This window comes from Harmonia axyridis, chromosome 1 (assembly GCF_914767665.1).
Source record: "Harmonia axyridis chromosome 1, icHarAxyr1.1, whole genome shotgun sequence".
NCBI classification, from domain to species: domain Eukaryota; kingdom Metazoa; phylum Arthropoda; class Insecta; order Coleoptera; family Coccinellidae; genus Harmonia; species Harmonia axyridis.
Genome location: NC_059501.1, coordinates 57190607 through 57314417, shown reverse-complemented (window position 1 = coordinate 57314417; position 123811 = coordinate 57190607). Strand labels below are relative to the sequence as shown.

Genomic DNA, 123811 nt, shown 5'->3' with positions numbered 1-123811 from the left:
ACACTTTGAAAACATGATTTTCGCCTATCAATCATGTGAAAAGAGAGTATTTCTAATATAAGCAGTTATTGAGAAGAACAGTTTCAATACATATGCATTAAGTTGAAAGTTTCAAAAAACATAATTTCATGAAAAACCTCTTCTTAATATTACGGAATTCATGTGAGTAAGCCATCAACTACCGATTATTTAAAACGTGAAACGTTCGACTAACAACTTCAGCTGCTATCTTAAAACAGGAATTACACAATGAATAAATTTCATGAAAAATAACTGTCGGTAATTCCAACTAAGTATTATTCTTATTACCGATGAGATGAATAAGTTTCAAGTCGAGAATGATGTACGCTTCTCGAGAGAATAATTCAATAACTCTCATTGAGTCTTGTTTATACACATCAAGTTGAGAAAATTAAATATCTGTATTTGTTAACTGCATGAAGTCTATGATATCCATCAACTCAGCTTAGGAATTTAGGTTATAAATTTCTTATTTTATATTTTGAAACCTGGACCTTTCTCAATTATGTCCAGCACATTGTCTTCCACTTCTATCGTTCTTACAGTCCTTGGCTTTCCTGGTCCTCCACTTCGCTTCTATATCCCTGTTTCTCGAAGGCGTTAATGAATACTTTGAATATGTTTCTATCGGGTGCAATGAGGTTAGGAAATCTTTCAACGTAAACCTAGCTTCTAATGCTTTGCCATCAGCAAGTCCATACATAAAATGCATATCAGCATTCGTATAGCGAACCACAATAGAGGACTTCATTAAAAATAGTTTACACTTTAACCAGCTAAACGTTAGTGAATATTCGGGACAAACTTCAGAGGGTGATTCTATATGAAAAAATAATGACATGTGACCATATGATTCGGATTCCGAGATAAGAGGTGTTGAATTTTTTTAAAGAAAAAAATGGTACACTACTAGGATATTTCAAAATAAAAATGAATCATTTGTGAATTCCTCGTTCAATTTGTGACAAAAAATCTATAACGCCTTTTTTTCGTATAAGGCGCCGTTTTAATATAAAAAGATAAAACACCTTAACGCGTGTAATTTATCAGATAATTATTAGATAGTTATTGATAAAGTTAAGGTCTTTTACTTTTTGCATAAAAACGGCGCTCCATACGAAAAAAAAAGAGGAATATTTTTGTCAAAAATAAAACGAATAATTCAAAAATGATTTTTATTTTGGAATATTTCAGTGGCGTACAATTTTTTCTTTCAAAAAATTAAGAGTAATAAATAAACTTCAACACCCCTCATCAGAATACAAAGCATTTGCAAATTAAAGTTAATTGTCTTCATGTACATAATTATTTGTTCATGAAGAATCACCCTCTGAAGTTTGTCGCACATATTATTCACTAACACCCTCTATACAAACTATAATAATACAAAATACAAAAACATACAACATTTTCTTGATGAGAAAAAACTTTTTCAATATGTTTATATTACCCTGAAAATTGAAAGGTGTTTCAATCGTATCTCAATTATTTCAATGATGAATTTCAAAAGATTTTCATTATCATGGAATCGCCAATTTTTTTGATTCACTACCAATTGAGCCAAATTGCCTTCCACATTTGGTAATATTTCCATTTATTCGTATTCTGAATTTCCAAATTAAAATACACGAGGACGTATATACTTTTGTTGAAAAACTCTAAATCAAATCAAATTTTATTCCCCCGAACAAAAAATACAAATTCATTCATACAATCTGCAATTATTTACCTTTCAAGTGGGAATAGACGAACCTAAGTACCAACTTGTATTGTGCTCTCCATCTTCCATTCGGGGTGTTCAAAGATATATCAAGAATTTAATATGGTGGGACCAAGATTAAACACATTCATTTTTATTTATATCTAAGCTGAACACTCAGTTTGATGATCCTCTGAGCAAAATTGTATAAACAAAAATAGAGATAGACTGTGAATTTTGAAATTAATCATTGAAATGATTGAAATGCCTATGATTCAAAAACATTTCACTTTTCAAAGTGATATGAAACAAAAACTATAAATTTGTTTGTAATAAAAAATAGTGAGTTTATTGTGAGCTGCAAGATGAAAGTTTCTTCTAAAAATTGAAAGAATTCATCATGCGATTTCCGCACAAAATAAAAAAGAATTTACTCTGAAGAACTTAACGAGAAAGGTCTAAAGAAGTGTAAACCCTTAAGCGAATTGAATGATGAATTTCGAGTACTTTCTTGATCGAATGGGCATCATTCCATATTAATATTATATTATAATCTTATTTATTGATATTATTAATTTCTGAAGTGAGAAGAAGAGCTGGAGTCAATAGTCAATTGTTTGCAATTGAAAATGTAATAAAAGGGTTCAGGCAGTACATAAACTACTGGGAGAAAATGTTTCAATGTTGTCAAAAATTATATAAATATTGAGAAAGGGAAGTAAAAAATATATCGTAGATTTCTCGTACCAATGCACATTTAGAATTTTTAGAATTTGTTGATTAATTTTTCTGGTATAAATCCCATATTTTAGTTCATTATTTCAAAGGTGCTTCATTAGTTTCAGTGTTACATATTAAATTTTAAATATTTGATTTGGAATCAGAGCATAATGCACCACAGTTTAGTGTGTGCTGCATTTTTTATTTTCAAATTATCGATCTAGTGTTACCAATTCAGGATAGTAACAAAAATTTCAATCGAATATGAATACTTGAAATTAGAGATTTTATATGGAGACGAATTCAATTTTTTTTAGAAATTACTCGAAATTTCAATAACTGACAAAAATTGACCAAAATGTAATTTATCAAAAAAATGAAACTATTTTTTTTAAGAAATACGGAAGTATACTTATCTGGGTAATAGCTGCACATATTTCCATTCCAAATTTGATGCGGTATCAGTTTTTCGATTCCCAAAGTCTACCGAATTCACAAAAATCAAAATTCGATAGCACTCAAACTTCCTATCGACTATCTCGATAAAAAACAATCTTTTCAAGATCCTCCGAAAGATCTCACGATGATGTTCAACAATTATCACATCGGAACTAAAGAAATAAAATAAATATGAGCAGCATAAGCACCACATAGGTAACTATTAGCCGGGAGGGGACAATTATCCTTGAGGTGTCCCCTCGTTTAAAAATCGAGAATGAAGAGTTTTTTTGCAATAAAGATCCAGAAATGCAACACGGACATCGCCTGTCTGCTTTCGAAATATTTTCACAATATATCGATAATAACCGAACCTAAATAAAAGTTGAAATATTTGAATATAAATAAATTGAAGAGATATGTATATTATCAAGGTTAATTGGTTTGAATAAAATGTAGGTAGTCCATTAGACGCTTGGATATTTAACTTCGAGTTTGTTTAAGAATGGTCGGATGAAATTCTTCACATATCTCTATTCCCTGCATTTACCTCAGGATGTCAACGATAAAAGGTGATAAATTTCAGTGAGTAATAATAGATACTCATATAACTTCAATTAACAGTTCATTCTGTTTTCACACATCAGAAAGTGTATACTTCAATTTCGTGTTCAGAAGTCTGAATTGAGAATACGATTTGAACAAAAGCGCGAAAAATCCTCTTATTTTGGAATAAACTGCCAACTGACATCTGAGTCAATTATACTTGTTCTTGATACTTTCAATTGATGAATGTTATGTGCCCAATTCGATCGAATCGGTAATTTTCGAATAATTAGAAAAACCAAATTAAAGATAGCTATCACTCCAAATCTATATTGGACTTATTTGGCACAGTAAGGAACTTAAAAGGCGCATTAAGACCTTTGACATATTCTGAAAATGGCAGTATGTAATGTAAGTGTTCTAAGTCGACAGTTATCGTGTTTACAGCCAAACGGACGGACATTATTGATTTTGATCACAACGTGTTCATCGATGAGTGCATCATAATCTTTTGGAACCATTTCTGTCTGCTTCTATGATATATTTTATGTATACCCATATCTTGCATTTCTTGATTCCAAAACTTTTTATATTTGGTATTATACATTTGGAATATCGAACATAAATAACAAAAAATTATTGCACTTTTTTGAGGAATCATTCTGATCGGTTCCTAGATTTTGAGCCTTTATCATTCAAACACAACCATCTAGAAAATATAAACTATGTAAACTCGCAATAATTTGATATTTGGTAAAATTTGAATTATCATACTGTTCTTATTTTAAGTCTATCTTCAAAATTTCAACTTAAATATTCAATATTTAGTTAAATGCTGGCTTATAAGTCATTCCATAAGGTTAATCAGAAGTTTGTTGTTAAACCCTAATTTTTAAACATCCTGTGGAATAATTTTGTGGTAATTTTTTTTCAAATTAGCAATTGTCATCGAGAACCATTCCTTTTCAACATTTAATTTTTTGCACATTTTCATTTTTAAGGACCAATGAACAGTTACTCAATTTGAAGAAATGAAAAATTTTTACGATATGGCTTTACTTGTAATAAATAATAAATAAATAAAAAAAAAAATAAAATTTACTCAATGTGTCAGTGCGAAAGCTCAGTTTAAGAGTATACCAATCAGAAGGCAACACTATGTTTTTCAGTTTTAATGATAATCAATCAGTTCAAAATTTATTTATGAAAAATTCATTCAAGTAAAAGAATCAAAACGGATTAATATTTTTTTATTTACTGCCAATACATTAGGTATACAGTCGATTAGGTTTCGAAAAGAATTTCGAAGAACAATTAATTTCTTAAAGTACCTAAACTGTTGATGACAAGTTCATTTGTCTCTTAAAATGAACTAGTTCACTTAAAGATATTAACAGAAAAAACAAAATGTCGAAAAGATATGGTTCTTGATGAAAATTAGTAAGTTGAGAAAAATTTGACCAGAAAATTATTTCACATGTTTTGAAATTGAGTTCAACAACAAACTTATGATTAACCCTGTATAGTGATTCATAAGCCAGCATTCAACAAAAGATTGAATATGCGAGTTGAAATTAATAATTTTTTTTTCTGATCGAACCAATATTGAGCTATATCGCCTTAGTTACCATGTGTCATAACACACTCATATTTCCCAAGGGAAATATGAAACGTCAGTTCATATTTCCCTAGGGAAATATGAAACTATTTCTTTATTTAGTAACAAAATGGAAACTGCAATTGTTGAAATTTCCACTAAAAGTATTTCCACCAGATACAAAGGAAGAAGAAATATCTTGTTCATAATTATTCGACGACGAGACTACAGTTTTCTTGAGAACATTCCTTGCAGCAGCAGTCTCGGACGATTCTCCCAAAACGGTCTTCAAAGATTGTGATGCTGCAGATGGCTCACCCTCCACACCTGCTATCATCTTCGCTACCTTATTTTTGTGCAGCATACTGTCCGCCAGATAGCCTTCTGCAACAGACGAACTTTTCCAACCACCATGTCTCTTGAGTGTTGTCATTGAGGCTCCCGCATCGGCAACCAATGTCGCGGATGTTCGTCTTCCACAATGACCTGTATAGGTTTTCGGATTATCTAAACCCAACCATTCAGCAACCTTACTCGGAATTTTTCCGAAGGTATTTTTGCCGACAGGCTGAAGAGTACACTTCTTATTCCTATAAGCTACGAAGAACCTAAGAACGCCTTGCGGGCGCAACGCTGAATACTCCCTCACCAAACGAGCAGCACCCAGATCTTCTTCATCAATTATAGTGAATATTCTGTTTATATCATTCTTAGTCTTTGAGACTTTGATTATGATTACCGAACCACGATCTTCGATATCTGAAGATAGCATATTCACCAACTCTCGTGTTCTGCAGGCGCCAAAGATTTCCATTATTAAAACAACCTTCAAAATTATGAATGTAAAAATCTTATCAACAGAGGAAATCAAAATGAAACTTTTACCTTATACATCAAAAAAACGTCATTAGGAGCTTCACTCAAGAATGTCTTGAGCTGCTCCCGGGACAACACTGATGATTTTTTAGGAACGTATCCTTTATTTTTGTTCTTAACAAATGCTTCGACTTCATCGAATAATTTGACATCAGTTTTTTCCTTCAAATGTAGCATTGATCTTAACATCGATAGTTTCGGCCATAACGTGTTTGGAGAATATTTCTGGGACTGGGGATCGAATGAATTAATCATACATCAAGAATAACAAGAATCAGAGCAACATACCAAATCTTGGAAATATGCTAACAAAATACTATCGCTCACACCGTCCACCAATTTTTTTCTTTTCCACTCCTGAAAGCATTCGTACTCTTTACTGTAGGCAGCTTGAGATTTGGCTGGAACCAAAGATTCACGGGCCTTTGCCGCTTGAGTTTCGACGTAGTTCGACATTTTTTCATTAATTTTATTTTTGACAAGACGTCAAAATGAAACCAGTCAACCAAGATTCTCAGAAACATGGCCCATAGCAACGTTAAAAATTTAATTATTACAAAAATATACAATCTAATAATAATTTTTCCTTATCAGATTGTTTCAATCAGAAAAAAACTATTGATTACACCACGGGAAATATGAATACATTTCCCTCGGTTGTCTATACATCCCTCGGGCTCCGCCCTCGGGATGTAACTTTGACAACCTCGGGAAATATACTATTCATATTTCCCTAGTTGTAATAATAGCTATATCTGCAGTTTACTGAAAGAATTTCGAAAATTGAGCTCAAAATAAGAAAATTATTAGACCTCATATTTTACTGAATATCAACTTGTTGCGTTTTTTGTACCTGAGTGTAGATTGTTGTGGTCCTTCTACATTCTATCGTTTTTTCTTTTGAATTATAGATTCAACGTTGAAATTTCCAGGATTTTTTGGATGTAGAATGACAATTTGAAGCCTCGTGTTGATAGTTCAATAAGAACCATAGAAAATTCAATAAGGATATCAAAAAACATTACCTATTATTTCCGCGACCCCTAAACCGATAGAATTGTGATTTTAGATGATAAAATAAAAATTTCAAATTTTTCACAAAATTTCAAAGTAGAATATTAGAAGAAATCCCATTATTTCCCATTATTATGATTACAGATCTGATCGTCTTGAGATTTTGCATATAAAGAATAAGATTTTGTATATAAAGAATAATATTTTCAATTTTCATTGATAACTTAATTTGGATAACGTAGCATGTTCAAAATGATAGAATACTCAAGCAGATATCGAAAAAACCAAATATTTAAAAAAACAATATATCCGACCGAGTGGGAATTGAGGAATGGCAATTACAAGCTTAAACCATAGAAAATAATACTAGAATATCGAAAAAAATTAAGAAAACACTGCCGTGAAGTCAGAAGCTCTGATCTCCAGAAGCGCAATAGGCACATGAATAAACGGGCTATCAAAAGGTCCTCATTTCACGTCAAATCTTCTTATATGATGTAGGTATATACATTTCGAGGGCTCTGAGGTTGAATATAATAATGATTTATTTTTCTACCATAGGCTAAGGCTTTGAACCATCTTGTAATGAGGGTAATTAACCCCCTCCATGAATATCGAAACCCTGAAAAAAAGTTACGCAACGTGATGCACATAAAATATTTCATGCAATAATTTCAAATTGGTAATTTCCCAAATATTGCAATCAATGACAACTTTCTAAATACGTTATAAGCAAAAACCTTTTAGCACAAATCAAACTGAAAAAACGGGAATTTTACTATTATTACTATTTTTCTTATTATATTATTTACTTGTACATATTTTGTTTTATTTTGATTAAATTTTTTTATACCTGATTGTTGTTGTGTACCTGATCTATTGGTTTTGAATCGTTACTACCCCCTCCATGAAAAAGAGCTATATCCGCTCTTGGAACTAAGCCTTGTAAAACCTCCAACTAGATGGTTCGATTTGAACTGAGCTGTCACGTGGAGGGAACACCACCACGTGACAGCTCAGTTCAAATCGAAATTAGGAATATTTCTGCTTATAAATCACCGATTTTTAAGGGGTTTTCACATAATTCCTTTAAACAATAACCTACATTGTAGTATTTAAATATTTCCAATTCGTGAAAAAAACATAATTTTGGTAACTTCACATTTTCGTTTTTCGAAAAAGAATTGATGATATGGTATTCCTACAAAGCACTGATGTATTTTAAAAGTATTCGTAAAAAAGTCCCACAAAAAATCATTTCAAACGAGCAAAAGAGGCAAAACTCCAATTTTGTGAAAATTTTTAAAAAGACTAGTAAAGCACTTCCTTAAGACGAAAGCTGAAACTATTGTAATTTCCTAACTTCTACTGATCGTTCAACCGTTTTTACAAAACCGCACATTATTTATGCCCCTCCTCCCCTGGGAAAATATTAACAGATCACAAGAAAGTTACTTGTTCACTCTTTAGTATTTGTGGACTATGGACTACAAACTAAGTAGACTTTACAGTAGATACTAGATAGTATTTTTTTTTTTCAATTCATACGATGTTTGATATTCTTGTATCTCTCAATTCGATAGTTAAGAAAGAGAGACAAGTGTACGTTTAATACAAGATGACAAAAATTATGCCAATAAATGATATGTTGAGAAATATACAATAAATAAATATATCTACATTATATTCGCACATGACGCGTATTTTTTACATAATTTTCCTGTTATACAATTAATTTATATTTTTTCATAGATTTTCCACAAATCTGCACACAATGATAAAGAAGCCGATGTAAATCCCTGGATTATAAAACACGGAAATTCCATTTTTTTACTAGCATACAATCTATGAATAATTTTGGCTGCGTAATCATAAACAAAGTGTATGTTGGGAAGTATATTCGCCTATTGAACAATCGACCGACAGGAATCTAGTTCGAAAGAAGCGTTAATTGTTTTCAAATAAAGTAATTAAAAAAATCGTTAATTTTTTTTTCAACGGATTAAATAGATCCTTTTACAAATCAATCCAGTTTCCCTGTTGCACAGAGTGAACGGACTGGGCTGAGTGAACCTTGAAAACTGGCGCCATTTTTTTCTAATGGATTATCACGAAGGAGGATGTCTACGAGGATGTGTCAGAAAATTTCCGAACAAATTTCTCAAAGTTTTGTAATCGATAAATTAACTTTGATTCTTTCAGGTTCCTAGAATTTCAGATACCTTTAGTTATTTATAGATTAAAATAATTTTCAACTAATAATCTTCAAATTCAAAAGTAGGTACTGATTGAGTTTTCTCTGCAAACGCAATTGTGAAAACCGTATATCAGCATCTATTGCCACAAGGGATAGTCGAAATTATTTTTGTTGCAGAGATGAGCAACAGGAATAGTTTTTCTCTCATCTGTTATATAGTTTATTTTTTACATCACAATAAAATATCCACACCGGTAAAATTAGGGGAACGGATAAAATCTACGAAATTTGTAGTTCATTTTTTCTCGAACCCTTTTATCAATCATTTTTATAATTGTAGCCTGAGTCCTCGAGAACATAACTGTCCAGATGTTGTCCTTATTTATTTCCTTTTTTTGTTATATACAGGATGTTTCCAAATTAGACGTGAACCTAGGAGGACGTGTTAGTTTGACTTTTTGATATCGTTTGAGCCATATTTAGTGAAAACCAAAAATCAACATTTACGAGATATTTGAGTTCTTGTGATTTTTAAAAGTTTTCTCACCTTACTTAATTTTCAGTCAATTTTTTCAACCTTGATCAAATATGATTATAATTTTGGATTATTTTCGTGGCCAGCGAGAAGTCCGGATCTTACATCGTTGAAATAGACGAAATAACGAGAAGATTGAGAGTGAATTTCAGACGGTAAGTAACAACTGAAAAAATAAGAAAGACAGCACGTCCTTGTATAAGGAATGGTGATTGGTGAAGAGCATTTTAAACATAATTTATGGATACATTTTCTACTGAAATATTGAGTTTGGTTTCAATAAAAATATTTAATTCATTACTTTCCTTTATTTGCTCATTTCCACTTTCAAATCAAAATCTGCTGAAACAAAACTATAGTACCTACCTGTATTTTAACGAATTTTTTTTAAGGAAATAAAAGAGAAATTCAGAAAGTTTTTAAAATAATTTTGTCATACATAAATTGTGGAATTCGAAAGTTGCAAGCAAATTTATATTAGAAATTTAGGTACTATTAGTATATATTTTCTTCATAAACCAACTTTCAAATCTTATTTATTCTCATTCAATATCTAATACAGCACTATTTTGCTTCTATCTTACATATCATATTCTTTCCTGATGAAAATAATCCAAAATTTAAATAATAATAATAATAATAATTTATTAATCCTCTGAGACAAATAAATGTATAGGATAAGTCATACAGATAAAAAGAAAAATTAATCAACTAATCACCATTATATCATTAAGGTAATCATTTACAGTATAATAACATCTATTCACTAATAGCTTTTTAACAATTTTCTTGAACTTACTAAAAACAAGAGATCTAATATTGTGAGGCAAATGGTTGTATAGTTTAACACATTGATACATAGGAGACATTTCTAACTTTGTTGTTCTGTGCTTGGGAACATACAATGTTCTCTCACTTCTGGTTCCGTAGTTATGAAAACTAGACAATTGTATGAATTTTCCCTCATGTTCCTTCACATATAGTAGACATTTCAAAATGAAAATTGACGATAAGGTCATAATATTGTTTTCTACAAATATGGGTCTACAGGACGAACGCGGAGGTATGCTGAATATCATACGTAAAATACGTTTTTGTACTATGAAAGCCCTTCCAACATCCGAAGAGTTTCCCCACAGTAGAATATTATACGACAGGTGGCTATAGACCATGCTATAATATATATTTATTATCGATTCTAAAGGAAGTAGGGTTTTCACCCTATTTATGGCAAAATAAGAACTGTTCAGTTTTTGCATACAGAATCAATGTGCATACCCCATTTTAAATTATTATCGAGGTGAATACCAAGAAATTTAGTACCACTCTTAGATAGAATAGCACTATCCAAATGACAAATCACCAGCTCACGATCACTATGGATAATTGTGAAATGGATACATTCGGTTTTATCGATATTAATCATTAAATTATTCTTATGACACCATTTCACAAAGCTCTGTAGTAGAAGCTCACAGAGAGCCTGAAGTTCCTCGAATGTTGGGGCCGAAACTACTACCGAAGCATCATCAGCGAAGAGACTCAACTTTTGTTGAGTCCCTCCTATCGAAGACGAAAAGCGTCTATACGTTAGCAAATCCAAGAAAATTACTCTTAAATTTACAGGGAGATCATTGATGAAGAGCAAAAATAAAAGAGGCCCAAGGACGGATCCTTGTGGCACTCCCAGATTAAGATCGTGCTCGTCTGATAGACAGCCTTCAACTTTTACAGATATGGATCTACCCTCGAGATAGCTGCGGACCCAATCCAAAAATACACCTCGAAAACTCAAATTGTAACACTTGTCAACTATAAATTGAAATGAAAGACTATCGAATGCTCGCGAGAGGTCAAAAAATAAACCAGCTACATGCAAGCCATTGTCAAGACATTCATACACATAATTAATAAAGGAAACTGCAGCTGTTTCCGTTGAGTGACCCGATCTAAAACCATGTTGGGCATTATCGAGTACATTGAATTTGTCAAGATATTTGATCATTCTGTTGAACCCAATTCTTTCGAACACTTTAGAAAATATACTAACAATAGAAATAGGTCTATAATTCATGATACTATTTATATCATTTTTTTTTATTTAAATAAAACTAGGTCAATGTAGAAAAAATTGACGAAAACTGAAGTAAGTTGAGAATTTTTTCAAGAAAACAAGAACCCAAATATCTCGAAAACTGTTGATTTTCGGTTATTAATAAATATGGCAAACGGGTGATACCAACACCTCCTTCAAGGTTCATCTCTAATTTGGAAACACCCTGTATACAGAGCTGAACAAAAAATATTAAAAGTAAGGTTTTATTCAGAACATCTGTGAGGTGATTCGTTGACATACGAGAATGTTACGAACACTTGAATGTTCCCTCATTTTTTCTGAAAATTTCTTTTTTTATTCATTGTGATGTCTTGATTTTGAGAGGTTTTCAGCACATCATATGGTACCTTTGTTGAAAAAACAACAGTAAAGTTACTTCAATTGATACCTACTCTGAACCAAAATTCTACCGGGTTTTGACCATAATTTGACCCCCACTTTCACTTTGATACTAAAAGAGGTACAAAAAAATGTTTTATACAAAAGTTTCACGAAATCGACTAGTGTTTTTAAAATGATTTCACAAAACGGAATATATGCAGAGTAGGCAACATATTGATTGTAAATTCATTTTTTCAAATAGAACACCCTGTATATTTTTCATTATTTGACTAGCTCTTTTTCCCCTGATTTAGAATTTATAACATATGTTTGGTCTATCTTTTTTTTTCTGAGTACCACAGAGTTTCTAATTTTAAGATCCACCTGGCATGCTCTGTAATCAGTTTTCAAGTGGTAGGCAGCGATAACTCAAACTGCCGTTTTTGAGTTATCTCGTTGGCAACGATATGACATACGTTTTTCACTTTAAATTGGAATTCGAAGATTCCGATGCAACTCCATATATTCTCTCCTTGTTGCTTTCTTATTTTTATTGTTCTTTATATAAAGTGAAAATATTTCAAATTTTTCCGCTTCTGTTTAGTGCATATTCGATGAATAGTTTCATTCAATGACAAACGTATGCATCGGAATCTTCGAATTCCAATTTAAAGTGAAAAACGTATGTCATATCGTTGCCAACGAGATAACTCGAAAAAGGTCATTTTGAGTTATCGCAGCCTTCCACTTGAAAACTGATTACTTAGCTTGCCAGGTGGTTCATAAAATTTGAAACTCTGTGGTACTCAGAATAAGAGAGGTGGACCAAATATATGTTGTATATTCGAAATTAGGGGAAAAAGAGCTTGTCAAATATACAGGGTGTTCCATATGAAGAAATTAAGTTACAATCAATATGTTGCCCACTCTGTATATATTTCGTTTCTTGAAATCATTTCAAAAAACTAGTTGATTTCGTGAAACTTTTGTATGACATTTTTTTTACCTCTTTTAGTATCTATCAAAGTTAAAGGAGGGGGGGTCAAATTATGGAGAAAAACCCGGTATATAAATTTCATGAAATAGTTAATGATATCATTTTTCAACCGATTAACAGAACTAAGGTACACTGAATAATCTCATGAACTAAATTCTTCAATCCAATCATTATATCATCGAAACAATTAACACTCAACATCAATTTAAGAATCGCGATATTGAAGAACAGGGATTCATAATATCAATATTCTAACCTGTCACTAGCTAAATCGAAATGGCCAAAACGCCCAAAGTAGAGAAAAAAGCTGAAAAAGCTTCTGCTGAGGAAAAAACAGCAGTAGTAAAAAATAGAAGAATCAAGAAGAGGCATGGTAGATTATACGCTAAAGCCATCTTTACTGGTTACAAACGTGGTTTGAGGAATCAACACGAAAACACTGCTCTCCTTAAAGTAGAAGGAACTTCAGCCAAACAAGAAAGTTGGTTTTATGTTGGTAAAAAATGCGTGTATGTGTACAAAGCCAAAAACAAGACCTGTGTTCCCGTTAAACCCAAGTCGGTGAAATCTAAAGTAAGGGCCATATGGGGAAAAGTAACTATAAGGCCCCATGGTACAAGTGGAGCAGTAAGAGCTAAATTCAATAGAATTGCTGTATCAAGAAGTTATTATTTTAATACATAGACAAACTTTCATTATGTTGATGAAAAAGTACATTGTATCAATAAAATGAAGTTGATGGTTGCTATTCTTTAAAGCAATGTACACATCTTTTTCAGTATACTAAAAACATTCAATGTTCTGTATTAGTATTTCCGAAGAACAGCAAGGATTTAGAAAGAACCGTTGGTGCTGCGCAGCACCAACGATGCAATATTCATAATTAGCCAGGTTATAGAAAAAGCTATCGAATTTGACAACCGCATTCTATAGGTATATTTTGTGGACCTAACCCAGGCCTTCGATCGATTGACGCTTACAGACGTTCTCACTGAGCTCAGCACAAAAGGAATACAAAAATACTTAACAGACATAATAGAACAACTCAAAACACAGACAATGAAACTGAAATAAAAACAAAATCGACTGCCACCAGTAAAACAGGAATAAAGTCCGGTGTGAGACAAGGCGATAGCTTGAGTCCATTATGAACAGAAATGACAAGATAATAGAAAGGGTTCGGAGAGTGAAACATGGCTATAGACTGGAAAGACACCTCCTCAAGATCGTGTGCTTCGCAGATGATGCAGCGCTCCTCGCTGATACGGAGGACGGCTTACAATGACTACTGCAGGCGTTCAGAAGCGAAGCCGAAGAACTCAACATGAAGATCTCTATTACAAACACTGAAAGTATGGTAATATCGAGGGAGCCATGTGGATGCAAACTGGAAAATGGTGACAACATAATAGAGCAAGCCGCAGATTTCAGCTACTTGGGAGTCAAAGTATCGTCGTGGGAAAACCTGGCGGGTGTTGTCAGAGAGCAAGTCAATAAATCAGCCAGAGTAGCAGGAGCCTTGAAATCGTTCATATGGTGAAACCAATTTATGACCAGTCAATGTAAGGTCAGAGTTTACAGAACTCCCGATCATGACATATGCGGTTAAGACCAGAGCTGACACATCCGAAACAAAGAGGATGAAACGTACTAGGTAAGAGCCACAACAGGTAATACCTTGAGAGATCACAGGAAAAGTGAGGACATCCGAGAGGATTGTGGGATATCAGATGTGGTGAGATGGTCACGTGCAAGAAGAAGATACTGGAACGAACATGTTTCCAGAATGAGCGATGAGAGGCTTGCTAAGATTGGACGGAATGACAAGTCGACTACTAGAAGACCACCAGGACACCGTCCGAAGAGATGGAAGGATAACTGGTCATCAGCATCCCAAGAAGTCACGTGAGAGGTAATACAAGCCTTTGGCTTTCGAAAAGATGAAAAACAAGAAGCCATTGGAGCATGAATGAAGCAACGTTCAAAGCTTCTGACTGCACTGACAGTGCCAATCGCATGTGCCATTTGCACCCTTGGAAACCCCAGAACTGAATTTTCTGATTTTGATGATGCGATCGATCATCACGGAATTTTGCATATAAAGCTGGGAATTGTTATTTTGTATTTCTTGCTATATTTACTACCAACCTCTCAACTCAAGGGATCTGCTATTACGAAAAATATTAGTTTTTTTCCTATATTCTGCTTGAATTTTTTATGGTTTTGAAGACGCATGCGAATGTAGGACAATTTTCTTAAACTAATTTCCGATATGGTCCGGGCTGCGTCGAATACGCGTTCACGCAATTCTTCAACGCGTATTCGACGCAGCCCGGACCATATCGGAAATTAGTTTAAGAAAATTGAATCGTAATTTTTTTTTTTTTTTTAGAGTCCGAGGGAAACAGTTTGAACATTTACTGTAAGTTAGATTCAAGAATTAAATAAATAATCGAAAGTTAGGTCTGTTTTTAATTAATTTACCTTTTTTTTCAATAAAATTCCTTTTTCGCTTCCCCTAATCCATCTTTTTCCCTATTGTGACTTTAACAAATAATAACAAAGCCCGGTATCAAATGTGATTTCATAGCAAGCGGCAAAATTACCTGATAGCGGGGTTCCTAGTTTCAACTTAGTTAAGTAGGGCATCGGTAAAATGATGAAAATACCTAGTTTTATGGGCATAAGATTCGTGTATTGTACCATTTCTAAATCTGTCTAAAATGCCCAATTTTTTGATGTTACTTGCTCGTTTTGTTTCAAGGATTTTTTTTTCACAGCAGGTGTCCAAAGTCGAAGTTCTCGTTTTGCTAGCAATTGAAATCAAGATTTATCCATTAATTTACGGAAATCCACATAACTTTTTGACAGAATCATACTTATGTCATCTTAAATAACTATTTAAGATTCCATTACATAAAAAAAAAATAAGCTTCGAGAGCTTTCCAGCAGAATTCTGACCCTGACAATGTTAAAAAAGGTGAAAATTCACTAAAAAACGTAATTTGGTAATAACTCGAAAACCATGCAACTTTTACTGGGGTCATGTTAGGCTGGTTAGGTCCCTCTTTAGCTGACCTACCTCCGGTGTCACTGTGACGTGCCACTTATGGGACACCCTGTATATCTTAGGTTTTTTATGTATTTTATCAAAAACTGTCAACCGGTATAATTCTTAAACGCATATATATTTTCATGAAAATTTCAAGGGTTAAGTTGAGTACAATGAACAATATCTAGTTCTAGTATCTAATCAATAGCATAGAAACGGACTGAAAAAAATTATAATTTGATACTACATCAAGTGAAACATTCTGTGCATCAATTTTTTCATAACACAAATGTACAAATGTAGGCTTTTAAACCACGTAAATTCATTATCAAACAAGCTCATCGACAATACTGTCACATTTCATATTCCGATTTTATTTAGCATTGACTATCTAAATCTAGTCGAATCATTATCAATACGGACCTGTTATCTGAACAATACGTTCATCCATTGTGCGCTTCAATTAAAGCGAATTCTTAGAGTTGAACAAGTACAGATATTTATTATTTCATTCTTTTCTTTCTTCGATTGCCAAGATTGTATTCCACTCATGCAATCGTTGAATTATAATAGGGGAATCACCGACATTCATCAACCAATGAATTGCGTATGTCTTTGCCTGTACTGTGTTATGACAGTGTTAATTGTTTGAAAATGGGAGTCGGGTTACTTTATAAATTGGAGTGCAAGAGTGGAGTTATTTAAAAATAGGAGTTCAGGATAATTTCCAGATTTGTTAGTTTCGGGAACAAAAGCGTAAGTATTTTGACTCATGAATGGGCGATAGAATATAAAGAATTCTTAAACTTTTTTAAATGCTTATTTTGCTTATATTGATATTATTTTGCCGTAATAAGTAATTATTATTATTCTTATCTAATTACTAGATGAGAAGATGACTAACTGGAAAAATATGATTTTTTTAGAAAAAACAAGTTTTTTGCTTTTATGTTTTTACTACTCATTAAATATATATTGATAAACATAAAGAAAGGAACTTGTTTTAATCATCAACGAAAAATCCACCTCCAAGAAGTGCGAGCTAACATTTCCACGAACAAAATAGTTTGTAGTATAGCTGAAAGCCATTCAATAGAATCTACGTCAAACCTCAAAACTTGTCCAAAATTGGTACGTGTCCCACAATTTTAACACAAAATACAGCGTGTTTCCAAATTAGACGTGAACCTTGCAGGACGTGTTAGTATGACTCATTTGCTATCATTATTCATTTGAATCATATTTATCGATATCCGAAATATCAGCGGTTTGCGAGATATTCGGGTTCTTGTGTTTTTCAAGAGATTCCTCACCTTACTTAATTTTTCATCAATTTTTTCTACGTTGACTAAGTTTGATTATAATTTTGGATTCTTTTCATCAGGAAAGGATATGATATATATAAAAAAGGCAAAACTATGCTGTATTAAATGTTGAATAAGAATAAGTATGATTTGAAAGTTGGTATATGAAGAAAATAATAGTAAATTAAGGGTCATTCTACGCAAACTATCATTTTGAGTTGTATGAATTTTAAAAAACAAATATACAAATATATTGATGATAAAATTTAGATAAATTGTTTTCATTGTCTTGATGCGAAATAATGACAGGATCAGACAAGTTTTCGTAATTTAGTGAGATTTTTCGGAAATATAAAAAATAGATTCCAGAGACTCTGAAATTCAGAGTTCTGTCGCCATTGTCTTCTTTCAAAACGTTGTTCCCTTTTATTCAGTTCGTTAATAGGTCTTAAATTCTGTGTTCCTTTTGTCTTAGTTTTTCTCTTCCATCTGGATACGCCTTCAATCTGTTATATCTTTTTTTCAGCTTCCTTTTTCCGCTTCAATTTTTCTTCTCTTGATAACGGCATATTAACCTAAAAATGAATTTGATTTCCTTCAATAAATTATATTATTGTACAATACTTTTCTCGATCTCAAGTCAACGGAACCCACCAAATTTGTTTTCTAGCTACGGCCTTGGCCACTTACATAATCAAGGAATAATTGGTGTTCGTGCGCCAATGGGCACCATGAGGACATACAAAGAAGTTTGAGGTTCACCTTCCCGAAACTTATTTGCCTGTCCCCATATATATCAGGAACTAGCAACTCTCTTGCATCTGTGGCGCCTCAAAAAGACCTTGCGACTGCCAGCGACCTTCTTTAATGGAATGCATGGAACGTTGATCTTTTCTTCACTGACGCCTACTAAATCTTCACGAGTTTTGTTATTATTATCGACTTGTGAATACACGAGATCTTTGCAGCAAAAAATTAAATTTCTACAGCTAATGTTGAAATGTTGCTATAGCAACTCTTTTGAGTAGATAAATTATCACTTTAACCGCAAGGGTAGATAAAGTAACACTTTAACAGTAAGAGTACATAAAAATTTTCACCTTTTTTCATTCAATTAATTTAACATCTGATGGCCCGTTTTTTTTTTTTCGTGTTAATTCTTTTCCGTACATTTCGTATTCGCTTCGTTCACAAAACGCAGAAATACTCTGCAAAACCCGAATGTAATATTAGTTTTACATTTGAATGACAAAATAATTCATGTCCCTGGTAACGGAGCAACACAGTTGCGATTTTCTTTGAAATTTTATATTTCACCAGAATGTGAAGTCTTGCTATAGAAAAAATTTCGTATTGAACACGAAGATAATAATAATAATAATAATAATAGTATTCATTTCCAGAATTGTATCTACAATTACAAAATGAAAACAAGTCAAATATTCTTTACAAATGAACTACTATACCTATGCTATATGTACATGACAAAAGTCTATAAATTCAAGTATTGAATATGGTTCACATTTTATTAACATTGCGAATAATTCTCTTTTGAAGAGTTTCAATTCCTTAATGGCTCTCATTTTTCTAGGTAGATGATTGAAGAGTTTCATACTCATATAGAAATTATTACGCTCCGTACTCGTTAGTTTGTGAATAGGTAATAGATATTCAATCATTCTCCTGGTATTATTCACATTTCTACAATTCTGAAAATAGGAATTGTTCTTGAACAAAAATAATAAAATTTTATAGATATATAGACCAGGTGCAGTTAGTATATTATATCTTCTGAATATACCCCGACATGATTCCCTGTATTTCATGTGAAACATTATCCTCATAGTCATCTTCTGAGCGATGAACACGCGTTCAGCCTGGGTGCTCCCACCCCAGAAAATGATTCCATATGACATAATTGATTGAAAATTTGCAAAATAAACAATCCTCAAGGTGTCTATATCTATTCTATTTCTAATGGCTCTTAATGTATATACGATCGTATGCAGTCTCTTCGTCACTGATTCACAATGCAACCCCCAACCAAGATTGCTCTCAATAAATACACCTAATAATTTAGTACAAGATCTTATTTGAACTATTCCATTGTCAAAAGTAATACTCTCCGGAAATGTTAAATTTGGGCGATTTGTTGAAAACATTAAAACATTAGTTTTATTCCCATTGAGAACTAAACCATTTTCGATTCACCATTTTTCAATCACTATCATTGATGTTTTCAAAGTGTTCATGACATCTCCAATAGTCTGGCCTGATATTAAAACATTAGCGTCATCAGCATATAAATATGTTTCTATATGTTCTTCTCTAGGTGATAGATGTTCAATTGTTAAATTATGTTGTGGTGAAGTCTCAGTTGAATAGGTAGTTGATCTTGAGGAAATAGAACTTTCTGGAAAATTTCGGGTAAGTCGTTGATATACACTACGAATAAGATGGGTCCCACTATGGTTCCTTGTGGCACTCCCTTGTGTATAGTTCTTTCAGATGATAGAATTCGAGTTCCTTCGTGATCCAAAAAAGTGATTTGCTTCCTGTTGCTGAGGTAACTCTCAAAAAGTTTGAGTGGAATCCCTCTTATGCCGTACATTTTCAGTTTCTCCTGCAAAATCTCGTGATCGACAGAGTCGAAAGCTCTCGAAAAGTCCACAAAGAGCCCTGCAGGTACTCGACCTTCCTCAAGAAGAAAAGTTATCTTCCGTATGAATTCAAACAAAGCGGTTTCAGTACTCTTGATCTTGGTGAAACCATGCTGACTCCCCGATAAAACCTTGAATTTTCTGAAGAAGTCTACAAGGCGGTTAGAGAGAAGCTTTTCAAAGATTTTGGCGAATGAGGTAACCAAACTAATTGGTCTGTAATTTGAAAGATTGTCCAAATCACCCTTTTTATGACAGGGTTTAACAAGGGTCCGTTTAAGAGCATCTGGAAAAACGCCTGACTTAAATACATTCGTATTTAAATCGCATTGCCTTCTCGAGCGTTATTAGCGTCTCGACGCTGAAAGACAGGGACGCCGCCAGGAGCGGCATACCGGACATTTTGCCGGGGTGCCAAATTGTAGGGCCGTCAGTTAATTAAAAAAGATTTTTTGCACGTTGCCTTTTTACTATAGACTTATAAATAGAGCATCGTACTTTCAATAAATGGACGGTTTTTGATGAAATCGAAAAAACGTCGTTTGATAAATTTGACAAGGGGATTTTAAGTTGAAAAAAATACGAAGAATAAAATAGGCTCCTTTGAAGAAAATTCATATAAATTAGGTGAACCAATGCGGAGAAATTGTATTTTTCCGGCGGCTAAAATATCTGGCGGCGGCCCTGACTAAAAGACACTCTCAAAGATAAAGTACAAATTTATCGTCTTGTGCAATAAATAACTATTTTCAACAAATAAAATAAAAGTTATGAAGCTGAAATTTTTCAGAAATCTTTATTTTTAAATTATTCTGAATCAAATCGAATACAGGGTGCCCTCCATACGGAGTTACGGACTAGGTTGTACATTTGAATGCTTACATTTTCATTACCCTGTATGGTAAAGAGTAGAAAAAACAAATTTGGATAGCTGGAAAAATTTGAAAAAAAGGTACTCCTATTAATGTCGATTGAATAAACCGTTTTCAAAAAACGACAAACAAGAGGAATTAGAATTCATGTTTTTTTTAATAGAAATAAAAAAATTAATTCGTTTGTTATTTTGTTTTTCGAAAACGTTTCATATTATCGACGATAAAGTACCTTTTTTTTAGCTCCAAGCTTTCCAAATTTGTTCTTTTCTACTCCTTATCATATAGCTATTGAAAATTTAGGCATTAAAATGTACAACCTAGACAGCCCCTGATAAACTAAAAGAGTTGATTTAAATTTAAGGGCAGTATTTTAAGAGGTCCTCACTACTGTTCATCATATCAAATACTCTTTAAATTATATTGAGTAGTTTGAAATTTATTTAATTGGAAAACAACATAAAGGACAGTGCAACATAAAGGACTAGAACATTCAGGTTCTTCTTTTGTGGTAGTAGATCTAACAGAAAGATTTCTGGAAGGCACAGCAGTCTTTTTCAAAAACTTTGTGTAGAACTGGAATCTGTAAACGAATATCCCCATAAATATAACCCAAAATTTCATGTGTAATCCGTGCTTACCTCGATAAAATGCAGAGAACATACTTTCATATTTCTTGTCACTGGTTTACCGATTTTGATTTTCAGTTGCCAAGCTTTTTGTCGATCCATCAGCACTTTACTCTCAAATTTCCGACACGATATTTATCACCAGTTTGGAGGAAAGCATGGAAATTAATATATTTGAACTTTTTTCCCAGGAAGAACACTGAGGAACTGAACAATAGCAATTCGAACGACTCATAACAATTTAAATGATTTAAAAATATAAATATTTGTAGAATATCACACAAACACAAAGCAGAATGCCAGAACTATGTCAATATTTTCAGTTACTCTGATTGTCACCAGGTGGCGTAGCGCCTATGTTAATTTGCCTATTGTCAATTCAAAACTGAGGTTTTTACAAATAAATTGCAATTTGAATGAAACACATAAAATTGTAAAATATAGCACATACAATATTTCGATGCGAATAACTCAGTTTAGTTCTTGGATAACTATAGCATTAAAATTTGTGAGGAAAATGATACAAAAACCGAAAACAACGGGTAAGTGTATACCGATGACGAATGCAAAAATTACAGATTACAAATTTGATTTGGTGTAAAAAATACTCTGTGAAATTCATCGAAATTAGAAAAAATTGTTCAATACATTCTCCTAGAAATTCCGATTTCTCGGAAAAAGTAGAAAATGCCGCCCACCAATATTTGCCGCCCCAGCAAAATGCCGGTTTGCCGGCCTCTAGAGCAAGCCCTGTATCTGACATCGGGCTGCGTGCAAATATGCGCCCGGACTTATCAGTGTTAACATATTATATAGATTATTATCTATAAAATGCTGTTATACAGGGTGGCCACTTTTTCAATGGGATTGTATTGGTAACTTTTAAACCATAAGAGTTAGAAGGTCGGTCAAATGGAGAAAAAGTTGCATGCATAGAAGCATTATCAAGCAGTCCAAACAAATCGAGATTATCACGGCCGGATTTCGAGATATCATTAGAAAAGTAAATTATGTCATTTTGATTTTTCTTTTTTTCCCACTTTATTTCAAATATTATCAAAAAATGTCACAGGAATTTTTATTCGACAGTAAATTATCCTCAATTTGACGTAATCAGATTTCGTATCCAACGTTTCGTACTCTCTGGGCCACCCTCAACCTCATTTTTTTCAATACGGACCTGCATATTTTATGACATTTTTCGAAATAACTTTTAACGCTGAATTCAACGATATATCATACAATGTCATTCAAAGTTGATTTTCAGGTGATTTTGACCCTTATCCAAATTTAATGGTGTTTATGTAAGAAAAAACAAGTCTATTAACGATATCAATGTTCTGACCCAAATTCAATCGAACCCAGAAAAAAAATCGAGGACTGTGGCCAGTGAATGGAATTTTTAAAAAACTGCTTGTAATAAAATAGTCAAGAGACGCGAATACAATGATTTTAAATTTGAATACCAAGCCTGGCAAAAATTATATCGTAATGATCTCAAAATAAAGTTCGATTCTGTAATTTGTTTCAACGATTCAAATGACAAATACAACAATAGTGATACCTCGCGAGAAAATTGAGAATGTTTTGGAAGGTATTCAAGGAGACCAAACAAGCAAATGTATAAGAAGTATGGGTTCCAGAACCGTAAAGAGCATTTTACAAAATGGTGGACTTTTCGAACACTTACTTCATTAATTTTCATTTACTTTCGAATAATCATTTGATTTCTCTTTCATTAAATGATACTTTCGTTTAATTATTATGAATTGAAATTTTCAAATGATTATTATAAAAGAAGAACCAAGAAACCAGTATACTGGTTTCTTGCTTTGATTCTAATATGTTCCATTTAGTTCAAGATGGGTAAGTTGATTTTCTTATCGAAATTTATTGCATATTGCATGTTGTTAATTAAACTAAATGAAGGTAATACAGATCCGACCCGAAGAAAATTGGATAAGGGTCAAAATCACCTGAAAATCTACTTTGAATGACATAGTATGATATATCGTTGAATTCAGCGTTAAAAGTTATTTCGATAAATGTCATAAAATATGCAGGTCCGTATTGAAAAAAATGAGGTTGAGGGTGGCCCAGAGAGTACGAAACGTTGGATACGAAATCTGGTTACGTCAAATTGAGGATAATTTACTGTCGAATAAAAAGTTCCTGTAACATTTTTTGATAATATTTGAAATGAAGTGGGAAAAAAAGAAAACTCAAAATGACATAATTTACTTTTCTTATGATATCTCGAAATCCGGCCCTGATAATCTCGATTTGTTTGAACTGCTTGATAATGCTTCTATGCATGCAACTTTTTCTCCATTTGACCGACCTTCTAACTCTTATGGTTTAAAAGTTACCAATACAATCCCATTGAAAAAGTGGCCACCCTGTATTGTAATTGTAACTTTAATTTCTAACTTCCACGAATTACTCGATATCGGATCTACATTCCCACGTATATAGACGGATTCTATCCGAAAATTTCGCTGCGAAATGTACCTTCAAAAACTCGCACAAAAAACTCGTATTTTGATTCACACAAGTAAAAATTTACTTTTATTTAACATACTCTATGTTCGATCCGCCAAATTATTGGCTCCGTTTGATTGAATTTGATCAGCTGCAAATCGTAGTTCATAAATTGTCCACGTCATGGAAATTGTCCGAGTCATGGAAATCTTGAACAATTTAAGCGTGAACTGGAAGAGACAGATTGGTCTCAGGGCTGGCGTTAGGGGTAAAACAATGAAGCGACTGCTTCAGGCGCCTCTATTCGAGGGGCGGCAATTAATAATAATAATAATAATAACTTTATTTACCCAAAAGGAAAGTTCCCAGTAACAGGGTAATAAATTACATCAACTTAAAGAAAATACATGTGAACTCCCTAAAAAACTAAACGAAATGGCAAATACTCCAAAAAAATGATAGATACAAAGAAGTAAAAAAAAACATAAAATAAACAACTACAATAGACTAATATTGACTTTGTTAGCGCAATCACAAAGCCTTCACACTGGTGCCCGCTGGAGAATGTTGGTCCGAGGAGTGGGTAGACTAAATGTTGGAGTACTTCTGGCTGCCATCCTCGGGACGTGAATGTTCACCCGAGAGAGTAGAAATGGGCAGTCAATCCTTCCACCTCAGAGTTTTTGGGCGAATCTCGCGCTCTGCTAAAACTGCCGCTGAAATAAGGTTGAAAGCCTCAGCTCCTCCATTATGCCCGAAAGATCAACACCACGCTCCGGATATATGCCTGTCTTCTTATATTCGACGTATTTCAGGAACTTCCTCTGAACTCGCTGAATGGGAGTAAGATGCGTTGCATAAATTGGAAACCAAATCATGTTAGCGTACTTCAACCTACTGAGAACAAGTGAAAATTAGACATTTCTGAGAGCAGACAGATCGTTTAGCTCACGGAAGCTCCTGAACAGGAAACCCAAAGACTTACAGGCAGATGAACACAGATCCTCAACATGTGGAACAAAACACAGCTCACTGTCAAACCAAACACGAAAGCCATCTCCAGTCGTTATAAAACCACTACCAATGTGATCATCGAAAGCTAGTGGCTGCATCTTCCTGGTGAAAGTAACTTTAAAACACTTCTTCAAATTTAAAATAAGTCCATTCCGCAAGCACCAACCTTGAACCAACTCCAAACTTAACTGAAGAAGTAATTGGTCATTAATTCCATGTATTCTCATGAACAGCTTCAGATCATCAGCATAGGCTAGAGCCTCATAATTGAGAGAGCATAAAAGGTCATCAATGAATATTATGAACAGCAACGGCCCGAGGTTAGATCCCTGAGGATCGCCAAATTTGAGCTCATACTCAAAAGATCTGAATCCATTGTAGAAAACATAATTAGTTCTCCCCTTTAAATACGAACGAAGCAACCTCACAAAATCAGGCGCAAAACCAAGTGATGCTAGCTTGTTCAAAAGCAAATTATGATTAACGGTGTCAAAGGCGCGTGAGAAATCTGTATAGATCACATCAACCTGACCTCCATCATCAAGGGACTCTGCTATGATCTGCGAAATTGTGGCTAGGTTAGTTACAGTCGACCTTCCTCGGACAAAACCATGCTGTGCTGATGATAAGCGCTGCTTAATATGGTGGTAAATGCTTGAATACAGAACCTCCTCATATACCTTGGCAAAGTTCGACAAAATGGAAATAGGTCTGTAATTCTCCACAGAAGACGCGTCACCTTTCTTGAACACCAGAACTACCCTCGGAACTACCCTAGCCCTCTTCCATCTCATAGGGAAAGTAAAAGAACTAAGGCTAATGGAGAATATATGGTGGAGAGGTCCGGCCAGAGCAGAGCTACATTTCCTCAAGAACACAGAGGGAAGCTGATCGTCACCAGATGTTAATTGGTCAGGACATTTTTCCATTATGGACTTTATTTCATCCTCTGTCACTGATGGAATGAAGACTGGTGGAAAGTTCGTCGAATCATCAGAATCTTGAACACTGGGAACAGTCAGGTTATTCACGTTAGAAAAATGAGCTCCAAATGAATCAACAATTTCTCTGGGATCGTCATAAAGACTTTCATTAGAATGAAAGACTCCAGGTATTCTTGTGGAACCCTTTCTCTGATCCAAATATTTCCAGAATGAAGAGGGGTTTGATCTTATTTGGCTCTGCACCACGGACAGATATCTGCTGTACTCCAAATTAATTTCGGAATTGACCAGTGCTCGCAATCGCTTGAATTCAACAAAATATCTTTTTTCACCACCATTACGCCACTTCAATCTGTAATAGTTATTTAAGCGGATATCACGTTTTAATATTCTCGTGAACCAGATAGGGAAGCTAGGATCAGCCGAATAGGTAGTCCTTCTAGGAACAAGGTCATCCAGAATCTCAAAGGTTTTCCGTAGAAGAAATCCAAAACTTCATCGACACTCTTGAACTCTGCTATAATATCCCAATTAACGGAATTGATTGCCGTAGACAAAGAAGAGTAATCAGCCCTCTTAAAGCTATAAAATGTATTATCCTCCTTCGGAAAATTTACCCGACGCTTGGGAGATTCCAGAGATAAAACCATACTCAAAGCAGGATGGTATGGGTCCTCAGGAACAAATGGGGTGTCGCAATGAAAGACTGACACCTCAAAATTATTACTCGCCAGAACTAAGTCCAGCAGCCTGAGATCCCCGTTACGAACGGAGTTGAACTGACGCAGACCCAGGAGATCGGAGAAGTTCCGCAAAAGAATTGATTTAGGACCACGATTAGAACAAACAAAGTCAGGACAATTGAAGTCACCAACAAGTAACACAGTCTCTCAAGAAAAATTCAACTCCAATGCAGTAGTAAAAGTCTCCAGCTGAAAACAGTAATATCAGGCGGAATATAAACCACACACACAATAAAAGTAAAGGGCTCAGTAAAACGACACAAAACCACATCCACCAACGGGACACGATCGGTCAAAAATGCTCCATCAATAAGGCTGAAAGATGTACTGTTAGAAGCCGCCACGAGACCTATTAACCCTACCAAACTGTCTATCACATCTAATCACTTTATATCTTGGAGGAAACAATTCACCATCAAAAACCGAATCACCAAGCCATGTCTCAGTTATACAAACTACATATATCATACGTATATTCACATGCTGATCTGAACAATGGCAATAATTTAATATTGAGGCCTCTACAATTCTGATAAAAAATAGTGACCTCTAATAGTTCATGGGACAACTCAGCAGAAACAAACCGGTTGGGCAAGTTTAGTTTTCCGAACGCGACTCCACTACAGATGGAATCCCGGATATATACCTTATTCGGAGATTTGACTCTCCCGCTGCCAAACGTTGATCCAACTCAGATCTAACAGATCTGTAAAATGCTACTTGTAGTGGAGTTCTATCGGGAGCAAAGTATATATTCTCGAACTTCGAATTCAACTTTTTGATCTTCCGCAAAATGACAGGCACTGGATCAGGTGTAGAAAAACTAACCTTTATAGGACGAGAACGCGTTTCCTTGTTAGAATCAAATTTTCCTATTCTGAAAAACTTAAAATTTTGCTCAGAAACAACACATTCATTAAGAATTGATTGAACCATATCAGAATCAATCTGCAACTGGTCTTGCCTGTTAGCACCTCTCTCAATACTCCCATGTATGATTAAGTTATGGGAGCGCTTAGTTCTTTCAAACACCTCATTAATAATTTCTTCACTGGACTGAGGGGAGGGCCCAGACGTCACCTGAGTCAACCTGATCAACATATTTTGATCGTTTCAACTCACGTATCTCAATAATTGTAAAATTTAAGGAATCTGGTGAAGACCCTGCTAGCACTCAAGACAGAGGTTGAGCCCAGTTTGTGGCCGCCTTTTCATATCTCTAAAAAATATAGTCTTGATTCTTAAAAACAACATGAGGTTGATCCGCTCCGCTGAGTTCATCCAGATTCCCTGCAATAAAAATCTCCAAACCGTCTATGCCGCCTGTTCAATAAATAACACAAGGCAATCAAACCAATATAAGCAGCATTGCGTATTATCCTAATTGAAAGAGGAATGAAATATATTTCACAAAGACGAAAAACAACACAATCTTCGCTTTCGAATTATGTGGAAGTTGTTTACACATTCAACATATGAAAAATTCCTACAATTTTGCATTCGAAACTAGTTACTGTTAAATCCCAAATGTTTTCAGCGGATTCATGTTTTTAATCCCATTTAGTTTTCGAAGCTTTGCATGCCCTTTGTATCTTGTATTATGATAGGTAATCTTTAATCGATCGTACGCTGTGTATTGTGAAAGTGAATATCAGATATATTACGTACGCATTGTTTATCGTTAATATTATATATTAAAATGTTCTTCATTCACTAGAATTTAATTTTTTTAAGCACGATTACTAGATTCTTCATCGGAATTCGGAAGTAGAAAGTTCTGTATATTCATCGGAGCAGGTGGTGTTTTTTGGTAGGGGGGAAGGGGTTATGAAAGTGGTAATTTTGTTATTGTCACTTATTCAGCAGAGGCGCCAAAAAATTCTTTGCTTCAGGCGCCAATAGTTCTCGCGCCGTCCCTGATTGGTCTAATGTAACGATGGCTGAGTCAGCTGAAACGGCTTTCGACACATTCTGGGAAAAAATTATGGGAGCCTTCGACAAAACATGCCCAGAAAAAGTTTCAATTAGTCGAAAGAAAAACATGAAAAGATTCAGAACGAACAAGGAGGTCGTTGAACTCAAGAGGACACTGGATTCACTTGCTACGATCTGTGAGGTAAAGAAGAACGAGGCAAGAAGGAAAGTTTATAATTTATTTAAGGTGAAGTACAGGGAAAAGTTGACAGAGGTTTATCGCAATTTGAACCTAGGGAAGATAAGTAAGGCAGAAAATAAGTCAAAGGTCATTTGGTCTTTGATTAGGGAACGAACAGAGTTCAAACAGAAAGTAGTTGAACCGAAAAACGCTGTCGATGAGTTGAACAAATTTTTCGCCAACATCGGAGAAGAAACAGCAAGGAGTTGCAAGAGAGTTAATACAACACCAGAAGAACTTCTGAAAAAATGCAACAAACAACCAAGTAATTCTATTTATATGCAAGACATAACATCGGACGAAATAGAAAGAATTACAAGAAAGATGAAAGTTAACATAACATTCTTCTTCTTCTTCTTCATTCTTGGCGATTCGCCTGTTTCTTTCCGTCAAATCTCTGCCTACACTGATAAATTGTCGCTCCATCGCTTTCGAGGGCGTTCTAAACTTCTGCGACCTAGTGGTGATATCGCGTGCAATTCTGACCATCCTTTCCCCGTCCATTCTACTTATGTGGTCGTTCCATTCTCTCTTTCGACCCAATACCCACTCATTGATATTTTCCACCCTGCATGTTCTCCTTATATTTTCACTTCTCTCCCGGTCGAATAGTGTCTTTCCAGCTATTCTGCGAAGTACCCTCATTTCGGTGGTCTCCAGTAGTTGTCTTGTCCTCGCTATGTCTGGTCGAGTTTCAGCGGTGTATGTCATAGTTGGTCTTACTACTGCTTTATAAATTCTGGCCTTTGTTTCCACTTTGATATTTTTATTTCGCCATACCGTGTCACTCAAACATCCCGCCACTCTTGTTACCCTCACAGTTTGTGTCCTCACTTCCTCCTCAACATCACCACAGCCTGATAATTCTATGCCCAAGTATTTGAATTTCATTTCTTGTTGGATGATATTGCCGTCAACTTCCAGTTTGCATCTTGATGGTGTTTTTGATGTTGTCATGCATTTGGTTTTCTTGGTTGATATTGTCATATTGAATGATTTGGCAGTGCAATTGAATCGATGTAACAGCCGTTGGAGGTCGTCTTCACTCTCAGCCACCAGTACGGCGTCATCGGCATAGCAGAGAATTTTTATTTCACGGTCGCCCATTCCGTATCCCTTTAGTGTCCGTACATTCCCTATCACCTCGTCCATAATGATGTTAAAGAGGAGAGGGCTCAAGGAATCTCCCTGTCGAATGCCACGGCCCACTGCAATTGGCTCAGTCAAGGTCCCGTTTATTCTCGCCCGAATCCAATTTTCCTTGTATACGTTCTGAACGGTCTGAATGAGGTTATGCGGTATCTGCCTGTTGTAAAGTGGGTGCAAGACGTCCTTTAACTGCACACGATCGAACGCTTTTTCTAAGTCAACAATACACATCAATGCTGGCCTGTTGTATTCTATTGATTTTTCCTTGATTTGTCTTAAAACAAACACCGCATCCGTGCATGATCCACCCGATCTGAATCCCTGTTGTTCGTCTGCTAAGGATGTTAAGCTGATAATTTTGTTGGCCATGACTTTAGTGGTAAGTTTCAGTGTGGTGCTGAGAAGATTAATACCTCTGTAATTCGAGGGCACCTTTTTGTCTACTTTTTTAAATATCAGGATGGTGTCGCTTGTTCGCCATTCGTCAGGTATTCTATGATAGTAGATGATATTTTTAATAAGTGATACTAACTGCTGAGTGAGATGTTGTCCCCCATATTTGAGTAATTCTTTAGAAATTCCATCCGGTCCTGGGCTCTTCCTGTTCTTCAATTTTCGGAGAGCTGTAAGTACATCGGCTGTCTCAATTTGAATGTTGTTGTCCATTACTATTTCGGGTACATTTAGTGCAGTCTCAATTTCTTCCGCCTTATACAATTCAGTTAGGTATTCAACCCAGGTTTATCGTTCTATCTGATTCGTTTCGACCAGATCATTAATCTCTTTTCTCTGAGTTCGAATGAAACGCCAAATTTGTTTTTGTACTCCGTAAAAATCATCCTCCAAGCGTCTTGAGAAAATTTCCCAGTGATGGGTTTTTATTCGTCTTACCAGTGCTGTGGTCTCATTTCGGATTTGTTTATATCTTTCGTAGGATTCTGATGTTTTCAATGTTCTATGAGTCAGATATGCTTTTTTTTCTTTGCATTTTTCTTTAATCTCTGGGCGATCACTGGGCACTGGATCAGGTGTAGAAAAACTAACCTTTATAGGACGAGAACGCGTTTCCTTGTTAGAATCAAATTTTCCTATTCTGAAAAACTTAAAATTTTGCTCAGAAACAACACATTCATTAAGAATTGATTGAACCATATCAGAATCAATCTGCAACTGGTCTTGCCTGTTAGCACCTCTCTCAATACTCCCATGTATGATTAAGTTATGGGAGCGCTTAGTTCTTTCAAACACCTCATTAATAATTTCTTCACTGGACTGAGGGGAGGGCCCAGACGTCACCTGAGTCAACCTGATCAACATATTTTGATCGTTTCAACTCACGTATCTCAATAATTGTAAAATTTAAGGAATCTGGTGAAGACCCTGCTAGCACTCAAGACAGAGGTTGAGCCCAGTTTGTGGCCGCCTTTTCATATCTCTAAAAAATATAGTCTTGATTCTTAAAAACAACATGAGGTTGATCCGCTCCGCTGAGTTCATCCAGATTCCCTGCAATAAAAATCTCCAAACCGTCTATGCCGCCTGTTCAATAAATAACACAAGGCAATCAAACCAATATAAGCAGCATTGCGTATTATCCTAATTGAAAGAGGAATGAAATATATTTCACAAAGACGAAAAACAACACAATCTTCGCTTTCGAATTATGTGGAAGTTGTTTACACATTCAACATATGAAAAATTCCTACAATTTTGCATTCGAAACTAGTTACTGTTAAATCCCAAATGTTTTCAGCGGATTCATGTTTTTAATCCCATTTAGTTTTCGAAGCTTTGCATGCCCTTTGTATCTTGTATTATGATAGGTAATCTTTAATCGATCGTACGCTGTGTATTGTGAAAGTGAATATCAGATATATTACGTACGCATTGTTTATCGTTAATATTATATATTAAAATGTTCTTCATTCACTAGAATTTAATTTTTTTAAGCACGATTACTAGATTCTTCATCGGAATTCGGAAGTAGAAAGTTCTGTATATTCATCGGAGCAGGTGGTGTTTTTTGGTAGGGGGGAAGGGGTTATGAAAGTGGTAATTTTGTTATTGTCACTTATTCAGCAGAGGCGCCAAAAAATTCTTTGCTTCAGGCGCCAATAGTTCTCGCGCCGTCCCTGATTGGTCTAATGTAACGATGGCTGAGTCAGCTGAAACGGCTTTCGACACATTCTGGGAAAAAATTATGGGAGCCTTCGACAAAACATGCCCAGAAAAAGTTTCAATTAGTCGAAAGAAAAACATGAAAAGATTCAGAACGAACAAGGAGGTCGTTGAACTCAAGAGGACACTGGATTCACTTGCTACGATCTGTGAGGTAAAGAAGAACGAGGCAAGAAGGAAAGTTTATAATTTATTTAAGGTGAAGTACAGGGAAAAGTTGACAGAGGTTTATCGCAATTTGAACCTAGGGAAGATAAGTAAGGCAGAAAATAAGTCAAAGGTCATTTGGTCTTTGATTAGGGAACGAACAGAGTTCAAACAGAAAGTAGTTGAACCGAAAAACGCTGTCGATGAGTTGAACAAATTTTTCGCCAACATCGGAGAAGAAACAGCAAGGAGTTGCAAGAGAGTTAATACAACACCAGAAGAACTTCTGAAAAAATGCAACAAACAACCAAGTAATTCTATTTATATGCAAGACATAACATCGGACGAAATAGAAAGAATTACAAGAAAGATGAAAGTTAACATAACATTCTTCTTCTTCTTCTTCATTCTTGGCGATTCGCCTGTTTCTTTCCGTCAAATCTCTGCCTACACTGATAAATTGTCGCTCCATCGCTTTCGAGGGCGTTCTAAACTTCTGCGACCTAGTGGTGATATCGCGTGCAATTCTGACCATCCTTTCCCCGTCCATTCTACTTATGTGGTCGTTCCATTCTCTCTTTCGACCCAATACCCACTCATTGATATTTTCCACCCTGCATGTTCTCCTTATATTTTCACTTCTCTCCCGGTCGAATAGTGTCTTTCCAGCTATTCTGCGAAGTACCCTCATTTCGGTGGTCTCCAGTAGTTGTCTTGTCCTCGCTATGTCTGGTCGAGTTTCAGCGGTGTATGTCATAGTTGGTCTTACTACTGCTTTATAAATTCTGGCCTTTGTTTCCACTTTGATATTTTTATTTCGCCATACCGTGTCACTCAAACATCCCGCCACTCTTGTTACCCTCACAGTTTGTGTCCTCACTTCCTCCTCAACATCACCACAGCCTGATAATTCTATGCCCAAGTATTTGAATTTCATTTCTTGTTGGATGATATTGCCGTCAACTTCCAGTTTGCATCTTGATGGTGTTTTTGATGTTGTCATGCATTTGGTTTTCTTGGTTGATATTGTCATATTGAATGATTTGGCAGTGCAATTGAATCGATGTAACAGCCGTTGGAGGTCGTCTTCACTCTCAGCCACCAGTACGGCGTCATCGGCATAGCAGAGAATTTTTATTTCACGGTCGCCCATTCCGTATCCCTTTAGTGTCCGTACATTCCCTATCACCTCGTCCATAATGATGTTAAAGAGGAGAGGGCTCAAGGAATCTCCCTGTCGAATGCCACGGCCCACTGCAATTGGCTCAGTCAAGGTCCCGTTTATTCTCGCCCGAATCCAATTTTCCTTGTATACGTTCTGAACGGTCTGAATGAGGTTATGCGGTATCTGCCTGTTGTAAAGTGGGTGCAAGACGTCCTTTAACTGCACACGATCGAACGCTTTTTCTAAGTCAACAATACACATCAATGCTGGCCTGTTGTATTCTATTGATTTTTCCTTGATTTGTCTTAAAACAAACACCGCATCCGTGCATGATCCACCCGATCTGAATCCCTGTTGTTCGTCTGCTAAGGATGTTAAGCTGATAATTTTGTTGGCCATGACTTTAGTGGTAAGTTTCAGTGTGGTGCTGAGAAGATTAATACCTCTGTAATTCGAGGGCACCTTTTTGTCTACTTTTTTAAATATCAGGATGGTGTCGCTTGTTCGCCATTCGTCAGGTATTCTATGATAGTAGATGATATTTTTAATAAGTGATACTAACTGCTGAGTGAGATGTTGTCCCCCATATTTGAGTAATTCTTTAGAAATTCCATCCGGTCCTGGGCTCTTCCTGTTCTTCAATTTTCGGAGAGCTGTAAGTACATCGGCTGTCTCAATTTGAATGTTGTTGTCCATTACTATTTCGGGTACATTTAGTGCAGTCTCAATTTCTTCCGCCTTATACAATTCAGTTAGGTATTCAACCCAGGTTTATCGTTCTATCTGATTCGTTTCGACCAGATCATTAATCTCTTTTCTCTGAGTTCGAATGAAACGCCAAATTTGTTTTTGTACTCCGTAAAAATCATCCTCCAAGCGTCTTGAGAAAATTTCCCAGTGATGGGTTTTTATTCGTCTTACCAGTGCTGTGGTCTCATTTCGGATTTGTTTATATCTTTCGTAGGATTCTGATGTTTTCAATGTTCTATGAGTCAGATATGCTTTTTTTTCTTTGCATTTTTCTTTAATCTCTGGGCGAAACCATGGGGTCCTGTCTGTTCTAGTGTTCTTATTTCTTTTTAGAATTCGGGTGCCTAGGGCTTCTTGGGCGGCTGCTCTAATGTTGTTCTTAAGTTTCTCCCAGGAAGCGTTAATATTATCCTCCTCTCCTATTGGGTTTTCGAGAATTTTTTCTTTCAATCTATCTTCGTATAATTGCCTAATTGACGAGTCCCACAGTGATTCGATGTTTATTTTTGTTTCCTTATATACTTGTACTGGACTCTTTTTGGGTATGAATTTCATTCTGATCTTTGCAAGTAACAAAATGTGATCGCTGCCTACATTGACCGAATTCAGAGTTCTGACGTCCAGTATCTGAAGTGGGTGTATGCATCTGTTAGTACCAACATAATCAATTGTAGATCTCTGGCCCCTGGAGTTACAGAACGTGAATTTATATTGGTCTTTATGGTCATAAAAGGTGTTGTTGATTCGTAACTCGTTGAAAGTACATAGGTCGTTCATTAGGTCTCCATTATTATTCAAAATGGTTTCATTGAATTTCTGCTTGATTCCAGGCACTATCCCACTTCCGATGCGGGCGTTGAAATCACCAAGTATTACCAACGGTTGGTCAGTTGGAAGTGACTGAACTATATTTTGCAACTGATCATAGAAATTCTCCGTCTCTTCTCTAGGCTTGTTGTCCTCAGGAGAATAAATCGATAATATATTCAAGATTTGGCCTTCCGCTTCCATCTTTAAGACCAGAATTCTCGAAGACACGTAATTGCATTCTTTAATATTGCTTTGGTACCTCACAGATACTGCGATTGCCACTTCTTCTTGATATCTCTTGTTGAGTGATTTTATGTTCCAGGTGGCAAAGCGCATCATACATTTCTTCTTCCAAATCGTTATCCTATTCCGTGCTTGGGTCGTCATCCGTGAATCAGTCCGGTTCCGAGGCAGAGTATCGGTTCTGTGAGCTGTCAGCTTTTTTCACGTCGAGTAGGGAGCTAACCTGATCCGACAACCTTCCTCCTTTTTCCGGGCTTAGGGCCGGCAACATAATCACCAAGCTACTCAATCCACCCGGCGATCATGCAGGCGGAGTTTTAACATAACATAACATACTTTATTGATCCAGTAAAACACTACAAAAGTATAGGATAGGTCAAAGAAAAGAAAAATTACATTACAATTGCAGTTAATGCTAAGTATCTAATGCTAAGGAATCTGCAAAATACTCTCCGACCGAGTAAAAACCTTTCGATGCCAGCATACCTTTGACTACCTTTTTGTATTGATTCATATTCAGAGATTTCACAGAGGATGGTAAATGATTATATAATTTTATACTCTGATATAATGGAGAACATTCAAATTTATATGTTCTATGTTTTGGCACAAGAATAATATGAGAATTTGTGGTTTCATATTCATGGTAACTTGAGACAGTTTCTCACTTTGATACATTCTCTTTAGCATAAACAATAAATTTCAAAATGTAAATACATGGCAATGGTAATATTTTATTTGATACAAATATGGGTTTGCACGATGAACGTGGTGTCAAATTGAAAGTCAACCTTATAATCTTTTTTTGTGCAACAGTAGTGCTGTTGCCCCAGAGCAAGATGTTATATATAAGGTGGATGTAAACAAGACTATAATAAATATCAAGAAGAGAACTACGAGGCAGAGAGTTTTTGAGCCTACTAATTGCAAAGAATGAACAGTTAACTTTTTTGCATACAATGTCAGTATGGGTTGACCAACTGGGATTCTTGTCAATATGGATTCCAAGAAATTTAGTACAATCAGCTGAAATTATAACACAGTTAAGAACACAAAAGACATTTATGGACTATCTACTAAAGTTTTGAGAGAGATCATTCCCACAATCGCCCTTCTTATGAGTGGAATATTCTCAAGATGTTTATCTGAGGGACACTTTCCCGATCAACTAAAAAAGAGCCGACTCATTCGGATTCACAAACAGGGTGACCCAGGAGGGATGAGTAACTTCCGGCCGATAACCATACAACCAGCAATGGCAAAAATTCTAAAAAGTGCGATAAAGTATAGATTTACTAGCTTCTTCAAAAAACAAGACATCTGGAGCCGACAACAACATGGCTACCTGAAAGGCAACTCAGCCACAAAAGCACTATCTGAAATCCTACGAAAGATCTCTGACGCCATTGATGCAGGAAGGAAATGTGAGTTATCCTCATGCGATCTTAGCAAAGCTTTTGACAGTATTGATCACTCACTCCTGCTAAAGAAGTTGAGGTTTTATGGAATAAAGGGAGTCGCTATGAAGTTGATGACCAGCTACCTTGAAAAAAGGTACCAACAAGTGCAAATAGGTGGAAAATACTCTAACTGGGAACTGGTTGAAAGTGGAGTTCCACAAGGATCAAATTTAGGGCCAATTCTTTTTCTGGTGTATGTTAATGATCTGCCCGCGAATATAGAACAGGTGGATGTGGTTATGTTTGTGGATGACACCAGCTTCCTCCATTCGGTCCTCAACCGACAGGAACTAGATGATAGCATTAGAAAGACATTGGCGGAAGCTCAACAATGGTTTAATGCTAATAGAATGAGGATGAACCCTGAAAAATCAAAATCATTTTGCTTCACACCGAGAGACTCTGAGACTGACTACCTCAAATTCCTTGAAATTCAAATCCAGTCAGATCTAAAGTTCTCATACCACATAAATGAACTTGTTGAGAGTCTCTCTAGAGAAATCTTCGTCATAAGAAGAATGAAGCGGTTGGCCGGCCAACAGGCAGCGAAAGTGGCATATTTCGGCTTTTTTCACTCGGAAATTTCGTACGGAGTGCTTGCTTGGGGAAACATGCCTGGAAGAGAGCGCATATTCGTCAGCAAAAAATGGCTTTACGAATAATATGTAATGCAGAGAGAACATCGAGATGTGGACAATTATTTAGGCAGGAGAACATCCTCACTTTGACATTCTTATTTATACTTGCCTGTGTCACCTACATCCATGACCATAAAAATAGTTTACAGCTCAATAACTTCAACCATGAGTACAACACCAGAAATGCAAAGTAAGTTCATCATCACCCACCACAGACTGGCCGCGACCCAACTAAGTTTAAACCACCAAGCAGTAAAAATATACAGGGTGGCCATTTGAAAACGAAACAGACGAGATTACAGACGAAATAAAGTTTTTCGATAGAAATGCTCGGACAGGTCGATTTCTGTTTCGAGGGAGACAACTTAAGATGTAGGTTACGGACGCATAGCGCTTCAACCCTTGCTACTACAACCCTCACCCCCAAATTTTGAATAGGGAAGATGGGGTGAGTGATACCTCATTTGAAAGGTATTTTTATACTGATTTCAGCACAGTAATTGTTTTTTCATTTTATGCATTAGTTCTCGAAATATTCTTAACTAAGTATTTGAAAATGAAGTGGTATTTTCATGGCACTTGTAGTAATCGACATTTTGAGCTTCAAAACAACTATGACTGTGGCGTCCTTCCTAACTAACTAACGCATGAATATTTCGAGAACTAATGCATAAAATGAAAAAACAATTACTGTGCTGAAATCAGTATAAAAATACCTTTAAATTGAGGTATCACTCACCCCATCTTCCCTATTCAAAAATTGGGGGTGGGGGTTGTAGTAGCAAGGGTTGAAGCGCTATGCGTCCGTAACCTACATCTTAAGTTGTCCCCCTCGAAACAGAAATCGACCTGTCCGAGCATTTCTATCGAAAAACATTATTTCGTCTGTAATCTCGTCTGTTTCGTTTTCAAATGGCCACCCTGTATAACAGGCTACCGGAAAAATATAAGGAACTGAGCAACAGAAAATTACGGAAGGTACCTACTCAAGACGGAACTGGTGAGGAAAGCCTACTACAGATTGAAAGAATACTTCACAGATCCTATAAAGTGAAAAAATGTATGTTACTCGTGTAAAAATTTTCATTGTCATCTTATACTTACCCTTACAAGTAAATGTTATCTGACTGTCTGACTGCTTTGTATAATTTCAATAATGCTTTATTTTTTTTTCTATATTCATGCAAAAAGCAAAACTTTATTGAACTATATTTAGTGGAAAAAGAAGTTCTTTATTGCACTAGTGCAATAAAGTTTTTATTGCTCTCATCTGTCATTCTACTTCAACGTGCTGTCATCATGACAAATATATCGCGTACAGGCTCTTAGCCTCTGCGATTATTGTTTATGATTCAATAAACTATATTATTATTATTATTATATTATAAACGTTCAAACCCACTACATATTTATCAGATATGCTGTCAGATTGGCAATACGTTTTAAACAGTTACATATTTTATACTATTTTGTATTAATGTTAGCAGCCAGAGATAAACAAACAATGCCTTCCCGAGAATAACTCCTCAATCAAAACTGATCCGATTTGTAACCGTTTACCTCCATAGAGCAAACTGTCTGTACTATGACCACACCTCATGATAACAATAAATCATTTTTTGCTTTTTGCATGAACGTAGAAAAAATGTTGTATGCAACTCGTGCAAAAATTGTTTATTGCACTCGACGTGTTGTCCAATTTCACGTCGCGTCGAGTACAATAAACATTCACTTTTTGCACTTGTTGCATAAATAACTATTATCATGTATTCATATGCCAGTATATGCCATTGTATTTAGGTATGACTCCCCATGTAATTTTGATGGGTTAAAACTGTAGGATCTTTGTGTATTTAAATTGATTACTATACAAATAAATTGTCCACGAAACTGATGACTAATTCGAGTTCTAATCATAGACCTAATATCAAAAATATTAGGTCTAAGGTTCTAATTCAGATATATATGTCCTTCCGGTCGTACATACGAAGGATTTTCTTTCTTTTCTGTGAGCAATTTCATCGTGTGAACATTTTTTTTCGTAGACAATACCTTTTGAGTTTATAGAATTTATCCTCAACTATTGTTTTTGTAAATAATAACAATAATACAGAGCCGCCATAGGACTTTTTGGCGCCCCGGCAGTATAAAATTTCACCCTCCTGCTTTGCCTTATTTATATGAATTGTCTTTGAAGGAGTTTCTGTTATTCCTTTTAGGCATCTTTTAGATTTATGAAATCGTATTTTTCAACTTAAAATCACCTTCTCAACTTAATTAAAGGACGTTTTGTCAATTTCATCATTTAGTGCCCATTTGTATTTTCATAACTATACATCAGGGTGTTTCAAATTAAGTCGGCACCATTGCCAACTCCGTTATTATTGATGCTACGATTTCGGTTAAATGGGCAAACTGGTAGCATTTTTAGTGGCCTTCTCGATGCCAAAAACAAACAAAAAATTGACAGTCGCGTTGTTATAATATTTCATAAAATTATATTTTTTTCAATGGAACACCCTATATTTTTTCATGCTTTTCGTTTCGTTATAACATTCTCAACAACAAAGCTCATATCACCTTTCTTCCTAAAGTGGAAAATGAGCGACTTATTTGGAAATATTCATTCTTTCTTTTTACAAAAAATTTCTTTGTTTTGGCGAATAAAACCTCATGATTGTCCAACCACCCATTTTTGTACTTATACGAATGACAATATTTTGTTACTAATAGTAAAATAAGACAGTAAAAAGAAAAAATTGCGCTTGGATTTGAACTCGTGAAACCCGTGATCATCATCTCGCACCTCTCAATTGACACCACTAAGCTATTTAATATACAAAACAATAATTTCTGTCTTAAAGCCATTTCGCTAGTCGCATTTATTTTGTGAATCAATAATGTCAATAGAAGGGCCCAAATATGTGTTCAACAAGAAAGCGGTGTTTTTGAACATTTATTCGATATTTTATAGCGCTTTATCAAATCCGTTTGTTATAAATGTTTCCTATCAATACAACTGTTTTATTTTCACCTTTACGAAAAAAAAGTCAAATGAGCTTTGTTGTTGAGAATGTTATTACGAATCGAAATGCATGAAAAAATATAGGGTGTTCCATTGAAAAAAATATCATTTTATGAAATATTATAACAACGCGACTGGCAATTATTTGTTTGTTTATGGCATCGAGAAGGCCACTAAAAATGCTACCTGTTTGCCCATTTAACCGACATCACAGCATCAATAATAACGGAGTTGGCAATGGTGCCGACTTAATTTGGAACACCCTGTAGTTAAAAGCGGAGCCTATTTAATTTAAAAAAAATTGGCTCTTGGAAGTTTTATCATTTTATTGCTACAAAGAGTGGTTTTTTCACTAAGAACACATTTTTGTGTCAAAAAGTATGTCTTGTTTCATTAACTTTCCGGCAAAATGTCCAGTCAGCGGCCCTGCATAAATACCACTACAATACTAGATTTTTCTCGAAAGTTGATCGATTATATTCAACTTGAAAAATATTCCTGTAATCTCAAATCTTCAATCTCAACAGGGTAGAACGGTGAATAAAACAAAATTTGATAGAGGGATTCTGTCTATTAATATTTCAAAGGCACAATAATCAACAAATAATATATTGTACTTTAACCCATTTCCAATCTTGATTAATTCGTATACAATTGAAAATTTCTTGGCAGATGTGAATTACTTATTAAAATCTTAAAGAAAAAAATATTAAAAACTGAATCATATTCAATAAACTTAGCAATATGGTAAATATACCTACAGAGCTAAAAAAAAAAAAATAGAAAAATATATTCAAAATAGATCAGTATGTACTTCATACATAATATCAGATCCAGTTACAGATCAAAAAAAATTTCAAAAAATTCAAGATCAATTTGTTGACAAAAAACCCTTTATCTTATTCACTTAAAACTATAATGATCAAAACAGTATTGTTCAAAAAACATAAAAAAATATTCTGTTAAAGATTATAAAAAATGCAAATATAAATAAAATACTCAATACATCACAAATTCATATAAATTATAAAACTCAAAATATAATTGCAATTTATCATTTTGAATTTTGGTTCATTGGAGGTAGAAAATTATAGTTAAATATTACTATAGGACAAGTTCCGTAATTTTGAGCAACTCCATTTATAATTGCTTGTTGTGATCCTGGAACACAATTATAGTGATTAACAGGAACATGAAACTGAGGTCCTGAAGGAAATAATAGTCTTTGTTGGCCACTGGTTGGAATTGGAATGAACGGTAGAGGTGGACCGGGAACCAACATTCTTGGTGGATGCATCCATGTTTGGATTCCACATACTGGTGCTAGCATTCTAGGATGAGAGGATGTTGAAGGTTCAGGATTATTGAAAGGCACGCGATAATTAAAATCATGCTCAAGGTTGCCTACTTGAGATTGTGGAATACTGGCAGATTCATATTTCCAATTTGTAGGATTTACCGATTTATCAGCATTTTCCAAGTCCTTGGAAACATCCTTTTTGACTGCAAATTCTGATTCAGATAATAAGGAAGTATTACTGTCAATTTTCGATTGTGAACTTGATTCTAAACTCATTGAAACAGCAGACAACAAAGTGTTTTCTTGTGAAACACTATTCAAAACTTCATTTTTCACTGAATTGTCTGGCTCAGTCGATTGAGCATCATTCAAAGGATCAGAATTGTTTGTTCCACATTTAGAATTCTGCAATTCAATACTGATCCATTCACCAGATATAAAACTCAGCCTTGATAAAACTGTCTCATTTCTTAGATCTGAAATAGAGGATGATGTTGAATGATCAAGAATTTCAAATTCTTCCAGGAAGCTCCTATCCTTAGACAGAGCCCTTTGATTTGGAAGGGGAGTAGATGCAACTACTGAATTAGTAATACTACTAAAGGCCTGACAATCATGATTATTTTCAAATGATAAATCCTGAACTGGAGACATTATAGCACTATTCTCTGAGATTTTTTTCTCATCTTCTAGAGTTTCCAATTTAGAACTTAGTCTAGATATTGATTCTTCTCTAAACTCTGATTCGCATTCTGCAGAATCTATAGTAACAATGGAAGTGTCAAACAAACTCTGAGAATATATTGGGGTGGACGAATTATTTATTCCCAATCTGCTTATACTACTTATAGCTTCTCCTTTCAATTTCAGGAGTTGAAAATCATTTGATATGGTATCTCCATAAGAAATCACTCGATGATGAAAATTCGAGATTAAGTGATTATCATTTATAGCATTTCCTGCAGCTGCTGAATTTGAAATATTTGAAGTGGCAAAATTATGTTCCTGTACATCTTCTAAAGTGGGATCTTTTTGGCTACCTTCATCTACAAAAATACTTGAAGCATTTACTGAATCAAAAATGTCTAATTGATATTCTGGATATCTATTTCTACTTATGTAATGCAAATTTTCGGTCATTAGCGTTTGAATTTGTTTTTCTTGCACAATTGAATTATTGAAATCACAATGTTCAAAGTTAGCATCACTTGCATTGCTGCAGCAGTCTACAATTCCACTAAAATCTTTATGGCTACTTTGGTCTTCTGAATTACTACTGTATGAATTTAATATAATGAGTCGTTCTACGTCAATGTTTTGACCATCAGATGAAGCATGTGTGAGACAACCATTCTTACTTTCATTTTGTGTTGCGTCAACATTGTGAGTTGCAAAATTATCCTGATCCACAAATATTCGAGTTTCCTGTAGTGAAGTAGTATTTATCGTTATTATACCATTCAATTCATTATTTGAATTTACTTTTTTGAGTTCTTTTGATTTATTAGAATTATAAGAATAATCAAGAGAATTCTGAACAGCATCTGAATCTTCATCATCTGCATCACTCGACTCTGAACAATCTACTACTTTGAAAAAAGGTTTCGTTGACATTGCACATACCTGTTCATGGAATGTACTAGATACTTCTGGGACAGATACATTATCATCATCAAACTGCATAAGATCTGTAAATGAACTCTTAGGAACATTACAAGGAATTGGAGTATCTAACAGGTTTTCCACATTTTCCACACTGAATCCAGTTAAAAGACAATTTTGAATTTTCTGCCTACTTTCTGCTAATTTCTTTTGGGAATGCTCAAACTCAAGATCCAACAGAAGATTTGTTGATGAAACATTGGGACTCAATTCATTGTCCAGATCAATCAGGTTGGTAGTTGATTTTTTACTTGTCTTAAAAGAATTCTCATCAGATAAGTATTTTTCAAGATCAAGAAAATTTGAAACCTCATCTGAAAATGAAAAACTAGTTCAGCATTCCTCAAATGCCAAAATGATTCAAATTTAGCAAATATTTTATTTATTCTCTTTCTTGTAAAAAAATAATAGAATAATAACACTGACAATTTTCAGAATACAGAAACCATGCAATTGGACATTGTATCATTAAATCAACTGGTGTATTTTCATAAGAAAGAAATCAATATTGGAGTGGAAAAAGTTGAAAATAAAAAAAAGGAAGAATTATCTTTGATACTTACTAGAAGTATTGTAGCTCTTGCATGAAATATCAATCCCATTTGAAGATTCGCTTAATTCTTCAAATATTCTTTTAGTATGCAATGTAAAGCTTTCAGATTCTGTTCCTTTCAATACTTTCTCTGAAGTATTGAAATTTTTTCCACACTTATCATCTTGGACTGAATATGATTTTTTCATCCTAGTTTGTCTCAATATTGAAATTAAAAGTTCATCATTTTTAATATCAATTATTCTCTTATTTGTAAAAGATACATTGTGATCTTCTACAGTTCCTTTGCATTCACTTTCTTCAATTGCATTTTCTCCCAGGACATCATCTTGAATTTCTTCAAGTTCTTTAGTTTCACTTTCATTTATATGATTATCTTCTATTACATTTTCTGTAAAAAAGTTATATAAATCTCCATATGCAATCTTGTTAATTTCCTCTATATTATGGTTAAGTGAAATTTCAGATGACTTGTGGTACTTCATCAATGACTTATTCTTCTTACAAGTCAGTTCCATCTTTTCCTCAATGCTTTTGATTAAATTCGTATCAACAGTTCTATTGAAATACTGCGAGTACAAGAAATCGGCAGTAACCGTGGTGTTCAAAAAGTCTGCAGCTTCTTCCGTAGATGGCACAATCCAATTCTCTATTTCATCAAATGTAGGAAATAGATGAACATATTGCACTCTAGGTTTACAATTAGGATCATCAATATGTTTTTTTTGGGGTTTGTTTATGAATTTAGCAAGATTACGATTTACTAGTATATCGCTCATATCAGAATATCCATCATTCAATTTTATGTCAACTAAATTTTTTTTTTTATCCACCCTTATAATTTCTGCAATGAATTTTTTCATGCATGTTAAACCGCTAAAATCATAATTAGCAAATGGAGACCAAGTAGTACCTTGGTTTGGTGGATAAATGTCGCCAAGTCTAGCTCTTATGGCTTGGGTTGGGAGTTCACTAAATTCTTTAGTTATGTACCAAACCTCTGTTTTTGAAACTTTGGCCAAAGTTCCAAAGTCAACATAGTAAACTTTGAGGTACTCATAACCAGGCATCACGTTAAGAATAACTGCTCTATGAAATTTGCCTTTGAATAAAACAACACAGTAAAGGGTTTCTACTAATAAAGATTTCGGTACCAAGTATCTCGTTCTATTAATGCCATAGAACTCTTGCATGTTATCCATCAATTCGTCCAACTGTGAGTCATCTATTATCATCCAGAATTTTGAGATATCATAAATATCAGCTACCGTCACATTTATGCTAGTACCTTCCTCCAATACCTCAGCCACTTGTATTCTGTTCGGTTTAAATCCCAACCTCACTGCATCATGAGGGACAAAGGAATCAAAAGAACCCCATCTCATTTCAGGAATTGCAGGTGATGATTCCGAGTTTTGAGTCATACCTTCAAGACTACTCTCTTGGGGAATATTAAGCTGGAATGAAAATTAATTTAATATTTAGATGGTGTGAGTGGTGAAAGCAAATATGGATAAATAAAAATCAGCTATTTTATTTCATAGGTTCATGATTATATAATCATATATGTATATTATAATAAAACTACCTAGAACCTCTCTAATCCGTCACTTTCGGGGCTAGAGGTATGGTCGGAACACAAAAAAGGTCGGATTATCCAAAAGGCAAAAGCCAATATTTATTACATAATTATGTTTATTGTTTATTTTATATGTCTTGCGCAGGTTTTACACTTTGATAAAACCTGCGCTGTAGGAATAAATTTATTTATTCGCTAGCGAAAAAACCGGCCCTAAACAATAACACTGCTAATTTTTCACTTAGTGAAAGAGTGACTTGTTAACATTTTACTCCTGACATTTGTAGAGAAAACAATTAAGATTATCAGTATTTATAAGCCAACAAAGCATAAAACCGCACAAGAGGTATGACACAACTCTATCTGGAAGGAAAAGAAACTAAAAGGATGGTGTTTCTAAGGAATTCAATAAATAATAAACAGTAAACAACGGCGATACGAGCGGTACGTCATTGACAAGTGAATACTTGATCATGTGACTAAGCAAGGTCGGACTAACCGGAGCGTCAGACCAACCAAGGGCAGATTAGAGGGGTTCTACTGTGTTATAAACTATAAAGATGAAAACACAGTTGATTAGCAGCACCCATTTTCTGAAAGGCTAATTGTTAACTAGCAACTGAGTTACTAAAAGTATCACAGATTTGGCCAGAGGCTCATCGACATAGTAAGAGGCCTGGGAAGGCTATAGATGAGGGGGCCCTTACCTAGAAGTCCCTAATTAGGTCGGAATATTGTATTCACAAATTGTGTTCATATAAACTAATTAGGGTAACTGCTTATTCATGAACCTTGTAAATTTGAAAAAGTGAAGAATGATACATTTGTACTTCTTGGCCATTTGGGGGCCTATGCTGGTGCGATGCCTGGGGCGAACCCCCTCATCGTACGCCCCTAGATTTGACTATCATAATAGTTGATAGAACTAAGAATTTCAATTATAAAATTGAATGATGGTTTTCATTTTCTACTTTTCTGAAACTCTAAATGCACTAGTCAACTAATTGATAAAATGATTACACTGGAAAACAGCATGTCTGTTGCATGAGATTTTTTACATTAATCTGAATAATTTCTCCACGCTGATTTCAAAAATATAAAAAATTGAAATTTTCAAAGTTTGTTCAAAAACCTCTGTTAATTTCGTTAATGGCTAAAATCCTTCAAAGGGTTCTAAGAACAATTCAAACAAAGCTTATAATGTCCTTTGAGAAATTGGCGTAAGAAAAATGAATAAGTAATACATATGACTTACTTCAGGCAGGGGTTTTCTTACATCAAAAAGTTTGTAATCACATTGGGATTCTTTAGTGCAATGAAAAATATGTTCCAGGTCCAAACATAAGTAAATTAAACATCTATAGCCAAAGTCTTCAAATAATAGATCTTCGCCAGTAAAATTCTTATAAACCAAAGGCAATTCAGAACAACAAATTCCTTCAGGAAAATCAGCTATCAAATTTTTAAGGTTATCTTGTACAGCTTTTGGAATACAATTCTTTTTTGTGGTTAAAGAAAGACTTTTATATTTTTCTCTATTATGAGTTTCCTTTGATTTATTTTTCACAGCACTATCCATCAAGTGACTACTACTATTTGGCGTAAAATGTCTTGACCTTGTACATTTATTTGTACTTGATTTAATATTCTTCTCAAGAGAGTTTTCTGTTCCACTGCAATTTTCAGGTGTATTATTCTTTTTGTTCGTTTTTTTAATGGTTCCACCATTCCAATAAATCTTGTCAGCTGGTTTTTCACCTTTCAATGAGATATCTACATTAAATGAATTATCTTCATTAAGGAAAGTATCTTTGTAATTGATTCTCCTTAGAAGTTTTGTACTTTCTTCAACAATTTTAGGGTTCTTTATATTTTTATTACAATTATTTTTTGAGAAACCCTCTATTTCCTTATTTCCACTATTCAGCCTTTGTCTAATTTCTCTCGAATTATCACTTGAACTATTATAATTTGTAGGTCTGTTTCCTACTCTATTTGAGTTTTTGTTACACTCTAAAGAAGTCTTTTGATTTGTACTTGGTTTTAAAGCATTGGTGCTTTTATCACTATAGGATTTTTGACTAGAATATCCATCGTCAACTTTAACTTTTGATATTACTTCTTGATGTTTTTGGAATCGTGGTGGTGGTTGAAACGAATTTCTAAAAAAAAATACTATTTAGTGAAGTCTTATATTATATGTGAAAAAATCATTTGAGTAGCAATTCAAAGTATAAATGTATTTGTAACAAGATTTTGAACTGAAAATTATTGATGATACAGTAGTAACAAATGAAATTACCACCCACAATTTATCTACTGATTTCAAAATCAACGAGCCTATTAGAAGATGTATAAATTCATTAAGATTCTACCTCGAAATGAATCCACGCAAAGATGCGGACGATATTGTTCCAAAATGAATGTTAAGAAATTTTCACATGGCGTCCGCTCAAAAATAATTGGCGAAATTGGAAAATGAAACGAATATATTTCTTCTTATTTCTAGCAAATTTCCACGGAAATTAGGATTGATAAGAAGGAAATCCTGTAAGACATATGCTCAGTGATAACATCCAAAAAAATTAAACAAGTTGTTAACAATATTGTATATTAAATAAGGCTATCAGCTGGGAATGTTCTCTAATCTATAATGAGTAATTCAAAATAGTGATAGATAATGCAAAAATGATGTTTAGATTATTAATAATAATATTAAAAATACTCACTTCTCTAATAATGTAAATATAAAGAAAAGACTTCGCGTTTATGTATTTTGCCGGTGCGCTAGTGGTCTAAGTTTGGTTTTAACCCGCCTATTCTTGGCTTATTATTATTGGCAACAGCGGACTAACCATAAGTTATTTCATAAATTTAGCTATGTAACTTCCACACATGAAAAAATAATCAATTTATTCTGATCTGATAACTCTTTCATCCACAGGATATCTCCCAGAGAACTAAACTGCTTAGGTTCGATTTTGTTTGCTGTAATTTAAAGGGAAGATCGAAAAAATGCCAAGATATGAAAAGGTCGGAATTTTAGTAGGGTGTAATTCGTAGAAATAAGACGCAATTCTTATTTTCAATAATCATGGAGCTTTTGCGCACTTGTTCGAATTCGTATTGATGTAATATTTTTTAACACGAAATTTTCTAGTCTGTGACTTGCAATGAAAGCATAAAATGACGTGATGATACTTCAAGCCACTTATTTGGAAACAAATTTCTATATGTAACGAAAAAATAATATAAAATAATAATATAGATTAAATATTATGAAAAAAATAATATTGCTCAACCATCCAGACAATAAATCAAATTCAGAATCCACAAATACAAAAAGATTACTCATTGGTCATTATTTCATTGAAAATCCAAATGTGCTCCTATGAACTGAAAATTTTTGCAGTATACTGTCCACCAAAATATAACTTGAGAACCCAGAGACAGACTTTATCACTATATTGGATATATAATTTGCAGAAGAGGAGGATTCAATAGCAAGTGTCTCCATTCTCATAACCACCAAGGTTGAACTACAAGAAAGCAGTTCTTGTCTACTAAACTTAATCATAACCAGTAAGATTTAATCCAAATTCATGGAATTAGAACTGAGTTACGATCTATCCTAAGATCACCTTGCCATTGATAATATTTTTCATAAACAAGAAACAAGCAAACAAAAGAATACAGATCTATTTGCGGAATACCTGGTTGAAGTAATCACACCAACTAACTTAATTACTGATGCCAACATAAAATTCCACTTCAAAAGTGGTGCGTGCAGAAATAAAATTAACAATTCTGATATTGTTTGTATTGCTTCAAAAATGATTACGGAGTTACTCAGATTTTCAATGATATCAAAATACAAAGAATGACTTTTGAAATGCCTATCAATAACTATATTTCTCCTGAATTTTTTTTTAACAAGCGTGTTCCACAATTGAATAACACAAGCCATTAATTAAGCTCTTGGAAAAAGTTACTTTAATACACTACAGTTGTTCTATAACAGTCAGGCTTTTAACAAACACCGAATCAAGTAATTCACCAAATCAAAAGTTTTCCAAAAAGTTCTAAATCTTGAAGACCTACCTCAAGTGTGAGCTAGAGTTAAATGGGAAGTACAAATTACAATTACAAATTTCTCTATTTGAACAAGTATACCGTAAGAAAATATCCTATTGTGTATGTACTGTACACATCCCATCTATCAACAATTAATAAAAAGATTTTTGTGAAATTTTCTGATGACATTGACAATCTAGCCACTTCACCCTCCAACTGTGATTGAAAGTATCAAAGAGCGATCAAGTAAAGTAGAGAAATAAATTAACAAGTGAAAGATTAAAATCAATAAGATCCCATCCAAACAATTGGATTTCACCTTATAGAAAGTTCCTTGTCCACCATAAGCATGGACTACATCCTAATACCTAAAGCAATAAGTACCCACAAAAAATATTCATTAATTGTTTCACTACAAGAGTACCAATCAAAAATATTCAGAATGATTACCAATACCCTTGGTAGTTATGAGTCTTGCACCTACATATATGAACATAAAAAAAAGAGTTTTTTGTCATTATATGACCTTTTTTATAAAGCTATATAGAGAAAAATAACAAAAAAAAACAAAAATAAAGCGAAAAAATTCATTAATACACAACAAAAAAGGGTTGAAAACTTTTGGTATGAGTTATTTTCATCGTTATATTTTTAAAGAAAGAACTACTTCTTTACATTTGTAATAATTAAAAATTAAACACTTTTAACACTAGTATTAGAGCTGCAGTACAACTGTTACTATTTAAAAACTTATTATATTCAAATAAATAAATGAAATACTTACAGTTTGTTACGACGATTTCTTGAAGGTTTACAGTTTTTGGGGAAAAAGCTTCCTGGTGTTTTTTTTGATTTTTGTTTCAACACTAAATCATTCACATGTGATGATTTTTCAGATTCAACCGGAGTAACTTCCGAATATTCACTATTACCATTGATAAATAAAACGTCCGGAATAGATTTCAAGAAATCTATCAAAGATTTGTGTCCAAATTTTTGGTACGGAATTCCAGTGCCTTCTTGTTCTCTGAAGTCTCTATTCAATTGATAAACATCTATAACAACTGGTGAAGATATTAAGATACTTCGAAGCATAGTCTTTACTTCCGATAAAGGATCCATCGCACACATTCAATAAATAATTTTAGTCAAAGACACCTATAAACAAGTAAACAACTGAAAGTAAAATTCCCACGAAGTTGACAGATTTGTGAATACTAAATTATAATAATACCACAGACTAATCTGTGATAATACCACAGACTAACCAGACAATTCACTCTGCCGTTTTTAGGCACGGCGTTTCGTTGACCTTGAATTTCACTATGAACTACTGTAGTAAAAAATGACAAAGATAACCGAACTTCCCACTCTTTCTAAAAGGTTCAAAACGCATGTGATTTGTCAGATTAACCCATTCAAATTTTTGAATTCACCCAACTGCTTATATTCAACTCCTATTCTCTTTGAATATTGAAAATTTATCAAAGTATTCAAAATACATGTTTTTTTAAAAACATTAAATATATTTCTTTGAATTAAAACAACAAAGGAACTAAATATTTTATTATTTATAATATATTTGGAATTAGTAAATATGGAAGCCGGTCAAGGTAAAATATGTACGAAGTGTTCTGTTAAAAATTGTAATAGAGCAAGATATCAAGGGATTTCTACGAATTCCATAAGATTCTTCAGATTTCCTAATCCCAGTTCATAACGACCGAGTGATTCCTAATCCAGTTTATAAGGACCGAGTGATGCAATGGAAATTGGCTTGTAGTGATGACATAATAATGAACAAAGATGCAATGCTGTTATACTCAAATAACAGAATATGCAGTATCCACTTTGATGCCAACCTAATGACAAATCACCATTTATCGAAAAATGCAATTCCAATATTGAATCTGTATCTGAAAGTATGTATCATAATGAAATTCCTTGGAATACTAGCATGATTCTAAAAAAAAAACGTCTATTGGTTGCTTATTAGAATCTCATTAATGTTCTAAGGGTTGCTTGGTATCTTTGAGATTCAAAAAATCTTTTTCGTCTTACTGATGAATGACTCCTCTGTTTACGGCAGACTATGATTGCAAGGAGAGCTCGAGCAGCGATCCTACATTGAGAGAAATATTTGAATGTAGAATTATTTGCAATTAATATTTTAAATCAAGCAAGAACAAAATAAAATTTATTTTCTTAGAACCGTCATTTTCAATAACATAACCTAAGCGAACGCAAAATCCACGATTCAAATTGAACTATCGCTGCGATTAGTCGAAAGAATCAATCTAGCTCTCTGATTGGTCACCCCGAATCACCCCGAACTCATTCATGAATACGAGTAGAGCGAATTCGAGGTCAACGAAACGCCGGTGACGATTCCCTTTGTAAATGCATAGAGTGAAACATCTGTAGTAATCTGTGATAATACATCCTCCTGTTTGAACCTCTAACCACAGAACACATTACCACTGTTGACTTCTTTTTCTTTCAATGGCCTAGCTCAGTTATTTGTTGATACTTTCACTTCTGTGAAAAAAATTAGTTCTCTAATGATCAATGGCGCAGCCAGGATTTTGTTTTGGAGGGGCTGAATTACGAACTTAGAATATAGATAGAAGGAACGGTAAATAAACATTTGAACCCGATCCCGAATACAAGAGAGATGAAAGCTTAGACGCGCCAATCACAATTGAGCTAGCCGAATTGAAAACGTTGCCAGCTCTATTTTCAGTACGAAGGATTGAACGAAGGAGAATATCAAAATTTTTCCGACAATTCAGATAAATTGTCGATGTGGCAACGTGCATTCGAGAATTCTGTCATTTTGTTCTGGCTTTAGACTAGGGCTGGGAATCATGAATGAATGATTTGAATTGAATAATTATTCGAATAATTGCATTTTCCATTATTCGAATAATCATGAATATTCACTGAATAGTTGAATAATCAATGACTACTTTTCTATTCATGAATAATCAGTGAATAATCGAGTATTCACTGAATAGTTGAATAATCATGACTACTTTTCTATTCATGAATAATCAGTGAATAGTCGAGTATTCACTGAATAGTTGAATAATCAATGACTACTCTTCTATTCATGAATATAATCAGTGAATAGTTGAGTATTCACTGATTATTCAGTGAATAGTTTTCTATTCAGTGAGTAGTTTGATATTTATGAAGTAACGAATGAAAGTTTGAATGATCACTTGACTCACTATTCAGGAATGATTAAAACAAGTTTTTGTGATTCACTACGGACAAATGGTTTTATTAAAATTAAAATTACTGGAAATTACATAATATTGAAATTAATAGATACAATTGAATTAAAATTATTCATTTAATATTAGTAGAAAAGGGTATTCAGCCAAAGAAATATTAATAAAATTTGGATTTCATCAATAAAAAAAATATAAAAATGGAATATAGGATTCTAACATATGAATTTAGCAATAAAGAGTTCTAATAATAATAATATGAGATTCTACATTCGAAAATGTAACCTTGCCTTCCTATTCCGTATGTATTGCTATTTCTAGACATTGCTCTATTTCAGTGGTTAAATATTGTTGGCAGTAGGTTGTCGATTGTATAATAGTATATTATTCAACGAGCGGTAATGTAGGTCATAACTCACGCAGATGATGTTTGCAGCACGAGCCGCAGGCGAGTGATGTAATTCATCAAGTGAGTTATGACCATTACCGCAAGTTGAATACTATACTTCATCTACGACTATATCAATAAATACTAAGAAAAAATACAGACTTAGAATATAGACAGAAGGAATGGGAAATAAACATATGTGCTCGATCCCGTACAAGAGAGATGGAAACTTAGTGGCACCAATTACAATCGAACTAGATTCGGCTAGCTCGAATCCAGTATTGAGTACAGACATTGAACTTCATTGAAAAACCTCAATAGTTGCCTATAAAAATGCATTAAAATATACCAAAAAATTTTCCCTGTAAACGATGTAAACTTAATGATCTTGAAATCTTGAAAATTTTTTCAAACTCCTTTATATTTTTTCGGCAATTAATTCTATATGGTAACATTAACTGTTTGTCTTTTGGAAATGTATACCTATATAATATTTCATCTTCACTATCTGAATTAATCGTTTTCAGCAAAACATTCCCAATAATTGACCATATTCACCGTCGCCATATTGTTATGCGACAATACCAACTACCCAGTGTTCCCAACGGAGAAATATTGAGTTTACTACAAAAATACCGCTAATATCAAAAATACTATCAGCCATAAAGACTATTCTTCCACTGACTATTTCCAAAAATGGAGCGAAGCATTCATTTATACACTCGGCCACAATTAATTTGTTCAGAAAACCACCTTTCACTAATCTTTTTATTTCCAAAAGGTGAAATTTTTGCACAATGTTGTCCCAAACAAGCCTATCTGGCGTAGCAGCCAGAAAAGGTACACATAAACTTCACTTATAAACTTTATATTGTGGAATTTTTCTAGTAAACTCAATATTTCTCCGTTGGGAACACTGGGTAGTTGGTATTATCGCATAACAATATGGCGACGGTGAATATGGTCAATTAGATGTCAACTTAATTTGAAAACGTCAAGAGTGACATTCTCTCGGACATTCCTCCCCTCAATAACAATAATGGAATGTTCCCTTTCGGCCAATCGAATAGAAGCAGAGAAGTATAGAAGCACAGATCCATATTTTCCGATTTATTACAGCGAGTTATAGCTTAAACAATGGTTATAGTAGTGAGTTATTATAACTCACGGCTGTTTGTTAATAGAAACTATTAATTGATCAAAAGCAGTTGAATAATGAATATATAATTCAATAAGAGTAGATAAAAAAATTCAATATGAAAAATTAATTCTATTATTCGGAGATTGAACTGAAGGTGGAAGTAAATACTTAAGATAAAAAAAAATAAATCATTTCAAATATTCAGTTTTCTTTCAGATATTCCTAGGATATCTAATACATTCTCATTGTCAAATTCTAAATCATAATAAATATTCAACAGTCAATATCTCACTTCCCATTTTACTTCTCACTTTTTCAGTCTCTTGGGGGTAAGTTCTTCCTGGCGTGGCCGTCGATACTGGTTTTGTACAAAATATTTTGCGTAATATAGATATATTAGGAAATAACTGCACATCATATTTAGAAAATGCCGATATTGAACATTTTGAATAGGAAATTCCCGATAATTCCTTCTTCCATTTCGTTGGCTGATTCCAAATCCAATTCTTATAATTTTGAGAATTTTTTTAAATTAATCGAAAAGTCATTATTCCGATCAATCAAACACGTGAATAATGATGACACAGATTGAAGTTTAAGAAATCTGCTACTCAATCGGAAATTATGACAAGGGCGTAGATCTTTTTTTTTCTTGGGGGGGTGGGTAATTACCCCCAGTACCTCCTCATATCTACGCCCTTGAATTATGAAGCCAGATGTTTCTATTGCTTCGGAAACTTTTCTGAGTAGCATAATTGCGTATTTTATATGACTGAGCAATTCCAGCCTCCGGCGACACCTTTTTCTGCTTTAGGAAACATTTTTTATAGGACGTGTTCAACCATGATATTTGATACAAATAAATAATAATATTTCTTTATACCTTAGTGTTCAACTACTATCTGTAGGCAAAAAAATTCAAATTTCATGGTTATCTTTGGGAAGCAACCTCCAAGAAATTTTTCTATATTGAATTGCCGATCGAAGCAATAAATGATGCTGGGTTATAAATAATAAACGAAAATCCATTAGACATATAATGTTCTTTTTATTGGCAAACTTCCTCTGAAAGACCCCCCCCCCCTAGCTGCGCTAGTGCTAATGAGATCTAGTAAGTAATAAGTAACTGAAAGCTAATCGAGGTTTAGTTGTATTTCTCTTACTTTTTTTTTCATGGTTGTAATGAGTAAATAATGATAGTTTATTACCAATTATTAAAAATTGAGGTAAATAACTAACTGAAAGGGCTGTCGTTAGTTCTATTCAGTCTGAATCAAGGAAAATAAATTCAACAGTGTTCTATAGTCTAATTATAGATAAAGAATGAATGAACTGAAAAGTTAAAGTCTATTACCCAATAATAATAATAATAATATTGAGAAATCGACATTTGTGTCTACTTCTATGTTTGCTTTGTATTGAATTTCTATTATGTTTTTGTGACTTCTTCGAGATTGATGAATGATGATATTGTTTCATTTCGACTTCAGAAATGAATATATATTATTATTATAAAAGAATACATTTTATAATCGTTTTTAAATGTTGTGGTCTTATACCTGAAGTAACTAGTGTGTTGATGCAACGTGTAATGTACAAAGTTTGTGAAAATCTAATCTTTTTTTGTTTTTTTATTATTACCTTATTTTCATTGTAATTCAGAAGTTATTGTTACATTGCTTCTAAAGTAATTTGACAAAGATACAAAAACTGTAATCTCTTTTTCTCTTCTTTGATACTTATTTCCATTGGCGACTCGCGTACGCACAAGGAGTACAAGGACACAATGGAACATAAAACAATTATTTTATTTATTCATAATATTGAACAAAACAAATGTATGAATATATATGATTTGAAGATATGAATGTATATGTATATTTGTGTTTTTTTTTTTTTTTTTAATTCACACTAGCGTGGTTCAATTGTGATTATTCGGGCCGGAAGGCCAAGAATAATTTCTGTTGTCAATGGGGAAATATTATCTGTCGTATGATACCAACTGTCCCCAAGATCACCGCCTTCTGCATCCAAAGAGTAGTGTTGAGAGGCAGCTTCAATTCCTGGAGATGCTCTGTAGTTTTTCGATGAACCAATCCATTGCAGCTCATAATCAGAGGTTTATATATAAGATATATATATATATATATATATATATATATATATATATATATATATATATATATATATATATATATATATCGGGTGTCCCAAGGTGAGTGGCCTATTAGATTATTATGGAAACTATTGATGGTTAAGATTTCAAATTTTGTGGATAGATATTTGGCCATGTAAGGTACACTTTTAAAATAATTTCACATTTCCAGTGTTGCCGGATGTACGACAATTTGGCAACAACTTTGTTATTTTGAATAGGACATCCGGTATTTCTATTTTTTTTATGATACTCCATAAAATATTGAATCTATTCACTCTTACTTGTCCATCCCTATCTTCAACGGTTTTTGAGTTATTAATTATTTTTCGAAATTTTTGATCAAATTGGCGTATTACGAAAATGACTCCAGTTCGTTCAATATTTGAGATTTAAGTCAGAAATTTTGCAAGTCGTTAGATATTGATCTGATCTGTGTCACTGCTCTTGAATTATGGTTGTCAATAATACAAGACGGACCAAAAAAATTCATCATTTGCCAAGTTACAAAATTGTGAAAAAGTCTATTTTTTCAAATTAGACACCTAGTATAGTTTTCAATTTTTGGAATCAATACAACACACTCTACAATTTTTCTATTCACGTCCCTATACCTATCTCAACTGGATTCCGAGTTATATGCGTTCATTAGATTTCACATTGATTCAATATGTGTTAATATCTTTTGTATTGTTATGTTCTCTATGTGGTTCATAGATCGATATATCAATGAATCAGTTCAATCCATAAATGTCAAAATAAACAATAATTGCCTAACAGGTGTTTTGTTCCGAGGTTTTTCTATAAATAATGGCTCAAGAAAGATATACACATATAACGCATATAACTCGGAATCCAGTTGCGATAGGTATAGGGACGTGAATAGAAAAATTGTAGAGTGTGTTGTATTGATTCCAAAAATTGAAAACTATACTAGGTGTCTAATTTGAAAAAATAGACTTTTTCACAATTTTGTAACTTGGCAAATGATGAATTTTTTTGGTCCGTCCTGTATTATTGACAACCATAATTCAAGAGCAGTGACACAGATCAGATCAATATCTAACGACTTGCAAAATTTCTGACTCAAATCTCAAATATTGAACGAACTGGAGTCATTTTCGTAATACGCCAATTTGATCAAAAATTTCGAAAAATAATTAATAACTCAAAAACCGTTGAAGATAGGGATGGACAAGTAAGAGTGAATAGATTCAATATTTTATGGAGTATCATAAAAAAAATCGAAATACCGGATGTCCTATTCAAAATAACAAAGTTGTTGCCAAATTGTTGTACATCCGGCAACACTGGAAATGTGAAATTATTTTAAAAGTGTACCTTACATGGCCAAATATCTATCCACAAAATTTGAAATCTTTACCATCAATAGTTTCCAAAATAATCTAATAGGCCACTCACCTTGGGACACCCGATATATATATATATATATATATATATATATATATATAATAGATAACAATGTTAGGATGTTTCGATCTAGGAAATTCAGTGATACACTTTTATATCATCCTAACATTGTTATCTATTAGATATATTTCGATCAATAATTTTCTTACGAATTATATATATATATATATATATATATATATATATATATATATATATATATATATTTGAGTTTTTTAGAATGATTTGAATCTATGTTCATCTACTCTTATAATAAAAGGTGGATTATCTCCAGTAATTTTGGTATATCTAAATTTTTGTGTTATTAAAATGTATTAATTATACATAATTAAGGGTCGATAAAGTTATCGACCCTTTCATTATCAAAAGGGAAAAACTCAGTTTCACTCAGGGACAGTAACTCTAGTGATGTTATACGCGATACGTACATGAGATATGTTTGGATAAACCTCCCCAACTAGCCTTACTAACAAAAACAGCTAAATGTTTATCTTTCACCTTATAATTTTTTTGCTTCGTTCCTTCTTTATTTTAACGTCGATATGCTGAGAGGGCCGTCTCTTACAGCATAAACCAAATGTTACAACTCTGCTAACTTGACCTATATCTATTCAAAACTGATTCTCCTAAAATGGTAGGAGTTGAAAAATAGTTAGGAATTGATATTAACTCATCTTCTGATATGTTCCTACTATTTGAAAATTTAAAATTAGTATAGTAATCAAATAATCAACCTTATTTTTTTGTTGAACACCTCTTTTTGATGAACTGTGTTAATTGTTTTTATCTTAACCATATGATAGTATGTCTATGTTATTTATAGGGATCAGCTGATTTTACCCATTTAATGGTTTGTTCGCTTACAGATAGCAGATAGCGCAACCTATCGTTGAATCGCAGATAGTGAACTATGGGTAATGACGAAGAAAATAAAAAGAAGAGTGAATGTAATCTTTAATATTTTTCGGTATTAACCTCACTTATTTGACATAACAACAAAATCTATAAGATTTCTTATTAAGTTATTGTTTTCCTTAAAAAAATTAATTTGATATTTGAATATAACAAAGCAATTGAAAGATAATTATTATTTTAAATGAAGTCATGGATCGAACTCCCAAAGGAAAATCTTTAAGGTTTGTTAGACCTAATGATAAACCAATTTCAAGTAAGAGTCCAGTGAAGGAAGCAAAAAAACAACGTTTTTGGGATCATGATGCTGATAATCTAGAAAGTAATGATGTATTATGGGATTGGGATTCTCCAAAAAATATAAGACCAAAGGCTTTGAGAGTTACAAAAAGAGAAATTCACAAATCACCGAAATTAGCTCCTAAAAAAACATCTCAGACAGATCACATTAAAAATTATGAAAAATTAAAACAGGAACTACAAGCTTTGAGAGATGAAATAGCAAGAACAGATGATTGTTTGCCTTTATCTCCTGTGGATGAACAAATATTCCAGGAAGAAAATGTGGACAGTGATATCAACTCTTTTATTGAAGAACAATATTTTCATATTGAAAATCAGGAGACAGAAGCTTGTTCGAAAATTGGAGGAAAACAAAATACTAAAGAAACAATTTATGAATTGCTAAACGATGACTGTGATGAAGAATTATTTTTATGTTCTCAAATGATAGAAGAAAAACTTTATGAATTAAATCAAAATACAGAAAAAATAAATGAAAAAAATGGAGTGTATAGGAATGATTTTAATAAAAATGTTGATATTTCTAATTTGAATTCTAGTATACAAGTACAAAGTGAGCTGAAAAATGCTGAACTTAAAAATATTTCTGAAAATGTTATAAATGCAGAAAAACATGTTCCGTCTAGATCTATAGATGATTCTTTTGATGCAGTATTAAGAGAATTTGAGGATGAAGACCTAGATATTCTCTCCCAAACCGCTGATAAAACATTATTGTTTGTGCCTAAACAATTTCAAAGCAAAAATACTTTCAGTTCAAACTTTAAAAGAACAATTTCTGATGCCAATGTACAGTACCTACCTAGTAAAGTTGAGAACTTAAATATTACTAAGACTGGGTTCCCTAGAACTCTAAGCTTTGAAAGTGCTGCAACTGTGAAAAATAATGGTGAGTTCCATCAATTTTAAACAAAAATATTAGCATAAGCCTATTACATTAAGAAATATTGAAATCTTGCAAATATTTCAGACAATATACTTCATACATCTCCAAAAAGTTCTGAATTTTCTGGGTATGGATTAGGATTTCACTATTTCACTCCTTAAAAAAACATGATGAAGGTTAATTTACAGGGTTAATAATTCCCTGAAAACATTTATTAGTTAGAAACTAGTAGAGTAAATGCACTGGTTCTCGACCAGTTAACAGAAACACCGATTTCGAGCACGACTTTTTCACACATAAACTTATCAAATTTTAATGGTGTTGGTATTCATCGATTCTTTGGAGAGTTTTGAATGATTTGTCATATAATTTTGAGCGTTCTTTTAGCATTTAACTTTTGAAATGTGAAAACATATAGAAAATCACAATAACTTCAGTTCAAGACCATGCCGCAGAGTTCTCGACCATTTTTGTGTTAGTTTTCGACCACTAATAATAGTGGCCGCTCCACTTAAAAATTTTATATCAAACTTGAGCGAGATGAGTGATTAGTACTTACTTTCGTACCGTAACATTGATATCACTACCTATCACTCAGATGAGGTAATTAAGTAAGAAACACTCGGAACGTAAAAAAAAAATTATTTTGCAAATGTTTTCACTTTCTATAAATATTTCAAAATAGCAACTCATAAACATTCTTTGGTTATTTTGCTCTTAATATCTATTTAGAATCTAATGAGTAAATAAAATATAAAACACCGACCACCAGTGGTCGAGAATTAAATATAATCAAATTGGTTCTAGACCGCGAATAAATAAAAGGTAGAAATAAGTGTTTCAACATTAATTCGGTGGTCGCAAACTAATATTCAGAAAGTAGATATATGAATGAATCAGGGTATCGAAAAAAAAACGAAAATGATCCAACAGAAATATATCGGTTGAAATAAAGAATTATTGAAGTAACATATTGGTTCTCAACCACTTTGGTCGAGAAATAAAATATACAAATTTTCCAATACCAGTTAGCGACCGCCGAATATTAAACGAAAAAATATACATTTATTTGCTTCTTGATTGAAATACACTCAAAAATATGTCTTATAGTTCATATAGAACAAAATATACACACATAATTCATTTAAAATAAGAAATAATTACTGTTTTCTGGTCATATATCACAAAGCACTTTTCTAAGAGAGGACGAGAAAGAACCCTTTTCTATGATAAACGATTATAAACTATTTTTTAATACGAAAACTTTGACCTATACCCCTACTATGCAAACTATTTTGGAAGGGTAGAATGGTCGAGAACACGTACCGCGGAAATATTTTGCACTACATGATATATTTTTATTATTATTTTATCTTAAATCACGGAATGGTCGAGAGCCAGTACCGGTCGGCTAACCAGTGCATTTACCCTATTAAAACAAAAAATTATTATATTTATGTTTTGGGGCTAATAAAATTAATTGCTTCGGTTAAAAAATACAAAAAAAAGAAAAATTAATAAGCTAATACAAAGATATCAAATGTGAAAGGTATTTAAAAATGATTCATTGAATTCTGCTTTGAGAAGCCATAATATTTCAATGAAATATATATTTTTTTACTGTGTATATCATTTGAATCGTTTTTTCAATGAAATATTCGTTAGAGAAGACAACAATGGTGTTCTATTTCAAATATCGAAGTATTTAGTATTGTTTGATATAAACGGCAATACCACAGCGCTGAAACTATTTCATATTGATAGAGCAGTAGTTCCCAAGAAACCAAATTTCCATAAAATCGAACCTTCCGTTTTCCGTAAATCTCTAGGATACCAACAATCGTGGCCTACCCCATGTGATAAACAAAATATATTACTGACCAATTGAAAATGGTGTTGAACAAAGCTGATCTCACAGAAAAACCGTAAGGTCCATGAGGTACCAGGTTCATCATCATTTAAGTAAATATCAAGGAATAATTCTTCCAATGCAATATCTATGTTGTGAAGAACTACAGTATCTACAATAACTTTCTATATTGTGTCCAGTTTATCAAAGTGTTCCCTTTTTGTATACAAGAAAATCTACGCTTCAACACTTCCATGCAACTCTGACCTCTGGCTAGTACTTCTAGTTTTTATTTGGTTTTTGTTGAAATTTTCCCTTGCAATTTCTATAATTAACTAGAAACATATCAATAAAAATGAATAGATATTCGATTTCCAAATTTCACTGGCTCCCCACCCGGAGAAACGATGGGTCTGGCTGACAAACTACAAGTCCGATTTCCTGAATACGGCAATTTTTTCTCTGAAACTTTTGTATGATAAACTATTAGCTGACACAAAAATAAATATAGTACCATAGTATAAGGAATGGTTTCCTTATACTATGATAGTACCTTGAATATACTAATTGGAGAACAGGACATTTAATAAATACTTCTAGGACTGATGTTCCAGTCGGTGCCCTTGTAAGTAAATAATAGGAAGACTCTTGCTGCTGTAATTTTAAATTTCCTCTGCTGCATCTAACTTACTCACGTGATTTCGACATTATAAGGTGGAAAATTCACTGAAGTCTGTCTCATTACTCATTAGAAATAAAGAAGCCAGTCCGCTCTTTTATGTTGTAAACATGACCAGATTTTTTCAAAGCTTCGCATTTTTCTTATTTCCTTTGGAGAAATGATTAAAATTGATTTTTAAAAACCTGATAGATGCTTGAATATCTCTTGTTCTTCTAAATAGACTCCACAATAATTTATGAAACTACAACAAAAATAACTTGTCTCCAATGTTTTACTTATGGTGTTGCCGAAAGTCATCACCAGATGTCTCATTTCAAAAATATGCACATCGCCTATACCATATCAATCTTGGACATGAGCTTCTACATTAGAAAAACAGAGTTGCAAAAGTATCCAATTTTTTTAAATTTCACTGCTAATTCACGAGAAAATATAAGAAAAAATTTTATTTTTCAAAATTGTCAAATATTCTTCAATGAGTGTTCCAATTACTATTGACTGTTGGGTTCTATGAATTTCTGGAATTTCATGGAATATAATGGTCATAATAAATAAACTAGAAGATTTGGATGGAATTTAGTGTTGGGAGAAGATTCATCATTTCAATACTGTATAAAGCTATACTCCAAAAATCATTTTCTTCGATCGAACCATTTGAGAGATATAAGTGGAAAATATATTTTTTAAGGATTTTCATCAGCCTGTATATTTTCAACCGAGACGAATGGGAAAAAATCGTAAAGGAAAAAAATGTTTCATTTGGCCTCAGGAATCTACTGTTAAAATATATGTACCTGGTTTTTCACCATAATTTGACCCCCCCCCCCCTTTAACTTTGTTACTAAAAGAGTTACAAAAATATGTTTTCTACAAAAGTTTCACGAAATCGATTAGTGTTTTTTAAAATGATTTCACAAAACGAAATATGTACAGAGTGGGCAACATATTGATTGCAACTTCATTTTTTCCAATGGAACACCCTGTATATTTTTCTATATTTGACTAGCTCTTTTTTCCTTAATTTCGAATATATAACATATGTTTGGTCTACCTCTCTTATTCTGAGTACCACAGAGTTCCAAATTTTAAGAACTACCTGTCATGCTCAGTAATCAGTTCTCAAGTGGTAGGCTGCGATAACTCAAAATCCCCATTTTTGAGTTATCTCGTTGGCAAAGATATGAGATACGTTTTTCACTATAAATTGGAATTGGATGATTTGGATGCAACTCCATATATTCTCTCCTTGTAGCTCCATTTTTTTTATTGTTCTTCACATAAAGTGAAAATATTTCAAATTTTTCCGCTTCTGTGTAGTGCATATTCGATGAATAGTTTTATTTAATGACAAGCGTTTGTCATATATCGTTGCCAACGAGATAACTCAAAAAAGGTCATTTTGAATTATCGCAGCCTTCCACTTGAAAACTGATTCCTTAGCTCGACAGGTGGTTCTTAAAATTTGAAACTCTCTGGTACTCAGAATAAGAGTGATAGACCAAACATATGTTATATATTCGAAATCAGGGGGAAAAGAGCTAGTCATATATAGAAAAATATGCAGGGTGTTCCATCTGAAAAACTGAAGTTGCAATCAATATGTTGCCTACTCTGTATATATTTCGTTTTGTGAAATCATGGATTCTGTAATTTTTCAGTTAAAATGTAAATCACGTACAGGTTATACCTCCGTGTGGAACGTTTATACTGTATTTCAGAACAAACTATATTATTATTATTATTTTGAAAAACACTATTCGATTTCGTGAAACTTTTGTAGAAAACATTTTTGTGTACCACTTTTAGTAACAACGTTAAAGGGGGGGGTCAAATTATGGTGAAAAACCCGGTACAAGTGGAAGAGTCACCCTGTAGTTCATCATTTATTCATTACAATTCAATAGAGTACGTGGAAAGTGAATGCTCTTTAAATTGTTGATGCCTTGATTATAACATTTATTTTATTATTACCTATAATCTATAATTTAACTTCAGTTATATTTTCCCTTTCGGTTGTTCTCCACACTTAATACATATTCATTAATCAAGGAGTCTATTGGCTACCTGCACCAATGGAAGTTTAAAATTTAAATGCGGAATTAAATTTTAATGAACGTTCCAGCAACTGGGTGTAAATGTGCTAAAATACATGCAAATTTACCGCGCAAACTTTGAGTTAACCATCAGATCGCGGTAATTCGGTTAATATGGTCAAGATGTATGTGAAATGATTTAATTAAAAAAAAATAATGTTGACTGAAATAGGTTTTAGATTTTTATTTCAATTCATTTATTCTGAAATACTCATTCAGCTCACAAGGGTATTTTTTTTTCTATATCGAATTCGACGTGTTTGTGAATGCTTGTGATGTCCAAAGGCGTCGTCATCTTCTTCGGCCCTGCAATACAAATACTCGATTTGAAAATAGAATATATGAGAGGGATAAAAGAAATCGCATCACTTAATTTTATTAAAACTCCACTTTACTGATTCCGGTATAAAAAAATAATGTCTAGTTGACAGAAGGTCGTCGAGTGATTATTTTGTTGAAATGTGATTTATTGGTTTTTAATGAATGAAGTATCAGTACAAGTTTTTAATTGCTCGCTATTTTGACTGTTACAATTACATAATATGACAGACCGAAAGAGAAGTTAGTAAAAATGTAGTGTAGTTGTTAGAGCAAAGCAACCAATTTGTATAATTAAAAGAATCGGGTGTCCCAAATGCGTTTTCTAGGGAGGAGATCTCAGAAACCCTTTGGGCTAGAAAAAAATAAATGGCACATTTTCAGGCTCGAATTTTGATAGAATTAATTTAATGAAAACCGCAGCTATAAGGAAAAATTGGATAATGGTGTGAAATGAAAAGTTCTCATAACTTCTTTATTATTTGTGCTATCAACATAACACAAAAAAAAGCTTAGAGGTACTTTTTTCACTAGAATTCATTGGTGTTATCATTTATTTTTTATTGCCGTTAGTTTTGAAGTTATAATACAAACTTGTGTTTTTTGAATGTAAACCATAACAAATAAAATCTCTTTTTTCTTTTCAAAAATTTATAACATGTTATATGAATTTCTCATCAAGCTATAAAAATCGTCAAAAGTTCCAGTTTCACACAGTAAATCAACCTAGTGCCTATTTATAATAATCTGTGAACTACAGATTACTAAAATATTCGGTGGCCACTATGGTCTCCGAATTTAACTTCGTTATATTTTTTCCTCTGGTCAAATTTTAAGAACAACATTAATCAATTTGAATATGTTGATGAAATCTAACGGTGTTAAATCCGGAGTTCTCTGTGACCAACAAATATTTAATTATTTGAAGTTCACATATTATTATAGATAGATTGGTTGCTGTGTGAAACTGAAATTTTGTACGACTTATACCTTGATAAGAAATTTATATAACATGCTATATATTTCTGAAAAGAAAAATGAAGCGATTTTATTTTTTATAGAAATTATTATGATTTACATTTAAAAAAACACAAGTTTGTATTATAAGTTCAAAACTGACGATAATAAGAAATTTTGAATTGAATATATGAGGTTGTGGTTCTCAAAAATCGAGCCCGAAAATGTGCCATCCATTTTTTTCTAACTCAAAAGGAATTCTGAGATCCCCTCAGTGGTCAACGAATTTGGAATACCCGTACAGAATTTTCATTGATGACGATTTTCACTTGGTTAATCGCATTTAAGGCTTTGAAAATACGGAGATATTCTAGAGAAAGCGATGTATCCAAAAAGTGTCACTGTATTGTGGTCTGGATACATAAAGATATAGTTCTCGTGAAGAAATGTTTCAGCAACAAGGCACCACTTGCCGTACCGTCAGACATATATGAACTTTCGGCTGTGTATTAGTTTAAAATCACAGATTTACGCCAATATTAAGCTTGCGATTGATTAACAAAATTTAAAGGCTACATCAACCAAATGACCCCACATGTATGTAATATCATTATTGAAAATTGTATCAAAATAGAATGCTTTTAACAGCAAAGCCATTTATCGTATATTAATTATTAAACCTTGCCTTCTCATTGATACACACCCTTAACATTTATTATGAAATGGTAGTTAATATCCGAAACTTTACTGAACGGAATTTTTTATGATTTTCACAGTTAGATTAAGCTTGAAGTAACTTTTGACAATTATTCCATTGAAATCGAATGAGAGTAACAAACGATATTCATTCAAAGATAGTCTTTTATGCGAGTTGCGAGCAGAATGCAGTAATAATTTTTTTTTCTGAAACTGGAAAAAAGCAGCTAATGATTGTCTTGGCTAGAATATCATGCATTCCCCATAATAAAAAAAACACTTACTTGACCACAATTTGCAGACTGGAAATTGCTGCTAGCAATACGACAAAGAAGAATAAAATATGTTTCATGTTTTCTTTTTTGGGAAACTACTTCGTGCACTCCTAGGATATTGTTTAAATAGCTTTAACAATCAATTAATACATATATAAAAAATAACGATTTTGAATGTATAGATATGAAAACTATAAAAATGATTATTAAAATGTAATAAAATTTTAACCTGATATTCATTTGTTTTGATCATTAATTTAATTACGGTTTTTATAGTTTTCATTGCTCGGCTTATTATCGTTTCCATCAATGTTATGAACAGATTCAAAACGTTGGATCTAATGGGTATTTATATAAGGTGTGTGAATAAGTCTTTCCCGTTTTTTTTTCAAATTTTGAGCCTTTATTGTGAAAAAATGGTTACAAATGAATTATTGAAAGTATTGGCCATCGCTAGCTACAACATTTCCCCATCTTTTTGGCAACATACGAATCCCGTTGCGAAAAAATTCGACCGGTTTGGCCTCTATCCAGTCATCCACCCATTTTTTGGCTTCCTCGTAGGAATGGGAGTGCTGGTCAGCCAGGCCATGCGTCATCGATCTGAAGAGATGGTAATCAGACGGAGCAATGTCTGGACTATACGGCGGGTGGGGTAGGACTTCCCATTTGAGCGTTTCTAAGTATGTTTTCACCGGCTGTGCAACATGTGGGCCAGCATTGTCATGTTGCAAAATAACTTTGTCGTGCCTGTCGGAGTATTGTGGCCGTTTTTCTCGCAGTGCGCGGCTCAAACGCATCAATTGTCGTCGATAGACCTCGCCTGTGATCCTTTCATTCGGTTTCAGAAGCTCATAGTAAACCACACCTAGCTGGTCCCACCATATACAGAGCATGAGCTTGGCGCCATGAATATTTGGCTTGGCCGTCGATGATGATGCATGGCCGGGTAGTCCCCATGATTTTCTTCGCTTCGGATTATCGTAACGGATCCACTTTTCATCGCCAGTCACGATACGATGCAGAAAACCCTTTCTTTTATGTCGCTGAAGCAGCTGTTCGCAAGTGAAAAAACGCCGTTCGACGTCTCTCAGCTTCAGTTCGTACGGCACCCAATTTCCTTGCCTTTGGATCATTCCCATGGCTTTCAAACGCTTGGAAATGGTTGTTCGGTCAACTCCCAATGCTTCATCAAGTTCTTCTTGCGTTTGACACGAATCTTCATCAAGCAAAGTCGCCAATTCTTGATCTTCAAAGATTTGCGGCCGCCCGGAACGCTCCTTGTCTTCCACGTCGAAATCGCCACTTTTGAAGCGTCGAAACCATCCGCGAACACTTGAATCATCGACACAACCTTCTCCATAAGCTTCCTGAAGCAACCGATGCGCCTCGGCAGCAGATTTCTTCAAATTGAACCAATAAAGTGAAACTTCCTGCAAATGACGTCGACTCGGCTCAAATTTCGACATTTTCACGATTTCAAAAATTTATGATGCGAAAAAATTTCAACTAATGTGTTAGTGTGGAATTGTTGACAGATGAATAAGCTTTGATTATGACATATGTTACCATTAAATACTCGCACAGTATTGGTGGCGCCATCTCTTACAAAAAACGGGAAAGACTTATTCACACACCTTATAGTTGATGGAAATTCATTTGAATCAAAATTAAATTACAGTCTATTTCCACTTTTTAATTATATGAATAACAATTGTTCAGCAACACAGTAACTTCTTCAGCTTTAATTTTTTTATACATTATTCAAAACGCAAAATTGAAGGAACTATACCGTGTAGCGAAACAATTGTTATTTATATAATTGGAAATAGAATAACTGTCATTTAGATCTCAAATGTTTCAACTACACTGGGTTAGAACTATTCAGAGGCCCACTACAGGGATATCGAAAACCGTTAGAAAGACATGGTAGTTTAAATTACAAAAAAGTTGCGTTATTCAGGGATGATTGTGTTGGTGTTAACAGATCCGAAATATTTCCAATGATTCCAGAGATATCTCGAAAAAACTGAAAATCGAGATTTTTTTTCTGTATAACTCATTTGTGTCTGGAGATAACTTCAAGAAATTCGGTTTGTAGTTATTATCTAATATAGAGATACTAATGGTGTCTTCAGATTTTTTCTGTTTTTCATTGTTTCATAGACGCGATTTTCATGTGATGATTTCACATAACAACTCTTCAAATTTGCGTACCTAGACTCGATATTTTTGTAGAGTGTGATGCATTGTTGAATTCGTAATTTTTTTATCACCTCATAAAGAAAATCAATATGGCGGCCATAAGAAAAAAAATTAACTATGGCGTCTCTGAAACAATGGAAAACAGAAAAAATCTGACAACACCATTTGAATCTCTATATTGGATAATGACTACAAACCGAATTTCTTGAAGTTATCTCCAGACACAAATGAGTTATACAGAAAAAAAATCTCGATTTTCAATTTTTTCGAGATATCTCGGGAACCATTGGAGATATTCTGAATCTGTTAACACCAACACACTAGTCCCTAAATAACGCAACATTTTTTGTAATTTAACCCACCCTGTATCTCTAACGGTTTTCGATATCCCTGTAGTGCCCCTCTAAATAGTTCTAACCCTGTAAACATATTTTCATTTTAAAAAAAGATTCATTCCTCATATATCCAAAAATATATAGATGTTAATAGTTTATTCATCTCGTATACTTGCAATAGTATTCCAGTCAACGTAGTAGTTGACCTCGAAACTTGAGAAACAAAGAAAGAAACTTGTATAAACTTGTATTCTGACATCCTGAAACTTGTCTCAAAACCTACATGGGGTAAGGGTAAGGTATCCGCGTCTATTAAAATAAAAGGTCAAAAAACGGTTATTTGGTTTTTGCAAATACATATCTCGTTTACTTCAGGTTTCAAGCTGCTTGTCATTATCAATATTGTAGAATATAAAATTTCCTACAACTTTTATTCCGAAAGTTTTTCTATACGTTGAAGGATTTTCAAGATTGAGGGCGGAGATGCGTAGTAAGATCATTTAAGGTCAACCGGTAGTCTCCGCCAAAAACACGTCATATAAAGGTTGTTAATTATTGATAAATACATAATTATAAATAATTTACATTTCTTATTACATTTTATTCAATATTTTATTATTCTTCTTAATGTGCCTTCTCCGTCAATGAAGGTTGGATATCACCATGGCATATTCCTCTCTGCTTTCGGCGGTTCTTATGAGTTGTTCGAAATTTAGGCCAGTCCACTGTCCATTTTTCAACCATGACAGCTTCTTTCTTCCCAGTCCACGCCTTCCCTCGATTTTTCCCTTTATAATGAGTTGAGCGTATCGGTATTTGTCGTTTCTCAAGATGTGGCCCAAATAAGATGTTTTACGGATCTTTATGAGCTTGAATAGCTCACGTTCGGTCCCCAACCTGCGCAATACATCTTCATTTGTTGTGTGTGAAGTCCGTGATATCTTAAGGATTCTACGATATGTCCACATCTGGAAAGCTTCTAATTTATTGATGGTATTCGCTTTGAGCGTCCATGTTTCGGCTCCATACAATAGTGTCACAGCCGTCTTCAACTCAAGCCATGCACAGTAAGAGCGGCAACAATGTCTGAGTGGCCTATAGACCCAAAATGCATCGGGAAGGTCGGGGTTTAAGAGGGAATGGTACCACTTGACTTTTCAGTTCAAAACTTAAAGGGGAATAACTATTCTTAGTTCTTACAGATCACCGATTTGTGTGGGGTTTTCTGATAATTTCTTCAAACAAGTTGCACTTGTTACCGGTTTTGTGTACCGAGTGTGTATTGTTTATAAAGTTCATCTGAGTGTTTGAAATATTGTGATATTGATCAGTTTTAAGTGTGATTCAGTATCAATTCTGTGAATTATCTATTTATCAACTACAGAGTTTATGTTTTGTAATTTTTATTTCTGGTTGAATACCAATTGCTTTTGGGAAAATAGGGCTACTGGCGAACTACCCATTAAAAAGTAACGCTTCACGGTAGTACCTCCTGGGTGTTGTGGAAACTACCTCTTCTAATAATTTAAAACAAAAAATAAACTGAATTTTCTCCCCAACAATAGTACTTTTCGAATTATTCCGTGTATTATGCAAAAATTATAGACTAAGGATGCGGATATAGGAGTCCGCGTCGAACTAACATTGGATCGACGACAGAGCATAGGACTCCCTGAATCAACGAAAGCGACGTTGCCTTTCTCTGTGCACGGCTTGAGTTGAAGACGGCTGTGATAGTGTTGACCAAACGTAGCATTTCGATAGTCTCAAACGCAGACCGAGGCCGATTCGTGAGTCCGAGAGAAGCTTCCCAAGTCGCACAAAGCAGTTTCTGGCTTGTTCTATTCTTGATCTTACCTCCATGTCTGGATCCAGTTTGCAATCTACCCAGCACCCTAGGTACCTAAACCTATCTACCTGCTCCAGAACTTGTCCGTCTATCTATTTTATTATAACTGGAAAAGTACGCATCCTACATAACATTTTGTTCCCTTCCTCTTCAAGGAATATTAAATTTAGAGTCTAATTACGTTAAGAACATTGGAATCGGTTCAGACGTTCAACTGCTTATGCTTTGAAAATGAGGTGTATACCATAAGAGCCCGTTCACATGACAAGCGCTTTACGCGCGTTTTGACAACGCGCGTTTACAAGTACATGAATTTTCTTCGAAGCGTACACATGCCTACGCGCGTTTTTATGGACCGCGCGTAGAGCGCTGTTCTAGAGCTTGCCGTAGTAACCGCGCGTTGGCTCGCGCTTTGAGATCATAGGTTTCTAATGTAACCGTTCAGATGAGCGCCCTTGCACGAGCTGATAGATGCCAGAGACGTATTTACGTATTTTCCTTCGATCCGTTCGGTCAGAAATATTTCAAAATGGAACCGGACTCTCCTAAATTATTCATAGATGAAATTGAGAATTTTCCTGTAATATAATAATAATAATAATAATGTTTATTTGAGAACGCTCTGTTAAAAATAAACTTAATCACAGAGATAGATAATCTATCTGTGCGTGATGCGACATGACAAGTAGTGTATATTCAGATAAAAACTCAAGGAGACGGGCTTGGGAAGAACTCGTCATCATACCCTGTGAAGAAGATGCTAATGAAGCAAAAAAATTCATTATGTGACCACATAAAAATGATAATAGCTCTTTATTTAGAAATCATGAGATACACGTAGAACAAATACAAATGAAGAGAAATAGTATCAAAATAACATTCACCTACCACTTAACAGCAGAAATCTTCTATACTAAGTATATGGTTCTAATTATAATTATTCAACAATAAATGAAATATCTTATTCTTGAATGATTTAAAATTATTTATTTCTTTGATTTCATTAGGCAGTCTATTGAAAAACTTTGAACAACTGTATTCTAGGTGCTGTTTGTGTTGAATTTAATTTACATTGTGGAAAATAATGATATTGTACTTGTGTTATATTTATTTTTGATATTCTGAAATGATAGGAGAAAACATTTATTTTTTCGCATAAATAGTACTTAGACAAATAATTTTTCTACATTTCATGTAATTTTGCGTCCGTTTGAAAATAAACCGGTGTGAACTTAGCAGACTGTTTGACGGAAACGTCCACAGGTGGTGTCCAGTGGCGTGCGGCAAAAATCTTTTTTTTATGGAAATATTCACTAGATCGGATATAAATTTAGGAAGTGGGTTCCGTATAGTATTCAGAGTCTCCGTTGGAGGAAATATTGTTTTTTTTATAAATCTCGGTATATTTTCGCAACGTTTTTATTCAAATTATCATCTGTCTAATTTGAAAAATTCGTATCTCCGGAAGCGTCGGAGCATAACCATATTTGGTATGTAGATGACTATTAGCGATGTGAATGAACTGTGAAAAAATCATTGACTTCCCTTGGGGTCCAGGGGTATTTTTTTTCGAAAATTCGTAACTATGGAGTAGTCAGTGACTTCCAGAAAACACAGAAAGAAACTAAAATTCCATGTTTCCATAACATTGAGCATAGTTATTTCCATCGCTCTCTGCATCACCCTCAGCTGGTTTGCGGTCTTCTTAGTTATTACCATAGTTTCCAGGCCATATGTCGCTACCAGTAATATGCAGGCATCGAAAACTTTCCTTTTAAGGTTTATTGGGATGTCGCTATTCCTGAATATATATTTCATCTTTCCAAAAGCCATCCAAGTTAGCCTGATTCTTCTTTTCATCTCTGCTGTTTGATTTTCTTTGCCGATTCTTATTGAGTGTCCTAAATATATATATTCTTCTACATTTTCAAGTTGTGTGCCGTCAATGTTTATGTGTTCTGTGGTGTTGTTGATAAGTTTGGTCTTCGAAACATTAATTTTCAAACCGACTTTTTTCAGAGCATCAATAAGTTGTTTTAACATCTCGCTCAATTCCTGCATGTTGCTACTTATTAGGACGATGTCATCGGCAAAACGAAGATGATTTAAGTAGGATCAGTTTTAATTGATGAATAATAGAAACTATTCGATCTATAATTACCTATCAAAACTTAAAAACGTTTAATTCTCATCTAAATCTGATACTGAATCCAGATTCAAACCAAAATGTAGAATTCAAACTGAATACGGGCCGTTACGACAACGCGCGTACAGCGCTTGGCAAGCGCGTTCCATGTGAACGGTATCCAATTATCCAGCGCTCATTCAAACGCGCGTAAAGCGTTTGTCATGTGAACGTGCTCTAAAAATGATTTTCCCGGTGTCTGAGCGTTTTTCCACATTTTCATTTTAGAGCCGGAAAATCGAGGAGTTGAGTTCGTTAAACCACACTGTATATAATTTCGAGGCGATTTCTGAATTTTGCGAATTTGATCTTAGTGATTTGACTTGCTGATGAACAAAAAAACTCTACAACCAAAAAACTTATGAATTTGAAGTTTGTTAATATGAATAGTTAGTTCGTTAATGTGTAAACATCAAAATAAATGACAGTTATTGACACTGAATCTTGATGATCATTACAAAAGTACAGGTGTGATCAAGTTGAAATTTTGTAATTGGATTGTGAATGACTTAACTTGTTCATTCGTTAACTGGTACCGATGATATGATCATCAGCTTAAAATTTTACTTATAGCTTCAAATTGTCATTTTATATCCACACATAACATTTAAACAGAGAAATATGGGATTGTTTTCGATTTTCTTCTTGAATTTTCTATGGTTCTGGTGACACAATCAACATGAAATTTTGATTGAAGTTTAAAATTGTTATTTCACACGGCAATATTTGAGGAATCATTAATCGGATTTTGCCTATCAAAAAATTCGGTTTTCTAGATCCGAACCAGCCCTAAAATTCCAAGTTCCTAAGTCTTTCCGTTCGAGAGTAATCGTGTTCACGGATGGAAGGGCAAACTGCCGGAGGGACCGAATCGAATTTGAGAAAGGATTCTTCATTAGTTCCCGACTGATAATTCGAAAATCATAAGCAATTAAATGATGAGGAAGGCAAGAAAGATTTATAAATCTGTATTCCAATAAAAATCAGAATCGGTTTATGAAAGTTTTTTTTATTAAATTGTAGTACCACAATACAATATTTTATGTTTCAATAAAAAATTTCAAAATCTTTACAGATAATTTACCTAAACATGTAATGGAACAAATTGAAATGAAACGCAAAGAAGCGTTAGCTAGGTTAATGGAAAGAAAGGATAAAGAAAAACGAGCAACGCAAGTATCCCCAAGTAATAATACAAGTAAGTATTACTTATCATTAAAAGAATTTTAAATTGCTACCTTCTTGTCTCATTCTAGGTAGTGATCAATTTTCTTCAAAATGTTCCTCAAATGAGATAGAGAGAAAAAGGCTTCAAGCGAAAGCAATACGAGAGGCCAAGCAAAAAGAAATCATTGAAAGAAACAGACAAGAGGCCATGAGAAGACTAGAAATGAATAGGCGTAAAAGAATGGAAATTTTAAAGTCCCAAGAAAAAAAATTATAAAATCATATATCAGTCATACGTGATAATGTGAAATATAATTTTCATTAATATAAGAACTGTTATTGTTTGGTGAAAAATTATTATAGATTTTCTATTAAACAATTTTTACAAGAGTATTGTATATTTACTTAAGTATTTGTAGATATGAATTAAAAATGTAAAATCAAGTGTTCTTTTCTTCATTAAATGATTTTTTTAATTCTGTAGAAAAATGACAGCAGCAATATAAAGCCAATATCAAAACAGTGTTGCTTGTGAAACTTGCTGAAAAAAAGAAATAATTTATTTTTGTTGAAAATGTTATCATTTATATTTTATTTTCTAATACATTGAACGAAACAAAAATTGTCCATAACTTGAGTTATGTTACATTATTTGTGAAATGTTATGGTTTGGAGATAAAATCGGCCAGTGATATATTCAAAAATTCTCTGAATCGATATTACTCAGTCGATACATTCTGTATGAATCAAAAATAAACTCTATAGTTCAATGAAAAAATGTTTTTTTTTATAAATTCGATTTCATCATATCATTCTTTAAAAAAAAACACTTATATATTCATATCAATTCAGTTTGAAAGGTACCAAATATCTTTTTTCGGCAACCGTCCGGGAAGTGCTCACTTCCCGGACGCTTTTTCTCTGAGAAAGTAGCATTTCCAGGCCTAGTCCGGAAAGTACGTACTTCCCAGACTAGGCTGGAAAAGAAAAATAGAATCCATAGCAACCGAGATAACGGCTGACAGTTCATATGAAATTAGTTGTCAAAAATTTGCATGTTTTTTGATCGCAATCGCAATAAAATATGGAAAGCAGCAGCGATAGTGTTATTTTACATGGTTGCCGAAAAAATATTGTACGCAACACGCCCGAAAATGGTTTTTTTGGACTCACAGACTTCCAGGACTCGCTTACGCTCGTCCTGGAATTTTGTCTATTCGTCCAAAAAAACCCTATTTTCCGGACTTGTTACGTAAATTACTATTTTTCGTGTCAAAAGCAAATAATCATTTTCTTTTAATTTACATACATTCTTCAATGATGAGAACAAAATATATCAAGGAAATTATATGAAACAATCCAAGTGAAAATTTCTTGAATAATATAATTTTTTTTTCAATGTTTGTTAATTATAATCAATTTTTATTTCGAAATACTGCACCCACTATAAAATCTGAACTCACCTTCAAAAACTCTGGTTGCAAAAACAGTCCCAATGCTCACATTAGAGAAAAAGAAAAAATTTGAGATAGCAGACATTGCAAGCAAAAAACTTTGCAATAAACATGTTATCCTCGTAATCCATTGCATTCCTAAGTATCTCTCTATCTTTGAGTCTTGCAAATAATTTTTATAAATGGCAGTACTTGAGTTTTCAATGAAAATTCCGATGAAATTCAAAATAACCCAAATTAAGATATAGGTATCCAAACCATGCCATATATATACAAAAGTAAAACAAGCCAAACTTGCCAGAATCTTTTTGTTGAAATAAGGAGTTTTCATCATTGGAATGTATATATATCTGAAATATGAATAATTTATATAAGTAGATTGAAATTGAAACCCCTAATGAAACTTGAAAGTCAATTTTGATTTTTAATCAATTTGTTATGTACACTAAGAAACTCGTTAGAGAATTGAAGATTTTATGTACGAACGATTTATTCTGTGAATTTCTAAATAAAAAGTCAAATTAACTGTTCCAATACTGAAAATAATACAGAAAAATCGATATTCCAAGGAGGTATACAAACTGAAAGACTTATCGAATAAGTATTATAGAAGTTAACATCAAATATGGTCTGGCAGAGGAAGATAATATAAAACATATTGATATGTACTATTGTTGGTACTCTGTAAGACACACTGATCAAATGCTTTTAGAAAGTTCTCGTTGGCCATTAGCAAAAAACTTGCCACCACACCACTTTGATTTGAAAGTAAAAACAAATTGAAAAATGAGTCATAGTCAAAAATCCTGAGCCAAAGGAAGGCATTCAATAAAATCAAAATTCCTCTGTAGTTTAGAACATTGTTGATTGTGACTATGTTGAGAATTATTAAATGATTAAAGTTGACTATCATGTGAGCTTACAAAGAATATGATAACCCTAATGAAACAACTATCTAAAACAGCCCATATAGTATTATTATACTCACACCCAGTTGCAGGAACGTTCATTGAAATTTAATGCTGCATTAAAATTTCAATCCTTCATTAAAAGGTTGAGGTAGTCAATAGTCTCCTTCTACTGGAGGATTAAAATTTTAATGACGGCACCAAATTTTAAAGAACGTTCCTGCAACTAGCAGTAGCAAGTTCTAACTGAACAACTGCAAATAATAAAATTCTTATTGTCCCAGTCAGACGCACTTGTTATTCAACAGTAATTAAAAAAAACATGCAGAATTGAAAAAAATAATCTTCAACATTTTTGATGTTGTTTACAAAGTCTGTATACAGATTCAACTATTTTCAGTATTTTGGTAAAATTATTATTGTCAAATTGCGATGACTATGCTTAATTACGTATAAATAAATCAACCTTTAAGATTTAAAATGTTTATATATATATGCCAAATTTAAAATCAGTTGTGTAACATTTGAATCTGCTCCTTCAGATTAATTCAATGTGTTCATCAAATTTCATACAATTAGCTCCTATCAAGATGTCTATATTTTTGTTGTATTGAGCTATAAAATCTAAATGTTGTTAGTCCCTTATTTAATATTTGCTTTCAGCCTGAAAATAGAAATTTCTTTTATAACATGAGAAAAATATTTACCTCAACAAAAATCTATATAATCCATTATCAAAATATTTCCACATATCGGAATACAGATGAATTCTTCCTATACATTTTGGTAAAGATGGAACAGGAATATTTTCAAATTTGGCAAAACTTGTGCTCAAACCATAAACCACTAAATATTTCATATGAAAATATTGCCCCATAAGATAACCATAGCCATATAGAGCCCAATCATCAAATGATTCAACAAGCTAAAATGTTATATGTTCTTTTTTCATTTTTTTAGCTTGAAATAGTCTAATACTCACCCCTACTTGAAAAGATGTTGCGTTAACATAAAAAAAATGAAGAGCTAGCTCTATGAATATCATCCAAAAAATGAATCTCATCAGATCTTTGAAAATAATTATTATTCTTTCTCTAAAAGAAAGAGTGATCTGTTCATTTTTTTTAAAATCCGAATAAAAAATAAATGGACCATTGAAAAGTACAGGTAAGTAAAGGCAATAAGACAATAAATTTAAAGTGGATTTTTTTTCTTTTTTATCAGTATGTTCCATGAAATAGGAAAAGCATCTAAGATTAGTCCAGTAAATAGCTAAAATTTGTAGGTAGTTTTCTTTCTCATTGAGCTTATACCTTAGCATGAATGATTCATTAATAACATAATACTTATAAATTGATATCATTGATATTACTATGATATTAGAAATCCACAGCATTGCTTTTTGTGAAGTTTTATTCGTTATGATTATAAATATGACTGGTTGAGCTAATATTCCAATCAAGGCTATTGGTCCTATGTATGTAAGTATAAATATCACAGACAAAGTTATTCTGAGTACCTTCAACTCCTGAAAGAATTAAATTAAAATATATATGTATATATATATCAAAAAACTTGAGTGTACATTAAAGTAGCAATACTGTTTTAATTTCTCTGACAATGCAAGCATAATAATTATCCATATCCAAATTCTCTTGAAAAGATAGAGCATTGTTTGCCATTCCAAATCTGCAATATCTTTACGACTGTTTGAGAAAACACCTGCTTCAAAATCATTATAATCATCTTGGTAAATGGAAAAATCTGAAAATTATACTTGAAAATTTGGAATTATAATAATTTTTTCATATTAAAATACATTTCGAACTTTGCTGATTGAATGTTGATATTGAATAAAGTACAGCTGACGACCATAAAAGGAAATAAAGAATAAATTCTGATCTATCCAAAGAATTTTCCATGGAAAATGAAACTAATTGAAAATGAGAAAAAATGGAAAGTTATTCAAACTTTTATTTACATATACATTTCAACTACTTTGGAGTAAACAGATGATCTACCAAATAAATTTTGTTTTTTTTAGGCTTCTATGTTTTTATGTGTGATAAAATAACTCATAAACGATCATTTTGACGACAGTACAATCAATTTTCTGATAAAAATATCCTATTTAAAGAGCTCTCTTTTTCTCAAAAATAATATCATATTTATATTTATTGGATTGATAATCATCAAGGGAGAAATTGTTTTTCTATGATAGAATGATAGTGACATTTCGAACGCAGATTGGGAATCAACAATTTTTCGAGTCATTCTTCAGAGTTCATAATAAACTTACGATTCTTATCAAAATAATTTTCATATAGTTGTATTCTGATTTATTCCGAAAATGGTATGTAAAGAATTAGAATTACATCCAATTCAATTAATGTAATCCTTACTAACTCAATTATGTTTTGAAAGGTTAGAGTAAAATGCTCAGTCATTTTTCCGAGGTTTTTCTTCACTTTTATTTATAACAAAATATTAATCATTTTAGGCCCGTCGATATGATACCAGGACAACTATTTTTTCCCCTGAGGGTAAGACGTCAAATAACAATAATTTTTGTAGTATATAAAAATGTTTCTTTTAGGTCGCCTCTATCAAGTCGAATATGCTATGGAAGCTATTAGTCATGCTGGTACGTGTTTAGGTATTTTGGCAAATGATGGAATTCTCTTGGCTGCTGAGAGACGCAACACCAACAAGCTTTTAGATGAAGTATTCACTTCAGAAAAGATATATCAATTGAACGAGTATGTTTCCTTTGAATTTTTGGTAAAACTATGGAAGTGAAAGAACTAATTAAATCTTACAAAAAAAATATGTACTTACTACTTCCATAGGAATTTCTATTCCATACGATGGTAAAAGTGTTTTTACCAAGCTTAAAATTTTTCAGTGACATGGTCTGTAGTGTTGCTGGTATTACATCTGATGCTAATGTTTTAACTAATGAATTAAGGATGATAGGACAGAGGTATCTATTGCAATATGGAGAATCTATTCCATGTGAACAACTTGTGTCATGGTTGTGTGATGTTAAACAAGCTTACACCCAGTATGGAGGTGTGTATATCTGCCTTTTTAGTTTAATATTAATAATTTATGTTTTCAATATGAATTGGATTAATTCCTGCTGATTCACATAATCCAATTTCCTTTATACAATTTAAGAAGAAATTCATTATAAATAATATAAAAGCAAGGTAATTGCCTCTAAACTATTTAATCGTCTGCAACAGTTAGAGGGTATAGTGGAAATTACCTTGTTTTTATTTCAATTTTCAGTATAGTTGAATCCTAGTTAATCTTAAAATATAATCATTTGCTCATTTAGTTCAGCCTTGAAAAAAGTATATATATATATATTCATTTTCAGTGAAACCTCTAATAAACGGAAACTCACGGATCTGCAAATTTTGTCTGATTATTATAGGTGTCTGTTTATAAGAGTTGTCATCATTAAAGGTCGTGTAAAAAAAAGTACAGAATTTTAGAACATACATTTTTTAGAATTATATTTATCTACAAATTGTTAATACGTATTTTGTATTGAATATTCTTATTTATGAATTCTAAAATGCTCGGTTGACGCATATTTTGCATTTTTCACTCAAAATAATGGATTGATAATGATCTTCCAAATTTTGCAATGAAGTAGTCATTCACAAAAATTTTCAAATCACTTATTATTTTCTAAACCTCTACATAAAGTAATAGTGTTATTGTTTTCAACAGTGTCAAGCTGGAGATCGCTGTCTTCTTTCTCTTCTAGTGAATTATATTCTTGGTCAATTATATTTGCATTTGCCTTCTCAAAGTTGAAACTAATTTCTTCTGTTGCTGCAATTTTGTCAATGCAACATAACTTTCAAAATTTTCATTTCTGTGGCACACCCTTCCATTTGAGCAATCGCAGATTGAAGAAGATAATCTTCTGAAACCCATTCGTTTGATACAGAACCGCCATTACTTTTGTTGAAACCAGCTTTTCTAAAACAATTTTGTATTGTTGCTGACAAAACTTTTTTCCAGGCCGTTTTCAACTAATAAAGTGGTTCTAAAACATTTATGGACTTTGCTAACTCAAATGTTAGCCTTTCCATGGAAATCTTTTCACTGTTTTTCAGGCTTGAAGTCAAAGATTTTATCTGGTAAGGCTTGGAAGTAAAGGCCAGTTTCATCGGCTTTGTACACATCTTCTGATCAGTACCCAAGGAGAAGCGATGGCAACTTTATTTTGAACTTTTTTTAACGTCAGCTCGACAGACATCTGATGATTCTCTGGAAATAAACTTATCGCTTGTCTCTTACGTTATTTTTCCAGCCAATATTATCTTACCTCTAACAACTCGGTTGTTAGAGGTTCGCGTCTGGTAAAGAGAGGTCGCAGTATTTTTGGAACCAAAAAAAATTGTCTGCGTCTGGTTATTAGAGTGTCCAGTTAGAGTAGTTGATTTTGTATGTAAAGACATAGGTAACACTTTTGCCCGCTTAATAAAGATGTCCGCAAGGAGAGGATTCACTGTATATATATATGTCTATATAAAATGGCATGGCTATTTCATAAAATTCAATTTTGCTTAAATAAGTTATCAGGCCTGATATTTATAGCATAATGTTACTCTGTAGCATATTTTTTTGTGAATATCCTCTCCTAGTATTTTAAGAATTATGTTTGAAATGTTCTTTTTTTAAATTTTGTATTAATCTTATCTCTATTGTCTAATCTTGTGTGATAATATTAATTTCTACATTTTTATTTCATAGTTATTGAAAATTTTCAAGAAATAATAATAGTTTGAATTTAAAGAGGTATAAGTGAAAATAATGCAATACTTACTGTGTATCATATTTGGTTCTCATTTGTTTTTAGGTAAAAGGCCTTTTGGTGTGTCAATTTTGTACATGGGTTGGGATAAGCATTATGGTTATCAACTATATCAATCTGATCCCAGTGGAAACTATAGTGGTTGGAAAGCCACATGTATTGGAAATAATAGCGCAGTAAGTAACTAATTATTTTCATTTATTCATAAAAATAAACAATACAAGATACAGAGTCTTCGTAACTTATGGCACAGTTGAAAAGTATTACATTGGCCATTTTATTTATGGTCAGCACATTTTGCCATTACGCCTTACATAGACTGATGCCAGGATTATGTTTGAAAAGTCTTTTTCTGAATTTTTCCATTTACTGTCATCCATCTTTGAAACACATTAAAAGTTTTAATAATGTATTATCAGAGATCATGAGAAAACATTCTCCACTATCAAAAATAAACAAAAACTGCAAAAATCTAATCCTGCAATTCAAAAAAGATCTCAATGTTACAATAAATTTATCCATAAAATGATTCAGCAATATATATAAAATAGTTGAGGTAACTCGGAGAAATAGGATGGAAAGAAAAATTGGTTTCAAATTATTGGAAGATTAATTTTCATAAATGGATCGCAACATTAAAATCACCCTATTGTTTTTCACTCAAACATTCAATGAACATAAATGAAACAGAAACACATGTATAAACACAGATAACATACCAAGAACTGCCACACTACTATGTTGCCATTTTATTGTGTTTGTAGCCTGCACTTTAGAATTTGGGATGAATTTCCTAAACTGATCAAAATTCAGCGACAAATTGAGAACATTCCAGAGCCAATAATGATTGCCTCTTACAAAGGATCTTCATAAAGATGAAGATCCTTTGTAAGAGGCAAATTTTCAAAATGAAATTTTATTTTAGTTTTGGGTGAATTGTATTTCTTTCAAAAAGTGCTAGATTCTATCAATAATCTTCTTCTTCTTCTTCTTCTTCTTCTTTAAGCTAGGGAGTTCCCTGTTTGCTTGGCCTTGGTCTACTCTATTTATTCATCCATTCAAACTTGGTCTATTCTGCAGATGAGGAAAACCAGCTTTGAGCCCATCTTTTCGGTGGTCTACCCGGCTTTCTCCTTCCTCTGGGTTGTTCATTCTTGCAGATGTTTGCTATTCTATCTGACTCCATCCTATCAACGTGGTCTCTCCAATCCCTCCTTCTCTGTCTACTCCACTTGACAACATCCTGTACACCAGTTCTCTGTCTTATTGACTTGTTGGTCTGTCTATCCCTCAATGTCACCCCTGAAATTCTTCTCAGGATCCTCATTTCTATCGTTCTGAGCTTTTGTTTGGTTCTCTCTGTTTCCGCACGGGTTTCTACGGCGTAGGTCATAATTGGGCGCACCATTGCTTTGTAAAGCCTCATCATCTATCAATAATGAAATCCTTAAAAGAAGTTTAATTGCAGGCTGCTATTTCGAGCTTAAAACAGGAATACAAAGAAGGTGAAATGACTTTAGAGAGTGCAAAATCATTAGCAGTTAAAGTATTGAGTAAAACACTTGACATGACCAAGCTTTCTTCAGAAAAAGGTAGTTTTAACTAATTTTGCTTTGATAGCATTAAAGCTTATTTTGATTTTAGTTGAGATGGCTACTCTAACTCGAGTTGGAAACAAAACTAAAATCAACATTCTGAGTAGCAATGAAGTTGAAAGTCTCATAGCTGAATTTGAAAAGGAACAAGCTTTAGCTGAAGCTGCTAAGAAAGAACAACAGAAACAGCCTGCATAAATGATTGTTTTCTATTATTGTATACAATTATAAATAAGTGAAATTTTTTCATATTTATGTTTCTTCATCCAACCACTATGATTAAATAGGGAATAAGAGTTAAGTAAAACATTATTGAAAATCCTATTTTGAGTTTTGCCAGAAGTTTTGTTCTGTCATCAGGCAGATCAATTCTCTTTTATTGTTTACACAATAAAATTTGTCGGACACAAAGACAAAATCGTGTTCAAATTAAAAGTAAGTAAAAGACTGTCTCTAATTGTTAGTTGATTTTGCTACGCTAGGACCTGATACCAGCAATGGGATATTTGTTGTTAAAAAAATAGATACGGCATTGAACTTGTTAATTATTTTTATGTGCTATTTATTGTTTGGTACCTACCTGAGTTGGAAGGAATCCAGAGTTGCTATTTTGCTTTATTTCAATACTTAATTAAATATTAGAAAAATATTACAGATCAGACTAGACTGAAATTCAGTATGTGTAAAATAATTAGTAATGCCCAATTTCAGGAAGAGCTAATCATCAGAACTCCTCATCTAGATAAAAATAACCACCAACAACGAATCACATCTCATGATAATATTCAACAATGCTGAGATCTTCAATAGCCGCATGAATGGACAGTGCTCAAAAACCTGACAAGTCGATGCTTATCAATTTGTTTTCTTTTTTTCAGGATATGAGCCCAAACAATATCTTGTGAAGTTGATACATCTTCAACCAATCTGTATGATAAGCATTTAATTTAAGTATTTCACCGACATACATTTGTGTGATAAAGGTCAAAGATAAATTGAATTTGAATTTCAAAGTTATTGGAATATTGTATTCCAACTAGGCATCTTAGTAATGGTTGACCAGTTAAAATTTTCAAACAACATTTTTAATGATTTCTTTTTTGGGTTCATTAATAATACAACATATTTTGAATTTTTTATTGAAGCAAAATTCCAAGTCACAATCTTCCAAATATCTTACCAACACTTTTGGTAGCATATCGTTTAATTGTGTACTTCATATTTTGTTGGGTTTGAGTCCGGAAGGTGATCAACATTATTTTTTTTTATGAATTAACTGCATACTGCCAAGTTTGGAGCATGCCTTTTTCAAAACCGTTAACGCGTTCTGTTCCACATTTGCCACGCTCGCTTCTAGAAATTTTTGCATCTATCTAACGTTTATTTTGTGAGTTCATTGAATTCTAGTATACCTGTTACAATGTATTATTCGATAAGTTCTGGTGATCGAAAAACCTTGAAAAATTGGATTTTAGTGGAACAAAAAAAATTCGGTAGGTGTTCCTTATTAGATGTAAAGAAATACTTTTTTCTTGAAAGTTATGTTTACTTGTGCCAAATTCGGAACGGTTTGCAATAAAGGCTAGAATTCTTCACAAATTTTATGATTTAGGTCGGGATGTACTTATCTTCATCTCTTTGAGTTCAATATAATATGTTAATTCATAATAGATCATTGGAGTTGAAAAGAAACTAATTTTTTTTAATGAGCATTGTTATCTTCAGAGAGAATAGTTTAATTATGAATATCAACATGCCCAGCCACTTCTTTTCAATTAACATTTAAGTACTTTGGAAGAGCAAATTCAATCTTGGTAGGAAATACTCTCCATAATGAATATTAATTTATCTGTTTCTCAATATTATACAAGTTGAATTTACTTGTATTGAGTTGAATAGGTTAAAAAAGTTAATTCTGAGTTGAACTCAATTACATAAATATTTTATAAATCTTCATTTTTCAAAGTAAATCCTCGTGATGACAAAAGATCATTACATTCCTTCCTGTTGAGATCGGATAACAGATGCCTCTCTACTTCTTTGTCATCTTCATCAAAGAAAACTAATTCCGGTAAATGTCCATGAAGTTTTTTGAATTCAATACCATATTTCGGCAAATCCTCATACGCAAACGCTTTAACTTCTGGTTTTCTATTCAGAGTACAACTAGGACAACTCTACAAAATAATAACTTAATAGTAAACCTAAAATAAACTAATTGTTTGCAAACCTCAAGGCGTGCATTTGTAATTTTTCCATATACATCACTAACAATGAGAAGGCAAGCCAAAGTTAAAAATTTAAACATTTTGTTTTCTTCCAGATTTATGGAGCAAAAGTATTTCCTAAATTGTTTTTGTTACAACTTTCAACTTTGAAAATCTAGAAATTCTATGATGTTATTAGACCATTGATACCAGTTCTTCTTTTCTTTTTCAATGTGCCAGGCTATCCGTCATTTACACATTTTCACCGTGGGTTTATGCACCATTCCTAAAAACTACGAAATAAGAACTCACAGATTACGGATAACACATAGACCTAATATCATATAATGATATTAGAGAGTTATTGCAACGCACAAATAAGCGATCTTTTATTAAAGGATCCTCTATCGTGGACGTTAAAAGTGAACTATTGCAAGGTGCTTTTAACGAAAGTCAGTAAAGTGACAGATCTTTAAATTTGACATATTTATATTTTGTCACCTTTATTTTGTATTCTGATAAATAAAATGATTGATTCATTTGGTAAAAGTTCAAAATCGAAAATGAAAGAACAAATAGCGTTAGCAATTTTAGCTGGGACCATTATTGAGGAATTGATTTTTCATAATAGATACAGTTGGTGTAGAAAATATATCAAAACCAATTCGAACAAATCGACTAGTTGACTTGGAAAATTTTTACTAAAAGTCTCGCAATCATTATCGAAGTTTATTTTTATAACTGCAAACTTCATTGTGGAAAATCATGGACACTTTTAAGATAATTTGAATGCACATAAGTGGCTCTATAGAAATAGTTATCAGCTCTAGTTATAAGGTAAGCTATTAGCTTAATTGAAATTAAATTATTTATTATATTACCTTAATTCGTTTTTAGTCTACCAATTCGTAATATGGGAGGAGCTGTACCAAACTACTGGGGTTTTATCGATGGAACTATTAGAGAAACTTGTTGACAAAGTATCATCACTATGTAAAATATCAGTCTACTTTATGTACTTGTTTGAGTGGAAGTCAATCAAGTATTTCTTTTCATGTAAAACCACCAGTATTGGAAGATTATTTTGTTTAACAGAATTATGTTATGTATTTTTGTACCTTTTCCTACAATAATTTTAAAAAAAGTGTACTTAACGTATAATTTTATAATAACATTACTGATAATTAATTAGGTTCTGCATTGTGATTTGCTTTTTTATGCTATGTTGATCCAATATATAAAAAAGTACTTAGGTAACAAATTCATTATTTTTCTTTCAAAACAATCCCATTGGTGTCTCCATATTACAGAATAAATTACTTATATTCAATATAAAAAAATAATATTCAGTATGCAGTAGTATTCTGTAACAATACTACATTATCAGATAGGTAAATTCTTATTTCTAATAAAATTCAGGATTTATCAGTATTATTTTCAATTCTTTTAGCAGGATCAAATTAAATATGATGTTTTGTTGAGAAGTTCTTGAAAAATTCGTTATTGAGAGCACATTTTTTCCTCGAATGAAATGGTTTCCACAGATGCCGAAAATCAAGAAATAAAATTCAAATTTATCAAAAAGTTTACTTTGTTTACCTAAACAGCTACCAATATTTATAGGTTAGTTCTTGCTGAATAACGACGGCAAATATTCGGCATAAACAGATATCTGTCAAAATAAAGGATCCTTAAATAAAAGTTGGTCGCCTGTATTTTAATTAAGGCAATCCTTAATATCTGACTCAATGCGCATGCGTACATGTCAAAATAAGAGATCCTGTAATAAAAGATCGCTTATTTGTGCGTTGCAATAACTCTCTATTAGGTCTATGGGATAACCATAGACCTAATATAGGTCTATGGTTTGCTCTTGCAATATTATTTCACAGATTACGGATAACCGTAATCTGTGGTTCTTATGGTGGATTTATGCACCAGTCCTAAGAACTGAGACCTAAGAATTGAACTCTAACAAATCAATAAGCGCGTTCGGCAATAGCATCCGAGAGCGGACGGATATTTTATCCACGTGACCACAGATATGTCGGATTTTACAGATTTATCTGTAATAAACGAACGGTACAGAGCTTCCTGAGCTTCAGCTGTTATGTCAGTTCTTTGATATACGCATGTGGCGCCCTTTGTGGCTAAATGAAATGAAATCATTAGTAAAACATAATCAATATTCATAATATACACTTTTACTGTCTTGCCTGCTGAAGAGGCGTTAGAAATTTATGCTTTTTTTAACTATACTAAGAAGTTTTGAGTTGATGTTGTTTTCAATATTGAAAAATAGGGAAAAATTCTGAAGGTATGGACTTTAATATTATCAATTATTTACTGCAAGAAATTCACAAATTCATTGCTATGTAGTTGGTTGCCACAATTCATATTACAATAAGAAAAAGTAGCTCGAGAAAGAAGGAAAGATATGGTGATATGGATTATTAGTGTGAGAAGAGTTTGATAAGAATATTTTAGAAATGATAGCAAATATCTCTCATCTAAAACTTATTGTAGTGCTGATCATATTTTGAAAGAAATGGAAACCTGAAGTATTCCATAAAATATGAATATGAATTATTCAGGAATTTGGACCAAATTCCTGAATAAATTCGTTTTATTATTAGTTTAAATTATGTTACGTTTATCTAATTTCATTCTACTTATTTCAGAAGTATAAAAAAACGGATACCTAATTCCTCTACAAAAATGAAAAGATATAAAAAGAAAAATGGTCTGATCTAGTAGAAAGTATATTTCCAAGGAGGAATCACTTCTAAAATCTCCATTCGTTTTATGAAGACAAAAATGTTTCAATGGAAGTTTAAGAAGGAAAAAAGGAATTTTCATGTCAAATTGATCCAAGTGATTTGGAAGATGATATCTTTTTATTTTCATCAGTAATTTAATGGACTATGGTGCCAAGGGAATGTATGATGGGATAACTTATACTGCCATAGGATAAATAAATGATATGTAAGATCAATGCAGTATTTGATAATAATAATAATTTATTTGCACACAAGAAATTCATAAAAACATACGCCATCAAAAGTTTACATGGCTTGTCAATCAAAAAATCTTAAACTATAAATGAGTAGTATTGAAAGTCATTGTAATGAAAACATGAATATGTTTGTAGTTACAAATTATCAAATAATATTTACAAAAATGATTCCTAAATAAATCACTCAACCTGTATATTTTATGATCCAATAGCAAATCCTTTACTCTCTTACTAATAACAACTGGACTCAAATTTTTCAATAGTCTGGAAGTTATAACATGTATAACTTCAGACATGTATGATTCGGAACTTTTCTTATTCTGGATGGTCTTATTACAGCATAATTAAGGCTTGGAAAAATATCTTTCTAATTGAAAAATTTAAACTTTCATGCTACACAATGTGTAAAGCATATTTTTAAAATAAATCATTTGAAGTTTTAAGAATTATTTTTTTGTGAATTCTTCATCAAATGGCTCACTATCAGTTTTGGATGTCTTATCACCAGATGAGAACACTATAGAGTCGCAATTTTTCAAATTCATAATTGCCATACTTAATCAGACTCTAGCATAATGTTTATTTATTCTTTCAAATTAGCTGGCTTTTCCTCTTCTCAAATATTGGCAATGGTGCTCAGTATTTTCAGCAGAAATAATTCGACCTGAAATTATAAACAATTATAAAAATAATCTCTTTAACTTACTAGAAACTTACCAATGAATAGACATTTGATTTCCAATAATTTCACTGACTCCCCATTCTTGAAAATAACACCATTCAGAAAAGCAACAAGCCTCGGGTCCAACTGACAAACTTCAAGTCCTTTTCCTGAATATGGTATTTTTTTCTCTGAAACTTTCGTATGATAATAAACTATTAGCTGACACAAATATAGATATAGTACCTTGAATACACTGATCTGGCTTTATATTCCCAATTGATTCCATGCTGGGTATATTTATTGCTGAACAGGACATTTATAAATACTTCTGGGACACTGATGTCCCAGTCGATACCCTTGAACGAGTTAATTTCTTCTGCTTCATCCATTACATAATTTCGATATAATAAGGTGGAAAATTCACTGAAGTCTGTCTCATTTATTTAGAAGTAATGAAACCAGTCCACTTCATATATTGTAAACATAGTCAGCTTTTTTAAAAGCTTGGCCTTTTTCTTCATATCCCTAGCTTGAATGTCCATCGCTCTTCTGAATAAACTGAACATGCACAACGCTTTATACAATAACACGAAAAAATTATCTGTCCCCAAAGTCTTACTAATGATATTGTCCAAAGTCACCACCAGATATCTCATTCCAAAAATATACACACTGCCTATTCATTTGTTATCTGCATTCCATACCCATAATTTTATTTTAAATCCAATTATAGAATTATAACAAGTTAGGTATTGAAATTTTTCAATACAAACTACGACGAAATGTTAATTTTTATAAATAAACAAACATCAAAGACAGATAAAATCCAATAATCCATAGACACAGGTAAACTCTGTGGATAAAATCCCTTTGCTAGCTCGAAAACGTCCGACGAAAAAGATCGACATCCGATTGCTCAGATATATTTGCCGAACGCTCCAGATGTGTATTCCCCTCAATCTGGATGTAATAAACGAACGGTTGCGACAAGTCCGAGCGGTCCGAGGTAATAACCGAACGCGCTTAATGTGGGCGTTTATGCACGTTTCCTAAGAACTAACACTAGCTGGCCAACAGTTAACTAAGAACTAAGGGCTCAGGTAAAATATAGAAGTGCACGTGCGCCGCATAGAATTTCAATATTAAGGAGTACCAGTTTCTATAATTTTATGTTCTTTATTCGTGTTTATCGATGAAAAGTATTAGGTGTATTTGAAAAAATCAAATTTAATTTTTTCACAATAAATGTCAACGTAAAACATCAAAGTATAGAACAAATAGAAAGTAGTTCGAGCACGTGCGCATGCCTTAACTAAGAACTAACAAGAGAGTGCATAAACGCCTCTGAATTCTTAGGTTTAGTTCTTAGTTCTGGTGCATAAATCCACCATTATAGCTGCTTTCCAGCCAACGTCAGGAGCTCCTCGGTACAGCTCCGAAGCGCACTTGTAGTGTTCCAGTAAACATGGCGTCGAGTCCTCGCGTTACCTTCCCCTTTCCCCTGAAGCACCCCCCCGCATTTGCAGGGCTTCGAGCCCTGACAGGTGTGAGAGAGAAAGAAGACCGTTACTTCGCATAAAGTACGAGACAGCTGTAGAACGCTGGTTTGTTTACGTTCAATTTGACAGTTTCGTTTTGGCGCGTTCCACTCATATAAGATGCATAGAATACCTGGTGTGTTTACTGATTCGATTTTGTTTCAGACTTTTCGAGAGACCCACCTGTTGCTTTGGTGGTCTGCTTCACCAGAGTGCTGTAAGGTGGCGCTCTTTAAAATTTTTCGAATTCCCGCTTCTGCCTGGTGCCGTTTAAAAAGGAAATACTGATTTTAGACACTGCAAACATTCATAATAAATTACAATTCAGTTCATATCGAATTTTTAATCAAATGAATGGAATATAATGACAGACCATAGAATATAAAATATTATTGTTCTATACTCAAAGTTCACGACAAGAGCGTAGAAATAGGGGGATAGTGGGGTAATTACACGGTGTTCCTAAATTGGAGATACAAATGAAAATGACAGATTTCCGGATCATTTTAAGAAAAAAGTTCTATAACATGAGTCCCCAAACATTTTGTTTTGAGATACATGTGTTAAAGTTTAAGTTTTTTTTCTCGTATAACCTTCCCTTCACAAGATATTTAATATGAATTTTTTTTTTTTATTTATTTATTCAGTTTCGGGATACAAACAGGAATACTCCCAGAAAAGTATCCTCTAATACATAATACACAAAAATTATTTTAACAACATCCTATGGTGTACATATGTGGCAACATAACATAAAATAATAAAACAATCACTGAAAGAAAATTTCTCTGATACTCCGCTTAAATGATTTCAGATTTACATTAAATGGGTCTAATTCATTACAATATTGATTAAATAAACTACACATTCTCACGATAGGCGAATTCCTGCCAAGATTCGTATTGAATCTACTGTGAACAAGTAATTTTTTATTCCTAAATGTTCTCGTAGGAACGTGATAAAGTATCATGGAAATCAAGTCGGGTGAATCATAAAAGTTATTCACGGTCTTGAAGAGGAAAATCAGATCCGATTTTATCCTTCGGTGCTCTAATAGTTCAATATGATAATGAGATCTTATTTGGTTTATACCTGTAGTGATGTAAATACCAGTCATTTTGTAATGTAAGAATCTAATAAATCTATTTTGCAATCTCTCTAACCTTTGCTTATGCACAGTATAATAAGGATTCCATATAATACTGGCAAAATTGATTCTGCTGTGAATAAAAGAAAAATATATTGCTTTCATAGCTGATTCGTTGTTAAAATCCCTACAAATCCTACAAAGGAAACCCAAAGACCTACCGGCAGAAGCAATGAGAGTATCGATGTGAGCACCGAATGACAGTTTTGAGTCGAAAATCACCCCCAAATCTCTAATCTGATCCACCTTCTTCACCTCACAACCAACCAATCGATACTGAAACCCAATATTTGTACGGCTTCTAGAGAATGACATGCATGAACATTTATTTACATTCAGATCTAATTCATTTCGTCTACAATAATCTGAGAACGCATCAAGATCTTTCTGAACCTCTACACAGTCTCTAACCGATCCTATCTCTTTGAACATCTTCAAATCATCTGCGTAAAGGAGGAAGTGTACAAATCTAAAACAGCTTCCTATATCGTTAAGGAATATTAAAAATAGAATGGGTCCCAAATGAGATCCCTGAGGTACCCCAGATGTAACGACAAAAGGGGCCGACCTGAAACCTCTGACACTAACTAGCTGCGTTCGTTTATAAATATAGGAAGAGAACCATCTAAGGAGATCCCCATGCACACCGACCCCAGCAAGCTTAGACAAAAGTAAATTGTGATCAACTCTATCGAAAGCCTTACTGAAATCGGTGTACAGCGAATCCACCTGAAACTGGTTATCCAAAGCTCGCGAGATAAAGTCAGTGTAAACCATTAAATTAGTTTCAATACCACGACCCTTGAAGAAGCCATGCTGATTCTCCAGCATCGATGATTTAAGAGAGTGAAACATTACATCCAAAACAAGACTCTCAAATAATTTTGCAAAGACCGACAATTTGCTAACCCCACGATAATTCTCAACATCCCCTTTACTACCAGAGTTCTTATAGATAGGAACAAGAAGAGAAGTCTTCCAAGAATCAGGAAATGTACCAGAATGCACCGATTTATTAAAAATGATCGACAATGGATAACACAAACTAGAACCGCAGTTTTTCAAAAAGTATGAAGGATATCCATCAAAGCCCGCTCCTTTATTAGCATCCAGAGAATTTATCTTATTCAAAACCATTTGTGGGGTGAATTCTACTGAATTTAATAGATTATTACTACTAATATCATTATGATGGTTACATTTCTGAGAGTATGGTTTATACACACTCCTGAAAAATGAAGCAAATAAATCACAGATATATTCACCACTCTCGGCAGACCTGTCACCATAATGCATTCTGTCTGGTACACCTCCTTCATCTTTACAATTTCTTACATATTTCCAAAAATTTTTTGGATCAACCTTTATATCATTCTGACAATCCTTAATATAGTTCTGGTAGTCTCTAAAAATATAGTTCTTAGTTTTTCTTCTCATTATTCTAAATTTTTCAAAATAGTACATCAATCCATACATCCTCCATTTTTTATGCAAACAATTCTTCAGCTTTATTAGTTTTACTGTATCAGTGGAAAAATAGAACGGAAATTTCCTATTCTTTATTCTCACTTTAGGAACATGCAAATTTACTCCTTTTTCTAATATTTCGTAAAATAGAGATACATCTTCATCGATAGATTGATTATTGAAAAAATTCACCCTGTTATGCCCATCATAAAATTTATTAAGATCATCGTAATCACCCTTTTTAAAATTATGAAAACCTCTAATAGATTCTCGAAGGTTTCTACTTATGGAGTTTTTAATGTAAAATTCTACGGGGGGGTGATAATAATCAGGATCCACCAAACAACTATCACTCTCGTTCAAGTCTTTCAATTCAATCTTAGAACAGAAAACTAAATCTAATATTCTTCCATCCCCATTTTTAACAAAATTGAATTGACTAAATTCTGCAAAGGAAAGTAAATCAATCAAAGTATTATTATCTTTGTCAACATTTACAGGAACTAAAAAGTTTTCACCCTCACTGATCGACCATTCCAACGAAGGAAAATTGAAATCTCCGAAAATAACAATTGGTTCGACCGAAATTGAATCGATAATTTGATGTAGTTTAGTAGTGAAACTTTCTCTTGCCTTATTATTTCTTGGGGGCAGGTAGACACAACAGATATGAATTTTTGAGCGACCACCATTACCATAAATAGTAACCCACACATCCTCAGCCTCACTCTGAAAATCCTCTCGACGTCGAACACTGAAGACACTCCTAACGCCAATCATCACACCACCACCCGATTTTTTACCCTCCGCACAACCAGCACTCTCTCGGTCTCTACGAAAAACTTTAAATTCAGATAAATCGAATACTTCCGCATCTGCGACACCATTAAAAAGATTCGTTTCGGTAATAAGAAAAATATCAGCGCCAATATTCAGAGTATTTAACTTGAACTGTTCTGTCTTTGAGCGTAAACCGTTAACGTTCTGTCCATAAATCAACAACTTCTCCATAAAAAAAAAAAAAAAAACGAAAAAATGGATCATATTTACGGTGATTACATCCCCTCCAGAGATTTGACATCCCTTATGACCTTTATATTTGATGAATCAGATTTCCTGCAAAAAATGGTTCCATTCTTAACCCAAACATATTTATACTGCTTCTCTTTAGCGGCGAGCCGCACTTGTTTGTACAAAATTTTGTTTGATACTGTCAGGTGCTCATTGATGTAAAATTCATCTGAGACTCCACTCAAAGTCATTTTCGGTGAGTAACCACTCGCAATGCGCTTAGTTTTAGCTGCCAGCAAAAAACGGTTTCTATCGCCCCGAGATACGAATCTAACTATTATATTTTTCACTTTGTTAGGAGAATTTTGGTAAGCTTGAACCCTATGTGTGTAATCGATTATTGATGGATTTACCTTAAAATCGATATATTCTCCTATTTTCTCAACAACATGAATTAGATTCTCATCTTTCCTTTCAGGAATGCCCTGAATTTCGATGTTGTTTATACGAGATACCTGTTCTAAATCGTTGAATTTGGCTTGCAGGGTTTCTAAATCAGAACGGAGCCTCTTATTATCGCCATGAACTTGATCGGTCTTTTTGATAGTCATTCAGCTTCGCAATCTCACTCTCAAAATCAGAAATTTTATCGCTGCAGAAATTGACCGACTGAAGGAGAACTGCTTGTTGTTCCCTTATCTGTCGCAGCTCCGCGCGAATTTCCTGAAGAGTATGTGATGAGTCAGCGGAACAATCATCTCTCACATGCTGCGGCGACGGTATTGCACCGATTGATAATCGGGGACGGGAATTCCTACAGTCGATGCAGGTCCATGACACGCCGTCCTTCCGCATGCTGTCCAGCTCCTTGCCCACAATATCAACACATTTTCCATGATTAAATCGGGTACAAAAACCAGCACACCTCAACCCGGGTTTACTCCGGTTAACTGAAATATTGCAGATTTTACATAATTTCTCCGCCATCTTATCACTTGACAGATAACACGTCGCCTCGAAAATAGACAAAACTAAAGCCTATTTGCTGATATAAATAAAAAAAAAATTAACTCAAATAGTCACTTTGAAATTGAAAGAAATACCGGAGCTCTCAAAAATACTTGCACACTACGACACCAGATGAATCTAATTGGCCATAGATATTCCAGTTTAAAGTTTTCACTATGTGATATACTAATTTTGAATGCAAATCTACAGGGTGATATATTTTCTGGAAGGATTCCTGCTTCCTTCCTCCAAAACTATATTTTGGTGAATGGCTGTTAGTTTAGAAAAATGTAGAAAAAAAACTCTGGTCCAGTACTACACTTTTTGGTTTTTGTTATAGTTTTGTCGTATCTGCTATCGATTTCGAGAAAAATCTCTAGTAATCCTCAGGAAAATCCAAATTATTATAAAGATCCAGGTAGTAAGCTATAATGAATGCATTAATTATAAGTTTTGGTATTTATTTACCCAATCTGTTGCGAAGATTAATAAATATTTGATAAACTGTACGACACACTAGAAACAACCTGTATATTGAAAGCACCTACGCCCTTGGTTCGAGAATTGCGAGAAATGTCAAATGTAAACGATGTATCTGAAAAGCCCGCGATCCCTCGAAATCAAGTAGGTATAAATCCGAAAAATCTCCCGTTTTGTCTGAAAGTTTTACAGGTATGAGTAGACACACCAGGTATTCTATGCATCTTACACTCATAGCAAGGGCTCGAAGCTCTAGTGCGCCGAGCCCCGGGGTGACACGCACCTGACTGGAAAGCAGCTAATATATTTAGTGTTCTGTGCTCTTCATGAAGAAATAACAACCATTTTCGGGCGTGTTGCGGCAACCATGTAAAATAACACTATCGCTGCTGCTTTCCATATTATATTGCGATTGCGATCAAAAACATGCAAATTTTTGACAACTAATTTCATATGAACTGTCAGCCGTTATCTCGCTTGATATGGATTCTATGATTCTTTTCCGGCCTAGTCCGGGAAGTACGTACTTTCCGGACTAGGCCGGGAAATGCTACTTTCGCATAGAAGAAGCGTCCAGGAAGTGAGCACTTCCCGGACGGTTGCCGAAAAAATATTTTTTAATGTCTATTCCAGACTTTTTAGATAGTCCAGTATATGAATAATATTATGGATAATTAAATTTATATTCGATATAATGTAGCTACAAGGGTAACTGAACTTTAGGGAATTCAAAATTTGTGATAAATTAAAACACACAAGAAAATTTATGAAATTTTGTATCTGTTGTCTTCAGAAAAAAATAGCCGTAATATTTTTGAGAAATAGACTGGGGATATAGTGAGTGTTATTGGGGAAGAAAGTGCAAAATTTTCCTATTAAAGGACAATTCAGCCTTAGGTTCCAAAACTATACATCTTCCTTTACTCTGACGGTTTTAAAAAAAATACTGCAAATTTTATACAACGGTTTATTATATTACCTTTTATCATCGAATATGCAAGCACATATGGAAAAAAAACATATAATAAATATCAAAATAAAAAAATTATGATTAATATCTTACGGAGAGATTCGAATCAGAGCTTCGAAACTTGAATAACATGGTCAAAAATTTATAACTCAGTATTTATAAAGGGTGGGAATTTGCTGTATAATATTCATTATTATTGTAATAACACATATTCTCAATATCATAATTGTATGACTCCTTCCTTCAAAACTTTGGTTGGCCTGCTTTCTCTAGTCTATGTTTCCTGTGACCTGGATTGCCAGCTATCTCACCATTGCTTTAGTGGTTATTTAATGGGGATTTGTTGTCCCCTGGTGAACTTTGCCTTTCTGTCTAAGCTCATTCTGTCCACATGATGGTTCCACTCTCTCCGCCTCTTCCTTATCCATCTGACCACATCGTCCACTTGTTCTTAGGGTCTTCCTTTTCAGTTGTTTGCAATATCCTCTTTGTTGTAGACGTTTCAGCTTCGGTCTCCGCTCTGTTGATAGTTTTCATTTTGAAATATAATAATTCACTTATATTCTATATTCCAGTTAAATATCGATTTTTGTAATATTAATCCTTACTAAGAAACAATTAACCACGCCACTGGAATGTTTACTGCACCTCTATTTGTCAATTTTGCGGGTTTGTTGTTTTTCTACCTCACTTTATCATATTACTGTTACAATTCATTACAATATAACTATTTACGTTCAAGGCCACTCCTATGTTTTTCTTCCTCTGAGATTTTTCAATCAAATGGACACGTTTTATGTCTTTTATGCTTTTTGAAGTTATTCTTCTGATTGGCTCACATAAGTGACATTTATGTTCTTTTTTTTATACAGATGGATAGAATCTATATGCTTTTTCAGATTATTCTTCTGATTGGCTGCAAACTCACATAAGTGACATTTATGTTCTTTTTTATTCAAATGGACAGAATCTATATGCTTTTTGAGGTTTTTCTTCTGATTGGCAGCAAACCTACATAAGTGACATTTATGTTTTTTTTATTCAAATGGACAGAATCTATATGATTTTTGAGGTCTCTTTTTCGATTGGCTGCATAATCACATAAGTGACATTTATGTTTTTTTTTATTCAAATGGACAGAATCTATATGCTTTTTGAGGTCATGTTTCTGGTTGGCTGCATAATCACATAAGTGACATTTATGTTCTTTTTTATTCAAATGGACAGAATCTATATGCTTTTTGAGTTCACGTTTCTGGTTGGCTGCATAATCACATAAGTGACATTTATGTTCTTTTTTATTCAAATGGACAGAATCTATATGCTTTTTGAGGTCATGTTTCCGGTTGGCTGCAAACTCACATAAGTGACATTTATGTTCTTTTTTATTCAAATGGACAGAATCTATATGCTTTTTGAGGACATGTTTTTGATTGGCTGCATAATCACATAAGTGACATTTATGTTCTTTTTTATTCAAATGGACAGAATCTATATGCTTTTCGAGGACATGTTTTTGATTGGCTGCATAATCACATAAGTGACATTTATGTTCTTTTTTATTCAAATGGACAGAATCTATATGATTTTTGAGGTCTCTTTTTCGATTGGCTGCATAATCACATAAGTGACATTTATGTTTTTTTTTATTCAAATGGACATAATCTATATGCTTTTTGAGGTCACGTTTCTGGTTGGCTGCATAATCACATAAGTTACATTTATGTTCTTTTTTATTCAAATGGACAGAATCTATATGATTTCTGAGGTCTTTTTTTTGATAGGCTGCAAACTCACATAAGTGACATTTATGTTCTTTTTTATTCAAATGGACAGAATCTATATGCTTTTTGAGGTCATGTTTCTGGTTGGCTGCATAAGCACATAAGTGACATTTATGTTCTCTTTTATTCAAATGGACAGAATCTATATGCTGTTTGAGGTTATTCTTCTGATTGGCTGCATAATCACATAAGTAACATTTATGTTCTTTTTTATTCAAATGGACAGAATCGATATGAATTTTGAGTTGAACTTTATGGTTGGCTGCATAATCATCTCTTTCATTCAAATGGACAGCATCTATATGCCCTTCGAGATTGTTTTTCTGATTTAAAGCAAACTCCCCTTTTTCATATTTAATAGACGAACTTATTCCATTCTCATCAGTGTAATGCTGAACAATTTCCATGAATTCAGTCTTTTCATCAATATGCCCCCAATCAGTTGTGTCCTGAAAACTAGAACCAAAAAATAATTGTAACATTTTGATTTTCAATTATAAGAGGTGAGAAAAGAAAACAATTTCAACAAACACTGAAAATTTTCATTCAAAAGTGTTCTTCTACAAAATCGAATTTCCAAAAAGATATTTCAAAGGAATATTTCACAAAGTGTGACGTCTTCGTAAAAAGTATCGTTGCTAAACTACATTCATTTTCCTAGTTAGAGAATTTGAAAGAGAAATTTCAATATCACATAATAGAGTAATCAATAAGACTTTATTTCATAGACATTATTGAAATCTTCAAGATCTAATCTACACAATTTCAAATTAAATAAATTTTAATAATTAAAACTATGTATTGCAAAATAGAGAAAATTATTATTAAATTTATTTATTTATGGATGGAAAATACACAATACAATGATGTGCATCTCACAGAGGCAATCAAGTTGCCTGTTTGTGAGCTCGATTTAGTATTTGCACAATTCATAGCCAACAAGAACTAGTGTTGGGCATAATCGGATGTTTTCAATAATCGGTTATTCGCTAACCGAGCATTTCAAAAATAGTTTATTCGAATAAAAATCCCCGTATGCGATATGACCTTCAATGCGTTGAAAATGTTTAAATATCGTCGGCAATAGCCAAAGATTCCCGAATATGTTGCGCTAAGTAATAAACTACACATTTTATCACTTGGTAGACATTTGGATCATTCAGTCACCGGGAACAATTCATTACTCAGCTGAATATGCGTCTTCGGGAAATCACTCTGATCCCTGAGATTTATGTCATTTATGAAATCTTAAAATTTTTTATTCCATTCACACCAATAATTAGGGAATACTTGAGTTTCAATTCCTAATTTATTTGAAACTGGAGTGGAAGTTTCATAAATTGTAAATAATATGCATTTGAGCATTTGGCTTGTCATAGTGATCTCCACAAAATAATACATTTTCTGAATTGAAGGCAGAAAAGTACGAAGACATTAATGAATTATTAGAAACCCTTATTCCTATAAAATAAAAGGGGATATGCTCTCATACATTTCAGTCTCTGTCTCTTTCAGTTCGAATGTTCCAACAAAAGTAATTTCATCTTGAAACGATTAATTATTTCCGAAAATAAAAATGCGTCCTAGAGCCAAAAAGTCACTTGTTTGGAAATACTTCAGCAAAGCTGATAATCAAGTGGCTGTTTGTCTATTTTGTGAAAAAAATTTCAAATATTTTGGAGGAACAACTAATCTTCATTTTTCCGTTTCAGTTTCTACCATTCAACGCCGATAAATTCAAATATACTACACCTCAGTTTTCAGTATAAGGTGCTGCGAAATATTCCCAAAAAAAGATCACCCACACACATATTCTTCGCTGATCAGGTCCAAGTTATTTTGTTATTTGTTATTCCTAAATTCTAATTCTTTCTTATCCCATTCGATTCTTATCATCAACACAATTTAATTTACAAGCACGAGAATCGTAAATTAAATAATCGGAAACGTACACGAGGATTCCTCGTCGAGTACGAGTAGATACAGCATATGAATAACGAAATCAAACGAAGACTTTCGAGATGCGAGTCTCCGCATCAAAGATTGAGTGCCGAGTATTTAGTGATGCGAACATTTCGATGCTCGGATGTTACCAAGCATTTTAAAAATCGGTTAACCGAGTATTTCTATCCGAGGATGCCCATCACTAACAAGAACTAAACAATAACAAAAGCAGAAAAAGTAACAACAATTATCAAATACCAGCAAATGAAATAAAATTGCCTTAATAAAAAAAAATATACAAAAATCAATGAAACTCAGCCGCAAACCACCTCTTTAGTTTATTCTTCCTGAAATAACCATCATCCAAAACCTTGAGTTCATTGGGAAAAGAGTTGAAAATACCTATTGCTCTAACAATGCTACTTTTGGAACTTACAGTTCTGTATGTTATAGGTAATTGAATACTCTTGTTTCTAGTGACACTTCCTGATCTTAGAAATTCACTCTTATGGTTTTCGTAATGGTATCTCAGTGATTCCAGTAAAAACAATTTTGCAATATTTAGGGGGACGTCCCGAGCAACTTTGTGCTTATTAACAACTTTCAAGATTCTTTTTTGTTGATTTTTCAAGAGGTTTAAACAATTTGAATAAGCTCTACCCCAAGCAAATTGTAACTAAGTAAATATTTTATATTATTCAAAACAAAAGAGATGGTCAATATATTCTGACATTTTTCATTAAAATCCAGAGATTAAGACTAATAGGGAGTTGTCTTGTAAACATGATATGTGAAATCAATCGGATTGAAGGCAAACAACGGATTCTTTTTTAAAGATCTATATTGCTACAGTTTCGAGCTTACTTTGGACTCTTCCTCTGGCTAAAAAATGAACAAGACAAAATTAGAAAACGAAAACTACAAACAGAACTAATACCAAAACAGATCAGTGTAGAAATAATTAACTCTCAAAATCGTAAAAACACATCTACTTAACTGAAGAGACAATATGCCAATTTCTTTCTAGAAATAACTTTTTTACAGTGAAAAAAGTGAAAGTGAAAAAAGTTAAAATTTGACCTACATTATCAAGAAAAATTAATGAATGCTTACTCCAAGTCAAATGAGTTTCCTTTTTCATAGCTATCATCTTCTCCCATTTCCATCTTTACTCTGTGATGATTAATTTCATCTAGGAAAGTTTTTTAGTATGTTTCCATTTCTGGCTTCAACACTTCGTAAATTCTTAATTGTGAAAATAAATATGTACAAGTACAATTCGAGAACTGTGCACGTTAGCATGAAGCTTGTCTTTTCTTCCCCGACTAAAAATATTTATATACCCACGAGTCACGACACCACAGATTACGGATAACATACAGTCCATTCAGGAATTATTGACATCGAAGTAGGCCATGAACGTCTAGTCGCGGCTTTATTTCTGGTTACAAAAATATCACTAAAAATTGCTATGGTTCATCATAGAAATAACCAGTTTAAATTATTTTCATCATTTTTGTATCCGAAAGATCCTGAATTTTCGAAATTACTATTATTACGAAGGGACGCATACAGTCATGATTTCATAAATTGAAATTCAGATTATATAACGTAAAAATATAGTGAAATCTCATTTCAAGGAAATCCAATGAAGAGATATATATTCATTTAAGAGTCGCCCATGAAAGATCCCTTTGAAGATCATTAAAATATGCATATTCCTTTTCACCAAAGGCTCTTCAAAAATTGTTGCATTACTGATGGACACTGGATACCAACCTGCTTGCAAAATTCTTATCAAATAACTCTTATGGATCATTTTAACTGTGGTGTCTAAACTGGTGAAGAAAACAGAAAAAACTGGTTGATAAATTTAAATAGTGTAGCTTAGTGAATGAAAGAGCCATATTATAATAAGACAGAAATAAAATTCAAAGAATCCATTTAGTATATGAAAAATTTTGACATCACAGTTGTACTGTAACTTTCAAAATTGGAACCAATTTATCAGCCGATGTGTAAATTACTTTCTAAAGTACCTATTTATTGGAACTGACATGAATGATTGATTAAACTTGTATGAAAAATATAGGTATTATTTGTACTCGAATTTTCTGTTTTTTATTGAAATGCTTTTATACTAGTTTCTATTGAATTACATAAATTATTTTGCCCATAACAGCTTTAACTCACTCACTAAAAGCATTTTTGCATGAAATTATTTTTAATTTGTGAATTTTAAAATTTAATTGCATTCTATTATTATCTTCAAGTGGGTAAGAGGTGAAGAAATTCTTGAAGTTACTCTTCTGAATATATTTTTCGATTAAATACTCAGTAAAAATTCTATAAAGCAATTGGAATTTATTAGATTTTTGGATTACTCATTGAAGAACAAAAAACAGATATAACAATACTTAATTTCAATATAGAATATAAACTATAGATGCAATGCCAAGACTTTTTTTAGCAATCCAATTATAAAATAATTCTCTCTTCATAGATTTATAAAATCCTCATGATCACCACTGTCAAAACAAAACATCCAGGTAAAAATCCAAATATCCAGCATTCAAAATAGTGCTCCTTCTATTTTTACCCTTGAATATACTTGAAAAACATTTTGTTTTCTTTCTAGAGTCCACTGTTGAATAATGCTGGCATTTTCAAATAACCAAGTTTCCTCCAGATAAATGAATTTCACATTTTGTTGCAAATATTCTCTGTATTCACCATGAAATCTCGGCTCGGCTCCTGGTAACAATCAATCATTCGATGATTCTTTGAAGGTGAAATTGTATTGCACAGGTTTTCTTCCACTAATAATCCAGGTTGTAACGACTTGCCTTCTTCTTTTTTCAAACAGTACTGTGAGAAATACTCAAATAAACTAATCAATGTGTGTTTGAAATTGATACAACTTTTAAGTTTCAAAATTTTTTCGAACAAAACAAACACAAACAAGTTGAAATCTAACCTCCTGTCAATGACATTTCAAATGCCAACCCGAAATCTGCAATTGAAAATGTTACTGAATGAGCCAGTACCAACTTAATTTCAATTTTCCAAAGCCACCCGGGATGTCAATAATTCCTTTATGGACTGTAGATAGAACACTCGCCTTCCCCCACCCGAAATTAAGTTTTAGTTCTTGGCCCGAGCGCTTGGAACCGCTGCAAGTCATTTGTTTACGTTTGGTTTGCTCTTGCAATATTATTTTAACCTAGAAGCTGAAAATGGACGTTTGTCATTGAAGTTGTTCAACTAAGTACAATTCTCGTACGCCGTAGAAATTCATTTGAAGAAAAAAATATACTTCCAAATTTCGAGGTAAGTGCTTCAATCTAACAAGTTTCAATTAAATAAATAATGCATATATTAATTTATCAGAATGCCTAGACTAAAGAAATGTTGTGTACAAGGATGTACCGATGAGACAAGTACAAGAAATCATTTCCCTAAGAGTAATTTGGATTAATTCAATAACTGGCTCCAAATGATCCAACCAAGATATTGGCAACAATTCAGTAGGCATCGAATTTATGAAGGTTATTTTGTGTGCCATTCACATTTTGATAAAAAATATCATCTTCCAGGAAGCCATCGTGGTCTTACTTGCAATGCCGTACCTACAATCAGTATTCCAGGTAATTTTATCGAATTACTCAATTTTATTCATATTTAAACCCCTTAAATTTTTGTTCCATGTGTACTGTCCAATGGAGCTGTAGTATATTCTGGTTTAAACGATACTAAGAATTAGGCGTTACATAGTATATATTTCAGTAATAGTTATAGGATGTAGTATGTTTCTACTTTGTTGGTTTTTGAATTCTGATGAACATTTGATTTTTTGTAGGTACTGTATGCACTGATTGATTCTCTCAATGTATCAAAGATTCGAAATACACAGGGTAAGTTTTTGAAGGAACCAATAACCACAAAATCAGAACATGAAATCTTTTGGAAAAAATCAATAAAATTTTTTGAAAACATGTATTTTTATGATGAAAAAAAAAAATGTGGTGGTACCTACCATAAAAAATTTTATTTTGACTTTGAAAGCTTTCGTTTACTTTAAGAGGAGGTTGTTGACTGAAAAAATTTATTTATTTAATGTTGATGCTCCTTTATTATTTCAATGTTGATATATTTATACATATATTGTTTATTCTTTGTTGATTTTTTTATTTTTGTTTACTGCTAATAAATTATATGTTTATTCTACTATCGACTTTTATTTGCACAAAATGTAATATCATCACATATTATACCAGTTATTTATAAAAAAATTCAAATGGTTTTTGGTCATCATAGCACCAAACTCCATTTGAATTGCTTAATATTTCGTTAATAAATTCAAAACAAGTATAGGAAAACCACTCACTTCAAATTTCCCGCGTTTGTCGAGTTTGTTCTTGGCCCGGTCGCCAGGGGGAGCTAATTTCAAATGATTCTATTTTAGGTAGGGGAGTGTCCCATCTATGATATCCGTAATCTGTGCACGACACTCTTCATGAAGAAATAACAACCACAGATAAGTAGATGTAGATAATCTGATAATGACATAGAGAAATGAATATTTGTCTATGCTCTATATGGTGGGTTTATGCACCACTTAGAATATAGTAATCTGAAAATAAGAATGCAGCGCCAAGGTGAGCAGACGTAGAACTATAAATGTTGACATTGGAGTGTTTTGTTGTATTAGTTGTGTGTATTTACGTTATTAAAATTTGATTTTACAATAAATATAAAAACTTTTCGGTCTTCTATAGTGAACAAGTGTGTTACTTTGTATATAATATTTTCATTTTAGGTAAAGGCGGTAGATATCATCATTTGTTTCAGTTCAGTCTAGTGATATTGAAAGTTATGCAAGGATGGAAAACTTCGAAAAATGACGAATAACAATCGTGTGCATATAATATGTGAACTGTGAACGGTTCATTCAACATTATTATACTACAGGATTCTAATAGTAATAGTACCTTTTTTAGGTCCAAATGGCAAGACTGAGTTTAGTAGAATACTTGGGGTATCTTAAAGACACAAACACTTCTAGGAGTGTTTATGAAGGTGAAGAAGTTTTAAATGCTGGTCACATAATAAAAATGTTACATGTTATTTGCATGACTAATAAACTTTAGTTGAAAGGTTTTTTTAATTATCCGAATTAATTACTTCACGTTACCCTTCAATTATACAGTCTCAACAAAATTTTACAAATGCTTATGTATTGAATATTTTTAAGAATACTACAGAGAGTCGCATATCCATTTTTATTTATTTATTAAGAGATAACTGAATTTACATAAAATGTTTCTAAAAATTAATTTATATAACTAGGTTACTTAAAACTACTCATATTGATACCTATTTAACGAATTATATCATTGCTTGACTAATGAATCATCAAAAATAATGAGAATTCAATTGAAAATATTTCACTTATGAAATGTATTTATTTTGAAAATATATTCGGCATAGTATACGACTATTCTGAAATAATTAAGATATGATAGAGAAGTATCATCAGTGTGCCCTGAAAAAAAAATATATAGAATTTCATAGTACTTGTCCAAATATTTCTGAGGAATTTTTTCCAATATTGTGTAAAGGTACCTTAGATTTAAAGACAATGTATCTTTGGCACAATTCTTGTGAAATGCCAAATAAAACAGATAATGTCACATATGAAAGATCACATTTCAATTTTGTAAAAACTAAAACAATACGCTGCTTGATTGTTAAACGATGTGATCTTTGATCACTGTAAATAGATTGTACTGCTTCTACTATTGTTTCTAATTGTTTCATATTATTGAGACCATTAAAACTTTTTAGAGCACTATCAGTTGTTATCAGGTCATACAAAGAAGATACTTTAAGAGTATTCACTTGCACTTCGGAATCCTTAAAAGTTTTAGGCCCATTATAATCAGGCTGACCCTGAAGAAGTTGTAATAGACCTTGTGCAGCTTCGATTTCATCTTGGGAAGTAGATTGTAGAGGAATTACTCGGATAATTTTGAGAAAAAAAAGTTTCATGAATATGAGCCCACAAAGGCTTTGCTTTCAATATACAGGTTGTTTCTAGTGTGTCGTACAGTTTATCAAATATTTATTAATCTTCGCTACAGATTAGGTAAATAAATACCAAAACTTATAATTAATGCATTCATTAGAGCTTACTAGCTGGATCTTTATAAAAATTTGGATTTTCCTGAGGATTACTAGAGATTTTTCTCGAAATCGATAGCAGATACGACAAAACTATAACAAACCAAAAAGTGTAGTACTGGACCAAAATTTTTTTTTCTACATTCTTCTAAACTAACAGCCATTCACCAAAATATAGTTTTGGAGGAAGGAAGCAGGCATCATCCTTCCAGAAAATATATCACCCTGTAGATTTGCATTCGAAATTAGCATATCACATAGTGAAAACTTCAAACTGGAATATCTATGGCCAATTCATATTAAATATCTTGTGAAGGGAAGATTATACGAGAAAATAACTTGAACTTCAACACATGTATCTCAAAACAAAATGTTTGGGGACTCATGTTATAGGACTTTTTTCCTTAAAATGATCCGGAAATCTGTCATGTTCATTTGAATCTCCAATTTAGGAGCACCGTGTAATTACCCCCAGTATCCTCCTATTTCTACGCTCTTGTCGTGAACTTTGAGTATAGAATAATAATATTCTATGGTCTGTCATTATATTCCATTAATTTGATTAAAAATTCGATATGAACTGAATTGTAATTTATTGTGAATGTTTGCAGAGTCTAAAATCAGTATTTCCTTTTTAAATGGCAACAGGCAGATGCGGGAATTCGAAAAATTTTAAAGAGCGCCACCTTACAACTCTGGTGAAGCAGACCACCAAAGCAACAGGTGGGTCTCTCAAAAAGTCTGAAACAAAATCGAATCAGTAAACACAGAACACACCAGGTATTCTATGCATCTTATTCAGGGGTAATCTCCGAAAGGTCAAGCCGAAGGCACAGAGCTAAAATATGGTATTTTTTTCTCTGAAACTTTCGTATGATAATAAACTATTAGCTGACACAAATATAGATATAGTACCTTGAATACACTGATCTGGCTTTATAATCCCAATTAATTCCATGCTGGGTATATTTATTGCCGAACAGGACATTTATAAAATACTTCTGGGACACTGATGTCCCAGTCGATACCCATGAGGAAGTAAATTTCTTCTGCTTCATCCATTACATAATTTCGATATAATAAGGTGGAAAATTCACTGAAGTCTGTCTCATTTATTTAGAAGTAATGAAACCAGTCCGCTTCATATATTGTAAACATGGTCAGCTTTTTTAAAAGCTTGGCCTTTTTCTTCATATCCCTAGCTTGAATGTCCATCGCTCTTCTGAATAAACTGAACATGCACAACGCTTTATAAATTACACGAAAAAATTATCTGTCCCCAAAGTCTTACTAATGATATTGTCCAAAGTCACCACCAGATATCTCATTCCAAAAATTTACACACTGCCTATTCATTTGTTATCGGCATTCCATACCCATAATTTTATTTAAAATCCAATTATAGAAGTATAACAAGTTAGGTATTGAAATTTTTCAATACAAACTACGACGAAATATTAATTTTTATAAACAAACAAGCATTATAGACAGATAAAATCCAATAATTCATAGACAAAGGTAAACTCTGTGGATAAAATCGTTTTGCTAGGTCGAAAACGTCCGACGAATAAGATCGACATCTGATTGATCAGATATCTTTGCCGAACGCTCCAGATGTGTATTCCCCTCAATCTGGATGTAATAAACGAACGGTTCTGACAAGTCCGAGTGGTCCGAGGTAATAACCGAATGGTAGCCTCGTGAGTGGCCGCCTTTACACCTTATAAATTTACCCTATGTCCTACGTGAGCGACTAATGTTACGACGCGAACGACGCGAATTTTATGTACTACGCGAGCGATGTGATCAGCGCGACTTTCAGTGTCCTACGTTGAAATCTACAAAAACGACACGGCGAGACAAATATATGGTTGGGGTTGGGATTTTGCATTGCGGAAGATCAGTTGCGCGAATTTCGCGCAGATATATCAAATAATTTGATCGCGGACATCACGTGAAATTCGCGTCAAACAGTTTTACGACCGATACGACTGCACGTAGGACAGCGCTATTATATTCCAAGGTTTGATAAATTCGCTTTGGTCGGGTCGCTCGCAATCGAGCTCGCAATAGTTCGCTCAAGCAGGACACAGCGTTAGTGTTCTGTGCCTTACACTAGGGATGTGTGGTTCGTTCAATTTCGGCGAACCGGGTCGAACCAGATCCATGGCTGAGACGACCCGGTTCAAAAGACCCGTTCAATTGACCCAATGGTTCTTTTCAGCTCACTAGCTCAGATCGAATCATATACGATTTGCGCATGATTCAAAGATCCGTAGACCTGGTTCTTTCGTTCTTTGTTTTTTTTCTTTTTAAAGAATGTTAAGTTATTATCAGCTTTGTATTTGTTAGTCGGTATGTTTTTAATCGGATCGTGAATTTGAGATAATGATTTTTTTGAGACATAATCATAAACATAAAGGAGATTATCCATCATAAAGTTATAAGTTACTGAGATGACAGAATATAATAAATTGATATCTGGTTCATGAGATGATTATGGACCCCTCGAAAAAATTTCAAAATCAAATATATATTCCTCGTTCAAATTGATGATTTTGGAATGTTTAAATGACTAATGAAGAAGTAGAAGTTAATCATGAATTTACATTGTACAGAACACTAAATTCACGAGGTCTTGAATTATTAATTTTAACGAAAACTACCTAATGATCATTATCTGTATCTATTCCAACCAAATAAATACAGAAGATCTGAAATCCCGTAAACTGATATTAATCCTAATTAATATATTTTGTTCCCGAAAAATATTCATTTTGATCAACTTTACAAAGTTAGGTTTGAATAGATAGTTAAAAAAATTTCACAACATTTTCAAGAAATAATAATTGGTGCATCTAAGAGAGTGCAATTACAGAGCCCAGTTTCTTTTACTATCTATCATCTTTCTTCAAAACCGGGTGCCAAGTGCCGAGCCGATGATCCATTTGCGAAATGGATGATTTTTATTACTACCACAATTATGTTCCTTTAAGGTCAGTCCAAACCGAAACCCATCTACCTAGGCTCGGATAACGAACCATTTTATGGATCTTTGGGTCCTAAAAGATCCTCAGATTGAATGAACTGAATGTGAAAGTTTGGCTCATTCGGATCGGTTCGAACGAACGAATCATTTTCAGAGAGACGACCCGATCGAACCATTCGTTCTGAAGACCCGGGTCTTTTGATTCGTTCGTTCGTGAACGACACATCCCTACCTTACACCGATCACTGTGCACCGGTGTGTATTTCCGAACGCAGTAAGTCTACTTCGTTAATTTATGATCAATCAGTGACAAGACCATAGATAAATGATAAGACAAGACAAGGAAAGAATGGTTAATGGCAAAATATTATTTTTGAACTTAGAATATGGATATTATTAATGTTCTAAAGTTTTGAATACGTTTCTTGTAATTCTGGTGCCACAATGCCTATATTAGAAGTACCTAATTAACAGTTTTGAATATGCCTTCTTCGTGTGCAGCTTATAATTGTAGTGTTAGATCAAAAAAAGGGTCGGGCGTGAAATTTCATAGGTAAGTAAGTGTTAAGTTCATCATGAAACACTTTATGATGAAGTGATTTATCCTTTATTTTGTTCAATATTTTCACAGGTTTCCGAAAAATGAAGAGATAAGACAGAAATGGGTGACGGCAATGAGGAGGAAAGACTTCAATCCTTCTCCCACAACCGTAATATGTAGTAATCACTTCAAAACAGAGGACTATTATCTCAATCCCTATAGAAATAAAGTTTTGAAGGAAGGAGCAGTACCATCGATTTTTAATTGCCCCGGTTTAGGTCCTAAGATAAAAACTACAAAGAAAAAATTGATTACAAATGCCACTGAAAGTAAGTTGTTGCTGTCACTTAATACATTTTCTTAAAATTTGATTTTTTTTTATTAAATTTTGGAGCCTTGTTCCTAGATTTGCTACAAATTTCTTTTCAAATTTATTATGGGTCCCCCAACATACAAAAGCTGGTACTGCTGTAATCATAGCCCCTTGTTGACCTGCCTTGTAATTATATATTTGCAGAGATCATGTATATACCGTTGAAGCAGTATTATTTTTATGCCTTCCAAGTTTCGCTTTTCACCATTTAATATAAACATTTATTTAAAATGTTCCAGATACTCCAAACCTAGACTTGACTTCTGCCAAAGGTTCTGGAATATTTCATGTTAAAGAACAACATGTTGAAAAACATAATGTTGAAGAGCAATGTGTTGAAGAACAACATGCTAAAGGAAAACATGTTGAAGAACAACATATTGAAGGAAAACATATTGAAAAACAAAGTGTTGAAGAACATGTTGAAAAACAAAATGTTGAAGAGCAACATGTTGAAGAACAACATGTTAAAGGAAAAAATATTGAAAAACAAAATTTTGAAGAACAACATGTTGAAGAGAATCATGTAGAAAAACAAAATTTTGAAGAGCAACGTATTGAAGAACAACATGTTAAAGAGCAATATGTTGAAGAAATACATGTTGTAGAACAATATCAAATTCCCTCTACTTCTGAAGCATCCCCTCATAATTCAAATACAATAATTCAAATACAAAATTTTGAAGAACAACATGTTGAAGAGAGTCATGTAGAAAAACAAAATTTTGAAGAGCAACGTATTGAAGAACAACATGTTAAAGAGCAATATGTTGAAGAAATACATGTTGTAGAGCAATATCAAATTCCCTCTACTTCTGAAGCATCCCCTCATAATTCAAATATTATCATCACTATTAGACATGAATCAACACCTCCTCCCAAATTTGGGACAAATGTTAGAAAAAGGTAATTAAACAACTATTTGAAATTTGTTTTATGTAAATATTTTTCATTCTTTTCAGAAAGAGATTTCCTATACATGTGGGAGATTTCGAAGAATCGGATCTTGAATGCCCAGTAAAACGGCAACAATACTGGAATGTTTCCCAGGCAGTCATACAGAAATACAGAAAGGTAAACAATTATCTTCACTGCAAACTATCCAGGAGTAATAAAAAAATAAATAATCTCCATGATCTTTTTCTAAAGATTCTGTGATAAAAGGAAAATTAATAAACCATTGTATAAAATTTGTCTGTGATATTATTTATCAAACTTGTAGCTACATAATATCGAATATAAATTCCATTATATTTATTAATTGGTTCAACTCTGGAGGACACAACAACTACTTTACATTATCTTTATTGTTTATTTATTAAATACTCTGGAATAGAAAAAATGGGATATTTCCTTTCAGATACGACTCCATCAAATTTGCTTATTTCTGAAAGATTTTGGATATCATGAAAATCTGTTCCTAAATGTGATTCAGTTAGCTATTCTAATACTCTTCTCTTCCGAATAACTTAATATTTATCTAAAAAAAATTTGAAAACGCGTTATTCCAAAAACCAATCTATCCATTAATCTTTCCATCCTTGAGTGCGTTCAGCGGAAAGAGTAATTACAAATCAGGTCACTGAGCGCTCACCTTAGAGCATAGAATCACCTAGTAATCTGTGATAGAATATTCTATACTCTACCTCACAGATCCAGTCTTGCCAATGACACTTCACTGAAAAATCCGAATTCTATGTCGAAAAATCCGCGCCATCCGAAAAAATATCCGCTAATTCATAGGACCATATATTATTAAAAAAAAAACCCAAAAAAATGGATATTTTCCTGCCTCAAGAAAAAAAAAACATTTGACTGGCTCTTTCTGGTTTACAACGAATGCTCAATATTAATTTAACAATATTTGCAATATGGTTTACAGTGACTATATACTACAGTGACGACACGGCATTCACATTCGAGTGCCGGGCTGTTTCACGTGCTTTGAAGCATTCTTGTTTAACTTATTAGTGATTGTGACTGGTTTAGGGGGTTCAAACCCCCTAAAATGTGAAGATGTTATCAAAAGAAACTAGAGGTCGACCATCTTTCGCGCATGAGCAGTCGATAATCTGAATCTTAAAACACCGGTTAACGCTTAGAACATTAATAATCTATATTCTAAAGGTTAACGTTTGAATCTTAGAACATTAATAATCTATCTATATTCTAAGGTTTGAATCTATTTTTTTTCGCCGACCATTAATGGCGGATGGCCGAATTTGTCGTCACTGTAGCATATAAAGTCACTGCATAGACCTATAAGGTGCTTTCCAGCCAACGTCAGGAGCTCCTCGGTACAGCTCCGAAGCGCACTTGTAGTGTTCCAGTAAACAGGGCGTCGAGCCCTCGCGTTACCTTCCCCTTTCCCCTGAAGCACTCCCCGCATTTGCGGGGCTTCGAGCCCTGACAGGTGTGAGAGAGAAAGAAGACCGTTACTTCACATATATTACGAGACAGCTGGTTTGTTTACGATGAATTTGACAGTTCCGTTTTGGCGCGTTCCACTCATAGCAAGGGCTCGAAGCTCTAGTGCGCCGAGCCTCGGGGTGACACGCACCTGACTGGAAAGCAGCTATAATAACATGGACTGGGCGTTAGAGAGAGACCATTGATATCGGTGTATTGTGACAAGGATGGAAGTTTAAAGGCAAAACATTGGTTTTTGAACTGATATTATGTGTTCTCTTGTGGTGATTAATTTTTTTTTTTAAGGAAGGAGCCATACAATTTTGATATTGAGAACATGTGTTACTAAAATAATAATGAATACTATATAGCAAATTCCTGCTCTTCATAGATACGGAGTTATGAATTTTTGACCATGTTATTCCAGTTTCGAAGCCCTGATTCGAATCTCTTCGTCGGATGTTAATCATAATTTTTTTTATATTGATATTTATTATATGTTTTTTTTCCATATGTGCTTGTATATTTGATGATACAAGGTAATATAATAAACCCATGTATAAAATTTGCAGTACTTTTTTAAACCATTAGAGTAGAGGAAGATGTATACTTTTGGAACGTAAGGCTGAATTTGTCCTTCGATAGGAAAAATATGGCACTTTCATTACCAATAACACTCACTATTTTATTTCCTCAGTCTATTTCTAAAAATATTTGGGCTATTTTTTCAGAAGATAAAATATATAAAATTTTAAAAATTTCATAAATTTTCTTTTGTATTTTTACTTATCACAAATTTTGAATTTCCTAAAGCTCAGTTACACTTGTAGCTACATTATATCGAATATAAATTTAATTATCTATAATATTATTGATATACTGAACTATCTAAAAACTCTGGAATAGAAATTAAAAAATATTTTCTTTCAGGTAGCACTCAATAAAATTCACCTTTTTCTGAAAGAAATTTTAGATAACATGAAAATCTGTACCATACAATTCTTATGTGATTCATTTAACTATTTCAATACTATTCTCATCCGAATAACTCAATATTTTTTTGTAAAAAAAAATTGAAAGCGCGTTATTCCCAAAGCCATATCAAGCTATTTCCATCCGAATAACTCAATATTTCTCATTAAAAAAATTAAAAACGCTTTATTCCCATAGCCATTTAGCTATTTCAATAATCAACTAATGCGAAAAACTCGATATTTCTCCAAAAAAAAATTAAAAACGCGCTATTCCCTTAGTAAATTCGCGTTTTCTACCTTTCCTTCTTCCTTTCTACCTTCCTTCACAACACCTCTCTCTCTTCGATAGTCCGCAGAGCGCAGTGAGTAGAAGCCACGTGAGGGTTAGTCCATAGGTCTATGGAGCCAGTCCATGTTATTATAGGTCTACGAGTCACTGTAATATGGTTTCGCTGGGGCTGCCATCTAGCGTTAATATTTAACGAAATGATTTGCCTATAGGTTTCTGCAATACTTGTAGGTGGATTGTGAGTTACAGGATTTCGAATCTAAAAGATCAATAGCGAAGGCGCAATATTCGAAAAGATAATGAAATATTGGAATTCTTGTTCTGAACAGACTTTTTTCTGATGCAGGAAAGAAAAATTACAAGACATAAATTTCCAACAGTTTATTACAATAAAAACAAAATATTTGTAGGATTGCACTCTTGAAGAGTTGAAATGAAAATCTTAATACACATAATAAAACTCAGATTGAAAACATTTCTTGATTTATAACGAATCAACATCACAACATATTTCATCACATTAAAGCTTTCTCAATAAGCCCGTGAAAGCAATTATGCTTCAGAACCAGTGACTCAGTGAGTAACTTATGATAACCATATTCGAAGAAATCCATATCTCTCAAACCGGCCCGACATCTATTGCCTCAATCAGTGAATCGAAAAAAAACCGAAATAATCCGAGATATTTCAAAATCCCAAAAAAGTCCCCCAGTCCCAAAATCCTAAAGTGATCAGAGTGCGGTTTCCTGAACGGTTATGGTGGGTTTATGCACCATTCCTAAGAACTAAAGGTCGATTCATATTATCCGACACGTATCGCTTCAGACACCAAGCGAATCGTTTACGACAAATATCATTTGATGCGTTTCATATTAGTATAGGATCCCGATATAGAACGACCTTCACCGGAGATGCTTATTTGATAAAACGTATTTTATATTTAATTTAACATGTCAATAAATATATCACATATGGGTTGCCTAACAAATTTTAGTCCAGAGTAGGTTTAATTAATAATTAAAAAAATTTGTTTTTTCAAATATTTCACCGGTTTGCTTATTTGATAAATTCTATACCAATCGAAAGTATGAAGCCCATAGAATGTGCAAACGTTAGGTTGCCTATTTTTTTCCGGTCACAACCCTCGGGTAGCCAGGTATAAACAGGTCAATCTATACTAGCATTTTGCAACGGTCTGATTATTGAATCAAAATCAATAAGATTAAAGATTATTTTATTATAAACACGGTGGTATAGGATTGCCTGCGAAAAATCAGTCCAGAATCCCGGTTGTCGAATTTTAAAAAGTTAAATATTGCTGCGAGTGAATGTGTGCGACTGAGAGGTCCCAATCAACCATCTAATGCGATAGAAGAGGACACAGCATAGCAGCTGTTTGAAGTCCGTCCAGTGAAAGAAGGAGAGTGCGCATGCTATTTGTTGTTGGAAATGAAAAGGATAGCGATAGACTCGTATATGCGTGCATCATTTTGGAGTAGATAATTATTAAAATAGATGAATAGTTATTTAATTTTTTTTAATCAATTAATTATTTATGTTTGTATATTTTTTATGTGACACTAAATGAAAAGGATAGCGATAGACTCATGTATGCGTGCATAATTTTGGAGTAGATAATTATTAAAATAGAGGAATAGTTATTTAATTTTGTTTTAATCAATTAATTATGTATGTGTATATATTTTTTATATTACACTAAAGTATCTTTACTAAAAAAGAAGGTTATAGTAATACATATATAATACTAATCTTGCAAATTTCATCTTTATCATTAGACGACAAAATGAAAAACAACAATTAAAAAAATAATTCTGTTTATCATGAAAAATTATAAATACAAAATTTTTTTGAAATTATTCAGGTTCCGAGTCATCGGATATATAACTATGATCTCAACTTCTGAATCTTCTTCGTCATCATCACTTTCCGTTTCAGTTCTTTCGACAATGTCTTCTATCTTTAAAAATGTATGATCCCCAATGAATCCTACTGGTTTTAAATATTCATCTAAGAACCAACCGCAGTTCTCAGGCTGAAGTTTCACGCATATTGGATCCGTTGCATTAAGCCACATGGAATTTACAAAAATAGTTCGTGAAATTTTCTGAATTAATGATATCCAGCATGGTGGTATGGAGTTGGAGTCGAAGCCTTTTATTTTTTCTGAGAAGTGCTCGCTGTCTTCTTTGGCAGAGTAATTTTTCATAAAAATGCGATATCTCGCATCATTCACACTGGTGCAGTTCCTGATATCATACATACTAGCTGTAAATTCTTGAACGGTCTTCATTTTTTCATCAATGAAAATATCAGCAGCATCTGTTAATGATGCAAAAACTGATTGATATTTTTCATTTTTCGAGAATAGCTGAAAAGGTTTTACTTTTCCTTTATTATAAAATGCTGCCGTGTAATCGTAACCTGTAAAGTAAATGCATGGAAGACAGGAAGACTTTGGCATAATTTGATTCCTAACTTCAACGCTAAATCGGTGCAATTAATGCAATCAACAGTTCGATTATTAGTCTTTCTAGTTGCTGAAGTGGCAAGCCAAACTTCTTTAAGTAGGTACGTTCTTCTAGAAACACGTAGAACGTAGAACCTCAATGAGAATGAACAATGAATTGATTCATAGAAACAGTCTAGACATCCGAATTTCCATATATCCATTCGTCTCGGTTATATTTTTTAAATCTACCAAAATCTACTAAAATCTACCAAAGGATTTCTTCCTACTAAAAACTCCATGAAAATGCGAAAAATCTACTAAAAAAGTAGATTTGTACTAAATCTGGTCACACTGTATACGAGTCTATCGCTATCCTTTTCATTTCCAAGAACAAATAGCATGCGCACTCTCTTTCTTTCACTGGACGGACTTCAAACAGTTGCTATGCTGTGTCCTCTTCTATCGCATGAGATGGTTGATTGGAACCTCTCAGTCGCACACATTCACTCGCAGCAATATTTAACTTTTTAAAATTCGACAACCGGGATTCTGGACTGATTTTTCGCAGGCAACCCTATACCACCGAGTTCATAATGAAATAATCTTTAATCTTATTGATTTTGATTCAATAATCAGACCGTTGCAAAATGCTAGTATAGATTGACCTGTTTATACCTGGCTACCCGAGGGTTGTGACCGGAAAAAAATAGGCAACCTAACGTTTGAACATTCTATGGGCTTCATACTTTCGATTGGTATAGAATTTATCTAATGAGCAAACCGGAGAAATGTTTGAAAAAAATTTTTTTTTAATTATTAATTAAACCTACTCTGGACTAAAATTTGTTAGGCAACCCATATGTGATATATTTATTGACATGTTAAATTAAATATAAAATACGTTTTATCAAATAAGCATCTCGGTGAAGGTCGTTTTATATCGGGATCTTAGACTATATGAAGTAATTCACATTGTCCATCACCGATCGTGTCATTCGCCATCCGTTGCGTTCAGTATTCTTCGAGAGAATATTTTGCCTGATGTCGTATGGGCAGAGTCTGTATGAACGTGTCGGAACGGATAATGTGAATTAGCAGACAGTTGCGCTTAGTTCTGGAACACGTAATTATCGTTGGTAATGTATTCCGAAAAATTAATATATTTAGTGTGTGAGCAGGAAATTCTAAATCACAGATTGTATCATGATACTAACGAAAAGAAAAAAAATTGGAGGCAATTGCCGACAAATTGAAACAAGATGGTTCTGTTTTTGAATATTGGGGTAACACTAAATCTTCTTACTGACTTTTCTCTTGTTTCATCTTCATCTAGAAATAATGCAATAGCACATAGTTTTTTATGAGAAAGTTTTAACATTTTTTAGCACCTCAATTTATCCACTGCCTGAATCAAACTGAAACGCTCCTTGAATGAGTATTTTAACGCTCTCTCCGTTCCGACAATCGATTCGCTTGGTGTCTGAAACGATACGTTTCGCATAATATGAATCGGCCTTAAGACTAAACCTAAGAACTAACACTAGCACTAGAAAGTTAACCAACTTTTAACTAATGGTGGGTTTATGCACTATTGCAAAGAACTAAGAACTAAACCTAAGAATTCATTGGCGTTTCTACACTCTCTTGCTTTGATGTTTAACATTGATATTGATTGTGAAAAAATTCAATTTAATTTTTTCAGATACACCTGATACTTTTCATCGATAAACACGAATAACGGAACATAAAATGATAGAAACTGGTACCTACTCGTTAATATTGAAATTCTATGCGGCGCACGCGCACTTCTATATTTTACCTAAGCCCTTAGTTCTTAGTTAAAAGTTGGTCAACTTTCTAGTGCTAGTGTTAGTTCTAAGATAAGGTCCGGATTTTCTAACAGACCCGATTCTTCGCAGAGCGTGATCGGTGATACCTCGCCTGCTGCTGTCACTGTACAGTGCATCCCATTTTGGGTGAGACAGCCAGGTTTCTCGCTTGTTATTTAAGATAGAGCCTTGCGGTTTTCACGTTCCTGTCCTACTTTTTCGTGAAACTCAAGTTGGTCTAATCAGATTCTGCATAACTGTTTCCGTTCAAAAGATACAGGATGATTTTGGAAATTGATACTTTTCGGACCCCTCCTTTATCTCCGAAATTATTAGAAATAATGCTGAGCTGAAAACTACGTCTGAATCAGAATTCTGCGTAGAATACAGTGGCGTACTTAATATTTTTTTTCGGGGTATGGTTTTGAAGATTCAACACAAACCTAAATTTTTTTTTAATGGAACACCCTATATATCATTACTTCGTTGAATTCGTTATTTTTTTCCCTTCAAAATGATATATGATACTATGTAGGTAGGATGTTCAGAAATGTTAAAAAAACCCTAAAACGTCAAATAATGATGATTTTTTTGTAAATGGGCCATGAATTTTCTATGTTTCAATAAGAGGATTATTACTTTCGATTTTTAAAAGTAGTAGGTCATTGATGACACAAACATCCTTGTTGTTATTATGGCTACTATGCATTTGGGAGCATTGTTTTATCAAGTAGGCATTGGAGGCAAAACAATCAATCTGATCTAGCTGTCATCGCTATAAATTATTGTTATCATTATTGATTCTTCTTTTCTATGGGAAATCCATTGCCCATTAACAAAAAATCATCATTATTTGATGTTTTAGTGTTTTTTTAACATTTCTGAACATCCTACCTACATAGTGTCATATATCATTTTGAAGAGAAAAAAATAACGAATTCAACGAAGTAATGATACACATGGTGTTCCATTGAAAAAAACATAAGTTTGTGTTGAATCTTCAAAAACATACCCCGAAAAAAAATATTGAGTACGCCACTGGATTCTACGCAGAATTCTGATTCAGACGTAGTTTTTACCTCAGTATTATTCCTAATAACTTCGGAGATAAAGAAGGGGTCCGAAAAGTATCAATTTCCAAAATCACCCTGTATCTTTTGAACGGAAACAGTTATGCAAAATCTGATTAGAGCAACTTGAGTTTCACGAAAAAGTAGGAACGTGAAAACTGCAAGGCTCTATCTTAAATAACAAGCGAGAAACCTGGCAGTCTCACCCAAAATGGGATGCACTGTACAGGGTGGGCAAATAAGCGAGGTAAGCGGCTATATCTCAGGATCCACTCATCGTAGAGACTTGCGGTAAAAAAATTTACCACTAAAGTAAACAAAAGAAAACACTGGAAATTGTTTTGAAGTTCATACCTCCACCGTTAGGGGGCGTAATAGCTAACGTCGAGTAGAAAAATGCATTTTACCGAAAAATTTTCATATTAAGTTGGAAAAAAAATATCATCACTGTAAACCTTGGAAAATTCTCTATCTTTTTAAATTGTCATTTTCGATTTTACGACATCAAATAAGGGTAGGTGAAAGGGAGAAATCTGACTGATTGAAACGCCTGTAACTTCAGTTTGGCTCAACATTTTTGAGCAAATTAGATCTTATTTGAGAGACAACATCTTGTTGATTAAGGAAAAAATATACTCATGATGAATTAGATTCAGCTGCTTCCGATAGGGAGCGCTAAGTCAGAAGTTCATTGATTTGTTCACTTTTCTCTGAAATTTCAAATGTAATGATAGGATTTTTTTAACAGAAACAAAAATTTCATTGAATTTGCATGAAAAAACCTGAAGGTCGCAAAGCGATAATTTCAGGCGTTCTGAATTTATGGCCGAAAGAAGATATTCTTCAACTGATGCACTGCGAAAAACCAAATTGAGTCTTCAAGTTCTAACAGAAACAGAAATCCTATCAAATTTGTATGAAAAAACCAAAAGGTCGCAAAGCGATAGCTTCAGGCGTTCTGGAGTTATGGCCGAAAGAAGACACAATTTAGTTTTTCAGTGCATCAGTTGAAGAATATCTTTTTTCGTCCATAACTAGAGAACCCCTGAAGCTATCGCTTTGCGACCTTTTGGTTTTTTCATACAAATTTGATGGGATTTCTGTTTCTGTTAGAACTTGAAGACTCAATTTGGTTTTTCGCTGTGCATCAGTTGAAGAATATATTCTTTCGGCCATAACTTCAGAACGCCTGAAATTATCGCTTTGCGACCTGTAGGTTTTTTCATGCAAATTCAATGAAATTTTTGTTTCTGTTAAGAAAATCCTATCATTACATCTGAAATTTCAGAGAAAAATGATCAAAACAATGAACTTCTGACTTAGCGCTCCCTATCGAAAGCAGCTGAATCAAATTCATCATGAGTATATTTTTTCCTTAATCAACAAGATGTTGTCTCTCAAATAAGATCTAATTTGCTCGAAAATGTTGAGCCAAACTGAAGTTACAGACATTTCAATCAGTCAGATTTCTATCTTCCCCCCACCCTTATTTGATGTCGCAAAATCGAAAGTGACAATTCAAACAGATAGAGAATTTTCCAAGGTTTACAGTGATGATATTTTTTTTCCAACTTAATATGGAAATTTTTCGATTAAAATGCATTTTTCTACTCGACGATAGCTATTACGCCCCCTAGCGGTGGAGGTATGAACTTCAAAACAATTTCCAATGTGTTCTTTTGTTTACTTTAGTGGTAAAATTTTTTACCGCAAGTCTCAACGATGAGTGGTTCCTGAGATATAGCCGCTTACCTCGCTTATTTGCCCACCCTGTACAACTGCTGTCTGCTCACTAGTCATTTTCCCGACAGTTGGAAGGAGGCCTCGGTCTGTCTTCTTTTGGAGTCTGGGGAGCGTCCTCTACAGGATCCAAAGTCTTACCGTCCTATAAGCCTGCTTTTGATTTTAGGCAAGACCCTTGAGCGATTGATGCTTTCTCGACTTGCTCGGGTCTTACTTGATCCTGATCCTCTTCAGTTCGGATTCAGGCCTGGCCTCTCTACGGAGGATGCTGTTCTTAAACTAGTCGACTTTGCCCGAAATTCCCTGGTTAAGTATGCGGCCGCTTTATTTTTAGACATTGATGGTGCCTTTGATAATCTTTGGTGGCCTTGCATCCTCCGTCCTTCTCGGTTGGTTGGGGTTCCTCTGGATCAGTTGCGTCTGCTCGAGAGCTATCTTTCTGGCCTACAGGTCACTTTTTCCCGCCAGTCGGTTTTCCTTCGACGTGTTTTGTCCCAAGGCTGCCCCCAAGGTTCCATTCTGGGACCTTCTCTTTGGAATCTGGTTTTTGATGAGCTGCTATTTCTCCTGGCGGGAGACTGTGGCCTTGCCATAGCGTATGCAGACGATCTAGCCCTGGTTGTTAGCGCTGAGTGCTTGAGTGGCTTAGCCGTAACAGGCTTTCCATCTCCCAGGGCAAGTCTGTGGCAGTGCTGTTGAGGGGCTCTCTCGACCGTAGACGTCCTCCGACAATTCGATCCCCTATGGGCTCGTTTCGCTGGTCATCGGAGTATAGATACCTTGGCGTGGTGGTTGACTCTGGCCTGACTTTCATTCCTCACGCTAAGGCCTTGCGTCAAAAGACCCAAGTGGTGGCTTCCAGGCTGTTTCGTCTTCGACGAGCACTAGGAGGTGATCAGGTTCGGTCTCTGATCATCTTCTATAAAGGTATTTTTCTGCCAATAATTTCTTATTGCGCCTCCGCATGGTATCACCGCCTGGGTCATTCCCATGTCCGACGGGTCATTCTTTCGGCATAGCGGCATTTCCTCCTCCTTATCGAACTGCACCCACTTCTTTTCTTCAAGTTGTGACGGGTAGTTTACCCGCACACTATTACGTCGTTCATCGGGCTGCAGCTTATTTTCTGAGGAGAGAATTTGAATTTCGTTTCGGAGAGCTTTACATTCCATCCGTGTCCTTGGACGACCCTGGTAGGGCCTCTGCGATCCGTCGGTCCATGGATATGTCACTGCGCCATTTCTATTCTTGTTGGCAGTCGGACTGGGAGACGTCTGACTCGGGTCGTTGTACCTTCGACTGGATACCCTCTATTCATTTTATTTCCAACAACCCTTGGTTCCGCCCAAGTTTCCCTCTGGCCTGTTTTATTTAAGGCCATGGTCACTTCAAAGGTAATCTGTTCAGGCTGGGTCTGGTCGAAGAGGAACATTGTCCATGTGGTCGCCCACAGTTCAGCGACCACATCCTTAGAAACTGTCCCTTGTTTAGTGACCTCAGGGTCATTTACGGTCTATCTATTCTCGAGTAGCCGGATCTCAAAATGGCCGATTTCTGTGCATCTCGAAATAATTTTGACCCTTTATCAGCATTCGCGGCTGACGCATATACATATATATATATATATATATATATATATATATATATATATATATATATATATATATATATATATATATATAAAAAAAAATGCATAAACGCCCTGATTGATTTGTTAGCGGTCAATTTTTAGTTCTTAGGTTTAGTTCTTAGGAATGGTGCATAAACCCACCATTAGTATTATGTCTATGGAAAGAATCATAAAAAATCAATCACACACCTAACCCTGGCGTAACTCGATACTAGATTTCTCTGATAATTTATTGCATTTACGAACAAGAAACCCTCGAAGAAGCCTACCGTAGTAGTAGGTGAAAAACCTATTAGAACAAGGCTAGGAACCCCGGAATTATCTAACTTTATTGAAAAATAGGATGAGAATGTATTCAGCATTATATTAACCTGTTATTTTCGAAAAGAAGGACGAAATTTCAAATATATATAGTTAATTTATTTTATTCTTTTCTTTTGAGAGCACATTGTATCATTCCTGTGCTCAGAGGTGCATACAGTGCCCTGTGTGAATCCCACATGGGATACTGTGTTATATTATGGGGACACAGTTCAGGTAGGGAACGCATTTTC

General features: G+C 33.5%; 7 protein-coding genes and 3 long non-coding RNA genes across 16 annotated transcripts; 6 read left to right on the top strand and 4 right to left on the bottom strand.

The window, feature by feature from the left end:
• Positions 1-13321: 13321 nt before the first annotated feature.
• Positions 13322-13761, top strand: LOC123672313 (60S ribosomal protein L35a-like). The gene has a single exon (XM_045606392.1). The coding sequence runs from the start codon at positions 13354-13356 to the stop codon at positions 13759-13761; it is 408 nt and encodes a 135-aa protein (XP_045462348.1). The 5' UTR covers positions 13322-13353.
• Positions 13762-16647: 2886 nt separating this feature from the next.
• LOC123670771 lies at positions 16648-75171 on the top strand. The gene is made up of 4 exons (XM_045604323.1): positions 16648-16885; positions 58882-60119; positions 74636-74758; positions 74817-75171. Exons 2-4 carry the CDS (start codon positions 59120-59122, stop codon positions 75002-75004), a joined length of 1311 nt encoding a protein of 436 aa, XP_045460279.1. The 5' UTR covers positions 16648-16885; positions 58882-59119; the 3' UTR covers positions 75005-75171.
• LOC123670769 lies at positions 40783-50891 on the bottom strand. 5 transcript variants are annotated; one of them, XM_045604320.1, is made up of 5 exons: positions 50449-50891; positions 46846-47752; positions 44022-45468; positions 43420-43484; positions 40783-43221 (listed from the first exon to the last, which is right to left on the bottom strand). In XM_045604320.1, exons 1-5 carry the CDS (start codon positions 50793-50795, stop codon positions 41551-41553), a joined length of 4437 nt encoding a protein of 1478 aa, XP_045460276.1. In that variant the 5' UTR covers positions 50796-50891; the 3' UTR covers positions 40783-41550. The 5 variants fall into 5 exon arrangements, with proteins under 5 accessions (XP_045460276.1, XP_045460274.1, XP_045460275.1 ...); XM_045604318.1 differs by having other exon boundaries at positions 40784-43221; positions 43420-43772; XM_045604319.1 differs by having other exon boundaries at positions 40784-43484.
• LOC123670773 lies at positions 64910-67358 on the bottom strand. The gene is made up of 2 exons (XR_006745983.1): positions 66996-67358; positions 64910-65046 (listed from the first exon to the last, which is right to left on the bottom strand). It is a non-coding gene; the product is annotated as an uncharacterized LOC123670773 (long non-coding RNA).
• On the bottom strand, positions 74550-79139 carry LOC123670770 (protein-cysteine N-palmitoyltransferase Rasp). The gene is made up of 6 exons (XM_045604322.1): positions 78909-79139; positions 78675-78853; positions 78072-78617; positions 77797-78014; positions 76191-76531; positions 74550-75268 (listed from the first exon to the last, which is right to left on the bottom strand). Exons 1-6 carry the CDS (start codon positions 79009-79011, stop codon positions 75168-75170), a joined length of 1488 nt encoding a protein of 495 aa, XP_045460278.1. The 5' UTR covers positions 79012-79139; the 3' UTR covers positions 74550-75167.
• A 146-nt stretch (positions 79140-79285) lies between these two features.
• LOC123670772 (proteasome subunit alpha type-4) lies at positions 79286-83772 on the top strand. Its single transcript, XM_045604324.1, has 7 exons — positions 79286-79442; positions 79590-79632; positions 79686-79848; positions 79995-80161; positions 81972-82102; positions 83395-83518; positions 83571-83772. The coding sequence occupies exons 1-7, from the start codon at positions 79440-79442 to the stop codon at positions 83717-83719; spliced, it is 780 nt and encodes a 259-aa protein (XP_045460280.1). The 5' UTR covers positions 79286-79439; the 3' UTR covers positions 83720-83772.
• A 1692-nt stretch (positions 83773-85464) lies between these two features.
• On the bottom strand, positions 85465-85829 carry LOC123672306 (selenoprotein M-like). The gene is made up of 2 exons (XM_045606381.1): positions 85752-85829; positions 85465-85698 (listed from the first exon to the last, which is right to left on the bottom strand). The coding sequence occupies exons 1-2, from the start codon at positions 85827-85829 to the stop codon at positions 85465-85467; spliced, it is 312 nt and encodes a 103-aa protein (XP_045462337.1).
• Positions 85830-87817: 1988 nt separating this feature from the next.
• Positions 87818-88938, top strand: LOC123689062. The gene is made up of 2 exons (XR_006750152.1): positions 87818-88045; positions 88410-88938. It is a non-coding gene; the product is annotated as an uncharacterized LOC123689062 (long non-coding RNA).
• Positions 88939-103898: 14960 nt separating this feature from the next.
• On the top strand, positions 103899-104884 carry LOC123681350. Of its 2 annotated transcripts, none has more exons than XR_006747686.1 (3): positions 103899-104087; positions 104148-104561; positions 104617-104884. It is a non-coding gene; the product is annotated as an uncharacterized LOC123681350 (long non-coding RNA). The 2 variants fall into 2 exon arrangements; XR_006747687.1 differs by having other exon boundaries at positions 103902-104087; positions 104148-104404; positions 104617-104883.
• A 5367-nt stretch (positions 104885-110251) lies between these two features.
• On the top strand, positions 110252-112033 carry LOC123671002 (THAP domain-containing protein 1-like). Of its 2 annotated transcripts, XM_045604631.1 has the most exons (5): positions 110262-110482; positions 110561-110799; positions 111083-111358; positions 111512-111749; positions 111806-112033. In XM_045604631.1, exons 1-5 carry the CDS (start codon positions 110412-110414, stop codon positions 111999-112001), a joined length of 1020 nt encoding a protein of 339 aa, XP_045460587.1. In that variant the 5' UTR covers positions 110262-110411; the 3' UTR covers positions 112002-112033. The 2 variants fall into 2 exon arrangements, with proteins under 2 accessions (XP_045460585.1, XP_045460587.1); XM_045604629.1 differs by having other exon boundaries at positions 110252-110482; positions 111083-111749.
• The last annotated feature ends 11778 nt before the right edge of the window (positions 112034-123811 follow it).

Bases quoted from the DNA above. Each gene is read 5' to 3' on its own strand.
- LOC123672313 (XM_045606392.1), top strand. From the start codon at position 13,354: ATGGCCAAAACGCCCAAAGTAGAGAAAAAAGCTGAAAAAGCTTCTGCT.
- LOC123670769 (XM_045604317.1), bottom strand. From the start codon at position 50,795: ATGTGTGCGATGGATCCTTTATCGGAAGTAAAGACTATGCTTCGAAGT. The intron at 47,753-50,448 runs GTAAGTATTTCA...ATTTTTTTTTAG, and splicing joins AGAAATCGTCGTAACAAACT to AAATTCGTTTCAACCACCAC. The intron at 45,469-46,845 runs GTAAGTCATATG...TTTTCATTCCAG, and splicing joins TAAGAAAACCCCTGCCTGAA to CTTAATATTCCCCAAGAGAG.
- LOC123670771 (XM_045604323.1), top strand. From the start codon at position 59,120: ATGGATCGAACTCCCAAAGGAAAATCTTTAAGGTTTGTTAGACCTAAT. The intron at 60,120-74,635 runs GTGAGTTCCATC...AAATCTTTACAG, and splicing joins TGCAACTGTGAAAAATAATG to ATAATTTACCTAAACATGTA. The intron at 74,759-74,816 runs GTAAGTATTACT...GTCTCATTCTAG, and splicing joins ATCCCCAAGTAATAATACAA to GTAGTGATCAATTTTCTTCA.
- LOC123670770 (XM_045604322.1), bottom strand. From the start codon at position 79,011: ATGGAAAATTCTTTGGATAGATCAGAATTTATTCTTTATTTCCTTTTA. The intron at 78,618-78,674 runs GTACACTCAAGT...TAATTCTTTCAG, and splicing joins AACAGTATTGCTACTTTAAT to GAGTTGAAGGTACTCAGAAT. The intron at 76,532-77,796 runs GTAAATATTTTT...TTCATATTTCAG, and splicing joins TTATATAGATTTTTGTTGAG to ATATATATACATTCCAATGA.
- LOC123670772 (XM_045604324.1), top strand. The intron at 80,162-81,971 runs GTGTGTATATCT...ATTTGTTTTTAG, and splicing joins AGCTTACACCCAGTATGGAG to GTAAAAGGCCTTTTGGTGTG. The intron at 82,103-83,394 runs GTAAGTAACTAA...GTTTAATTGCAG, and splicing joins GTATTGGAAATAATAGCGCA to GCTGCTATTTCGAGCTTAAA.
- LOC123672306 (XM_045606381.1), bottom strand. From the start codon at position 85,829: ATGTTTAAATTTTTAACTTTGGCTTGCCTTCTCATTGTTAGTGATGTA. The intron at 85,699-85,751 runs GTTTGCAAACAA...ATTATTTTGTAG, and splicing joins TTACAAATGCACGCCTTGAG to AGTTGTCCTAGTTGTACTCT.
- LOC123671002 (XM_045604629.1), top strand. From the start codon at position 110,412: ATGCCTTCTTCGTGTGCAGCTTATAATTGTAGTGTTAGATCAAAAAAA. The intron at 110,800-111,082 runs GTAAGTTGTTGC...AAAATGTTCCAG, and splicing joins GATTACAAATGCCACTGAAA to ATACTCCAAACCTAGACTTG. The intron at 111,750-111,805 runs GTAATTAAACAA...CATTCTTTTCAG, and splicing joins GGGACAAATGTTAGAAAAAG to AAAGAGATTTCCTATACATG.